This window comes from Patiria miniata, unplaced genomic scaffold (genome assembly GCF_015706575.1).
Source record: "Patiria miniata isolate m_02_andy unplaced genomic scaffold, ASM1570657v1 HiC_scaffold_6, whole genome shotgun sequence".
Classification (NCBI taxonomy): Eukaryota; Metazoa; Echinodermata; class Asteroidea; order Valvatida; family Asterinidae; genus Patiria; species Patiria miniata.
In genome coordinates, this window is record NW_024037073.1 from 15,488,537 (window position 1) to 15,622,003 (window position 133,467).

The 133,467-nt window shown below is 39.2% G+C and overlaps 1 protein-coding gene and 1 long non-coding RNA gene across 3 annotated transcripts; both read left to right on the top strand.

Moving 5' to 3' along the window:
* The first annotated feature begins 1,872 nt into the window (after nucleotides 1-1,872).
* LOC119743177 (chromodomain-helicase-DNA-binding protein 4-like) lies at nucleotides 1,873-61,671 on the top strand. 2 transcript variants are annotated; one of them, XM_038219555.1, is made up of 36 exons: nucleotides 1,873-2,281; nucleotides 2,915-3,027; nucleotides 4,087-4,284; nucleotides 6,006-6,149; nucleotides 7,350-7,532; nucleotides 8,602-8,796; nucleotides 10,143-10,345; nucleotides 12,185-12,340; nucleotides 13,173-13,281; nucleotides 17,209-17,400; nucleotides 19,443-19,579; nucleotides 20,237-20,438; nucleotides 21,430-21,551; nucleotides 23,058-23,231; nucleotides 25,169-25,310; nucleotides 26,944-27,075; nucleotides 28,483-28,600; nucleotides 30,677-30,894; nucleotides 33,026-33,170; nucleotides 34,065-34,228; nucleotides 36,170-36,362; nucleotides 38,746-38,835; nucleotides 39,373-39,440; nucleotides 40,699-40,832; nucleotides 43,527-43,671; nucleotides 44,715-45,110; nucleotides 46,532-46,661; nucleotides 47,026-47,725; nucleotides 48,024-48,156; nucleotides 49,647-49,842; nucleotides 52,172-52,347; nucleotides 56,095-56,299; nucleotides 57,579-57,740; nucleotides 58,676-58,746; nucleotides 59,761-59,817; nucleotides 61,334-61,671. In XM_038219555.1, the coding sequence occupies exons 1-36, from the start codon at nucleotides 1,885-1,887 to the stop codon at nucleotides 61,463-61,465; spliced, it is 6,432 nt and encodes a 2,143-aa protein (XP_038075483.1). In that variant the 5' UTR covers nucleotides 1,873-1,884; the 3' UTR covers nucleotides 61,466-61,671. The 2 variants fall into 2 exon arrangements, with proteins under 2 accessions (XP_038075483.1, XP_038075484.1); XM_038219556.1 differs by lacking the exon at nucleotides 58,676-58,746 and having other exon boundaries at nucleotides 61,334-61,472.
* A 32,349-nt stretch (nucleotides 61,672-94,020) lies between these two features.
* LOC119742547 lies at nucleotides 94,021-97,719 on the top strand. Its single transcript, XR_005272871.1, has 5 exons — nucleotides 94,021-94,196; nucleotides 94,559-94,638; nucleotides 95,202-95,261; nucleotides 96,880-96,994; nucleotides 97,635-97,719. It is a non-coding gene; the product is annotated as an uncharacterized LOC119742547 (long non-coding RNA).
* Nucleotides 97,720-133,467: the final 35,748 nt, after the last annotated feature.

Consider the following 133,467-nt stretch of genomic DNA (forward strand, 5'->3'; position numbering starts at 1 on the left):
TATGGGCTAGATGCAACAGACAAAGAGGCCGAAATGATGTCAATGTTTAAAATTTATCATTTTTTTTTCTCGGTTTAAAAAATAGAAAAAGAAGGAGACGGCCTCCATAAAGGAAGTGGGCGGGGACGCTAAACACGTTTTTTTTTTTTTTTTGGCCTTACAGAACTCAACCCATCAAAACCCAACGGCATGTTTTGTTGGAATCTGTCAGGATGGGTACAGTACCCCTGAAATGACAGTCTTTTACATTGGGTTGGCAGACCTTGTACACAATGTATGTGTGTGCAGTTTCCAATGTGAAGTTGGAATTTGCCAGGATGGGTATGGTTCCTAGTGAATCATGCAAGGGAGTTAGGGTTAATTAAGTTTATTCAGTCTGTGGGTGTTAATTCAAAATTAGATGATTTTTGTTTTTGTCAAATAGAAATCGGTCATACATGTACGTAGCTGCCAACAAAATTTTGTAGTCCTCGTTACAAGCTGTGATTGACAAAGATCACCCTCTTTTTAAAAAATAGGAGTTACACCTCAAGTGAAAGAAACCATATAGGCCATCAGTACATGTGTGGATATTGACCTCTTGGGATTGATTTTAATTCATCAGGAAAGTGATTCCCCACTAAGCGACGATGGCGAGATCATCTTCAAACACAAGAGCAAGAAGAAGAAAGACACTCCGAAGGCAAGTACACGCATGCACAAACTCTCCTAAATTCTGGGGATCTGATTCATATTGTATATACTCTATGTACCCACAACCGTACATTCACGCAGGTACGTTGTACATTAGGGGTGTGCATTTACGGGTATAACGGGAACTGGGTGTCCCATTGAAAAACACTTGGGTACCCGGGCACCCGTTAAAGAAACCCAACAAAATTCCAATCTCGGAAGTTGCTATTCATAATGGTCCGCACGATAATACTACTGTACATTGTACCCATGGAGCTATATTAAATTACTAGAGCGCTAACTCGTCATTCTGCGCTCGGAGACGCTTAGAAGCCGTCCTGGGCGCAGACATTTTGAATTCATGTGCGTGTTTGTAGAACATAAGGAAATTAGATAGATTGAATTTTGAAAGTGTACTCTACATGCAACGCGCAAGTAGAACATACGCAAACAACTTAAGTGCGTCAATGATGCTTCAAAAAAACGCGACGGCAAGAAGCATCTGCAGCGAATACGCGCACGCGTTGCACTGTTTGCGTAGAGCAAAATGACACGCTCATTTGCTGATCGTGCGTTTCGGTTTTGGGCGTATTGGCTTCGATAACGCACCGGTATGGAATACAAACGCAGATATGCAAATAGCCGTACAAAAGCCGTACACAATTTCTAGGTCTCCATAGGTTTGTGCACAAACATGGATGGGCCCAGCAGGCATTACTTTGTACACGAAGTTAGCGCTCTTGTAATTTAATATAGCTCTATGATTGTACCACATCTGTTTGTGCATCAAATAGATGCAAGTGTGTACAGTGAGCTTTATATACATGTAGCTCTGTGGCATGTATGGTGTAAACTGCAACTTTCACTGTTTTCCCATGTAGCCTGGTTTTCATTTTTTTTTTTAATTCCCAACAAAAGACATTCGAAACTTTTCTTTTTCATGGTCTGAGAAATTACTAAGTAATTTGTAAAGTTGGTTACGGGTACCCAATTCCATAATCTGGAACCGGTTCCTGACATCAGCGTACTCGTGATGTCCAGCCCTGTCTGCCTTGAAAACCACCCCCATCTGTCAGACAGTGTCCAGCCCCCTCGCCTTCTTCCCCTTATGCTTTTTGATTTGCAGTGGCCGGGGAATGGAGGAAAAATTCCTGGCTCTTGTAAAGTTTATTATTATTTTTTTTCTGATGGCATCTGCAACAGGAGAAAGACATGGGCCCGAAGAGTTCCCTGGAGCTGATGCGGGAGTTTGGCATCGAGGAGTTTGAGATGGAGTACATGGATGCTGATTACGAGAGCCTGATCAACTACAAGCTCTTCTGCCAGCACGTCCGCCCCCTGGTCATCGAGAACGCCCCGAACTTGCCCATGACCAAAATGACCACGCTGCTGGCGTCCCTGTGGCGGGAGTTTGCAGCCAGCAACCCCAAGCGGGGCACCACAAGGCCCCCGCCGCCCCAGCTGATCATGTCATCGCCCGAGGCACCTCCGAAGGAGGCCCCTCCCCCGCCACCACCACCACCAAAGGAGGCGGAGCTTCAAGAGGAGGAGAGGGAGGAGGAGAAAGAGGAGGAGGTAGAAGAGCAGAAGGAGGTCAAGGAATCTAAAGGTTAGTCGTAACACTGTGGGAATCCCAGTGTTGTAACGAGTCACTGAATTTTGTGACTTGAGTCGAGTCAAGTCCTTTAACCCCAACTCCCTAGGCCTTTTAGCAAGGATGTAGCCTCAATCCTGCAAAATCCTCCAATTGGCGTCATGGAAAAAAAAAGCCTCAATCCTGCATATTCCTCCAGTATTTCTTGAATATTGTCCGTGGATGGGTGACCCCTGCCTGAATCCTGCAAAATCCTCCAATTGTCCTCATGCAAAAAAACCCCTCAATCCTGCATATTCCTCCATTATTGATTGAATATGGTCTGTGGAGGGATGACCACGGCCTGAATCCTGCAAAATCATGCGGCAGTGATTCAATATGTCAAGGCTTGGCCAGTGACATCCTGGAGCAGTACAGAGGATTCGAGCATAACCCAGGCCTATATTTATGCATCCATGGATTGGGATCCATGGGTTTTGTACCCCCTCGGATGCCAATGGCACCCTCGGTTGTACAAAACACCGTGGACTCCATCACAACAGGCATCAATTGTATATTGTACACTTTCTAGTGAACATTGGTCTTGTGTAATCTGTCATACATGCCGAAACAGTTGATTTTGAGTTGAATTTTTTTTTCTATTTTCAGGTAAGAGTAAATCAGCCAGCAAAGACAAATCCAAGGGGAAAAAGAAGAAAGTGGCTCCCCTCAAGATCAAGATTGCCGGCCAGTCTGGACGAAAGAGGAAAGCGCACTCATCGGTAAGTCACATTGTAACAGATTACCCCCTTTCATCATGTTCATCGTCCATTTTCTTAGAGCTAATTTTGACACAAATTCCTTTAGGCTTACATGGCTTTCCATCAGCCTTTAACCCTCCCAGTCATTTGCCCTTCAAAACCCTTCAAATTTACCTAAGCACTTTTTGCCCGTAGAGTTAGCACCCACACTTCAAAAACCGTAGAGGTAATCTTCTGTGGAGCATGGATAACATTTCAAAACCTTTCGCAATATTCTTTTGTGTGGTTAAGCTCAGTGAGAGTTGGTGGATTCTGTCACGCTTCACTGATCTCCACAGTGCTGTGTTTTGTGCATTGACTCTCTGACACAGTGACGTAGTTTAATACTTCATAATATTTCAGGTATTTAACAGGTTTTAGATATTGCAGTGAATATTGACTTCCCTGTTGGAGGGTTAACCAATATTCTACTACATGCTTTGTATCAGTGTTTTTCTGAGTACCGAGTATGCCGACTACATGTACTTATGTTACTGAGTACGAGAACTTGTACTTCTGATTACAAATTTAGGTCTCCGAGTACAAGTACTTGTACTTCGAGTACTTCTATTTCCGAATACGGCCATATATGGCAAATGGTTCATTGTGCATAATTGGCCCAGGCCCAGTCAGACCGATGCTTACCCACTCACGGCTAGCTGTTAAATGTGTTTGTCCGGACGTGCACAGAGAAAAATCAGGCAACTTTGATTTCTCTGCAAGCCAATCAACCATTTCCAACTGAAAGTATCGATAATAAAATAAGGCGGTGGTAATTCAAGCTATACCATTTTTTTTTAGTAGTGCTATTCGAGTACGAGTACTTTACTTTGCTGATCTAGTACAATTTCAATATGTCGGCTACGAGTACTTTGCTGCCCGAGTACGAGTACCGTCATTTCGAGTACGACTACTCTGACATTCGAGTACGAATACCAGTACGAGTACTCTGAGAAAAGTACTTGAGTAGTACTCAAGTACGAGTACTACAACACTGCTTTGTACCCTTATCCAATTTCCCGCTTTCTTTTCCTCCCAAAGAGCGACAGCGGAAGCAACTTCAGCGATCAGCTCCCCAGCGACCTGTCAGACGAGGAGGCCAAGAGCGCCCCCTCGGTCCAGTCAGACAGCTCGGCCAGCCGCTCCTCGGCGCGCAAAGCCAAGAAACCCAAGCCCAAGAAGATGCCCATCAAGAAGAAGAAGAAAAAGAAGAAAGGCTCAGAGGAAGACGGCTACGAGGTGAGTCTCCAATTTTCGCGAGTGTAAAAAAAAGGCCATAATTTGATAAAAGGCAAAAGTTTGTTGCAAAAACAAGATGATTAGCCAGTTGTTCAACAGGGCCTGTTCTAACCACATGTAGCATCGTGACGTTGGGTGTTATCCCTGGCTGCATGGCATATACAGGTTTATGGCTTCTGATTAGCGCCACTTGAGCAGAGACATTGACAAAACGGGGAACCGCCAACATAGGGCAGGATAGCTCAGTTGGTAGAGCCCCGGAGCGGCAATCATAAAGTCTCAGGTGCAAGCCCCGCTCCAGTCAATTTTTTTGTTACAAATTTTTAAATAACAGACTGTGACAAGTTTAACTTCTTATACTGAATATACACAAGTCTGTGTCAGCAATGGTAGCCAGCTGTGCAGCCAAAACGATGCATATCAGCAGAAAATACTGTAAAACATGGTACGGGTCAGAGTTTCAGAATTTTAAGGTTACTTTACAACAGGAACTGTCTCCAAAGTTTTTTTTGTATCGGTAAGTTTTTATGCATACAGGGCATTGTTGATTGAGGCATGAAAATCATCAAAATGTTAACCCTAACTCCCCAGCGTCTTTTACTGGGAACTGAACCAAGTCAATCAAAATCCATCAATCACTGTGCGTCCAATACAAAACTGTACATGACATAATGGAATCCACCACTGACGCACTGGTTGACATTCATGGATTTGCTTTTATCACAATAGTAGTACAAGAAGCTAGGCAAAATCAATCAAATACAACTACATGTAGCACATTAGGCCCAAGTCCATCATACTCCATTTCAGTTTGAAAAACATCTGGTACACTGACTTGCTCAGAATGCTTGGCACATTTTAACTTTGAATTCTCCAGACCAAAGACACTGTTGCTAATCACATGATTCGGGGCAAGCTCTTGCATAGTTACGTAAGAGACGCTCAGCACCAAAACATTCTTCACAATGGGTGAGAATGGCACAAAGACACCAGACCATGCCGGAGCTGGGGGTTGCTAGCATAAGGCTTGCCCCGTATCACGTGATATAGTAACAGTCTCTTTGGTCAGGAGAATGCAAAGTTAAAACGTGCAAAGCATTGGACTAAGTCAGCGTTCCAGATATCATTAAAATTTAACTCGCAAATGGCTTATTGGCTCTAATACCTGTGATAGTTTGTATATAATTCTTACATGGGAGGGTTTAATTTTGGCTTTGCAAGTCACCAAAGTAACTTTGTAAACAGTCTATACTCCAGAGATGAAACTTTTCAGATTTTAATCTGAAATCAGATTTTTAAAACTTTTCCAATGAAATTTCAGATTTTTTAACCATCCCACAAAAATGATTTCTTAAGGATTTTTCTACAAAATGTTTTTTTAATTACTATTTCCAAGAAAAGTCAATGAAAATGGCAGGTAAAATGTGCACAAGGGTAAAACACCTAGACCAACACTGATCAGATGCTTTCCGGCTGGAGAAAAGGTTCAATACTGACCTATGTCATTGATGTGCTGTGCTGCACTGCGCTGTGCTGCACTGCGCTGCGCGACGCTGTGGCTCCTAACCAAGGTCCAATTTCAGATTTTTGTTGCCAAGGCCAGTTTCATCTCTGATACTCAGTGTTGTCTAAGGACTTGCACGAAAAGATTCACGAGCGTACTTGGGTGGAACTCACATCCTCCTGTGTACTACTGTACGTTTTCTGTATTTTCCCCCCAGACTGACCATCAGGATTACTGTGAGGTGTGTCAGCAGGGAGGGGAGATCATCCTCTGTGATACCTGCCACCGAGCCTACCATCTGGTCTGCCTGGACCCAGAGCTGGACGCTGCCCCCGAGGGCAAATGGAGCTGCCCCCACTGTGTAAGTAGGAAACCAAAAACCAAAATAAATCTGCAAATGGTCCTTTGAACTCTGTCCTAGAAGAGCAGCTGTTTGCACAGATGTGCAATGTTTTTGTGTGGACTGCGGGCGCACTGTAACGTTCGTCATTCCTCTCTGTATTGTCATCATTTAGGAGGTACTTATGGGTGAAGTTATGGGCTTTAAGCACACCGATCCCTCTTGCTGTCTGAACAATCACAGACAGTCAAAAAAAATGCAGTCCATGCCATACCTTTATACACAAGCTAGTCACCAGCAGCCAGATCACATTTCTAGTAAGCAATGTGACTAGTCACATTTCATCAACAGACCAAAGCAGGTAACCGGTAGGTACAGCTGGCTTATCAAGCGCGTACAGTCAAAGCACAGGGCCCAATTTCATAGCACTGCTTAACAGTAAGCAGAAAAGTTGTGCTTACTATAGCAGAAAATCATGCTGCTGCTTAAGCACTATTTCATGCTAACGGTTGCGCGCACATGGAGATTTCTATTGTTACGTCACTGATTTAAGCAAAGGTTTCTTTTGGGGTTAAGCATGCTTTTGCTGTGCTTACTGCTTAACGGTCCCTATGAAATAGATGGAGACACGGTATGCACAAAGTCGGCTGTTAAGCAGCGCCATGAAATTGGGCCCAGGTGGATCAAGCTACATAACCAGCCATAGCCAGTCAATTATTCTATGTGTAAACAGGGAGCTCTTAGCCTTACAAAAACAGTCAATTGATTGATGTTGACTTCTGACTTGACTTTGCTGAATTTGCCAGCAAGAGGGAGACTTATTTTAATAGTTTGGTTTGGGGAGTTTGTGGGGGAGTGTGGCGTAGTGGTCAGGGTTCGTGACTTATGATCAGAGGGTCAGGGATGCGAATCCAGCTGCTGGCCATATGTTGTGTCCTTGGGCAAGCCACTTCACCCCCACTTGCCTCTCTTCACCCAGGAGTATGAATGGGTACTGGCAGTAGCTGGGAAGTAACCTGAGATGGACTGGCATCCCATCCAGGGGGAATAGAAATATTCTCAGTTATTTCCTGCTACTGAAACCGGAGATGAACGTCTGCCTGATGGGCCACATTGGCTTGTGACAGATTTTACATCTACTGTGGGGAGTTTGGGCTTGAAATTGATGTGATGATATGACAGTTTCAAAATTCTTCGTTGTTTTTCCTCTTGATTTGCCAGGAAACGGAGGGAGTGCCCGTGCAGGAAGAAGAACAAGACGAACACATGGAGTTCTGTCGCGTCTGCAAGGACGGAGGGGAGCTACTGTGCTGTGACCAGTGCCCGTCATCCTATCACATCTTCTGCCTCAATCCCCCTCTCAAGGAGATCCCAGACGGGGAATGGGTCTGCCCACGATGCTCGGTGAGTCCAGCCAAGAGATAGGGTGCACTTGGGTTGAGAGAGGGGTCTGCTAGATGGGTTGGGAGGTGCATAAGAAAAACAAATAGAATATCAGCCAGGTTTTTTTGAAAAAAAAGTAGGGGGCCCTTTTTCCCTTGTTTTTTTCTCTAAGATGGCGGATTGATTTTTCCATTTTCCGGACTCTTTTGCTGATACCAAATATGGGGGTTGATTTAGATAAGGGGGGTAGGGAGCTCAGGCTGGGGGTTGTGTCGTAGAATTGAGTAACTGCGCGAAAACAATTTTGAAGTGAATTACTTTTTGGAGAAATCAGATTCTTAAATTGATAACTTTCAAAGCTGTCCTCCCTGCAATACCATGTGTTGTTGTACTGTGCTTGGGAACAATTCATGATATGTGGGATGTAGGTAATGGTTACATTACATAGATTTCCCTAATTGCTTCGATTTTAACATAGTCAGGCATGCAACTTTTCCTCGGAACAGCTGATTTCCTCATTTTTCACTTCACACTTAGGCCAAAAAAAAAAGTCTCCGGTTTCTGGTATGCGCGCGCGTCGCCGTAGCCATGCGCGTCGGCAAAATGAAAATTTTTTTTTTTCAATAAAAGATGATGTCTCAAAACCGCCAAACTCACTGGTTTGACTGGAATCCTGCTACTGCACAATTTTAACGTGTTTTTAGATGGGGTTATGATCGAGAATAAGCTCTATGTGGCCTCTCTGGACTCCCATATATTTGCACTAAGTTTAGTCGGGCACCATTTGCAGTCATCAGCCGACATTTGAAGCAAAAAAGTCAGGTAAAAAAAAAAAAAAAGCCGCGTCGCCGCACCACTTTTTGGACAAGCTCCATACCAGAAACCGGAGACTTATTTTTGTTGGCCTTATGCCATTAAATACTGAAAGACACTGTACAAAGTCTTGTATAGATGGGAGTTTCCTCGTTTTTTGTTTCTGCCAAGTTGCATGCCTGCAAAGTAAATTTTATACGATATATATAAATAGTATTTTGCCAAGCTGTCAGAAATCACAGCCTTTTGTATTTAATTGTGATCGGCATTTTTCCAGTGCGAGCCACCCAGGGGCAAAGTTCAGAAGATCCTGACCTGGCGTTGGACCTCGCCCCCTGTGAACACGGACCCCCTGGACCCGGAGTGCGGCAGCCCCACCAAGAAGGAGCCCGGCCTGAAACCCACCCGGGAATTCTTCTGCAAATTCCACGGCATGTCCTACTGGCACTGCGACTGGGTCTCGGAGCTACAGGTAGGGACACTTGCACTACTACACCCTCCAAAACGCAACAATATGCACACGTAAACGGAATTGCCCTAGGATTGCTCTGCCGACATTACCACAGATAGTGAGCAGTCAATCCCTATCCTGTCATCTGATACTAACCCTCCTTTTGTTTGATCAGTTACAGACATAGAGCTATATTAAATTGCTAGAGCGCTAACTCGATGTACAAAGTAATGCCTGATGGGCGCATCCAAGTTTGTCCACAAAACTATGGGAAACTCGAAAGTTTGTACGGCATTTGTACGGCTAATTGCATATCTGTGTTTGTATTCCAAACAGGTGCGTCATCGAAGCCGATACGCCCAAAACCGAAACGCACGATCAGCAAATGAGCGCTTCATTTTGCTCTACGCAAACAGCGCAACGTGTGCGCGTCCCTCCGCTGCAGATGCTTTTCGCCGTGACGTTTTTTGAACCGTCATGACGCGCTTAAGTTGTTTGCGTATCTTCTACTTGCGGCGTTGCATTTAGAGTACACTTTTGAAATTCAATCCATCTATTTTGATTGTGTTCTACAAACACGCATATAAATTCAACATGTCTGCGCCCAAAGCGGCTTCAAAGCGACTCCCCGTGCAGGAATGACGAGTTAGCGCTCTAGTAATTTAATATAGCTCTATGGTTACAGACAGTCAAAACTTCAATCCTGTTCCCCTGCCTTGTCTTTTGCACAGGCTGGTCACCAACAATCAGATCATATTTCTTGCAGGCACTGCAACAGTCAAATTACATCAACAGACAAAAGCATTTGTCTGGTAGGCACAGCTGGCGTATCAATCTCCCACAGTCAAAGCATAGCTACATCAGGTTTCATAACAATCACAGCCAGTCAATCCTGCTTTATGTAGGCAGGGAGCACTCAACTGTTAAAAGACAGTCACTTGCTTTCTTTTGACTGCTGGGCTGGCCTTGTTGATATTGCCAACCAGAGATATGATGCTGATTTGCCAGGCAAATGATTCCAATCCCAACTGTAGCCATTTTCACAAAGTGAAGCATTTTACACACAGCTTACATGACACAGCACTGAAATTGAATAAGGCAAGGCACTTGGTCACGGTGTCCAAATATGTTGTGATCAAATGATAATAGTGTAGTGATGCGTGACTTAAATTAAATGAAACTCATAGGGGTTGAGGCCAAGGCTCAGAGATGAAACTTTCCCAATTTTAATCGGTAATCAGACTTTTTGAATTTTCCAACGAAATTCCCAATTTTTTTAGGATTTGTCCCACTAAAGTTGAATGTTTACGATTTTTCCACAATATGTGATTTTATTTAAATTATTGGGATTTTTTATTATTTCGCAGATGGAAGTGTTCCACATTATCTTATACCGTAACTACAGCCGCAAGTTTGACATGGAGGAGCCTCCTCCTTTGGAAGACGGGGAGACCTACGGAGGCAACTGGCGGCACAAACACGGCAACAAAGGCAACGATGAGCACCACATCAACCTGGAGGAGAAGTTCTATCGCTACGGCGTGGCTCCAGAATGGCTCCAGATACAGAGGTAACCATTTTCTTTCCTTGAAACCCTTTTTTGGGTCTCTGTTTGATTACTTTAACCCTAACCCCCTAGGCCCTTGTTGCTTACAACCATCCTCAATCCTCCAAAATCCTCCAAAATTTTCCAAAATTTTGCAACTCCGCCTAAATTTTTCAAAATTGTCAGACAGTCCTGCCTCAAAATGCATTCATCCTCAATCCTCCAAAATCCTCCTCATCCCAAAACTTTGCACTCGTGTTTAAATGAAGGATAACCAACGCCAAATCCTTCAAAATCATCAGACAGTCCTGCCTCGAAATGCATTCATCCTCAATCCTCCAAAATCCTCTTGTGCTTCAATCACCATTCATCCTCAATCCTCCAAAATCCTCATGTGCTTCAATCACCATTCATCCTCAATCCTCCAGAATCCTCATTTGATTCAATCACCATTCATCCTCAATCCTCTAGAATCCTCCAAAACCGCCAGGAGGATTTTGGAGGAGTGAGGTGGGTTAGGGTTAACCTCCAAGTAGTTCCTCAGGACTACCCTGCTAAATCCAACAGAGTCCAACCGGAGTTTCCTGCTCAATCCACTGTGCCTTATTTTTAGTTGTCTGCTGAATCCAACGGAGTCCAACTTGGTGTTATAATACGGTCCAGTTGCCTGCTGAATCCAATACTTGCATCAGGAATGTGCACAAGGGGTTTACTGCTCAATCCAACAGGCTCCATCGGGTATATGATATGGTTGCATCCTGTTGGATTCAGCAGGGTTAGGGTATCATGTTTGTGATTCAGAGGAAATACTGCGTTATTTGTCTGGTATTTCGGATTACTTGTCTTTGGCTCATACCTAACCCTTGTGGTCTGTTTGCTGGGATGCGTCCACAATCCTTTAAACATTCTCCAACTGCCTCCACGCAAAATTTGGATACATCCTCAAGCCTCCAAAATCATACCAAAACTGCCAGTTTGATTTTTGGAGAATTTACTTGTACAGTTACGATTAATTCGATAATTGTAATAAATTTGGTTAATTGATATTTAATTTAATTCAGGCATGGGACTTTTCCGCGGATCAGCTGATTTTTCTTCCATTTTTCTCTTGTATGCTATCAAAAAAAAAAATGAAAACACCACAGAAAATTGGAATTTCCACGCTTTTCTTGGCGACTTCCTAGTTGCATGCCTGATAAAAGGTGCTGTCCATCATTTGCAGCTACCCGAAAAAGTAACTGACAAATTATCATTGAAAAGCATACTTGGTTTAAAGATAGTAACGGGACTAAACTCCCTGTGAAATTATTCTTTCTGGCAAGCTGTCATTTAAAAAACCCCAAAAACAATGAAAGAAGGCCATTTCCAATGTTGCGTCTAAAGACTCATTTCTTTTTTGAGATTTCCGTTAGTACTTCGTTTTTTAATCGGCAAAGCTGTGAATGAGCACGCGCAAGCGTTGACACGACGCACACACGCGCATAGTTGCTATAATTCGTCGGTTAAGTGCGCAACATCGTGTCGCTGCAATCAACTGAATGAGAACGTGTCCCAAACTCTGAATTCGGGAGCAACTCAAAACATAACTCAGCAAGTTTTGATTTGAAATTAAGATCCTGGAAAATTGCTTTCTTGGAATATTACAGCATTCACCGAGCTAAAACTTTATCGGGTTAAATGTTAAGCACCCTTCTTAAGATTGTGAGCACTTTCGTTGCTTCAAACGAACATAATGCACAAATTACAAGTGATGGACTTCACCTTTGAAACTCGTCCCTGGGTTTTGTTACCCCCTCAAGCACATATATTTATATTTATTTCCTTTTTATCGTTTCTATCGTTTTGTTTTTGTTTACCTAACAGAATCATCAACAAACAGGTGCGTCCTCGCTCGGGCAAGACCCTGTATTTGATCAAGTGGCGCTCGCTGAACTACGACAACTGTAGCTGGGAACACAACGATCTACTGGATGATATCCCTGATGGACCCAAGCACATCGATTACTACAACTCACACAAGTAAGACTGTCAATACTTTTTATTATTTTCCCGGATTTTTCTCTTGGATCGTAGCCAATTATAACTGTACAGTGAAAATTAACTTATAAAATAATTATAGGCTAATTATCTCTGATGAAAAACATTTTAAAATAAATGTTGGATTGCTGTATGCTAAGAATGTTTGTTTTGATAAATTGTACAAATTATACAAATCTTCATTTCCAATGTATTCATCATTGTTTAAAGCTAGAGTCCATCATTTGCAGCCATCCGAAAAGTAACTGTCGTAATTATTGTTGAAAAACAAACTTGGTTGAAAGATAGTAAGGGAACTATTAAAACTCCCTGTGAAATTATTCTTTCTGGGAAGCTGTCATTTTGAAGTAATCAACGAAAGAATGCATTTCCAACGGTGATTCTTAAGAAGCACCGTAAAAAAATTTAAATTAGTAGTTCGTTTTGTTATTCAGCGCAGCGCTCACAAGTATTGGAACGACGCACACGCGCCGGCGGTTGTTATAATTCGTCGGATCAGTGCGCAACGTCGCGTATAGCTGCAATTCAAAACAATTCAAAACATGATTCAGTAACTTTTGATTTGAAATTGAGGTCTTAGAATGCTGTTTTTCTCGGAATGTACAGCTGAAGCTTAGCTGAAACTTCATCAGGTTAGTTGCTCAGTATCCTTCATTAGATTTTGAACTCTTTTGTTGCTTCAAACGAACAAAATGCACAAATTACAAATGATGGACTGTAGCTTTAAATATCGTCTATCATGGTTTTTCAATTACAATATCCTTTGAAACTAAACACTGTGTTGCAATGTTAATTTGTTCCCCCCTTTTGCTAGGAGAACCATGCACACACCGGTGGAAACCAAAGTGAGCAAAAAGAAGAAGGGGGGAAAGGGCAAAAAGTCCAAGAAAGAGGAGAAAGAGGAAGAAGAGGAGAAAATCGATGTAAGTAACTCACCCTAAATAAAAAAAAAACTAAAAACAATCACAGCCTTTCTATGCCTCAAAACTCACACCGTAACCCTCTGAGATCCTACAAAAATCCACAGGCTTGGAGGATTTTGTATGATTAGGGAAAGCAGGTAGAGACCAATCAATGTGACGTAACATGGGGCTTGTGAAAGTGGATTTAAACTCAAATTATAGAAACCTGTCAACCTCTCTGTCTTTGTGCTTCAACCCTTCAAACTCCATCAGGACATTTCTGTAGGAAGTTGAAGGATTTGGGAAGGAAGAGACCATTCAATGTGACGTTTCATGGGGCTTGTGAAAGTGGGTTTAAACTCAACTCATAAAAACCTGTCAACCTCTCTGTCTTTGTGCTACAACCCTTCAAACTCCACCAAGAGATTTTTGTAGGAAGTTGAAGGATTTTGGAAGGTAGAGACCGTTCATTGTGATTTTACATGGGGCTTGTGAAAGTGGATGTAAAACTCACTCCTAAAACATGGGAATCTTCTTAACCTCTGTGTCTTTGTGCCTTAACTGTTCAAAATCCACCATGAGATTTTTGTAGGATTTTGTAGGATTTTGAAAGGTACATGTAGAGCCCATCCCTGCGACTTTTCATGGGGCTTGTGAACTCACTCCTGAAATTTTAAACCTCTCAACCTCTCTGTTTTTGTGCCTCAGGCTTTCAAAATCCATCAGGAGATTTCTGTGGGATTTTGTAGGATTTTGAAAGGTAGAGGCTATTCACTGTGACTTTACATGGGGCTTGAGAAAGTGGATGTAAACTCACTCCCTAGAAGCCTAAAACCTCTCACCCTCTCTGTCTCTGGCCTTAATCCTTCAAAATCCACCAGGGGTTTTCTGTAGGATTTTGAAGGATTGAGGAATGCAGAGCCCATTCACTGTGACTTTACATGGGGTTTTTGAAACTCACTTCTAAAAAGTCTTAGCCTTTCTGTGCTTCTGTGCCTCAACCCTTTGGCTCCTGTAGGATTATGCGGGATTTTGGAAGGTGAATTTGATGCATCATTTGTCGGTAGCGCACTCCTGGAAAAAAAATCTCATCCAATTTGTACCTCATTTTGGATAAAACCAGCTACATGTAGATCTCACCCATGCAACAAGAGGCTAGAATTTATCGGGGAAAAATTCAGTATACTCAGCATGGGTGTCCCAAAGGTTAAGATAACGCCTCTAATCGACCCTCATCCAAACCCCACCCCCTTTTAAGGGCAAGCGGAGGCGGGACGACGATGAAGACGAGGATAGAGAAGAAATTAAAATGGATGTGAGTTCAAGGAACTTTTGTTGTTCGGAATGTCATGTCAAAGAAAAAAACAGAAAAAAACAAACAAACGCTTGCAATTTCGCAACCCCAGCATCCTAGATGCCTGTCGTTGTTATTAATTTGCATTATTTAGTTTGTCCTTCCCTTCCATTCAGTTTTTGACACCATAACAGCAAGTATGTTGCATGCCACAGGAAAACTACAACTCGATTCATTTGCCCCCCGGCTTTTCCTTGTTTACATCCAAGCCAAAGTTTTTGACGGCACTGTTTATTAAAGTAATGATCTTTTCAGAACTGAGATGATTGTGGCCTGGTATCAGTTTGCTTTTTTTCAAAAGATAATTCCATCATTGGCTTCTACTTAAACACACATTTTATTTTGCGATTGTACACAAATTTAAAAAGCCGATCTTTTAAAACTCCGTTTACGCTCCAGTCAAGATAATCTGCATGCGTAAAGGCCGTTTCATAAAGGCAAACGTCAATTTCAGCTCTTGCGAATTGCGACGCCACTGTTTCAGGACGTCAATTTTTTTTTCCACGAAGCATGAAGATCGAAACTGGTCTTACGCTTGACTATCTGTCTAAAGTCATAGTGAAGTCGTATATGTAAATTATAAATTTCTTATCAAATTTCTTCAAAGAAACTTAAACCTTTCTTTCAGTTACTCACAGAAGTTGTAGTTCTTCCCTCTTTAGTTTTCATAGTGACGTAATACATGTCGTTATACGCCCCCTTTTTTTGCGTCTAAAACCTGTCATCCATTCTTGATAGTTGCCGTAAGCCTCACGCAACAAGTGTCTGTGTTCTCAATTTGTTTATTAATTTTTGCATGGCCACAGAGTACATGAGCCTGCTGTCATTTTGTCGTATGTCATCCTGGTCTGACAGTAAATGAACAAGAAAGCATTGTTCCGAACAAAGTAGAAGAAATCTACAATGTAACTCTCATTTTTTGTAGAACAAAATTATTAACAGTCTGCATGCTGGAGTCCCCCTCCCCCCCATTTTCAGATAAATTTCATTTGAATAAGTCAGGCATGCAACTTTTCCTCGGATCAGCTGATTTCCTCTTTTTTAACTTCCAAGGTGTGCTATTGAAAATAGAAAAACCACTGTACAAAGTCTGGGAAAAACTTGAATTTCCTCTTTTTTTGTGATTTCCCAGTTGCATGCCTGATAAGTGTCTAATGAAACAAAGCTGTCAATTTTTTTCAATGACAAAAAAAAAATCACTTTTTGAATTTATATTGAAACAAGAAAATTCAATCTTTGTATACATTGAACTTATGTTTAAAGACATGCTTGATGAAATTTTATTTGTAAATGAGAAAAAAAAATGAGATCAGTCTAATGTTTGATGAATTTGAAGACCGTCTTTTATAATTTACCAAAAAAAGAAATTAGATGAATGCAGGATTAAATCGTTAATGGGTTTTCCTGTTTTGCGTGGAGTTATAAATTGATTTAGTGAATCACTAGAAGGTTATTACTTTTTTCCCTGTTACAGTTGAACACCATTATAACAAAGTCCTTAGGACTTTGCAAATTAACTTGTTATAACAGGTACCTTGTATTATCAGTAATGGAAAACAAAGGAAAACAAAGACTTTGGGCCTACCATTTTCCTTGTTACAAGCAGGATGTTGTGTAACAAGTGTTCTTCTTATCAGGGTTCCACTGTAAAGTTGTCTCAGTTGTCTTTATTTTTATTGTTCAGTGTCTCAAGATGTGCCGCTGTAATTTTTAATTTTGGCTTGTGAGGAATGAAGCTGCTTTGCCTGAATCAAAAACGCTTTAAAAAATAATTGAAAACGTGCAAAAATGTAGCATGTCTGTGGACAGATTTGGATCAGTTTGTTTAGTTCAAAGTTGTCAAAATTACATGTGTTTCTGTTGTGATTGTTCGTAGCATTTGTTTTTAAGCCGATTAGATCAGGCAAATGACTCATGGAAAAAAGACTTCAATGATACTAGAAAATGAAAAACGTGGTTTATAAAGTTCCGACACATTGTTAAAATTTCTGTTGTATACATGCTAAATTTTCTTAGTTTAATACCGGTTCCTGTGTCGTGTCACACACAACTGTTATATGCCAGGTTTTGCCCTACGCCTAATTTATTTCTAAAGCATGCTAGATCTGGAGGCCAATTATGTGAAGTACTTGGTACTGAAATGGTTTCAGAGACAACCCGCAATCAACTTTTTTTTTTTTTTTTACAACCCGATACTTTGATGATGTTCTTTGCCAACATTTTGTCCCCTTTCCTTATTTGACTAAAAAGTTGTCTGAGAAAAGATACTGATTGCCCAGATTGCACTAAGCACAAAAAGCTTTACTTAAAGGTGACATACAACATTTTCTTTTGCTGTAACTTTTAGAAATGGATGGATTTGGGGGTTAGTATACAAATACAACATGGTTTGCGGGGAAATAGTGAAAACTTATGACCCCGAGGTGTTGGATGATTGGGGCTATCTCCCGAGGCGAAGCCTATTATGTTCAAAAATGCAGTTTTATGGATTAGGGCCAGCTTACTGAAAAAAATGTCAACAAATATTAGCCCCAAAAAACCCAGATATTTCTGGTCAAGATTATTTATTGATTTATTTGTTTATGTTTCGACAGCCGAAGAAAAAGTACGAGGAGCAACCGGCCTTCGTCTCGGCCTGCGGAGGCAATCTCCACGACTACCAGTTGGAAGGACTGAACTGGCTGAGGTACTCCTGGGCTCACCGGCTCAGCTGCATCCTGGCTGATGAGATGGGACTGGGCAAGACCATCCAGACCATCGCATTCCTGTACTCCCTCTATAAGGAGGTCGGTAAAGCAGAAGGGCATGGTGCCATGGGCGTCGCGAAAAGCAAAAAAAAAAAGAAAAAGAAAGAAAAAAAAAAGAAGAAAAGAAGAAAAAAAAAAAAAGGAAAAAAAAAGAAGAAAAAAAAAAGAAGAAAAGAAGAAAAAAAAAAGAGAAAAAAGAAAAACAAAAAAAAGAGGCGCGAAGTCATAGTGGTGTTAATTTAATGAGTCGGGGGGGGGGGGGGAATGTCCCTGCCCCCCTCTAAAACTGATAAGTCGAGAATTTATTGAGAAATACAAGAATTTTTGGGGGAAAATATGTTTTGCCCCCCTCTAAAAAAATCCTGGCGACGCCCATGCATGGTGCCTGTTAGCCCTTGGTGTTTGATTTCAAAGGCCCCTTGCAGTTGATTTTACATGATGCACTGTTGTACGATCTCAATGAAATGCATGCAGAGATGAAACTTTTCAGATTTTAATCTGAAATCAGATTCTTTTTACTTTTCCAATGAAATGTCAGATTATTTAACGATCCCACAAAAGTTATTATTTAACAATTTTTCCACAAAATGTTTTTTTTTTTTCATTATGATTTCCAAAAAAGGTCCATGAAACTTCGATGAAAACGGCATGTAAAAATTGGCACAAGTGTAAAAACCCTAGACAAACACTGATCAGGTCCTTTTCCCGCTGGAGAAAAGGTTAAATATTGACCTATGACGTGGAAAAACTCACTGGGTCCCAACGTTCATGCGCTGCACTGCACCGCTCTGCGCTGCGCCGCTCTGCGCTGCGCCGCTCTGCGCTGCGCCGCTCTGCGCTGCGCCGCTCTGCGCTGCGCCGCTCTGCGCTGCGCCGCTCTGCGCTGCGCCGCTCTGCGCTGCGCCGCTCTGCGCTGCGCCGCTCTGCGCTGCGCCGCTCTGCGCTGCACCGCTCTGCGCGACCCTGTGGCAGCTCCGATCCAAGGTCCAATTTCAGATTTGTTTTTGCCAAAGCCAGTTTCATCTCCGTAGCATGAAACTTGTTAGGTTCAATGATGTAACCTGGAAAACCTAAAGCTGCAGTGTAAGATTTATAGCATAGAGCATGCAACGTGGCCCTAAAAACCTGCGCGATTTTACAGTAGCAGAATGCATCCAGGCACCATGTATAGGATGTTCAACATGTGTAACGTCCTATTTGTTTGCATTTATTGTGTGTCCTGTTTTGCTTTATGCAGTGTAGGGCAGTAAATGATTTCTGGGAAAGATAGGAAATCATTACAGTTGACAACATATTGGAAATGCAATGTATAAGGAATTGATGGAAAACACCAAAATTTGACCTCAACTTCCGTTTAAAGGGAATATACATCATTTGCTTTTGCTGTAATTTTCAGAAATGGATGGAATTGGGGGTTGGAAAAATATAGCAAATATATAGCAAATATAGTTACACTGACTTTTTTAAGGTTTTGGGTTCGAAAATGCTATAAAAACCAAGAAAAACAATTATTTTCCTGTAGTCTGGTTCCCTGACTCCATATAAGAAGAAACAGAGCAGTTTACATACATTGGGGAATTGTAAGGTCAGGGAACCAGTCTAGCTGGCTTGTACCCGTTCATAGGTGTGTAATCGATTGCAAACAAGTGCGATGGTCAATTGGGGCAAGTATTTGAAAAAAAGCCAGTTTTTTTCCAACGCTGATCGGCCGACCAGCGTTGGAAATTGATACAAAAATACCATTTTTCTTGAAAATGACAGTATACCAGGTGCCATGATTTTACAGGATGCTTTACACTGTCATTCACTAACAGTCCAGCAAGGTATTTCAAAATGATTTGGTAGTTTTATTTTTTGATGTTTGCAAATGTTGTATTTTCCCTTTAAACTTTGCTCGAGTACAATATATCTGATTGTCCAAAATATTTTGTTACAATTTGTTTAATTTTAAGGCTGCAGATTTTCTTCTTTTTTGGGGGGGGGGGGGAGGAGGGGATGGTTATTATGTAAGGCATTACTTATTGAAATGACTGCTTTTTATGTGATTATTAAAGTCATAGTACCTTATTCCTTGCATTTAGGGTTTGAGCAAGGGCCCCTTCCTGATCAGCGCCCCCTTGTCCACCATTGTCAACTGGGAGAGAGAGTTTGAATTCTGGGCACCAGACTTCTACGTGGTCACGTACTGCGGTGACAAGGACAGTCGCGCTACCATCAGGTATGTAGAATTCCTCTGTACATTTTGCACTTATGATTATCATTTTGTTTTTAATGTGCACAGAAACCTTAACCACTGGACGATGGCATTATTTGTGACCTGTTCTGTCAAAAGCAGATGCTTCTGGGCAGAGGTTGAAATTGAGATAGGGCCAAAAAAACGCTGTGGGATGATTTTTATCGACTTTCAAATGTTTGCATATTTGTAATCCTGAACATGTCTAAAATATATTATTTAAGTTTGAAACCCTAATTTGAACTCTACGTGTACTATTTTTGATGATTTTGATAAGGTATATCACTTTAAAGAAATAACTGTTTTGTGACGTTCATGGCCATTTTCTCTGTTTTCTACTTTTCGACACAATGAACTTAAAAATAGCATAACTCTGCCCAGGAATGACCGGTTTCAAAAATTAAACCACCTATTAAAAGGAAAAAGAACATATGTTAACAAAATGTAAAAATATCATTTTCGACCTTTTGCCCAGAAAAGTCTGATTTTGACAGAACAGGTCACATTTTTGCCGAAAATGATTTGTTGATTTTCAAAAAAAGGGCAAAATATAGCAGCCAACTTTTGATATATATACAAACACCACAAACGGTTTGGTACAGTACTGTACAACATCTGATTGCCTAACTCAACCTTTTTCAGAGAGCACGAGTTCTCCTTTGAAGAGGACGCGGTCCGCGGAGGCAAGAAGGCTTACCGGATGAAGAAAGACAGCGTGGTCAAGTTCCACGTTCTGCTGACGTCGTACGAGTTGGTCACCATTGATAACTCCACCCTGCAGTCTGTGGACTGGGACGTTCTGGTGGTGGACGAAGCTCATCGACTCAAGAACAACCAGTCTAAGGTAAACCGCAAATCTCCTTTCCGTTAAAACAAACGGACCAATCCATCTTGGGCAATATCATGTGCGCCTCTCGATACCACTCTGCCTTTTCCAGCTGTGTGCGTCAGCCGTGTGTGTACTACATACACCCCGAGGACAGACAGACAAAGGGAGAACAACAGATTCTTTGTTGTCCTGGAGAGTTCATCTTTTGTTGAAAATGTTCCTTGATCGTGCGTTTGTGTGCTGATAGTCTATGGGAGATTTGTAACAGGGACAAAGGAAAAGACAATGCCTTGTCCTCGAGAGTTATGTAAAGCACGACTGTGTGTATGCATGCTAGACTTTAGTGCATGCATTTAGTGTACATGCGAGGACAGACAGACAAAGGGAGAACAATAGATTCTTTGTTGTCCTGGAGCGTTCATCTTTTGTTGAAAATGTTCCTTGATTGTGCGTTTGTGTGCTGATAGTCTATGGGAGAGTGTTATGTAACAGGGACAAAGGAAAAGACAATGCCTTGTCCTCGAGAGTTATGTAAAGCAGGACTGTGTGCATGCATGCTAGACTTTAGTGTACACATGTTGGATGTTTGTGCACGCATGTCTGACGTTAATCACAGCTGTGATCAGTCTAAGCACGGATACTTCAGAAGCACTTTTCTTAAATATTTCTAACGGTAACACTGAATAAACTACACCATTAGAACGATCTGAAAACCCCCTTTCAGCTGGTGTATGGTTGATGTATGGGCTACCAAACATACAACATGCTAGCTTGCTGAAAAGCAGTGAATAAATTTGAGTTGAGCATGGTCTGTGTGTGGTTTCCTGGTCGACTTAAGTCACCTATAGTAAGCAGCAGGGAGGCAGTCCATAAATGTCGCCCATGTTAAGGAAGGGGTTAACGATGGCAAATACTCAAAAGCTGTTGTTCAATCTTTTGAGGATAGAGGTAAAAACAACCACCCAGACAAACACTTATATTTTCCCAATCTGTTGTGTATTTGCAGTTCTTCAGGGTCTTGTCGGCGTATACCATCGGCCACAAGCTGCTGTTGACCGGTACCCCGCTACAGAACAACCTGGAGGAGCTGTTCCATCTGCTCAACTTCATGAGCCCTGATGAATTCTCGTAAGTGTCACACTCGGAAACAGCTCACAACAGTATATCATAATGGACAAAAATTCTTTAGCCCCAACATAATAATTAATAATAATAATTGTGCTTATATAGCGCTTTCCATGGTATCGTATCAACAATCTCAAAGCGCTTTACAATAATTACCCTGTTCATCAGGCCATGGGACCACGCGGCAGCCGATATCAGCGCTCAATCGGTCCTCGACCCTCACAGGTACCCATTTATACTCCTGGGTGGAGAGAGGCAATTGTAGTTAAGTGTCTTGCCCAAGGGCACAAACACCATGTTCCTGGTTGGGTTCGAACCCACGCACCTTCGTACATGAGTCAAACACCGTAACCACTGGACCATGGCGTTCTACAACCTTATCTATTCCCAGTCATTCACACAAACCTTTTTTAAACTGGCTCCCAATGGAAGCAACAAGTTCTGCAAAGAACAATTCAAGAGATCTGAGTTGAGAATGTGCTCCCTAAATCACAGGATTATTTGGATGTAGGCCGTGCCGTCTATTTGCCAAAATCACGTAAACTTTATTCCAAACTCAGAACTGGGGCAGGACTGTATATCTTTCTTTTTGAGTGAAGTGACTCTCTAAGGGCCATTTTCATGGTGCTCTTTATAGTTCAAATTAGGTTTTGCCCTTCACCGACGTTTTTAAACACTGTATACTCAGTGTGTTACCTCCCGAGTGAAAGCTGGAAAAAATCACTCGGGTGGGACTCGAACCCACGACCTCCTGCTTTCTAGTGCAGATGTCTTACCACTCGACCACCAAGCTAACGGGATCGGTTGGCTGGTTCGAATCTGATGTACATAGCAGCGGGAGGTCGTGGGTTCGAGTCCCACCCGAGTGATTTTTTTCCAGCTTTCACTCGGGAGGTAACACACTGAGTATACAGTGCTTAAAAACGTCGGTGAAGGGCAAAACCTAATTTGATTTATATCACCCGACGCAAAATTCCATCTTATAATAGTCTATGCGGTACCCGCTGCTATGTACATCAGATTCGAACCAGCCAACCGATCCCGTTAGCTTGGTGGTCGAGTGGTAAGACATCTGCACTAGAAAGCAGGAGGTCGTGGGTTCGAGTCCCACCCGAGTCATTTTTTCCAGCTTTCACTCGGGAGGTAGCACACTGAGTATACAGTGTTTAAAAACGTCGGTGAAGGGCAAAACCTAATTTGATTTATATCACCCGATGCAAAATTCCATCTTATAATACCCTTTGTAGTTATTAGCGAAAAAAAGAACACAAAAGAACAGTGCAGGGATTTGAAGTGTTATCCATACTTCATAGAAGATTACCTCAAAGGAATTTGAAGTGTGGGCAAAAGTGGTTTTACAAAACTTGAAGACTAGTGGGTTAATATAAGTGCCATGAAAATGGGTCCTGCAAAAGAATCAGAATCAATTCCAGAAATGTTGGAGTCTCCCTAGCCTATTTGGATATGCTCACATCAATTGATGGTTTATTATTTCGTCTCTCCCTCCAGAAACCTGCAAGTGTTCCTGGACGAGTTTGAGGACATCTCCAAGGAGGATCAGATCAAGAAGCTGCACGACCTGCTGGGGCCTCACATGCTGCGACGTCTCAAGGCCGACGTCCTGAAGGGCATCCCATCCAAGAGCGAGTTCATCGTCAGGGTGGACCTCAGCCCCATGCAGAAGTACGTCCCTCAACTCCATTCTCTCCAGGAGAAAGTGTTTTGTGTTCTTTTCAAGTTCAATGCTTGCTTCAAGATTTTTATCAAGTCCGTGGGATGTTTGAATTGTCAGCTGGTGTATATGTTTCAAATTTGAAACAATTTTTGTTTGAAAAGCTACTCCAATGATGTACTGAAAAAGGAAAAAGTACTGTACAGGGTGAGTAAAAAAAAAAAACATACCCAAATGTCGGGACCATTGTTTTTTTATAGTGAAGTTCTACATGTAGCACTTTAAAAATATAGGATATGAAAGCCCAATTCACAAGCTTACTTTTAGTACAAGAATCATTCAAATCACTCATGTACTTTTCAAGTTACAGAGTTTTAAACACAACCACCGTTTTAAAGTTCTGTCCACGGATCACAAAAAAAGGTGTGCGTTCTTCAGCAAAACGAAAACAATTCACACACATCCCTATGTGATTTGTTTTCGTTTTGCTGAAAGAACACTGAACTTTTTTGTGATCCGTGGACAGAACCTTAAAACGGCGGATGTGTTTAAAACTCTGTAACTTGAAAAGTGTATGAGCGATTTGAATGATTCTTGTACTAAAACAAACCTTATGAATTGGGCTTTCATATCCTAGATTTTGCAAGTGGTACATGTACATGCGAAACTTCACTAAAACAGTGGTCCCGACATTTGGGTTTCGTTTTTATTACTCGCCCTGTACTTGCATTTGTTGGTGCTTATTAACCCATCAGCACCCGTACTACGTTGTATTACATTATGTTTGTTCATGTTTTACAATATGGGATTTTGCCCTTCACGGGTGTATGTCTATGAACATTGTATACTCATGTTGTCCCGAGCAAATGTGAGAAAATTTCATGAACTACTTGGACGGGACTTGAACCCACGACCTCCTGTTTGTGAGTTTACAGTGTTTATAAAAATACATCGGTGAAGGGCAAAACCCAATATTGAAATTACATCACTCCGACTTATGCATAACAATGTACTTTGATCTTAAAAAAAAATACTGCAATTTGGCTTTAGGCGGCACTTAAGGAATTTACATGAGGTATGGCTGGAAAAACAATACTGTAATCCCAGGATCGTCACTAATGAATCCATGGAAATATGCCACCATTTTAACCATAACCCCCATCAGGTATTCTTCAGGTACATTGTACCCTGCTAAATGCAACAATATCCAACTCAACTCGACTGAGAACCCTGCTAAATGCAACAAAACTGCAACAGTGGATTTTGTTGCATTGTGCAGTGAAACCAGTGCATACCAGCCTTGGCACCAAGCAAATACCATGCTAAGTGCCACCAAATGCAACAGTGGATTCTGTTGGATTGTGCAGTGAACCCAGTGCGTACCAGCCTTGGCACCAAGCAAATACCATGCTAAATGCAACCAAATGCAACAGTGGATTCTGTTGCATAGTGCAGTGAACCCAGTGCATACCAGCCTTGGCACCAAGCAAATACCATGCTAAATGCAATCAAATGCAACAGTGGATTCTGTTGCATAGTGCAGTAAATCCAGTACACACCAACCTTGGAACCAAGCAGTTACCCTGCTGAATGCAACAAACTGCAACAGCGGATACTCTTGTATCGCCTCAAGCACTATGAGCAGTTACCCTGCTAAATGCAACAAACTGCAACAGCGGATACTCTTGTATCGCCTTGGCACTATGAGCAGTTACCCTAGTAAATGCAACAAGATGCAACAGAGCATGGGGACTTGAGTTGCCTGCTAAATGCAACAGTATGCAACTCGTTTTACCTTTGTTGCTTTTTCTTGCATTTAGCATGGTTAGGGTTAAAGAAGATTAAATTTCATTGCCTGTAAATAAAGTTAGGTCACGCAGAAGGCGCTGGAGAAATGCATGACTTAACCAAGGTTTTTTTTTATGTTTTTTTATCTTGCGATCCGTAGGAAATACTACAAGTACATTCTGACCAGGAACTTTGAGGCCCTGAACACCAAGGGCGGAGGCAACCACGTCTCCCTCCTCAACGTCATGATGGACTTGAAGAAGTGTGCTAACCACCCCTATCTGTTCCCAACGGCTGCTATGGTAAAACCAACAAATAATATTCACAAGAAAAAATGTTATGGCCTGGATCACAATTTTATCTGCAAATTTTACTCCAGGCGGAACCCAGCGGTTTCTTGCAATCTTACATTATCGTGTCCTTAATAATGAAAGGTTTGCAAGCCAGCAAGCACAACACAGTTCTGCAAGACATCGGGTTTCACCTCAACGAGATCTGGCTCCCACTTCTCCAGACTGATGGGTCTCCTATACCCTAGGTCCTCAGCTACCACCTTAGACTGATGGGTCTCCTAAACCCTAGGTCCTCAGCTACCACCTTAGACTGATGGGTCTCCTATACCCTAGGTCCTCCCTCTACTAAGACTGCAACCCTACTGTTCCACTTCAGTGGGCACCAAGCTTGCTCTAGGATCCCAGCTACTTGGCATCCTCACAGGATGCAACTTCACACTTCATTGATTTCGCCTTTTGCTACTTAAGCATTCACTTTCTTAGAGTTTAGGCACTCTCCTGAAGACGGTCAGAGCATACTGACCGGAACGTCGAGTTTATACCTCTGGTTCTTTTCAGAACCATTCTCTTAGTTGAGAAATTATTCGCACATGGTGTTTCCGCAAACCTTTCATTATTTAGTATCTCCACCATGCAAAGCCTCAAATCTTACTTATCTTGTCCTTACAATCCAGAATCAACGTCTCTTATTCCACCACCAGAGGTATAATTCACCATTGGACATTTTTTGACTGGTTACTTTTTTGAAGGGACAAAAATGGAAATGCTTTCTATATGTGTGAAGGAATTCGGCACGTTACATGTCACTTCTGAAAAATTTGATTGTGCTGCTTAGAAATTGTAAACAATAAAGGGCCCATGCAATGTAATTTGTTTTAATGCAATCCTTGAAAATGCACCTCTGTGTCCCATTTAGCCTTATTCTCAAATTGTTTTGCCATTTTCAAGGTTATTTCGGTGCCTTGTTTGTTTTTATGCTAATAGGAATTTCCATAAAGCAAACCTGTGATGTCATTCAGCTATTTCAGCACAAAAAAGTTGCTAGAATTTTGGAAATTTTGCTGTCGTACATTTTTTTTTTCTTTGGTGATTCGTTATTGTGTCAGTCAGGCATGCAACTTTTCCTCGGATCAGCTGATTTCCTCTTTTTTGACCTCCTATGTGTGTCATTGAAAATAGAAAAACACTGTACAAAGTCTTGGAAAGATTTGAATTTCCTCTTTTTTTGTGACTTACCAGTTGCATGCCTGGTCAGTACACACGGCATTAAGCCAGTGAGCAAACCTTTCTCACAAATATTTCCATTTGGCAAATTTTGGGTTCACGATTTGAACAGAAAACTCCTAAAAAGTAAACAGTGTCTTCATGAAATGGCATCACAGCAATAGCCCCCTCAGTTGTCTGGAAATGAATGAAAATATGTTTAAGAAGTTCCCTTTTTAATTAATTTTACCAAAAAGGGATGTCAAATAATGTTCATACATTTTAGAGGAGTAGAATGTTGCACAAAATGAGTTCCTCGGAGAAATTCATCGCATGGACCTTAGTACTCAATAACAGAAGCACTATTATGCAAACCCACCAGACAGCGATAACACGTGAACTGACAAAATTGTATGGACATCATCGTGCACTTTTGTAGGAGGCACCGCGCATGGCCAATGGTGCCTTTGAGCCCAAGTCCCTGGTCAAGGCCTGCGGTAAACTCATGCTGCTGGAGAAGATGCTGGAGAAACTCAAGGTGGAGAACCACAGGGTGCTAATCTTCTCACAGGTGAGTTACTAAGCATCGTCGATATCAGAATTCTCAATAATCGATAGTTCGGAAATCCAATATTGAGAATATTCGATATATTGATTATTCCATGTAAAAGTTAAATACGTTAAGGAGAATACACGAGAAAGTGTGGATTCGTAATTTAAGAATCCACACTTGCGAGTGTATTCTTCGACTTAACCATTGCGTCAACAGAAGTATTGGAAAGAATGCTGCAACCTGATGCCACTTTTTTCTTCGTATATCATCTCAATGAATGCCATTCGTTGCAAAAATGATGATAAGACATGAATCTGGGACTGATAAATGTTTCCAAAATTGTAAGGAAATACTTGAAATGACTCTCCATAGACGTTGTACACAAGCGCGGAAGTGGCGTCAGGTTGCAACATTGTTTCCTGGTGTGTTTAGCATGTGTAAGTCATTTTGTGTGTATAGGCTACTAGAGTCAAAATGGATAGTTCAGACGACGATTAATTTCTGACTAAAAGTAGATTTTGAAGTGACGGCGAAAAATCTGACTGTGAAGATGCATTGGTAATTTTCGGAAAGCAAATTTTCACGCAGACGGTCCTATTCATGCTCATTATGGAGAACAATTGTCCGACATGTTCAAAGTGTGGATTCGTAATTCCGAATCCACACTTTACTACAGATTCGTCGTTCCGAATCCACACTTTGTGACCAGTCCCAAAAAAAAGTCCCAATTTTCCAAGGCTTTCTCTGGAGCATATTGCTCAAACTTTTCAAAACAAATCTCAGCATTGAGAGTTTGTCCAAAACGGGCGGCTGCTTTTGAGGTTTTACATTGGGGAGACCGCGAATTCTAGCGAACGCAGAGCAAATTGTTATAACGAAGTTGGGACGTGTTGAACACGTCTTAAGTTTGGTGAAATCAGTCCTATGCCGAGTCACGAGTTAAGACGAGTTACCCTTCCTAAGATGCGTCTCAGCATTTCATGAAATCAGCCCCAGGACCCAGACTCGAGTCTGTCTTGAGTCACAATTTCGGTAACTCGGTCTCAACTTGAATCTCGTTGACAAAAGACTCGGACTAGGACTCGGACTCGACTACCATGACTCGGTCTTGACGCTGAGTACTTATGGCTTGTGAGTCACATAGTCTTTACAAAGAGAGCCTTTTTTCTAAAATATTCAAACTAAAATTCTGTGGTCACTGTTTGGTCACCGTGGTGATATGAATAATGCTCATAATTCGTACATGTAACTGTTAGTACTTGAATTTGTCTGTGAGAAAAGAGTTATTGAGTGTCAACGCTTATTAAGTTTTACATCCAAAAGCAAACTTGAATGTGATTTTTCTTTTATCATCAACCCCAACATCATTATTTATCACAGAATGTGCCAATTTTAATATTTTTCTTATCAAATAAACCACAACAGATGACGAAGATGCTGGACATCCTGGAAGACTTTCTGGAGGGCACCGGTTACAAATATGAACGTATTGATGGTGGCGTCACTGGTAGCATGCGACAAGAGGCCATAGACAGATTCAATGGTATGTCTAAGCATTGGTAATTTTTGTGGGAGACACTGTTTATGTTTGCCGTTAGAATATCTTCTCCGTACAATCAACATAGGGCAATTGTGGAAAAGCGTCTGGCTCAAGAACACAAGCACTGTGATTCCCTTCTGATTCACTTCTGCACACAAGTCAAAATCACACTTGGAAGGGAACAAATACAGTAAAGTGTCTTGCCCAAGAACACCAGCACCATGCTCCCCATAGAGGTTCCAATCCACACACTGCCACACATGAGAAGGACACAAAGTTACCTATTTGTACTCCTGGGTGGACAGAGCCAAATTGTAGTCAAGTGTCTTGCCCAAGAACATAAGCATTTGCTCCCCATAGAGGTTCCAATCCACACACTGCCACCAGAGTTGTAATGACTCGAGTCAATGACTCGACTCGAGTCTGACTCGAGTCACAATTTTTGGTGACTCGACTCGAGTCCCTAAGGGCAAATGACTCGACTTGACTCGAGTCACTGCGAGCAAATGACTCGACTCGACTCGAGTCCCTCATCAGAATGACTCGACTCGACTCGAGGAAGGCTAATGAGACTCGAGTCCCAAAAATAAAAGCAAAACTTTGCAAAAAATATTTGCAATGACTTACGCCGGTGCCGGTTTTTGTTCACGTCATGTTAGAATGTTCGTGAATAATGTATACATATAAATACATGTACGTGGTTTGATCAGTGTCCCCATTAGTTGGATGACGATCAGCTAGCACCCCCTTTTTATTTTCATTAAGAGGCAAATGTGGTGTCGCCACATGTAGTAGCCCGAATGTAAAATTTAAAAAGCCAAAAAATGACTTTCTCTCTTGTGTTTATTTATTGTATAGTGCTCAAATATTTGTGACTCGAATTTACTCGAGCTAAATACTTGACTCGACTCGACTCGACTCGACTACACACTGTGACTCGACTCGACTCCACACTGTGACTCGACTCTACTCGACCGTCTTGACCTAATGACTCGACTTGACTCGACTCGACTCGAGTCACTTCTTTAAAATGACTCGACTGGAGTCACAAAAATCAGTTACAACTCTGACTGCCACACGTGAGCACAACACACAGTCACTTATTTGTACTCCTGGATGGAGAGGGGCAAATTACAGTCAAGTGTCTTGCCCAAAGACACAAGCACCATGTTCCCCATAGAGTTTCCAATCGACGCACTGCCACACATGAGTAGATCACAGTGACCTATTTGTACTCCTGGATGGACAGAGCCAAATTGTAGTCAAGTGTCTTGCCTAAGAGCACAATCACCATGTTCCCCAAAGGGGTTCCAATCCACACAGTGCAACACATGAGTAGGACACTCAAAAATTATTCATACGCCTGGGTGGAGAGAGGCAATTGTAGTAAAGTGTCTTGCCTGGAGACACCAGCACCATGTTCCCAGTAGAGGCTCCAAACTACACACTGCCATCCATGGGTTGGAGACTCACTTACCTTTTCATACTCCAGAGTGGAGAGGCAAAGTGTAGTTAAGTGTCTTGCCCAAGGACATAAGCACCATGTTCCCCATAGGGGTTCCAATCCACACACTGCCACACATGAATAGAACACACAAAAGTTATTCATATGCCTCGGTAGAGAGAGGTAATTGTAGTAAAGTGTCTTGCCTGGAGACACCAGCACCATGTTCCCAGTAGAGGCTCCAAACTACACACTGCCATCCATGAGTTGGAGACTCGCTTACCTTTTCATACTCCAGAGTGGAGAGGCAAATTGTAGTTGAGTGTCTTGCCCAAGGACATAAGCACCATGTTCTCCATAGGGGTTCCAATCCACACAGTGCCAGACGTGAGTAGGACAAGCAGTTGCCTGATTTTACTCCTGGGTGTAGAGAGGCAATTGTAGTAAAGTGTCTTGCCTGAGAACACAAGCACCATGTTCCCCATAGGGGTTCCAACCCACACAGTGCCACACATGAGTAGGACAAGCAGTTGCCTGATTTTACTCCTGGGTGGAGAGAGGCAATTGTACTAAAGTGTCTTGCCTAAGAACACAAGCACCAAGACAACTTTCCCCTGTTTCACTCTTTTCCCCAGCTCCCGGAGCAGAGCAGTTTGTCTTCCTCCTGTCCACCAGGGCTGGAGGGTTGGGCATCAACCTGGCCACGGCCGACACGGTCGTCATCTTCGACTCGGACTGGAACCCCCACAATGACATCCAGGCCTTCAGCCGCGCCCATCGCATCGGCCAGTGCAACAAAGTCATGATCTATCGCTTTGTTACGCGGTTCTCCGTGGAGGAGAGAATCACGCAGGTAAATGCTAGCAATCAATCCCGTCAGTGTTAATCCTGGCTCTACTCTAAAAAAAAAAAAAAGAGGAAAATTGACTGAAGTGAGATTCGAACCTGGGACCTCTGGAATACTGGTCTGGCATTCTATCAACTGTGACCTCTCCAGCCCTATGTTGGTAACCCGCAGCTGCATTTTAAACATGTTAAAGTCTCTATGAAAGAGAGTACATGGATAAAAAGAGAGGTTTCGCATCCGAACGGATATGTGTTAGCATGCATTTAGCCATTGTAACTGTTACCATTATTATTATTAGCGTACACATAATATTAATAAGGTGGTGCTTAGGCCAAAAAAAAAAAGTCTCCGGTTTCTGGTATGGAGCTTGCCCAAAAAGTGGTGCGGCGACGCGGCTTTTTTTTTTTTTTTACCTGATTTTTTTGCTTCAAATGTCGGCTGATGACTGCAAATGGTGCCCGACTAAACTTAGTGCAAATATATGGGAGTCCAGAGAGGTCACATAAAGCTTATTCTCAACCATAACCCAATCTTAAAACACGTTAAAATTGTGCAGCAGCAGGATTCCAGTCAAACCAGTGAGTTTGGCGGTTTTGAGACATCATCTTTCAGTGAAAAAAAAACTTTTTCATTTTGCCGACGCGCATGGCTACGGCGACGCGCGCGCATACCAGAAACCGGAGACTTTTTTTTTTGGCCTTATATAGTGCTTTATACCAAAGGTCTCAAAGCTATTACCCCTGTGCATCAGGCTATGAGACCATTTTCTGCAGCAGCTCGAGATCAGCGCATTCTGGTCTCTACCTTAGCAGGTACCCATTTGTACTCCTGGGTGGAGAGAGGCAATTGTAGTAAAGTGTCTTGCCCAAGAACACAAGTACCATGTTCTCCGTCAGGGTTTGAACCCACGTACCACAGCACATGAGTCGAACACTATAACCATTTGACCACAGCGCTCCACATGCGCTTAGTTATCGGAACGGCTACAAATTCAACATCTGGTGAAAGCCTAGTATTGATGGCTAATCCTAAAACCAAGACATACGTCACATAGCTGTTCGTCAATTAATCCCCTTACAATCATATCATATGACTGAATGAATTTGACGCAGAAGAGGGTGAAAATCAACAAATTTATATGCATTTCACACTGACGCGTAGCAAGCGATATATTCTTGCTGTGCAAACCCGTAGTGGATAGTGAGTTGCACATGACGTCACAAGAACACCTAAAGTGACGACCTTTCCTGCGTGCTAACCGTTCGCTTGCGAAATGTCACTAAAGTGTCTTAAAGGGAATATACAACATTTGCAAACATCGAAAAATAAAACTACCAAGTTTTTACGAAATACCTTACTAGGATGTTGGTAAATGACAGTCTTAAGCATCTTGTAAAATTATGGCACCTGGTGTGAAGTCATTTTCAAGAAAATTGTATTTTTGTATACATTTCCAACGGTGGTCGGCCGACCAGCGTTGGAAAAACCTAACTATTTTTCAACTACTGCTCCAAATTTTCCATTTTTTTCAGTCCAAATTTTGTTTGCTATTGGTTACATGTTCATGAACGGGTGCAGGCCAGCTAGACTGGTTCCCTTGCCTTACAATTTTCCATCATCTATAAATTGATCCATTTTATCTTTTGTGGAGTCAGGGAACCAGACTACTTGAACATTTTTGTTTTTCTTGGTTTTTCCAACCTTTTCGAATACAAAACTTCAAAAATGTCAGTGTAACAATATTTGATCTATTATACTAACCCCTTAAATAGTTCATTTCTGAAAATAACAGCAAAAGCCAATGATGTACATTCCCTTTAACCAGTTTACGCCGGGAATATTTGAAAAAGAACGGAACGAGGCTCGGGATAACTTTTCACTTGACCTCAATGCCAGGCAGGTTGAAGCCATCACCCTCGGGCAGCACACTTATATTGCCGGCCTCGCTCGCTGCGAGCGGGTCGCTGACAGATATTTCTGGCCTCGCTCCCTGCTTGTTTATCCATCATCCGTTCTGAATATCGCAAAACCTTTTACATGTATACACGTCATCTGGCGCGAACTGGCTAAGGAACAATGGCAAAGGAAATATTGGGGGGCCTTGACTCAATTTTTTCTTTCTGACCCTTTCTCTCAGGTTGCCAAGAAGAAGATGATGTTGACCCATTTGGTGGTGCGTCCAGGCCTGGGCTCGGCCGCCAAGGGTGCCATGTCCAAGAAGGAACTCGACGACATTCTCAAGTTTGGCACTGATGAGCTGTTCAAGGATGAAATCACCCAAGGTATTGAACAAATTCAGTTACAAACCATGAAACAAGTTTGTCATTGGGAGGCACAAGAACTGCTTTTGAATTTCAAGGCTAATTTTAATACACACGCGCGTTATTTGTTGCAACGACTTTGTCACGTGGCAATATCGCTCCATGTTGCCATTTCTGTGCAAAAGCAGCTAAAATCCATCAAAAAATAACCATCTCTGCCCTCAGAGGTACCCAATTTACGCCTGGGTGGAGAGAAGCATGGAGTTACGAAGTGCATGGCCCAAGGGCACACGTGCCATGACCCCAGGCTGGACTCAAACCCAAACCTGCAGAATTACCCGCGGACCACGAATTCAATGCTCCAGACCACGAGGCCACGGCACTCTTATTGTAAATAGGTCTCTCTCAAATGACGTCACTTCCTACAGATTGTCATGTGCGTCGGCATTTTGGGCGTCAAATTTTTGTGACGCGCATCGGCTGTGCCGTATTTCGAAGAAATATCGAGCAACACACGTTCGTGTTAAAGGGAATGTACATCATTGGCTTTTGCTGTAATTTTCAGAAATGAACTGTTTGAGGGGTTAGTATAATGGGCCTAGATCAAATATTGTTTAACTGACATGTTTTGAAGTTTTGTTTTTCGAAAATCCTTGAAAAACCAAGAAAAAACAAAAAATGTTTAAGTAGTCTGTTTAAGAACATTTTGCACATTGCGCGCACACGCACTTGATGGCGTTGAATACGCAGTTGTAATTTTCTTACGAAGATGGTGTCCTATGAGAGAGATCTATAGGCTCCTAAGATGCCAAAACAGCATAGGAGTTGGTCATGGAAAGCCCAAACTTTATTCGGGAAAAGTTGAGAAAAAGTCATGGGATTTCATTTTAAAATGCCTTTGATTTCCTCACACAGACGAGGGCAACGAGGGGACCATCACCTGGGATGACCGGTCCGTCTCAGACCTCCTGGACCGGACCAAGGAAGGCATCGAGCAGAAGGACATGGCCGACGATTACCTCAACTCCTTCAAGGTGGCTAGCTACGTCATCAAGGAAGAGGAGGAGGAAGAAGAAGAAGTAAGAAAACAGCCAGAAAATGCAGAGAGTTCTTTAACCCTAACCGCCCTGAATCCTTCAATTTCCTATTTGCAAAAGTGGAGGAATTTGGAGGATTGAGGTTACATGGCCAAAGTTCATTACTGATTTCGTAGGATGCACTTTGTCAAGGTCTTGGGCTGGATCTTGTGTTGTTTTTGCTCAACCATGCATAAATGTAGGCCTGGATTATGTTTGAAATCCTCCGTACTGCTCCAGAATGTCACTGGCCAAGCCTCAACATATTGACAGTCACTGTCACAGGTGTTTGCAGGATTCAGGCAGTGGTCACCCCTCCACGGACCATATTCAAGAAATAATGGAGGAATTTGCAGGAATGAGGCTATGCTATTTTTCCATGAGGCCAATTGGAGTATTTTGCAGGATTGAGGCTACATCCTAGCAAAAGGGCCTAGGGAGTTAGAGTTAAGAATGCATTCCCCGAGCTTTTTTCGACTTTACTTCCGAAAAATAGATTCCTTTTTTTTAAATTGGTAATTTTTTCCAGTAACGCAAAAGTTATTCACTTTTGAACGAGACAGCTACCAGAAAAAAAAAATGGCCCATGTTATGTTATTGAATTATTACTTTACAATTTTGAATCATTGGCTGCTAGACAATAATTTCCATTCTCACAGGGTACGCTGGTTCCCCGCCCCACAATCAGTAATTGACAATTTAGGACCAGGAGCAAGTCTGCTCACAAGCGGATCTGTTTGTGCCCAAAACAAAAACTTGGGTATTTTTTTTGTAAGCTGCAAATTTGTATTGATTATAATTGTTATCGTCTCACCCAGTGACATGAACCGAATGCTGTATCTTTCAAAGCATTCGGCAATTGGTGCGGACGTAGAGAAAACTTCCCACTGGCCTTATTTAGGTTGGGAGTCCAACAGACTTTGGCATCTCAATAAAGGCCTGGCCAGACAACGCCTTTTATTTTCATTGGCAGAGATAAACTACAGTTGCTTATGTTTGTTTTCAAGGTTTTAAATTCGCCTTTTTTCCATCTTTGACATCTAGTTATTGCTTATTTTAATTCTGCTAAAGCATCTGGAGACATTTCGTGATGAGCTTTATAAGATAAACATATGTACAGAATTCCATTTAGAAACAGTTTTGGCTAAATAAATGCTAGGTTAGAGTGACATTAACGTTAATCTAAAAAAAAGGAGAGTATAAAAGTCTCGTGCACTCACAATCCTCAAGTTAAAAATTAGGCACAGTTGGATTTTGTTGGGTTGAGCAGGGAGTAACCGTTACTCTCTGTTGGATTTGGCAGCGTAGTTTTGAGGAACCCTAGGGGGTTAGGGACCGTGACCATTCAGCCCTGGTATGAAAAGGGCCCCCCGGTACCTCGTCCGGTCCAGAGCCAGTCCAGTCTTCAGCCCAGTCTAGTCCAGTACATGGTCCTGTCTGACCAGAAGTTTTGAAGTCAGTCAGGCGCATCAATTTATTGCCCTTCAGAGAACGTCCAGAGCAGAACAATAGCAGAATTACCGGATTAAAGATAAAATCCTTCCAAACGCCTTGGTAATTTACGGTCCCATTGTGCACGAAACCGCATGGCAGGGGGTTTGATCTGCGCCGATGAAAGTGTTCTATTGTTTCGTGCTGAGAGATGAAAACCACAAGCAGGTTTCTTCTGGGATATTTTACATGTGTCAATACTTGCAAACAATAGACCCCAGGATAGAGGAGTTCCTGATTAGCAACCAGACCAGCTCCTAGGCCGGTAGCTGGGATGGTACGAAAGGACTTCTTGGGAGGGGACGAGCTTACCGGGGGGCCCTTTTCATACCGGGGCTGAATGGTCACGGTCCCTTACTTATCAAAGTAGGCTTTTTGATAATCATTTGGTAGGTTACATTTGGGATAAATGCAAATGATCCTATATGCCTTTGTCCTTTCTATGGTCTTCAGGAGGTGGAGACAGAAGTCATCAAGCAGGAGCTGGAGCCGTCAGACCCAGCCTACTGGGAGAAGCTACTGAGACACCACTACGAGCAGCAGCAAGAGGACCTGGCCCGCACCCTAGGCAAAGGCAAACGCATCCGCAAGCAGGTCAACTACAACGACGCCGGGCAGGATGACTCAGGTGGGATGAGAGGGAAGGGTATGTACAAACTAACCAATCTGCACCCCCCAGCCCCTGGGCCCTCGACTCTGCCCCCTCCCCGCTGCCTCCCTGCTGACACACCTACAATCCTTCAAATTGGACCTGCCAGTTTTTCAATTGACGGAGGCTGGAGGTTTCAGCGGATGTGACACACGGCGCGGCTGCCCACTGTCTGTGTATGGATTCCACACCGGAACAGTGGATGGCCATTTGCGACCACTGCACAGACTATGCGTATGCGTTGAGTCCGCATGACTTACTTTCATGTAAATGTGCACCAACATGGGGCATCTTCATATGGATTCCTTGCGTCAACAAGAGAGGGCGCTGTTTGACCACTTTCGAGAGCCCCCGTTGACGGGTCACACTGCATGTGCATACTGGTCTGTGCGCGCATTCTGGTTCACGCACATGTAGCGTGGAGTATGCAGGACTCTTTTTATTCTGAATGTGCACAAAGCCATCTAAAGGTCTTTTGCGAGGGCACCAGACACCATCAACTTAGGCCAAGTTCGGGCAAGGACCATTAGTCGACTAGTGGTTGATTTGTGATGCCTGCGCACTGATAGCATCGTGCGAATGTCTCTAGTCAAACGCTGGTCAAAATGTCATCGCAAAACTTCTGGATCCTGGCTCTCTGCTAGGGTTATGAATGCGCGCGGCTATTTGTTACCAGCGAAGCAACCAACCTTAGTAGGCTGGTTCCAAATAGTTGACTAGCGTAGTCGGCCACCGTCGACTAGACAGAGTTCGGGCAAACGTTAGTTAACCATTGGTCAACTATAGCCCTTGCGCGAACTTGGCCAATGCGTTTGAATGTCTCCTGGTGGAAATGGTGCTCAGGTGTTTTTCATATGTCTCTCTTTCTCACCGTTGAGTGAGTGCTTTCCAGGGGTAATTTCATGGGAGCTGCGTAGCCTTGAAACTTGCTTCAGCGCAAACAAGTTTTTTTTCTGAGCCGAAACACTTGTCACAATTTCTCTGCTGATAACTTGAGGCCCTACCCTGTTTAGCATCCCCTGTACATACCTGACTGGGGCATTTATCACAGGATGGTGCAGATAAGATGTTGGGAAAGAATTAATATCTACTTTTCTCAAACTTTGTTTTGCTTCGCTACATGTACCCAACGTCGAACAATAGAGCTATTCTTGGTGCTGCACCTGGAGTATCCTGTTGTTGTATGGCTTTATATCCTGGTATTAGTCAATTTTCCATATTTCCTAACTGTGCTATCGGAATCCAACATTACAGTGACATGTATGTAGTGGCACATTTTATAGACTTGCATATACAGTTTGGACACGAAACCCTTTTTGCAAGTTTAGCAGATGCTTAACCATTCTTTATCCATGGAAATCAAGCACAATGTGTTATTGGATTTTGATGGGTGTTTATCTAAGGTCCTATCTCAGAACATGACAACATGGCTTGACTGGGGCAATTATTGTTCAATAAAAGACACTTTTGAGGCTGATTAACAATTCTGCCTTGCTGCTTGCAAAACACCACTCTTGCTGAACAAATTCTGATTTCTAGCTTTCGTTTTAACAGAGCTGGCAAGACACCTGAGTCATTCTATACTTTTAGGGTCCTGTCCCTGTTACATTGTGCCTTGGTACTTTGTAATTTCCGGTTCAAGTATCATTAAGAATGGCTTCAAATGATTTTGTTATTTGTTGGGTAGATTACCGGGTAGTTTGCTATTCACAATCACTCTTGGAGGACGACTGCATTAAGGAGTGCATCAGAATTAGAAAATCGCAGATGTCAGATGAAACAGGGACAGAAAAAAAAAGTGGACCCCAAATTTATAGAATTGACCAAAAAAACAAAAAAAAACGTGACGGGGTTGGGATCCAGACCATTGACTCCCTTTTATTCAATTTCGTCTTGATGATTGCAAATCAGGAAGCGGATAGCGAGGATTGCAATAAGCCAGTTGTGCGATGCATTTGCACATGTGTACTGGAAGTGTGTACAAAAATTGAAGATTTCCAATCCAATTTTGAACAAACACGGCAAATAAATGTGCAGAAGTCCATGATGGTACTGAACCTCTAGTTGTTTTTTCCATGTAATGAAAGAGAAAACTGAAGTGAAGTTTGTTGAAAAGTTGGAGCATGAAAAATACTGTATCACTTGGTGCTGTCCAAAGTTTTCAGAATGTACTTCAGAACACAAATTTTTCTTCGATATCGCTGGCACCGTGCATAAATTAACCTTCACATGGCAGATTGTTTTATATTTTGAAGGGAAAATGTTAAATCTCGACGTACACATATGCTGCTGGAGTATCTACTGGCTTATGAATGCCAAGTTTGGTCGCACCGATGCTAGTGTTCGGCTGATCTATGCATGTATTCTCTCCTTCTTGCAGGCTGGGACAACAAGATAAACGACAACTACAGCGACTACTCACACTCGGACAACGAAGAAGATGATGAGGACTTTGACGAGAAAGCCGAACGTAAGTCTCAAGAAAGAAAAAAAAATTCACCGTGTCTAGAACATCACTTGTCAGTTCTAAATCAAACACAACTGCATTTGATGAAAACATTTTCAAGCATCAAACGCTAGCTTTCTTCTTCAGGGATAAAAGTTCTTCTTGCAGTTGCCTGATTTCAGGTTTTTTTTTTTTCAAACTGCAAATAACATATCGGCACCGTACATGTATGTGTAATCTTGTAAAAAATGTCAGATTCCATTTACATCCCTGATATCTTTGATGGGCAAAATACACTGAAATTCAGCATTTTCTACAAGTTCTTGTGGTTTTTTGGGCCAGTGTCAAAAATGTAAAGGGACTAAAAATGTGTCGGTCACCCAATTTTTTTGGTGCCAAAACCTTATTATGTAGATTCTATATTTAACTCCTTTTTAACCCACAACTAGAGTAAAAACTGGCAAAACAATTGAAGTGCAATCAATTATTTTTTACATGAAAAAAAAAAAAAACGAATCAAAAATTGATATTAGATTTTGTTTGTTTTCTCTCTTTCTGCAGTCCGCCCAAGACGACGAGACAGGGACAAGCTTCCCCCACTCCTGGCTAGAGTGGCTGGCTCCATTGAGGTATGCGCAATGTGGCGCAGAACACAGCTGTGCCGGTGTAGTGTGAATTTAGGACCGTAAAATACTGGCTCATTGGTAGATTTGTGCATGCCTAAAGTGAGGATTGCGAATGTTGAACCTATAAACCGGTAAACTGGACCAGATTTCATAAGAGTCCAAATTTCATGTGACACTGAAAAGTGTTTAGACCAGCCAGTAGGTGTTTTATAAAGCGATTTTTATGAAAATTAATTTAAGGGCCATGCAGGTTATCAGTATTTTATCCTAAATTCACAATGCACTCACCACAGCTGCGCGTCATAGCGCAGTACACGCGCCGCGCGCGCCGATCTCCATAAAAGGAGTCGTTTACATCTTACTCTCAAGCTTGACACTCCATTATATAGCTGGAGGGATGTTTCGAAAAACAAAGTAAAAATTGTTGAACAAAATCGTTGGAATTTTTAAATTTTTGACTTGATTTAAAAAAAAAAATTTGACCGAAAAGGTATTAATGAATGGGAATGAATATTTGCTTGGTCGGTATTAAAGACTATGTTTATGACTGGTTTGAGTCTGGAATGCTGATAATTGCTCTCAGCTTCGCCTCGGGTACTTATCAGCATTCCAGACTCTAACCAGTCTTAACCCTCCGAGCAGCGAAGTGGTGATTTCATTCTCCACATTTTCCAAATCTGGGCATAATTTTTTTTTTCAATGGGCCAATAAGGCCAAGCTTCCATGTAATCCTCACCCCTACTATACACCACAAGCCTGTGGACTCCCATTGACCAGACCCTACCCACTCCGGAGTAAGGAGTGTTGAAAGACAGAAGCCAAGATGGCACCCAATGCCTTTGTGCAGTAATGGGAGACCTTAGTGGCCAACCGCTAAGTGCCGCTGATCCCTTTGTGTCAACCCCTTGTGCCGCCAGGATCCCAGACAGGTTGTAAACAATCCCTGGCCATGTAAATGACCTATATCTTATGCATGTACAGGCATGCCAGGGTTATTGACCTATAAACACATGTGGTGATCAAATTCTCCATGTGGTTCCACGGTGTGATTTTTTTTGATAAGCTGCTCAGAGGGTTAAACGTAGTGTTTAACACCTCCCAAGCACACATTTATTCCCTTATTCAAAGTTGATATGTTACCAAATAGCAAAGCAGAATGTTACTGCAAAGTTTGTTAACTTTTTTGTTTCTATTGGCATTGGAATATCAGTTTTAGTCAAGTATATAATTTTGTCTTTCATTTTTTTTCCTTTTACCTCAGGTGCTTGGGTTCAACACCCGTCAGCGCAAGGCTTTCCTGAATGCCATTATGCGTTGGGGCATGCCGCCCCAAGACCCATACAACTCACAGTGGCTGGTGAGGGATCTGCGAGGCAAACCAGAGAAGCATTTCAAGTAGGTTCCTCAGTCCCTTTCTCTTTGAATAACTAGACTAGGCAAACCTTATAAAGCTGGTTCCCGGGTCTACCCGTATGTTCATAGCCAACTGCCGATGTAGTCACTCGGGGATTACTTGCTGGAGATGCACAGTGTGAGACATCCACTAGTCTTCGCATGTTGGCGACATTTTACCAACATAGTCTGGCGCTATGATGGCATAAAATGTCCAAAATTTCCATTATGTGAGTTTTCCCAAAGTTATACCCCGAAAAGATATACTCAAAATAAGTTTCCAATGAAACTCGCCATATAATCAACTGGGCTACATTTCTTTAAAAGGAATATTCGTTGCTTTCTTTTTGCCATGCAAATTGACCGTGAATCATACTGATGAAGAGCAAATCAATAATTGTGAATAAATAAAAAATGTAGCTCCCTATTTACCACCTGGAAGGGAACATTGACATTGCTGGCTTCTCTTCCATAGGTCTTCCTTATTCCTAAAAACTCAAGATTTTTGAGGAAAACAAAATAAACATATTGAAACGAAATTAGAGTAAGAAAAGACTGATTATGTCATGCCGCATTTAAGCCTTATTAAGGGACAAAGGCTGATGGCTCGAGTGGGATACCTGGGCACAATAGACAAACTAAGTGGAAGGCACAAACATACGTGTCTAAGTCCGAGCGCGCAAACCTTTGTTCAATTTATTCAGAATGACTAGTCACTAGAAGTCTTTGCGTACATGTGGACTTAACAGTGGGCCAGATTTTGCCCATTCAATCATGATACGGGCAGTCCTATACGATAACACTGCCCAGCACTCTTCACCAGGGCCCAATTTCATAGCGCTGCTTAACAGCCGATTCTGTGCTTACCGAGCCTCCATCTATTTCGTAGAGACCGTAAGCAGCAAGCACAGAAAAAGCACGCTTAACCCCGAGGAGAAAGTTGCTTACAATCAGTGACGTGACAATAGAAATCTCTGTTCGAGCGCAATAGTTAGCACATCCACGCCATGAAATAGTGCTTAACCCTTTCTTTACCATGGGCGACTTTTGTCAACAAGAAGAACCCCCCTGCTGGTTCCCATGGGCGACTTTAGTCGACCAGGAAACCACACACAAAACACCCTCAACACAGATTATTTACCACTTTTCAGAAAGGCGGTTTGTTGATATGTTTGGCCACCCATATATCAACCATATACCAGCTGAAAGAATGTTTTCGGATCGTCAGTCAGTCAGTCAGTCAGTTGGTAAATAGTTAGCCAGTCAGTCAGTTGGTCACGCACAAAGAGGGGACACAAGGCCAGATCTCTGGGACCAACAAATGAGATCGCCAGAATTTGGCAAAGCAACACGAAACCTCTGATATTTGTGGTTAAGCCTTAAAGGGACGATACAACATTTGCAAACATCAAAAAAACGAAATGAACAAATTATCACGAAATACCTTACTGGATTGTTGGGAAAAGGCAGTCTAAAACATCCTGTAAAATCGTGGCTCCTGGTGTGCTGACATTTTCAAGAAAACTTAAGGTTAAGCCTTAAAGGGAAGATACAACATTTGCAAACATCCAAAAACGAAATGAACAAATTATCACGAAATACCTTACTGGATTGTTGGGAAAAGGCAGTCTAAAGCATCCTGTAAAATCGCGGCTCCTGGCGTGCTGACATTTTCAAGAAAACTTGTATTTTTCCAACGCTGGTCGGCTGACCAGCGTTGGAGAAATCTGACTTTTTTAAAAGACTGCTTCTAATTTTTTATATGTACTTATTTACAATTACTTTGCAATTGATTACACACCTGTGAAGGGGTACAAGCCTGCTAGACTGATTCTCTGACCTTACAATTCCCAAAAGTCTATACATTGCTCAGTTTCATCTTAGGCGGGGTCAGGGACCCAGACTACAAGAACATGATTGGTTTCCTAGGTTTTTCCAGCATCCACAAGCCCAAAACGTGAAACAAGTCAGTTTAACAATATTTGCTATAGCCTACTAATCCTCCAAATCTATTTATTTCTGAAAATTGCAGCAAAAGCAAATGTTGTACATTCCCTTTAAAGCTATAGTCCATCATTTGCAGCCATCCAAAAAAGTAACTGGCGTATTATTGTTGAAAAACATACTTGGTTGAAAGATAGTAAGGGGACTAAACTCCCTGTGAAATTATTCTTTCTGGCAAGCAGTCATTTTGAAGTAATCAACGAAAGAAGGCCTTTCCAACGGTGCGTCTTAAGACGCACCGTAGGAAAATTTAAATTAGTAGTTTGTTTTGTTATTCGGCGCAGCGCGCGCAAGCATTGGCACGATGCACACACGGTTGCTATAATTCGTCAGATCAGTGCGCGACATCGCGTATACATGTAGCTGCAATTCAAAACAATTCAAAACATGATTCAGCAACTTTTGATCTGAAATTGAGGTCCTAGAATGCAGTTTTTCTTGGAATATACAGCTGAAGCTGAGCTGAAACTTCATCAGGTTAGTTGTTCAGTATCCTTCATTAGATTTTGAACACTTTTGTTGCTTCAAACATGTCAAACGAACAAAATGCACAAATTACAAAAATGATGGACTATACCTTTAATTCTAGATGCTTTTGAAAAACTACTTTGAGGAGTTACGTAGCTATTCTGCAGTGTCTTCATATACAATCATTTGTATGCAACATTGATTGTTCTCTCTTCCCCTCCACAGAGCCTACGTTGCTCTGTTCATGCGTCACCTGTGCGAGCCTGGTTCAGACGGGGCGGACACATTCGCCGACGGAGTGCCGCGGGAAGGACTGTCCAGACAACACGTACTGACCCGCATCGGTGTCATGAGCCTCATACGCAAAAAGGTGAGTTGACCCAAAAATAACAAATATGTGATGCGATCAAGCTAAATGAGTCCTTTGTCGACCCTGGTCAAATTTTTTTTTTACAGATTTGAAAAGAGCACAATCTTAGCATCACTGCTGTGAAAACCGCATGCTGGTACTATCTTCAGTTAAAAAAATTATGGAAGTCGGAACACCAAGAGATGTGATGAAGTGATGTGATGAAGTGGTCCTATTTTGGCCTGAATCTCCAAATGGAAATTCCCGACAAACGACTCATGTAGCCTGATCGCATCACATATGTGTATCTATAGTACAGGGTGTTAAAGAAAACAATCGCAACTTCAAAGAATGAGTATGGACAGACGATATGTTTACTGGCTGTAAAACTGGTATCATCTGAAAGGGTAATCTCTATGCTTTTCAATAATACCGTGTTTAGGTTTTCTGAGTCATGCATCATGGAGCATCATTGTCTTGAAAACTGGATGCAAAAATGCAGTTGGTTCACTTTCATAAAAAAAAAACACTGGGCACGGTGTGCCTATTGTTACGAAAATGTCTGTGAAAATGGCTTGAATGTTAATCCTCGAGAAAATGGCACATTGTTTTGAACGTGGCTTGGTCAAAACGAGAAATTCATGGCAAACACTAAAATCCAGTTTTGAAACCAACCTGACTTAGTTTTTTGGTTTCTTTTTATGCACTCGTGTCTTCTTCTTGAATACTTATTATCACGCACACCATGCCTATTGTGTTTGACATGAAAGTGAACCAACTGCAATTTTGCATCAAAATCTCATGACAGTGGCGCTCAGTGGTGCATGACCCTGGAAATGTAAACAAGGTATCACTGAAAAGCATAGAGATTACGCTTTCAGATGATACCAGTTTCATAGCCAGTAAACATTTAGTCTGTTCATACTGGTTCTTCAAAGTTGGGTTTTCTTTTTATGGAAACACCCTGTATATCTGTCCAATGTGAACATAGAGGGCCTTTGGAAAATTGGACCCTTAATTAGGCTTAATGTAAATCACTATGATTTGATGTTATCTTGTCGTAGGTGCTAGAGTTTGAGCCTATCAACGGCAGCATCAGCGTCCCCGAGCTGGTTCCCAACCCGGGCTCCGTCCTGGACAACTTCAAGTCAGACTCCCGCAAGTCCTCTCGGACGGCCTCCCCGGCTCCGACCCCGGCAAGCACCGATTCCCCGGTACCCACCCCGCTGGCAACCGCTGCTGCCTCCCCGGCAACCACCGTGGATTCCTCCAAGCCTGAGGAAATGGAGGCAGGTACCTCCGAGCAGAAGGAGAAAGACTCGGCTGCTGAGGCCAAGACGACATCTGAGGCAGACGGGGAGATACCCGAGGCAGACAAGGAGACATCCGAAGCAGCCAAGGAGACATCCGAAGCAGCCAAGGAGACATCCGAAGCCTCCAAGGAGGAACAGGAACCAGAGGTTAGGGAAAAAAACAAGCATTGGTAAAATCAAGAACAGAATTAAGAACCGACAGATCTGGTGCATCTGAGCATTGGTAAAATCAAGTACAAAATTAAGAACCGAAAGATCTGGTGCATCTGATTACTATACCTCATACATATTCATGAACGAGAGCTGGATTCTTATTGGTCCACCATGTGCCAGTCACTAGTTTTTACCAAATACGCAAATCAAGTACAAAATTAAGAACCGAAAGATCTGGTGCATCTGATCACTATACCTCATACATATTCATGAACAAGAGCTGGATTCTGATTGGTCCATCATGTGTCAGTCACTAGTTTTTACCAAATACGCAAATCAAGTACAAAATTAAGAACCGAAAGATCTGGTGCATCTGATCACTATACCTCATACATATTCATGAACGAGAGCTGGATTCTTATTGGTCCATCACGTGTCGGTCACTAGTTTTTGCCAAATACGCATGCGCAGTCCACTGTCGCATGGGTTACCTGTGCAGTAGGCTTCTATGCATCTGAGCATTGGTAAAATCAAGTGCAAGATTAACAACCGAAAGATCTGGTGCATCTGATTACTATACCTCATACATATTCATGAACGAGAGCTGGATTCTTATTGGTCCATCACGCGTCAGTCGCTAGTTTTTGCCAAATACGCATGCGCTGTCCACTGTCGCATGGACAGTCCACTGTCGCATGGGCTACCCTGCAGTAGGCTACTATGCATTTTATTAAACAATAGTTGAACTATTGCACAGGGGTAGTGCACACACACATGAACATTACCTTAGCTGTGTGAACGGCTGTGAACATCCACACCAACGTTTTGCCGAAGTACTGTAGCTGCTGTGTCAACTCGACAACAATTTAGTGAATATATATATGAGATGTAGTAAGGCCAAAAAAAAAAAATATTCGGTCTCTGGTCAGACCAAAGTTCCAGAATTGATGCGGGGACACGGCTTTTTTTGTTTTTGCTTCTTTTTTTTTTTTTCAAGCTTGGATTGTACAGACAAGGTGGGGTACTATTTTGCTTTTTTGGTGTCCTCATGTACATTGGTGTCCTCCATAATTTGCCTTGGTGCTCTCGATCATTTGCCTTGGTGCAATTTCCCATTCCTTGGTGCTCTTTGGTAAAAAAAAACTGAGGAGGTGCAGCAATAGAGGGCGCTGTTGGAGCTACTGCGGAACATTTTGGAAAAACAAAAGATTGACGCGCATGATTAAAATCGACGCGCGCGCTGACCAGAGACCGACTTATTTTTTTTTTTGGCCTAAAACAAATTTAACATGGTATATTTCAGGTGGATAGTCGATGCCAGCTCCCCTTGGTATTGGAATTAAACAAAGTTTGCTCGGCAACTGGGACGTCAACTGTGTCAATGATGTTGTACATATCTGTTTGCATAATTCTAGACTAAGAAGGAAGAGCAAGACGCCGAGGAGCCGATGGAGGTGGACAAGAAGAAAGAGGACAAGACCAAGACAGAAGAGGGAGAGGTGACCGAGCCAGACAAGAAACCAAAGGATGAAGTTGTGGAAGAAAGTAAGAACTTTTACAAAAATGTTACCTGAAGCTCAAATAAGAATTACAAGTCAACAAGTAAAACCGGTGATGCATTAAAGTCCCTGTCAATGCAGTCGGAAGACAATCACTAGTCATCTAGGTGAAGAACAATTTGCAAGCTGTTCAAATGAAATGTGACAGAGACAATATTTTTTCATTGTTAATACCTGTTACTGATGACCTGACGCATTACATTTTGATTGATTTGAAATGATCATATTTTTTTTGCTAGGAGATTCCATCCTCTTTCTGATGTAGCATTGTAGTGTTTGACTGGAATATTTCAATAACGCTCCGTTATATAATTTTGTTCTTTTGCTCATTCATATTGTGTCTTCGTCAGAGCCAGATGTTACAGAGAAGAGCCCAGCAGAAGAGGAAAAGATGGAAACGGACGAACCGGAAGCATCCAAGGAAAAGCCATCAGAGGAGGCCAAGACGTCCGACGGCGCACAGGCGAAGGAGGAACCGGCTGATGTGACCCCCAAGACGGAAGACGAAAAGACAGAGGAGCCAGAAGGGGATGAGAAAGAGGCCACCGTCAAAGAAGAAACGGTCAAAGAAGAAACGGACAAAGAAGAAACGGACAAAGAAGAAGAGGTCAAAGAAGAAAAGGACAAGGAAGAAAAGGACAAAGCTGATGACAAACAAGGGGAGGCGGAGACGAAGAAAGAAACTACAGAGGTGAAAGAGGAAGCCAAAGACGCAAAGGAAGAGAACGTGGACAAGAAAGACGCCAAGAGCCCGGACGCGCCGAAAGACAGTCCCGCCGAGAAGGACTCGGACTCGGACGTCGTGGAAGTCAAGGACGAGACGGAGAAAAAACCCGCGACCGAGAAAGACGACGCCAAGAAAGAGGAGGCCGTCAAGAAACCGGAGAAGAAGGAAAAGCGGCTGTTTGTCTTCAACATCGCGGACGGAGGGTTCACCGAGCTGCACACGCTCTGGCTGAACGAGGAGCGGGCCGCCAAGAGTGTAGGGGAGAGGGCCAACGAGATCTGGCATCGCAAACATGACTTCTGGCTGCTCAGCGGCATCGTCAAGTATCCTTTTTCAACTGGAATTGTACCACGTCCACAACATTCCCTTGTTCGACTTGCAATCCCTTGTGAAGGAATCGATCAGTAATCAAATTAAAATTGAACCGTTTCAATTATAACACCACTTTTTCTCATTATAAAAAAATATTTGTGAAAGAATCCTGACAGAAAAAAAATGACGCTGAAGTGCTCTCACCCAACCATGACTTTTCCATTTTCACCCCTAGAGGGAGTAGTACATAGCCCATTGAGCAGTTGAACATGAATGATGTGTCAACCTTAACCCCGTTTTGTAAACCAGACACGGCTACGGTAGATGGCAGGACATACAGAACGACCTGTGCTATGCTATCATCAATGAACCCTTCAAAGTAGACCTGGGCAAAGGCAACTACCTGGAGATCAAGAACAAGTTCCTGGCTAGGAGATTCAAGGTACGAAGACTTCGTGGCAGAAACCCCTCACAGCCAAGAAATTATGCATTCATAAATTACCTTAGACATTTTACCCATTCCTATTGGTCAAGAGCCCGTCATGTGGGTGGTTTTAAAGAGGTTGTGGAATGCTCGAAGACATTTCCGTCATTTTTCGGGTATATGTAGCCTAAGGTGTGATGAAATAAAAACAACTATTGTGTCTGTCATAAAATGAGTACAAAAGGTACTTTTGAGAGCTGTTTTTCAAGTCCTGTCATGCCTGTTTCGACCCGAACGTGCAATTTGTGTAACAGTCGTCGTTGCGGGCAGCAAACAAAACACAGTAAATCGTGACGTAATAAACAGGACTCCTGATGCAGAGTAGCATAAACGAGTCCTGTTTTTTACGTCACGATTTACTGTGTTTTGTTTGCTGCCCGCAACGACGACTTTTACACAAATTGCACGTTCGGGTCGAAACAGGGCCTGAAAAATAGCTCTCAAAAGTACCCTTTGTACTCATTTCATGACAGAAACAATAGTTGTTTTTATTTCATCACACCTTAGGCTACATATACCCAAAAAATGACGGAAATGTCTTAGAGCATTCCACAACCTCTTTAAACCACCGGTCAATAGATGCATTCTGCACCACATCACTCGCGCGCCAATCTCCATATAAGGAGATTTTTTTAGTACAACGCACGTGGGGCACATACCATAGACATGGCCAGAGGATTGCTGTACAAAACATAAAGTAAACTTGTTCAAACAATATTGTTGGAATTTTGTCAATTTTTGACTTAGGCCAAGTTCGGGCAAGTACCATTTAGTCGACTAGTGGTTGATTTGTGACGTACCGTACGCCTGCGCACTGATAGCAACGTGCGAACGTCTCTAGTCAAACGCTGGTCAAAATGTCATCGCAAAACTTCTGGATCCTGGCTCCCTGCTAGGGTTATGAATGCGCGCGGCTATTGGTTACCAGCGAAGCAACCAACCCCAGTAGGCTGGTTCCAAGTAGTAGACTAGCGTAGTCAACCACCGTTGACTAGACAGAGTTCGGGCAAACGTTAGTTAACCATTGGTCAACTATAGTCCTTGCGCGAACTTGGCCTGATTTTGTCTTTTTGACCGACAAGGCATTTATTAATGGGAGCAAATATGTGCTTGGTTGGTTTTAAACAATTATGTTTAAAACCGGCTAGGAGCCTGGATGCGGATAAAGGCCCGAGCTGTATTAAGAAATTTGATATGAGAATGCTTCGATTTTAATATCATGATGCCAAAATCTGTTTTCGATTCTTGGCCGTGAGTACACTCCGACAACAGACAACCTTGTTTCATGGACTAAAAATCCACATTTGTTGGAAGCACATGTTGCTTATTGCATGGCAAAACTTGCACCGAATATGTACCTCAAAAATGTAAAGTTGGAAACAGACAAGCAGTTGTACCAGTTTCACTGTATTGCTAACTTAGGATAAAACATCGCTCTCTCACCACAGCTCCTAGAGCAGGCCCTAGTCATCGAGGAGCAGCTACGCCGTGCCGCCTACCTCAACCTAACCCAGGACCCTAACCACCCGGCCATGGCCCTCAACGCACGCTTTGCTGAGGTGGAATGCCTGGCCGAGAGCCATCAACACCTGTCCAAGGAATCGCTGGCGGGCAACAAGCCTGCTAACGCTGTACTGCACAAAGGTGAGAATTTCACCTCATTGGGCTGAAAGTTGAAAGTCGAGTCCATCACAAGTCCTCACACGTCCATTTCAAGTTATCCAGTCCAAAAATCAAGTTGCAAGCCAGTGTTTCCCCTGGCTAATGAACTGAGCGAGGTGGTAACAATTCAAGTTGATGACTGAGACAAAATTTATGCAGTCTGCAAACTGAAAAGAATGCAGCGATGATTCCAAAAACACATCGAAATTGTGAGTTCTTGATACATGGAGGTAAAGGAAAACGCTCATACCGTATATTACACAAAATGAAAAATTTTCAATAGATATTTCCTTTTTTGCCAATCTTCACAGCGAGGTGGTGATATTGGCAAAAATTGAGCGAGGTGGTCACTGAAAGTAGCGAGGTGGGCCGCCTCACGTTTGAATGGGCAGGGGAAACACTGTTGCAAGCTATTCAAATGAACTGTGATAACGAGATGTGTCCTTTGTTTATTGTTCATCCACTGATATGTTGTCACCGTTTTCAGGAAGAGCCACATGTGTGGATTTTGAATACAAATCGTTTTCAAGATAATCGCAAAAGAAGTTTCTCCTGTTTTAAAACTGCAAAAAATACTACTTTGCAACAACTTTGTGCAGTAAGGAAACCTTCACATGATTCTGTGAGAGCTGATTTTTTACGTGAACCCAGTAATTAGAATTAACACAGTAGTTAATTAGTGAAGATTAATTAGTAAAGATATGTGTCTCTTCTCGAAAATGAAAATTCAAGTTTCCTACGTTTTGGCCCTTTCTGTTCAATGTGTTTTCCCATATGGATGGGGCGCACGTGTGTACGCGCGCGCAGCTGAGAATGTAACAAAGATATGTGCCTCTTCGTGAAAACGAAAATCTCAGTTGACCTACTTTGACGCATTTCCGTGCAATAGGTTTTGTGCGCGTTCAAGGGGCCAAAATGTATGTGGCTCTTTGTGAAAACGCAAAATGCAATTATCGAGATTTCTGCCCCTTGCATCATTTATTTAATTTGGAAATCAATGATGTTTTTCTTACAGAAACCTGTCAAAATGGCTAAGTACAATGTTTTAAAGCAAAATAGTGAAGAAAAAAAAATCGAAATCGAAAAAATGGTAAATTTTGACATGTGGCTCTTCGTGAAAACGGTGATGATTTGTGAGTGGACTTAAGAATTGACTTGTGCTTCTGACCAGATGTGATGGACTAGCGATGGACTTGACTTCTACACTGAATTGATCTGTTATAATGCAAGGCATTGTCAGCGCTTGTATTCAAAGAACAATTGACAAAACCACAGAGCTTGCAGATCTAGGTTTTTTTTACACTTTGGCTTTGAAACACAAGACTTGTCAGTCAGCCCCTGGCTTGGGTAAATACCCCTTGGTGAAATTGAGGTTAAGTGACTTGCTCAGGGACAGCTCTGGCTTGCTTGATGTTGAGAATCGTGCATTATAAGCATTGTGCCATTCTTTCTAATTGTAAACAACAACCCAGTGGGAGGAATTATGTTCAGGCATTGTACCTTTTCTGACCGTTAATCAAATTTGATTAACAAAAATGTGTATTGCTTAGTCATTTTTTTTTGTAGTACAGTGGAACGCTGCTAAAAAGTACATCGTGGGATCGACAGAAAGTGTTCGTAATAACGATCGTTCGGTAAAGCGATTTTGAATCGCCGGCCCCCTTTTGAGCAATAGTGAACTGGCATTCCCACATCCCACGGCCACACGAGGAGAAATCACGAAACTTTAGCAATGGGTGGTTTTCCCTTTTATTCCTTGGGGAAATAATAGCCATTTATCGCTCTTCAACATTCAAACACGACGTAACTATGGGTCGTTTGATGTTAAGGAATTAAAAGTGGCCCAAATAGCATTTAATACAACAGGTAGATTTTTTTTGTGAATCTGTTGACTCTTTTCAACAACAATGTTCGGTACGTTTTGTACATTAAAACCGGGAGCCAAGGATGATGTTCGGCATAGCCGAATGTTCGGTATAGCAGTGTTCGGTATAGCGGCGTTCGGTATAGCGGTGTTCGGTATAGCGGCGTTCCACTGTACTACAAGAGCCTTCTTAATAAGTGAAGGAACTAGACTCTCTAAAATAACATCTTTAATAATGTGATTGTGTGAGTCTGTTCTCCTCAAGCAAAATTTTGTTTCATTTTATCCTCGGACATTCTGTCCAAATTATTGAGATTCAACTCTACTCTGAAGACTTTCACAAAGTTTGCTCTTCGATCTTGTCGCTTTTTTGAGCTGTATTTTTACGAGTTGTAATTCAGGTAGAAAGAAAATGAATAAATGTAAACTATCTTTGCTATTCCTCAGTCCTCAACCAACTGGAGGAGCTCCTGAGCGACATGAAATCGGACGTTGCCCGTCTCCCAGCCACCTTGTCCCGCATCCCGCCAGTCGTAGCCCGCCTGCAGATGTCAGAGCGCAGCATCCTGAGCCGACTGGCCAACCGCGACGGCCACTCTGCTGCACAGGCCCAGCCCCAACAGGTAAAAAAGATGTCCAAATAAAACCGGGAATTATTGAAATAAATTTTAAAAAAAGACTCACAATCACACATCAATGCACTTTAACGGGTATTTAACACAAGCAATCGGTGGTTTTGTTTCAGGAGGGGAGTTAGGAAAGAATGCATGACTTCAAATTACAGCACACTGATCTAAATTGTCACAGAAAAATTGCCGTAACAGAATAAGTCACTCTGTGGGGATTTACTCTTTGGCATTTTCGTGAAACAAATTCTGTGCCAACGTGCATAATATTGCGTTTTTATCTAAAATGCATAAACGAGTTCCACTTGGCTATTGTAAAATAAAAAATTTAAAATAGGAATTGACTGTCGGTGAACACATGCGTTCTTTCCTTATGGAGTACCGAAGTGAATACGTCACACGCACAAAATGTGTGTGTAAGACATTAGCGCGTGATTCAGCCCGTGAACCAACACGCGCGCGTACTCCATTCGTTTGCACTACACTTGCTGGTTCTAAATGACGTCACACTTCGGTACTCCATATCTCTTCTCCTTGGTTGTTGTTTGGTATTTTGCTGTACTTTTTGTGCACATTGTCGGGGATGTATGCAATCTTCCATTCTCCACACGGTCGCAAACAGGGTACTGATGTTACTTTTGAAATACAGCCCTCCATGGTGTCGTTCCGTGTCAAATCACCCAACCCCATCCCCTTCAAATTGGTTTATAAGATTTAGCGTTGGGGGTAATTGAGGCTGAAGTTTTTAATAGCGCAGTCAGCCCAACAGTTTTCACGCTACCGCCCGCCATTTTTGGGGTGATTTTGGCCAAAATGGGCGTGGTCGCCAGTTTTCAAATGAATGCTTCCATACCCTGTGGGTCAAATTTGTTGTTATTGGTGTCTTTGGAAAGAACATTTTTTAAGGGGTGGGGTTTAACCCAAGTGGGTGATTTGACACGAAATGACCCCATGGTCACAGCAGTGACTGTGACAGAAATACACGTGTAATGATCCTCATTTGTCATTCCAGTTGATGCTGGAACTCACACTGAGCCACAAATACCGAGACAAATTTTGAACGACTTGAAATTCTGGCTTTTATGTGTGGCCATAGCATGGAAGATTCTACACATTACCAAATGTTGCACCTTATTGCAAACGTTCAGTTAAGATGGTTTTAATAGTGGAAAATAGGTCAATTTGACATTGTACTATGTACAATACTCTTATAAGTGGTTGAAAGCTCCTTCTTGGAAAGAGCCGTCGGCTAAAAACTGGAAGTCCTGATAACGCCAGAATTATTTTGCCAAAAGCTCTGTATTTTAACTGTTTTCAATGTCTTCATCTTTGACATTTAAAAAAAAAACCAGACTAATAATTTCCACTCGTAACAATTTGATAAGGCTTCTAAATGGCTTCTAAACAGCACTTTTGTCAGAGCGAGAAATAACCTCTAAAATTAATCCATTTTAACCCACCACCTTCTTTAGACACATCCAAACAAATTAAAAGAAGAACTGGTCAATGAAGAGTTTTTATTAAAGAGAAAAGACGACTTGTTTATTGTACGCAATGTTGAGGGCCTTCCAATAATTGGCTTCAGCCTCTAAATGTATTTGAGCTTCTCTTGTCTTATTGTAAGAAAAGAGTTGTTTTTCTTTGTTTTTGTAAAATGCTTTAAGCATAGTAATAGCTAGTGTATATATATGTATGGCAGTACTTGCAATTTATATTTCTTCAACAATTTTTTTTTTTCGTTTTAAGAGCCAAGATCAATACACAAGTTCACTAGTAGTCAGTCGTTAATTTACATATTCTTTTTGTTTATATCAGTGTACGTCTTATTTTGTTCACTTTTTATTTATTTAGTTTAAACTGTAGATAAAAGTCAGGGAGTTGTACGGGCAACAAGGTTTAAGGTCAGATTCTGGTGATCTGTATTTAAGATGAAATTGAAAAACCACCTTATTTGTCTGTTTTTGCCGGACATATTTAAGCTTGCCACTGTTAACTTCTGGGGGATACCGTTGAAGGGTTGTACTGCCCTCTAGGCATTAATTTCTCCCTTTCTTTAAAAAGAATATTGCAACCAATATTTATCGACGATGCTTCATTTTGTAAAGGTATTAGTGTAGTACTGACATGCCCACTGGGTACTTAATGAATTATTCAAGTTTTAAGGTACATGTAGGCAAATAGTGATGATGGAAATTAAGGAAGTTTCACTTTGGTTGTGCGCTTTTAAAAACTATTCATCAATACCTAAAGACAAGTTTGCCCATTCCTATTGGTCGAGAGCCCATCACGTGGGTGGTTGATAAAAACAGGGGTGTGAGTGACCACTGATAAAAAAATAGCTGAAAACAGCTGAAAAAGGTGTAAAAAAAGCGGAGCTTTGGAAATCTCCTATACTTTTGTACACAGCAAGTGAGGGGGAAAAGCTGAATCCAAAACAAAAAAAAGCTGAAATCAGCTTTAAAGCTGAGATTTCACACCCCTGAAAACAGTTGATAAAATACCAACTGGTTTTAAACACTTTTTTCCTGCACTACTGTGTTACTGGGTCTGCGCCACAAAGCAGTACCCGCCGCGCGCCAATCTTCCTATTAAAAGGAGATTTGTATTATTACTACGCGCGCAAGGCACGTACCATAGACGTGGCAAGAGTGGTGTTTCACAAAACACGAGGCAAAATAATTGGACAAAATCGTTGGAAATGTCTTGACGTGTTTTGGCTTTTTGACCAAACGGTATTTATGAATGGGAATAAATATGTGCTTGGGCGGTATTCAACAATGACGTTTCAAACTGGACGCGATAAATGGCCCAAGTCGAAGGTGAGGGCCATTATCTGCGACAAGGCCCCTAGCTTAGAACCCGCGAAGCACACATTTATTCCCTTCAATTTTTAATTTTCAGCCAGTGCAGTAATTGTCAACCAATGAAGTACACTACAGACAATGAAATTTTTGAATTTATTTAATTGATAATCAATTGATTTAATTGACTAACATTCACAATAACTGAATAACACTGAGTGTGATCACTTGTCCATGCGCCATTGCCACAAATGAAGCACCGACTATGTAAATAATGTCTTTTCTTCCGTAACTTAAATTTTTTAAAAGGGAGTTCCTTGTGTTTTTTTTTGTATTTGATTTACATGTGAGCATTGATCTTAACACAGACTGTGTCTGTCTCTGATAACAGGGTTCGTGTAACAGATAATTCATAACGGTGACCACTAAAATAGATTTAATTTATTCAGCAATGCACAAGTTGAGGCAAAACTTGCTCAAGTGAAATCATCGTGAAGCTCCAACCAAGAAAACAAATTCAAAGAGAAAATGCCACAACGGAGGATTATCAAGATTTTGTTGACTTTGGGAGGTATTTGATGAAAGAATCATTAATCTCTAATTATTCCCGAAATAATTCCTGTAAAGTGACATCATTGTTGAAGCAGAATCCACAACATTCCTAATTTCGTCTTTTATTCCACGATACCCGAAACATTGGTTGGTGTTTTCAGTCTTCCACTTGAGCGATTTTAATCTCTTCTTTAAAAAAAATTACAACGAATAACATTGATGTACACGTAACCTAAACAAAAATGATGCTTAAAGTTTGAAGAATAAATGTTGCACCGTGTCTAAAGCACGACCAAACCAAAACAACTTGACTTGATCTGGTGTTTTTTTTTCTTTCTTTCTTTTCTTCTTTTTCTATGTCCGTCCCTTTTCTGTGCCTGTGTCGCTGCAGATTGCTCAACCTCTGTCTCAAGGGGTTGGCAACAAGACAGCAGGTGGGGCCACGTCCTCTGCGGCCGCCGCGTACGCCAATTATGCCAGCAAAGGGGCGGGGTCGGGAGGCAGCTTTGCAGGCGGGAGCCAGCAGGGGCGACGCCCGATCATTCAGCATGGCCCCGCCCAATTTACCGGGGTCCAGACCAACCATTTCGGGCAGAGTAAGCTTTGTCTGATTTGTCAATTTTTTTTTTTTTTTTTTTTTTTTGAGATTGAAACGCCAAAATATGTCTCGCATCCCACAAAGTAATACTACTGTGTACTTTGGTGTTATGGAGTTCAATGGAATAAGAACTCGCCAATAATATACATCAATTTGTTTTGGAGGGGGAGGGGGATGGAGGATATAGGGGGAGGGGGGTAGGTACCTGATTTCATACTTTTTTGTTGTTAAAGAATACACTTTCAAAAACAAACGGGCGGAGGATTGCAGAAAAGTCCCCAAACCTAAGATCATCCTTTTCCAATTCTAAAAAGAATTATAGAAAAATGAGGTATTATCAAAGCTCCAAATCAAATGAAGTCAGCGCAGATGTATAACCCAAGACCGCTGAGCTTGCCAGGAGTGCTACAGTACTCGGTGATGTTGGCTGTGGGAAGGGGGGGGGAGGGGGGATGCTGCGCAAAACCCATGATTAACCCAAATAGTCACTGCAACTGCCTGGCCTATCAATCCCTGTATGGCGTTAGCCCATTGACACCTGTACTACATTGTATTACACTGTGTTTATTCACTGAAGAATCAATAAAAACCATAGAGTACTTGGGCGGTTTCAGACGCTGCAGTGAGTAACAATCATTGCGGTTTCGGGCCCTACAGTGGTTAAAGAGTTGAATTGCCTGAGCACTCCATGCTTTTATGCATTCATCACTGAATTAAACACATTGTAATAAAATGTAATACAGTTGCTGTAATACAATGTAATACAGTTGCAAATGGGTTCAATGTACATGATCGCCTAGCCTTTCGCCAAGGTTATTGTGGCTCTAACCGACGTTACTAGACGGAGCGGAGAAGATGCTCAGTGACTGGAGCGGAGACAACATGCACGAGTGGCAAAGCCACGAAGCCTTTTCCAACTTGTCAGGAATTTCTTAAGTTTTTCGTTATTTCTCGATTTTTTGTTACGGTACCCTAAAAGGGTAGCAAAATTCCAACCAATTATTAGCCTTATAAATGCGCGTGTGGCTACTACCCGGACGGGTGATGCGGGTACACGCGCGCTTGCGAAGCACGTACACACGCACGCGCCTAAATCAAGTTAGAAAAGGCCCCGTGGCTTCGCAACTCGCGAACGCTGGCTTAGTCTTTGCTCAAGTTGCTTCGTGAATTTGCGGCTTCGCCACTCTAAGCCATGGTGGCCTTGGCGAAAGGCTAAGGATCGCCTGATGCAAAGTTCCACTATCCGGCTAAGAATACTATGGGGTTTGTCTCTGTAGCCATCCAGACCATCCCCCAGGGTAACGTTCAGGTCCTGCCGGACCCTAGCCACACGGTCATCATCAAGAACCAGTCTGGTACCCCGTCCACCCAGGCCACGGGAGGCAGCAATTACTACACCACCATGCTGAGTAACGCCTCGAGCGCCATCTCTAATTCAGGTGAGGGGGCCGTCCGACAAAACTTAGGTCCGGGGTTCAAATCTTCGCTTGGGTTGCTGTAAGAATTGGATTTCATTTGAAGTGTTTTCAGGCATGCAACTTTTCCTCGGATCTGCTGATTTCATCATTTTTTTACTTCTCATGAATGCCATTACAACTTGAAAGACACTGTAAAAGTCTTGTGTGGTTTGGAATTTCCTCGTTTTTTTTTCCTTCTAAATTCCCAGTTGCATGCCTGTGTTATTGTCCATGAGTGTTTTTGCTTTCACCCTTCATGCACTGTCTATGTAAAATATCAATGTCTTTGCCGTCTTTAAGGAACATCTAGATCATGTCTTCCTATTTCAAGGTTTCTTGTGATCACTGGCTGGGTTTTAATTTCAAGTGGTATATGTTTGGTAATGGTCTGATGATGATTCCTATGTTATGCAGGTTCGTTCCCTAAAATGATTCAAGTGTGGGGTTCAGAATGCTAATTTTGCAGTGCCAATCAGCTTTGTTAAAATTGTAGTTTCGTCATTTAGTCTGTCACGTCACTTAGTAGTCTCGTCACTTGTCTGTTTCCATAGCAACTTTGTAGTTGAAATGAAAACCAAAAAAATGTTATTGCACTGTCAACCGAAAAGTGGTAAAATTGCGAATGATTTTGGATGACCATGCAGCACACAAATTAACATGCTTCCTTTCTTCATGGTAAGAACGTCAAGCTTGAAAAGGACAGAATTCTACTTTTAATTCTAATTTTAACCTCGTTCAATTTTTTGTGTGTGTCGGGATTGATGGCATCTTCTTCAGAAATTGCTTTTTGAAAGGAAGTACCACTTTCTCAAAAGTGCAGTGACATTTTGAATAATACCCCATACTTTTTGTTTTGGCCCTTTCTTTCCCTTCCCCCCCCCCCCCCCCCACTTCCCCCTCTCCCCTTTGTTGTTCAGTTGTGTTGAGTGGGGACATGATGGGTTTGCTACCTGACGCCCCTCAAAAATCACTCCGAGAAAAACACAAAGTAAGTTTGCCTCCCAATGGAGACATGGTTACCCTATAAAATATACCCAACTCAAAACCAGATCTACCCAGTTTGAGCCGAAACCCTTCGAGGTTGTTTGTGGCATACCTCCATTGGGGGTCTTAGTATTAAACAGGTGTGCCCTGCAGTGATTCGCAGTGAACAATTTTGGGAATCTACCTCCTTTGGGGTATAAGTAAATACTTGAAAATACCCCAAACGATTCATTTATTTGGGGCAACATGGGAATACCCAAATTAGGGTGGTGGAATTCTTACACAGTGAATGTCCATAAATGCATGTGATATCATGTTGTGTTATATCCATTTGTCATATCTGTGTTATGTTTTTGGTCACGTGCTTGAACTTTTGTCAACGTGTCACACCCAAAATGTCATCCTCAAGACACTCCTTTCATCCTCTCAATCACGTTTGGCCGTTGCTTCTTGGAAATCCGCCTCTGGCCGTTGCTTCTTGGAAATCCACCTCACATTGTCCATCTAAACAATAGACATCAACTTTAAGGATTATTTTCCTGCATCTGTAGTGCATGATAAACCCATGGGCCCAAATTGTGTACCTTCTGCTAAAGCAGAAAATACTCTAAGCAACAAATAGTGGAGTACCAGTCAGCGACATACATCTGCTTGCTACTTGGTACTTGGTGGTTATCCTCTTCAGAACTCCTCGGGGAAGTCTAAGAGGCTTGGAGTTTTGGCTGGTGACGTGAATTTTTCTAAATTTCTGCTCTCAGCACAGCCCATGGCTAAGCACTGCTGTCAAATTTCCCCCGATAATCAAGTACACAATATATGGAGTACGTTATAATTGACAGATTTTTGGTAAAAACAGAACAACCCAATCTTATTTTTTGTTCATTCCGTATATTTGTGATCGGCACACGATTTGATTTCAGAAGTGTGTCATGGGGACATTTTTGTGTGTGTGCAAAAGCTTACATTTCACGGTCAATTAAATCTGTGGGTATTTTTTGCTTTTGTTGTGTCCTATCAGGGCCATCATCATCGTCATCATCACAAGTCAAAGGCCAGGATGGGAGGCAGATCAGATGTGAGTTTTTGACGCAATACTCACCCCAAACTCTCCAAAAATGCGGTCTACTTACCTTAGGCCAAAAAAAAAAAGTCTCCGGTTTCTGGTATGGAGCTTGCCCAAAAAAGTGGTGCGGCGAAGCGGCTTTTTTTTTTTTTTTTACCTGATTTTTTTGCTTCAAATGTCGGCTGATGACTGCTAATGGTGCCCGACTAAACTTAGTGCAAATATATGGGAGTCCAGAGAGGCCACAAAAAGCTTATTCTCGACCATAACCCAATCTAAAAACACGTTAAAATTGTGCAGCAGCAGGATTCCAGTCAATCCAGTGAGTTTGGCGGTTTTGAGACATCATCTTTCATTGAAAAAAAACCTTTTTCATTTTGCCAACGTGCATGGCTACGGCGAGGCACGCGCATACCAGAAACCGGAGACTTTTTTGTGTGGCCTTATTAGAGTCAGAGGAGAAGGGGGGGGGGGGGGAATTTGGTCCCCTTTCAGGGAGTAACAAATTCAATGAAGTTGGCAAAACCTTTAGAGAAATCCAAAAACCAGCAGATACATCTGAAGTTCTAGTCCATTTTTGATACAGCCTTTCATAATTACCATCATCAACAGCATTCGTTACAGGATGTCTGAACTCTTATCTTCATTGTGAGTCATATGTTTCCAAGGACTTTCTTGATGAACTGAAAGATTGACTGGAATTCGGTCGAGTGAAAGCCTGAGAATGTCATGTGTTAGAAAGTCTTGAAAACTGCGTTCAGAATTCATTGAATTTAAAATTTCTGCATGAAAGAAATCAATTGTGGCAGTGAGACTTTGAATGACATGTTAAAATGAAAGTGATGGGCAAGAAACACAACCACGACATCAACATCTTAGATATAAAAGTTGGAAGAATTTTGAAAAAAAAATTGCCACAAGTGTGAACAGTTACACATTTGCACTTCATACAAACGATCATCATACCTTTTTTTGTTGTTGACATTTTGGAGAAGTGTATTTGACCTGTTTTCCTAAAAACTTTTTGGGGGACATAATGAACAGCAAAACCTAATTGCTGTCATTCTCAATAATCAAATAAACTGCAATAGAAACTGACTAGGTTCATTAATAATCATTTGAAAGTTAAACAGAGAAATCGACTGGAGCGGGGTTTGGCCCTGCACCCTCCAGATTGATGTTTCAGACATGTCAGAGCTCTACCAACTCATGAGCTATCCAGCCCCATGTTGGCGGTTTCCCATTTTGTTGCTGTCTTTGTTCAAGGGGCACTAGTCAGAAGCCACAAACCCATACATGCCATGTATCCAAGAATCACACTCCAAGTCACAATGCTCGTACATTAGCAATGCTGCAAACCCAGTTGAAAGGCATTGACGAATTGGGGAATCACCAACATAGGGCTGGATAGCTCAGTTGGTAGAGCACCAGAAGAGCGTTCCAGTAAAGACTTTTATTCTTCTTAGGTTAGTTTTGTATATTGATTTGTTTTCATCAGTATTATTTTTTGTTGGGTGGTTGTCTCTAGGATCATCGAAGGCTGTCCCAGCATGCGGCTACGTCCCTGGCCAACCTCCAGCAGCTGCGGTCAGCGATTGCCGCACGCAGCCTGGCCACGTCTGCTGGAGCCTCCACCTCAGCTAAGACTACCAAAGATTAACCCCTTCCTTAGAATGGTAGTTACAAATAGTGAGGTTTTGCAAGCGAACGGATATGTCGTCGGGTCGTGTAGTTTTGTGACGTCATACGCAACTCTCTACAAGGATAGTGCCCGTTACGGCGTGAAAAGCGTATTTAATTGTCAATTTTCACCCTCTTTTCCAGTAATAGGCATGCAACTTTTCATTGGATCAGCCGATTTCCTCTTTTAAAATTGAAAATAAAAAAAAATAAAAAAATTGAAAAACATTTAGAAAGTCTTGTAAATCTTGGAATTTCCATTTTTTGGGGGTTACTTTCCAGTTGCATGCCTGTAATAAGGTAATACATTTTGAATGATTTGAAAGAGGATGCATTAGTTAACATACATATGTGACATTTGTCAGTGTTTCAAAGCAAGATTAGCTGCAAATATGGGGCTATCATTAAGGGCTGCCATTTTGGATCACTGCTTTGGTAACGATAAACGCGTACACAATGTGAAACAACAACAGATTAATGATGATAACCGTTACGTGTGCTAAACGTATGCGTACACGTATCTGATCGGTTGCAAAACCTCTCATATCTTCTGCAAGATCCCACCTATCCTGTCACCCTGACAACAACACAAATTTCAACTCTTTAGATGGACAGCTGGAAACTGTACCTAATTTGCATAACAAAGGCTCCCTCCTGGTTGTATACACACATGCTGATACAGGGACTGGTTTAAAAAGTTGAAGAGAAATTATGAGCGAGTTGGATTTATTAAGCAAACATGTATGTGTGTGTCTTTCTTGTACTGTGTTGTTTCACACTTTTAGATCCATTTGAAAATAAGCACTACAGTGTATTGTATAATTAGCACACGTTCATTCAGTCAAGTTAGACTTTTGTGGAATGTGACCACTTGTTAGGAAATGGGACCTTAGAGTGCTGCCAAACAGAAACCATTGCTTAGCCAATAAGCCAATTTGCGAATTCGGTTCGAGGTGCCCTGACTTGCTCAAACGCTTGGCACTTTTTAACTTTGAAGTCTCCCGACCAACGAGACTGTTGCTATATCACGTGATTCGGGGCAAGCCTTACGCCAGCAACCCCCAGCTCCGGAATGGTCTGGCGTCTTTGTACCATTCTCACCCAATGCGTTGATGCTGAGCATCTCTTACGTAACTATGAGCTAAATAATGAAAGGTTTGTGGAAACACCATGTGCAAATAATTTCTCAACTAAGAGAATGGTTCTGAAAAGAACCAGAGGTATAAACTCGACGTTCCGGTCGGTATGCTCTGACTCGACGTTCCGGTCAGTATGCTCTGACCGTACTGACCGGAACGTCGAGTTTATACCTCTGGTTCTTTTCAGAACCATTCTCTTAGTTGAGAAATTATTCGCACATGGTGTTTCCGCAAACCTTTCATTATTTAGTATCTCCACCATGCAAAGCCTCAAATCTTACTTAACTAAGAGCTTGCCCCGAATCGTGTGCTATAGCAATGGTGTCTTCGGTCTGGAGAATTCAGAGATAAAACGTGTGTAGCGTTATGAACAAGTCAGTGTACCAGATGTTATTCAAATTGAACTCGCCTTTACCGGTAGGTTATTAGCAAATGGCTTATTCCCGGCTGAGTGCAAAATCAGCAGTGTACCAGTTGCGCCCAGTTTAGCGGCATGAGATTTTGGCTGGTAAACCGCGTTTACTGTGATTAGCAATTAATGAACAGAGGGCAGCTTATCAAGACTGCTGGCCACTACAATTCAGCCAAATGTCATCACATATTGGACATTAATGGCCACAATTTGCAGGGAAAACAATCTCCAAAAATGCAATCGCTCCACTTGGACATAATTTCTTGTTGTATATATATCAACATTTTGTCTGTGTGTATATAATGGATGTCAATGCTGCAACATAGAGAAGAAGGTTACACAGTATTTTGTTAATTAAAATTTGAAGAAAAAAAAAGGTAAAGACCTGAAAAAGTCTACAGTATTTAAGACAATGTGTTGTGCATGAATATTAACGTCACAGTTATACATGTAGTTTTTAAAAATCAAGCTCTTTCTGCATGTGTTTTGGGTCAACAAAAAGTTGCACTGTAATGTAAAGAATGTGCTTTAACCTTATGGGTGGGTTTTGAAAAATCAATGTCAGACATTGATTATTTTTTTTTGTTACTGGAGATATCGAAAACTTTTTATGTTATTTTTGTACGAATTTAAAGAAACTCCTTGAAAAGTTTTGACAAATTATCAGTCTGATGATGGTATTCATAAGGAAGACTAATTTAAAAAGTTTGTGTTTCTATCTTTTTTTCAAATTGTGTACTATTTTCTTCTATATTTCAGTTATCGTTTATAATTATGACTTGAGCAATGCATGTTGTTTCACCTGAGGAGGGGAACAGCAAGCAGATTAAGCCCCGGTTCAGACAGGCGTTCTACAGTCGCGCCGAACCAAACGAAAGGCAAGATTTGAATTATTACATGTACATGAAAAATTCGAGGTCTGAAACAATTAGGAGCCAGTAGACCGCCAGATGGCAGAAGATCAACAGTCGTAGCCGTTCAGAATGACTCAGGAGCGACTTGATTACAGACGTCGCTCTGATCATGAGCCGAACTCAATGCAAATGTTGTGACCTTGCGACATATCACACAAGCCGCCCATAAATTAAGACTGCAGGCAATTTGATTAACGCATGACGCAGTGCTTAAAATTTGAAAGTTTTCTTTTTGCAGAATCGATCCTTTCAAACACGGGATTTTGACATCGCGTTATAGAACAATACAAGATACAACAACAGAATTTTAACAAAATAATAATCGGCATTTTAAGAACGCTCTTTTTTAGTACACTAAATCACAGCGCTTACAGTATTATTATTATCCCTGATCATTGGGCCTATTCAACATTCCAAATACCATCTCAGCTCCCTGGGGAGTATACAGCTCGATGCTGCCTGTTAGGCGCAAGCAAGCTAAATCAATCACATAACCATCTCTGCCCTCACAGGTACCCATTTACCCCTGGGTGGAGAGAAGCAATGAGTGACAAAGTGCCTTGCTCAAGGGCACACGCACCATGACCCCGCCAGGACTCGAACCCACAACCTGCAGCTTTACCCACAGACCACGAATCAGTGCCCTTAACCACGAGGCCACAGCACTCCAACAAAAAACTGAGACTTCCAGTATCCATACGGTACAGACATCGCACAGTTTTGAAAAATAAATGTTCATATGTGATGTGATGTGCAAAAGATAATGTGAATTGTGAACGCACATGGTGTGTTTCACTGTCTTCGATACGCGCACAGTACACTCTGAATAGTCAATCAGTGCCAGTTTAGGGAAGGAACGGTCATGCAGCCCATATGCAACAACGGCGCTGCGCAATGTCGGCTTGTTGCTAAGATCTGTGTTCAATTGTTTGTACCAGGGTGACCGTAAGGTCAGAGCCAAATTCTGCTAAATGCACATCAAAAATCTGTCATATTTATCAAAAATCTGCCAAATTCCCCAGAATTACTTGAAATACACTATGAACACTTACAATCACATGCAGATTGGTAGTATTGCCTTAATTAAGATTCAAATTACATAAAAAAACAATCTAGTCACATAAAGATGTTGTGAAATTATTGGTAAATTTCGGGCAAAACGCGGCTCCGGCCATGAAGAAGTCTGTTTCCCAGTGAACCTCAGCACCTAAGACAAGCCAACTTATCCGATTATGCAAGGGTTTGCTTGAAAGGATTGGAGCTTTTTAAACAAATGTACACTTTTTAATTCAAATTTGCTGTTTTTCTGTCAAATAACCATTTTTGCAGAATTCTGCCAGAAATCTGCCCAAAAAAATCCATTCTATCAAATTTTCTGTCAAACTTGTTTTTTTTAACAAAAATTCTGTCAAAGTTAGCCAAAAATCAGCTAAAACGGTCACCCTGGTTTGTACACAATACTCCAGTGTATTAAGTTTGCCTGTCTGAAAAAAAAATTTGAATTGGGTCGACCTCGAGTTGCTCATGAACAATTTAATTTGGCGCGACTCCTGAAGGCCTGTCTGAACCAGGGGTGACAAGGGAGGACTCCTCAAATCTGCTTAAAAAAAATGTTTAGCAGAAAATCATGCTGAGCACTTTTCTTTCTTCAATCATTTGTACATTATTTCATTAAAACAGAAAGGGGAAAAAAGTTGGGAAAATTGAAAGGGGAAAACTGTTTACCTTCACGCCTTGTAAATGCTTTGGTCGCTCTGCACGTGTTTGTCTTGTGTGCCTACTTGTTCATGTGCACAAATAAATAAACAAAGAGAGAAAGAATCCTAAATTGAGTGCATCATGTTGTTCGCTGTAGTCCTTTCCTTTGGCTTGGATTATTGAATCTTCGGTTTTTGAGTGAATGTAGTCATTTTGAATTGTATTTTTTAAATGTACAATTTGAAATGTGCTTGAGAACATTTGACAGAGTCATACTCTAAAAGATATACCTACAGTGTTAGATACACACTTTTTGCTCTGTCGTACATAAGTCAATGATATTGGGGGGGGGGGGGGGGGGGGTTCAGGTTGACGCAGTGGTTACTTTCCTCGCCTTCCACCGCTATGGCCCTGCTTCTTCAGTCCCTACTTGATTCTGTGTTTTCCCTCGGAATATTCTTCTGGGGTTTTTTCTGTAATTTCTTCTCATTGTCTTCTCTCTACCGGTTTCTTCAGGCTTACGAGTTACTTTATAAAAAGATATAACAAACAGAAGACATACTTCTCATGAGGCTAAAATTGCCACTCCACAAAAGTATTTTCATCCACTTGAAACTTAAGCTTGAACATCTGAAGAGTTCCAATGCATCCTTACTCACAATCTGTTTGTCCTGGGTTCATAACCAGCCAGAACTTAACTCTTTCTTTCTATTGATATCAGGGGATGTAAATTCCAAGGTATATAATTACACTGAGAAACTGCTAAGTGTAATAAGAGGAAATGGCCTAGAGGCTCATGACGCCAAGATATGAACACCATGCACTATTGCACTGCTTCAAATTCAGTCAATGTTCCAGTCAGGTTGGCGTAGCGGTACTTTCCTCGCTTTCCACTGTTGTGATCCAGGTTCGAATCCCGCCTGGGTCAATATTATGGATTGGATTTTCAGTCCCTACTTGATTCCGTGGGTTCCCCCACAAAAATCTTCTACGGCTTTCCTCCGACATCTAAAACTGTAAGCTCTTCTCATTGTCTCCCCTCTGTAGGTTTGCATTACTTAATTTTTAAGATAGTTTGTCCTCCATTACTACAGTTTCCGAGCAAAAAGTGTGGAAAATGGTCTGTTTGAAATGGGACTGCACTCTCGCCAAGTTTTTCTCCTCGTTTACACAAGACACTGTTGAGGGAGAGAAAAGCAATATTTTGTCTAAATCTTCTGTTTTGTTTGTCTAGTTTTCATGATAAATCACATGGTCACCGTTCAAAATTAATGCATTACTTAATTTTTAAGATAGTTTGTCGTCCATGACTGCAGTTTCCGAGCAAAAAGTGTGGAAAATGGTCTGTTTGGAATGGGACTGCACTCTCGCCAAAATTTTCTCCGCGTTTACACAAGACACTGTTTAGGGAGAGAAAAGCAATTTTTTTCTAAATCTTCAGTCTAGTTTGTCTATTTGTCATGATAAATCACATGGCCACCGTTCAAAATTAATGCAATACTTTATTTTTGAGATAGTTTGTCGTCTAACACTACCGTTTTCGAGCAAAAAGTGTGGAAAATGGTCTGTTTGAAATGGGACTGCACTCTCGCCAAGTTTTTCTCCTCGTTTACACAAGACACTGTTGAGGGAGAGAAAAGCAATATTTTGTCTAAATCTTCGGTCTATTTTGTCTATTTTTCATGATAAATCACATGGCTACCGTTCAAAATTAATGCATTACTTAATTTTGAAGATAGTTTGTCCTCCATGACAACAGTTTCCGAGCAAAAAGTCTGGAAAATGGTCTGTTTGGAATGGGACTGCACTTTTGCCAAGTTTTTCTCCGCGTTTACACAAGACACTGTTGAGGGAGAGAAAAGCAATATTTTGTCTAAATCTTCTGTCTACTTTGTCTATTTTTCATGATAAATCACATGGCCACCGTTCAAAATTAATGCATTACTTAATTTTAGATATAGTTTGTCGTCTATGACTACCGTTTCCGAGCAAAAAGTGTGGAAAATGGTCTGTTTGAAATGGGACTGCACTCTCGCCAAGTTTTTCTCCTCGTTTACAGAAGACACTGTTGAGGGAGAGAAAAGCAATATTTTGTCTAAATCTTCGGTCTATTTTGTCTATTTTTCATGATAAATCACATGGCCACCGTTCAAAATTAAAGCATTACTTAATTTTTGAGATAGTTTGTCCTCCATGACTACCGTTTCCGAGCAAAAAGTGTCGAAAATGGTCTGTTTGAAATGGGACTGCACTCTCGCCAAGTTTTTCTCCTCGTTTACACAAGACACTGTTGAGGGAGAGAAAAAAACAATATTTTGTCTAAATCTTCTGTCTAGTTTGTCTATTTTTCATGATAAATCACATGGCCACCGTTCAATATTAATGCAATACTTAATTTTTGAGATAGTTTGTCGTCTATGACTACCGTTTCCGAGCAAAAAGTGTGGAAAATGGTCTGTTTGGAATGGGACTGCACTCTCGCCAAAATTTTCTCCTCGTTTACACAAGACACTGTTGAGGGAGAGAAAAGCAATATTTTGTCTAAATCTTCTGTCTTCTTTGTCTATTTTTCATGATAAATCACATGGCCACCGTTCAAAATTAATGCATTACTTAATTTTTGAGATGGTTTGTCCTCCATGACTACAGTTTCCGAGCACAAAGTGTGGAAAATGGTCTGTTTGAAATGGGACTGCACTCTCGCCAAGTTTTTCTCCTCGTTTACACAAGACACTGTTGAGGGAGAGAAAACAACAATATTTTGTCTAAATCTTCTGTCTGTTTTATCTATTTTTCATGATAAATCACATGGCCACCGTTCAAAATTAATGCATTACCTAATTTTTGAGAGAGTTTGTCCTCCATGACTACAGTTTCGGAGCAGAAAGTCTGGAAAATGGTCTGTTTGGAATGGGACTGCACTCTCGCCAAAATTTTCTCCGCGTTTACACAAGACACTGTTGAGGGAGAGAAAAGCAATATTTTGTCTAAATCTTCTGTCTACTTTGTCTATTTTTCATGATAAATCACATGGCCACCGTTCAAAATTAATGCATTACTTAATTTTTGAGATAGTTTGTCCTCCATGACTACCGTTTCCGAGCAAAAAGTGTGGAAAATGGTCTGTTTGGAATGGGACTGCACTCTCGCCAAAATTTTCTCCTCTTTTACACAAGACACTGTTGAGGGAGAGAAAAGCAAAATGTTGTCTAAATCTTCAGTCTAGTTTGTCTATTTTTTTTTCATGATAAATCACATGGCCACCGTTCAAAATTAATGCAATACTTAATTTTTGAGATAGTTTGTCCTCCATGACTACCGTTTCCGAGCAAAAAGTGTGGAAAATGGTCTGTTTGGAATGGGACTGCACTCTCGCCAAAATTTTCTCCTCGTTTACACAAGACACTGTTGAGGGAGAGAAAAGCAATATTTGTCTAAATCTTCAGTCTAGTTTGTCTATTTTTTTTTCATGATAAATCACATGGCCACCGTTCAAAATTAATGCAATACTTAATTTTTGAGATAGTTTGTCCTCCATGACTACCGTTTCCGAGCAAAAAGTGTGGAAAATGGTCTGTTTGGAATGGGACTGCACTCTCGCCAAAATTTTCTCCTCGTTTACACAAGACACTGTTGAGGGAGAGAAAAGCAAAATGTTGTCTAAATCTTCAGTCTAGTTTGTCTATTTTTTTCATGATAAATCACATGGCCACCGTTCAAAATTAATGCATTACTTAATTTTTGAGATAGTTTGTCCTCCATGACTACCGTTTCCGAGCAAAAAGTGTCGAAAATGGTCTGTTTGAAATGGGACTGCACTCTCGCCAAGTTTTTTCTCCTCGTTTACACAAGACACTGTTGAGGGAGAGAAAAACAATATTTTGTCTAAATCTTCTGTCTATTTTATCTATTGTTCATGATAAATCTCATGGCCACCGTTCAAAATTAACGCATTACTTAATTTTTGAGAGAGTTTGTCCTCCATGACTACCGTTTCCGAGCAAAAAGTGTGGAAAATGGTCTGTTTGAAATGGGACTGCACTCTCGCCAAGTTTTTCTCCTCGTTTACACAAGACACTGTTGAGGGAGAGAAAAAAACAATATTTTGTCTAAATCTTCTGTCTAGTTTGTCTATTTTTTATGATAAATCACATGGCCACCGTTCAATATTAATGCAATACTTAATTTTTGAGATAGTTTGTCGTCTATGACTACCGTTTCCGAGCAAAAAGTCTGGAAAATGGTCTGTTTGGAATGGGACTGCACTCTCGCCAAAATTTTCTCCGCGTTTACACAAGACACTGTTGAGGGAGAGAAAAGCAATATTTTGTCTAAATCTTCTGTCTACTTTGTCTATTTTTCATGATAAATCACATGGCCACCGTTCAAAATTAATGCATTACTTAATTTTGAGATAGTTTGTCCTCCATGACTACCGTTTCCGAGCAAAAAGTGTGGAAAATGGTCTGTTTGGAATGGGACTGCACTCTCGCCAAAATTTTCTCCTCTTTTACACAAGACACTGTTGAGGGAGAGAAAAGCAAAATGTTGTCTAAATCTTCAGTCTAGTTTGTCTATTTTTTTTTCATGATAAATCACATGGCCACCGTTCAAAATTAATGCAATACTTAATTTTTGAGATAGTTTGTCCTCCATGACTACCGTTTCCGAGCAAAAAGTGTGGAAAATGGTCTGTTTGGAATGGGACTGCACTCTCGCCAAAATTTTCTCCTCGTTTACACAAGACACTGTTGAGGGAGAGAAAAGCAATATTTGTCTAAATCTTCAGTCTAGTTTGTCTATTTTTTTTCATGATAAATCACATGGCCACCGTTCAAAATTAATGCAATACTTAATTTTTGAGATAGTTTGTCCTCCATGACTACCGTTTCCGAGCAAAAAGTGTGGAAAATGGTCTGTTTGGAATGGGACTGCACTCTCGCCAAGTTTTTCTCCTCGTTTACAGAAGACACTGTTGAGGGAGAGAAAAGCAATATTTTGTCTAAATCTTCGGTCTATTTTGTCTATTTTTCATGATAAATCACATGGCCACCGTTCAAAATTAAAGCATTACTTAATTTTTGAGATAGTTTGTCCTCCATGACTACCGTTTCCGAGCAAAAAGTGTCGAAAATGGTCTGTTTGAAATGGGACTGCACTCTCGCCAAGTTTTTCTCCTCGTTTACACAAGACACTGTTGAGGGAGAGAAAAAAACAATATTTTGTCTAAATCTTCTGTCTAGTTTGTCTATTTTTCATGATAAATCACATGGCCACCGTTCAATATTAATGCAATACTTAATTTTTGAGATAGTTTGTCGTCTATGACTACCGTTTCCGAGCAAAAAGTGTGGAAAATGGTCTGTTTGGAATGGGACTGCACTCTCGCCAAAATTTTCTCCTCGTTTACACAAGACACTGTTGAGGGAGAGAAAAGCAATATTTTGTCTAAATCTTCTGTCTACTTTGTCTATTTTTCATGATAAATCACATGGCCACCGTTCAAAATTAATGCATTACTTAATTTTTGAGATGGTTTGTCCTCCATGACTACAGTTTCCGAGCACAAAGTGTGGAAAATGGTCTGTTTGAAATGGGACTGCACTCTCGCCAAGTTTTTCTCCTCGTTTACACAAGACACTGTTGAGGGAGAGAAAAAAACAATATTTTGTCTAAATCTTCTGTCTGTTTTATCTATTTTACATGATAAATCACATGGCCACCGTTCAAAATTAATGCATTACCTAATTTTTGAGAGAGTTTGTCCTCCATGACTACAGTTTCGGAGCAGAAAGTCTGGAAAATGGTCTGTTTGGAATGGGACTGCACTCTCGCCAAAATTTTCTCCGCGTTTACACAAGACACTGTTGAGGGAGAAAAAAGCAATATTTTGTCTAAATCTTCTGTCTACTTTGTCTATTTTTCATGATAAATCACATGGCCACCGTTCAAAATTAATGCATTACTTAATTTTTGAGATAGTTTGTCCTCCATGACTACCGTTTCCGAGCAAAAAGTGTGGAAAATGGTCTGTTTGGAATGGGACTGCACTCTCGCCAAAATTTTCTCCTCTTTTACACAAGACACTGTTGAGGGAGAGAAAAGCAAAATGTTGTCTAAATCTTCAGTCTAGTTTGTCTATTTTTTTTTCATGATAAATCACATGGCCACCGTTCAAAATTAATGCAATACTTAATTTTTGAGATAGTTTGTCCTCCATGACTACCGTTTCCGAGCAAAAAGTGTGGAAAATGGTCTGTTTGGAATGGGACTGCACTCTCGCCAAAATTTTCTCCTCGTTTACACAAGACACTGTTGAGGGAGAGAAAAGCAACATTTGTCTAAATCTTCAGTCTAGTTTGTCTATTTTTTTTTCATGATAAATCACATGGCCACCGTTCAAAATTAATGCAATACTTAATTTTTGAGATAGTTTGTCCTCCATGACTACCGTTTCCGAGCAAAAAGTGTGGAAAATGGTCTGTTTGGAATGGGACTGCACTCTCGCCAAAATTTTCTCCTCTTTTACACAAGACACTGTTGAGGGAGAGAAAAGCAAAATGTTGTCTAAATCTTCAGTCTAGTTTGTCTATTTTTTTCATGATAAATCACATGGCCACCGTTCAAAATTAATGCATTACTTAATTTTTGAGATAGTTTGTCCTCCATGACTACCGTTTCCGAGCAAAAAGTGTCGAAAATGGTCTGTTTGAAATGGGACTGCACTCTCGCCAAGTTTTTCTCCTCGTTTACACAAGACACTGTTGAGGGAGAGAAAAAAACAATATTTTGTCTAAATCTTCTGTCTAGTTTGTCTATTTTTCATGATAAATCACATGGCCACCGTTCAATATTAATGCAATACTTAATTTTTGAGATAGTTTGTCGTCTATGACTACCGTTTCCGAGCAAAAAGTGTGGAAAATGGTCTGTTTGGAATGGGACTGCACTCTCGCCAAAATTTTCTCCTCGTTTACACAAGACACTGTTGAGGGAGAGAAAAGCAATATTTTGTCTAAATCTTCTGTCTACTTTGTCTATTTTTCATGATAAATCACATGGCCACCGTTCAAAATTAATGCATTACTTAATTTTTGAGATGGTTTGTCCTCCATGACTACAGTTTCCGAGCACAAAGTGTGGAAAATGGTCTGTTTGAAATGGGACTGCACTCTCGCCAAGTTTTTCTCCTCGTTTACACAAGACACTGTTGAGGGAGAGAAAAAAACAATATTTTGTCTAAATCTTCTGTCTGTTTTATCTATTTTTCATGATAAATCACATGGCCACCGTTCAAAATTAATGCATTACCTAATTTTTGAGAGAGTTTGTCCTCCATGACTACAGTTTCGGAGCAGAAAGTCTGGAAAATGGTCTGTTTGGAATGGGACTGCACTCTCGCCAAAATTTTCTCCGCGTTTACACAAGACACTGTTGAGGGAGAGAAAAGCAATATTTTGTCTAAATCTTCTGTCTACTTTGTCTATTTTTCATGATAAATCACATGGCCACCGTTCAAAATTAATGCATTACTTAATTTTTGAGATAGTTTGTCCTCCATGACTACCGTTTCCGAGCAAAAAGTGTGGAAAATGGTCTGTTTGGAATGGGACTGCACTCTCGCCAAAATTTTCTCCTCTTTTACACAAGACACTGTTGAGGGAGAGAAAAGCAAAATGTTGTCTAAATCTTCAGTCTAGTTTGTCTATTTTTTTTCATGATAAATCACATGGCCACCGTTCAAAATTAATGCAATACTTAATTTTTGAGATAGTTTGTCCTCCATGACTACCGTTTCCGAGCAAAAAGTGTGGAAAATGGTCTGTTTGGAATGGGACTGCACTCTCGCCAAAATTTTCTCCTCGTTTACACAAGACACTGTTGAGGGAGAGAAAAGCAATATTTGTCTAAATCTTCAGTCTAGTTTGTCTATTTTTTTTTCATGATAAATCACATGGCCACCGTTCAAAATTAATGCAATACTTAATTTTTGAGATAGTTTGTCCTCCATGACTACCGTTTCCGAGCAAAAAGTGTGGAAAATGGTCTGTTTGGAATGGGACTGCACTCTCGCCAAAATTTTCTCCTCTTTTACACAAGACACTGTTGAGGGAGAGAAAAGCAAAATGTTGTCTAAATCTTCAGTCTAGTTTGTCTATTTTTTTCATGATAAATCACATGGCCACCGTTCAAAATTAATGCATTACTTAATTTTTGAGATAGTTTGTCCTCCATGACTACCGTTTCCGAGCAAAAAGTGTCGAAAATGGTCTGTTTGAAATGGGACTGCACTCTCGCCAAGTTTTTCTCCTCGTTTACACAAGACACTGTTGAGGGAGAGAAAAACAATATTTTGTCTAAATCTTCTGTCTATTTTATCTATTGTTCATGATAAATCTCATGGCCACCGTTCAAAATTAACGCATTACTTAATTTTTGAGAGAGTTTGTCCTCCATGACTACCGTTTCCGAGCAAAAAGTGTGGAAAATGGTCTGTTTGAAATGGGACTGCACTCTCGCCAAGTTTTTCTCCTCGTTTACACAAGACACTGTTGAGGGAGAGAAAAAAACAATATTTTGTCTAAATCTTCTGTCTAGTTTGTCTATTTTTTATGATAAATCACATGGCCACCGTTCAATATTAATGCAATACTTAATTTTTGAGATAGTTTGTCGTCTATGACTACCGTTTCCGAGCAAAAAGTCTGGAAAATGGTCTGTTTGGAATGGGACTGCACTCTCGCCAAAATTTTCTCCGCGTTTACACAAGACACTGTTGAGGGAGAGAAAAGCAATATTTTGTCTAAATCTTCTGTCTACTTTGTCTATTTTTCATGATAAATCACATGGCCACCGTTCAAAATTAATGCATTACTTAATTTTTGAGATAGTTTGTCCTCCATGACTACCGTTTCCGAGCAAAAAGTGTGGAAAATGGTCTGTTTGGAATGGGACTGCACTCTCGCCAAAATTTTCTCCTCTTTTACACAAGACACTGTTGAGGGAGAGAAAAGCAAAATGTTGTCTAAATCTTCAGTCTAGTTTGTCTATTTTTTTTTCATGATAAATCACATGGCCACCGTTCAAAATTAATGCAATACTTAATTTTTGAGATAGTTTGTCCTCCATGACTACCGTTTCCGAGCAAAAAGTGTGGAAAATGGTCTGTTTGGAATGGGACTGCACTCTCGCCAAAATTTTCTCCTCGTTTACACAAGACACTGTTGAGGGAGAGAAAAGCAATATTTGTCTAAATCTTCAGTCTAGTTTGTCTATTTTTTTTTCATGATAAATCACATGGCCACCGTTCAAAATTAATGCAATACTTAATTTTTGAGATAGTTTGTCCTCCATGACTACCGTTTCCGAGCAAAAAGTGTGGAAAATGGTCTGTTTGGAATGGGACTGCACTCTCGCCAAAATTTTCTCCTCTTTTACACAAGACACTGTTGAGGGAGAGAAAAGCAAAATGTTGTCTAAATCTTCAGTCTAGTTTGTCTATTTTTTTCATGATAAATCACATGGCCACCGTTCAAAATTAATGCATTACTTAATTTTTGAGATAGTTTGTCCTCCATGACTACCGTTTCCGAGCAAAAAGTGTCGAAAATGGTCTGTTTGAAATGGGACTGCACTCTCGCCAAGTTTTTCTCCTCGTTTACACAAGACACTGTTGAGGGAGAGAAAAACAATATTTTGTCTAAATCTTCTGTCTATTTTATCTATTGTTCATGATAAATCTCATGGCCACCGTTCAAAATTAACGCATTACTTAATTTTTGAGAGAGTTTGTCCTCCATGACTACCGTTTCCGAGCAAAAAGTGTGGAAAATGGTCTGTTTGAAATGGGACTGCACTCTCGCCAAGTTTTTCTCCTCGTTTACACAAGACACTGTTGAGGGAGAGAAAAAAACAATATTTTGTCTAAATCTTCTGTCTAGTTTGTCTATTTTTCATGATAAATCACATGGCCACCGTTCAATATTAATGCAATACTTAATTTTTGAGATAGTTTGTCGTCTATGACTACCGTTTCCGAGCAAAAAGTGTGGAAAATGGTCTGTTTGGAATGGGACTGCACTCTCGCCAAAATTTTCTCCTCGTTTACACAAGACACTGTTGAGGGAGAGAAAAGCAATATTTTGTCTAAATCTTCTGTCTACTTTGTCTATTTTTCATGATAAATCACATGGCCACCGTTCAAAATTAATGCATTACTTAATTTTTGAGATGGTTTGTCCTCCATGACTACAGTTTCCGAGCACAAAGTGTGGAAAATGGTCTGTTTGAAATGGGACTGCACTCTCGCCAAGTTTTTCTCCTCGTTTACACAAGACACTGTTGAGGGAGAGAAAAAAACAATATTTTGTCTAAATCTTCTGTCTGTTTTATCTATTTTTCATGATAAATCACATGGCCACCGTTCAAAATTAATGCATTACCTAATTTTTGAGAGAGTTTGTCCTCCATGACTACAGTTTCGGAGCAGAAAGTCTGGAAAATGGTCTGTTTGGAATGGGACTGCACTCTCGCCAAAATTTTCTCCGCGTTTACACAAGACACTGTTGAGGGAGAGAAAAGCAATATTTTGTCTAAATCTTCAGTCTAGTTTGTCTATTTTTTTCATGATAAATCACATGGCCACCGTTCAAAATTAATGCAATACTTAATTTTTGAGATAGTTTGTCCTCCATGACTACCGTTTCCGAGCAAAAAGTGTGGAAAATGGTCTGTTTGGAATGGGACTGCACTCTCGCCAAAATTTTCTCCTCTTTTACACAAGACACTGTTGAGGGAGAGAAAAGCAAAATGTTGTCTAAATCTTCAGTCTAGTTTGTCTATTTTTTTTTCATGATAAATCACATGGCCACCGTTCAAAATTAATGCAATACTTAATTTTTGAGATAGTTTGTCCTCCATGACTACCGTTTCCGAGCAAAAAGTGTGGAAAATGGTCTGTTTGGAATGGGACTGCACTCTCGCCAAAATTTTCTCCTCGTTTACACAAGACACTGTTGAGGGAGAGAAAAGCAATATTTGTCTAAATCTTCAGTCTAGTTTGTCTATTTTTTTTTCATGATAAATCACATGGCCACCGTTCAAAATTAATGCAATACTTAATTTTTGAGATAGTTTGTCCTCCATGACTACCGTTTCCGAGCAAAAAGTGTGGAAAATGGTCTGTTTGGAATGGGACTGCACTCTCGCCAAAATTTTCTCCTCTTTTACACAAGACACTGTTGAGGGAGAGAAAAGCAAAATGTTGTCTAAATCTTCAGTCTAGTTTGTCTATTTTTTTCATGATAAATCACATGGCCACCGTTCAAAATTAATGCATTACTTAATTTTTGAGATAGTTTGTCCTCCATGACTACCGTTTCCGAGCAAAAAGTGTCGAAAATGGTCTGTTTGAAATGGGACTGCACTCTCGCCAAGTTTTTCTCCTCGTTTACACAAGACACTGTTGAGGGAGAGAAAAACAATATTTTGTCTAAATCTTCTGTCTATTTTATCTATTGTTCATGATAAATCTCATGGCCACCGTTCAAAATTAACGCATTACTTAATTTTTGAGAGAGTTTGTCCTCCATGACTACCGTTTCCGAGCAAAAAGTGTGGAAAATGGTCTGTTTGAAATGGGACTGCACTCTCGCCAAGTTTTTCTCCTCGTTTACACAAGACACTGTTGAGGGAGAGAAAAAAACAATATTTTGTCTAAATCTTCTGTCTAGTTTGTCTATTTTTCATGATAAATCACATGGCCACCGTTCAATATTAATGCAATACTTAATTTTTGAGATAGTTTGTCGTCTATGACTACCGTTTCCGAGCAAAAAGTGTGGAAAATGGTCTGTTTGGAATGGGACTGCACTCTCGCCAAAATTTTCTCCTCGTTTACACAAGACACTGTTGAGGGAGAGAAAAGCAATATTTTGTCTAAATCTTCTGTCTAGTTTGTCTATTTTTCATGATAAATCACATGGCCACCGTTCAAAATTAATGCATTACTTAATTTTTGAGATGGTTTGTCCTCCATGACTACAGTTTCCGAGCACAAAGTGTGGAAAATGGTCTGTTTGAAATGGGACTGCACTCTCGCCAAGTTTTTCTCCTCGTTTACACAAGACACTGTTGAGGGAGAGAAAAAAACAATATTTTGTCTAAATCTTCTGTCTGTTTTATCTATTTTTCATGATAAATCACATGGCCACCGTTCAAAATTAATGCATTACCTAATTTTTGAGAGAGTTTGTCCTCCATGACTACAGTTTCGGAGCAGAAAGTCTGGAAAATGGTCTGTTTGGAATGGGACTGCACTCTCGCCAAAATTTTCTCCGCGTTTACACAAGACACTGTTGAGGGAGAGAAAAGCAATATTTTGTCTAAATCTTCTGTCTACTTTGTCTATTTTTCATGATAAATCACATGGCCACCGTTCAAAATTAATGCATTACTTAATTTTTGAGATAGTTTGTCCTCCATGACTACCGTTTCCGAGCAAAAAGTGTGGAAAATGGTCTGTTTGGAATGGGACTGCACTCTCGCCAAAATTTTCTCCTCTTTTACACAAGACACTGTTGAGGGAGAGAAAAGCAAAATGTTGTCTAAATCTTCAGTCTAGTTTGTCTATTTTTTTTTCATGATAAATCACATGGCCACCGTTCAAAATTAATGCAATACTTAATTTTTGAGATAGTTTGTCCTCCATGACTACCGTTTCCGAGCAAAAAGTGTGGAAAATGGTCTGTTTGGAATGGGACTGCACTCTCGCCAAAATTTTCTCCTCGTTTACACAAGACACTGTTGAGGGAGAGAAAAAGCAATATTTTGTCTAAATCTTCAGTCTAGTTTGTCTATTTTTTTCATGATAAATCACATGGCCACCGTTCAAAATTAATGCAATACTTAATTTTTGAGATAGTTTGTCCTCCATGACTACCGTTTCCGAGCAAAAAGTGTGGAAAATGGTCTGTTTGGAATGGGACTGCACTCTCGCCAAAATTTTCTCCTCTTTTACACAAGACACTGTTGAGGGAGAGAAAAGCAAAATGTTGTCTAAATCTTCAGTCTAGTTTGTCTATTTTTTTTTCATGATAAATCACATGGCCACCGTTCAAAATTAATGCAATACTTAATTTTTGAGATAGTTTGTCCTCCATGACTACCGTTTCCGAGCAAAAAGTGTGGAAAATGGTCTGTTTGGAATGGGACTGCACTCTCTCCAAAATGTTCTCCTCTTTTACACAAGACACTGTTGAGGGAGAGAAAAGCAAAATGTTGTCTAAATCTTCAGTCTAGTTTGTCTATTTTTTTCATGATAAATCACATGGCCACCGTTCAAAATTAATGCATTACTTAATTTTTGAGATAGTTTGTCGTCTATGACTACCGTTTCCGAGCAAAAAGTGTGGAAAATGGTCTGTTTGGAATGGGACTGCACTCTCGCCAAAATTTTCTCCTCGTTTACACAAGACACTGTTGAGGGAGAGAAAAGCAATATTTTGTCTAAATCTTCTGTCTAGTTTGTCTATTTTTTTCATGATAAATCACATGGCCACCGTTCAAAATTAATGCATTACTTAATTTTTGAGATAGTTTGTCCTCCATGACTACCATTTCCGAGCAAAAAGTGTGGAAAATGGTCTGTTTGAAATGGGACTGCACTCTCGCTAAGTTTTTCTCCTCGTTTACACAAGACACTGTTGAGGGAGAGAAAAGCAAAATGTTGTCTAAATCTTCTGTCTAGTTTGTCTATTTTTCATGATAAATCACATGGCCACCGTTCAAAATTAATGCATTACTTAATTTTTAAGATAGTTTGTCCTCCATGAGTACAGTTTCCGAGCAAAAAGTCTGGAAAATGGTCTGTTTGAAATGGGACTGCACTCTCGCCAAGTTTTTCTCCTCGTTTACACAAGACACTGTTGAGGGGGAGAGAAAAAAAACAATATTTTGTCTAAATCTTCTCTCTATTTTATCTATTTTTCATGATAAATCACATGGCCACCGTTCAAAATTAATGCATTAATTAATTTTTAAGATAGTTTGTCCTCCATGACTACAGTTTCCGAGCAAAAAGTGTGGAAAATGGTCTGTTTGTAATAGGACTGCACTCTCGCCAAGTTTTTCTCCTCGTTTACACAAGACACTGTTGAGGGAGAGAAAAAAACAATATTTTGTCTAAATCTTCTGTCTATTTTATCGATTTTTCATGATAAATCACATGGCCACCGTTCAAAATTAATGCATTACTTAATTTTTAAGATAGTTTGTCCTCCATGACTACAGTTTCCGAGCAAAAAGTGTGGAAAATGGTCTGTTTGGAATGGGACTGCACTCTCGCCAAAATTTTCTCCGCGTTTACAAAAGACACTGTTGAGGGAGAGAAAAGCAATATTTTGTCTAAATCTTCTGTCTACTTTGTCTATTTTTCATGATAAATCATATGGCTACCGTTGAAAATTAATGCAATACTTAATTTTTGAGATTGTCTGTCGTCTATGACTACTGTTTCCGAGCAAAAAGTGTGGAAAATGGTCTGTTTGAAATGGGACTGCACTCTCGCCAAGTTTTTCTCCTCGTTTACACAAGACACTGTTGAGGGAGAGAAAAGCAATATTTTGTCTAAATCTTCTGTCTATTTTGTCTATTTTTCATGATAAATCACATGGCTACCGTTCAAAATTAATGCATTACTTAATTTTTGAGATAGTTTGTCCTCCATGACTACAGTTTCCAAGCAAAAAGTGTGGAAAATGGTCTGTTTGAAATGGGACTGCACTCTCGCCAAGTTTTTCTCCTCGTTTTCACAAGACACTGTTGAGGGAGAAAAAAACCCAATATTTTGTCTAAATCTTCTGTCTATTTTATCTATTTTTCATGATTAATCACGTGGTCACCGTTCAATATTAATGCATTACTTAATTTTTAAAATAGTTTGTCCTCCATGACTACAGTTTCCGAGCAAAAAGTGTGGAAAATGGTCTGTTTGGAATGGGACTGCACTCTCGTCAAAATTTTCTCCGCGTTTACAAAAGACACTGTTGAGGGAGAGAAAAGCAATATTTTGTCTAAATCTTCTGTCTATTTTGTCTATTTTTCATGATAAATCATATGGCTACCGTTCAAAATTAATGCAATACTTAATTTTTGAGATTGTCTGTCGTCTATGACTACTGTTTCCGAGCAAAAAGTGTGGAAAATGGTCTGTTTGAAATGGGACTGCACTCTCGCCAAGTTTTTCTCCTCGTTTACACAAGACACTGTTGAGGGAGAGAAAAAAACCCAATATTTTGTCTAAATCTTCTGTCTATTTTATATATTTTTCATGATAAATCACATGGCCACCGTTCAAAATTAATGCAATACTTAATTTTTGAGATAGTTTGTCGTCTATGACTACCGTTTCCGAGCAAAAAGTGTGGAAAATGGTCTGTTTGGAATGGGACTGCACTTTTGCCAAAATTTTCTCCGCGTTTTCACAAGACACTGTTGAGGGAGAGAAAAACAATATTTTGTCTAAATCTTCTGTCTATTTTGTCTATTTTTCATGATAAATCACATGGTTACCGTTCAAAATTAATGCATTACTTAATTTTTAAGATAGTTTGTCCTCCATGACTACAGTTTCCGAGCAAAAAGTGTGGAAAATGGTCTGTTTGAAATGGGACTGCACTCTCGCCAAGTTTTTCTCCTCGTTTACAGAAGAACCTGTTGAGGGAGAGAAAAGCAATATTTTGTCTAAATCTTCTGTCTACCCTGTCTATTTTTCATGATAAATCACATGCCCACCATTCAAAATTAATGCAATACTTAATTTTTGGGTTTGAGATAGTTTGTCGTCTATGACTACCGTTTCCGCGCAAAAAGTGTGGAAAATGGTCTGTTTGAAATGGGACTGCACTCTCGCCAAGTTTTTCTCCTCGTTTACACAAGACACTGTTGAGGGAGAGAAAAAAACAATATTTTGTCTAAATCTTCTGTCTATTTTATCTATTTTTCATGATAAATCACATGGTCACCGTTCAAAATTAATGCATTACTTAATTTTTAAGATAGTTTGTCGACCATGACTATCTTTTCCGAGCAAAAAGTGTGGAAATTGTCTGTTTGGACTGAGACTGCATTCTCTCGCCCAGTTTTTCTCCGTGTTGACACAAGACACTGTTGAGAGAGAGAGAAAAACAATATTTTGTCTACATCTTCTGTCTAGTTTGTCTATTTTTCATGTTAAATCATCTGGCCAATGTGTTATTTAATGCATTACTTAATTTTTTGAGATAGATTGTCGTGCATGACTATCGTTTTCGAGCAAAAAGTGTTGAAAATTGTCTGTTTGGACTGGGACTGCATACTCTCGCCGTGTTTTTCTCCGCGTTTACACAAGACACTGTTGAGGGAGAGACAAACAATATTTTGTCTAAATCTTCTGTCTAGTTTGTCTATTTTTCATGATAAATCACCTGGTCACCGTGTAATGTAATGCATGACTTAATTTTGGAGATAGTTTGTCGTGCATTACTATCGTTTCCGAGCAAAAAGTCTGGAAAATGGTCTGTTTGGACTGGGACTGCACTCTCGCCCAGTTTTTCTTCGCGTTTAAACAAGACACTGTTGAGGGAGAGAAAAACAATATTTTGTATAAATCTTCTGTCTAGTTTGTCTATTTTTCATGATAAATCACCTGGCCAACGTGCAATTTAAATCTCAATTTGCATGGAGACTTAGAAATGAGACGATCAATTGGGACTTTAATACACCTTTAGATGGTTTACGTAAATCCTACACCAGCAAATGTGATTCATATTATCACTCTAAATAGATCATGGAATGATAACAGCAAAAGCGGGTGTGCTGACTGCAGGCGCGGTTGGGGGGGGGGGGGGGCGAGGGGGGGGGGCTGTAGCCCCCCCCCCCCAAAAAAAAAAAATTGGTTTAGCCCCCCAAAATAAATTCCATAAAAAAAAAATGCATTAGCAAAAAAAAAGATTGTGATGTACATGCGAACTTTCTCCCCCTAAAGAAGAAATAGCCGTGACAAGGGTGCATTAGTTAATATAGTGTGAATGATTTTAGGATTTTATTGGCGCTCCCCATTGAAAATACGGCATGAGCCCCCCCCCCCCATTTATTTCCGGAGGCCTAAGTGTCTGGAAAAAATAACCAGTCAACATTTCAGCACGCCTCCCTGAAAAAAAATCTGGATCCACCGTGCTAGCCCCCAAAAAATATTGGTTCTAGAACCGCGCCTGGCTGACTGAACAATTCATTGAGAATCCACAAGAAGTTAAAATTCAAACTTTTAAACAAAAACAATTAGACTCAGATCTTGACAATAATTAAAGCAATGATTTCGGTAATTACACAAAACATACATATGTAAGTTGATTCTATGCTGACGAAGTAGGGTTGTTTGAATTTGTTAACAACATGTGGAATCAGTTGATTTAAATGATTAAAATAACCCTCAAACATTATTTTTTTGCCAAAAATACGATGTTTTTTATTTTGTTTTACAAAAAGTGATTAAAAAAGGGGATGGTTAAAAAGACACTATTTGACTTTAGTCGCAATTTAAATCAGTGTTACATGTAAGATCGTAAAATAATCTAATTGTAACAATACCTTCTAATTAAATAAAGAAACAGAGTCCGGGTGTGTGCAGCCTGTCCAATGCTGCTTACTATATTGTTCATCTGTTAAATACGTGCTAATCTACATGAAGTAAATGAACGGTGTGAAGACTATCACAGAACATACATTCCGAAATTTGTGTCCTTCTGGAGTCATTTATTTGTTCTCATGTACTACAATTTTCGAGTTCGAAAGTGTACTTTCGAATGCTTCTATTTTAACCAGAATTAATTTCCTGGGCTGAAATTCTTGCTTAATATCCCTTACATAAAATACTTCAATTTGCGACAAATCAACACACCTTGGAAATTCCTAGTTTTTGAGTAAAATCCATACATCTATTTCGTGATAACCTTAGGTATTCACCTATAGAAATTGCTCTGTGGAGACGTATACATTGTATAATCTTTCGTTCCCTATTATTATTATTATTATTATTATTATTATTATTATTATTTATTTCTTATTTACCCTGGGGAAACCTCTCAGTGGAACACTGTTTTCCAGAGGTGCCCGGCAATTATACAGTACAATTCATTTACATTTACAATTACAGAAAACACTCAAACTAGTAAACAGTAAAAGTATTGTGCGCATGTCTCCATAGGGTACCGTGTGCCAGATCATCAGAAGATGGCCGCCATATTGTTATTGGATAAGTTGGTGTCTATCAAAAATTGAAAGGTAAGGCAATAAGGCGCATGTATGGAAAATTTGGCGCTTTTGTTCGCAATGTCCACATCCATTTCAAAAGCTGGCCTAAGCTGCCTGACTATTAGCTCAGAGCAGAATTTTATTATTGCCATGCAAAGACAAAAAAGCAATAAAACATATATTTTTAGACAAACATATGTTGCAGGAGCTGTTATTTTGTATTTGAATCTGAGCTTTACTATGGCATAGCCATATGGGGGAGTAGTTTAGGTAGTTGTTTGGCACAGTTTGACCTTTGGCATAGAAATATGTAAAGGTCACATAAATATGTAAATATGTATATACAGATATAAATATTAATTGATGGGGTTAAGAAATTCTGGCACAGTTTGACCTTTTGTGTGGATGGAATGAATAGGGAATAGGTGAGGGTTAGAAACCGAGTACAGTTTGACCTTTTCTATGGGAAAGATTGCATAATGTATGGGGGAAAATATAAAAATTTCAATACTGTATTAGTTATGAATTTCATTCGGTGGTGCAATGGGAAGGTAGTGAACACGGCCAGTTGTGTGGCCGGCAGTAGATAATCTTTGGACAATGGGACTGTAAGCAGCGCCCGTGCAGTTTGGAATGGATTTTGTTGGAAAACGTCATTATAGCCATAACAAAAACGTTGGTTTTTAAAGGGACACTACGGCCTGGACAGTGCCCAATTGAGCAATGCGTCTCGAATTATCTTTATCGGAAAGAGCATTATTTTTATAACACAAACATCATTTAAAACTAGGCGTTTTGGGTTATTTCGTGCGAGAACGAATTTCAGGGTTCCCCATTTGCGACCCCACCTCCTAAAAACAAAAAACAACCCAAGCTATAGTTAAGTAAAGTGTTCGCCTTTTGCGGACATGTGAGAAACCACATATGCGTTCGACAGGAAAAACGTATGCGTACACCGTCGTGCATCCAATGTGAAGAACCGTGTTTTTTTCCATCTTTTCTCTGGAACGATAAGACATTATGGTTCAACTAGATGTTTGAAAATAAGAATCAAAGCATAAATTTTTCAGGATTTCAAGCCTTAATGCCCCTTTAACGTTGTCTGTACAGGAATGCACCGAACCCTAGTTATACCTGTAGCATCGTGCGGGACTTGTTTACAAAATCAGGGATATAACTGTGTGTTTTTGTGTTAAAGCAATGTTTACTTCTATTGTATATTTAAGATTTAACTTATTTTGTCTAATTACCCCCAACATTTATTTGTCTAATTACCCCCAACAACGTCCCAAAGTTGGACACGGTGCGTGATAAAGCCATACATGAAGCATTTAAGACCGTACATATTTCGGGGATTATTGACAGGGCGTGTCCAAACACTAATTATATGACTGCATGGCAGTAAGCTTTCCCGATTGTTTAACTGTGAAACAACACTAACAAAACAAAAGAGTACAACTGCAGAAGGTATATACGTTATAACATTATTGCTTTATTGACGTCTTTTCTCTGTGAAACACCGTGTGTTTCACCCTATACCTAACGTTGTTCCAGTATGTATGTTGTTGATTTATGATAAATGTTGGTTTGAATTCAATTTATATCCAGTTATAATTCATTCATTCATTCATATTGGTTTATTTCATCCATTATCGCAGTTAAAAACTGAATTGCAATGGATTTAACAAAATAATAAATTATTTAACACCAAATCAACAAATTATTTGACAACAATCACCATTACAATTACACACACAAACAAAAAACCATTAAAAAACGAACAATGACTTTTACAGTTCACGTGTACAAAGCATACTGTTAAAAACAAGTCCATTACAATTTACATATCGAAAAATTAAAATTATTATTATTGGTTATGCAATCTGATTAAGGTAGGAAGCGCACTGGTATAATAACGTTTTGTTCGGCAACGGATTTCAGGGATGGATGGTTTATTCCGCAGCATTCTAGTATGTTGAGGCGGAAAGAATTCACGAAAAAGATCAGTGTGTTTAAGGGTTTTGTTGAAAAAGGATAATGATATTTGATTACGTCTGTTTGCCAAAGAATCTAAGCTGAAATGCGATAAAGCTTGGGTGTATGACAAATACTCGACCCCAAGAATAATCTTCAAGGCACGTTTCTGTACTTTTTCAAGCCGAGTCACCTGATGCTGGGTAAGTGCTCCGTTCCACACAGGGGCTGCATACTCCACCAATGGTCTGATGAAGCTCTTATAGAGGGTTATGAGATCACTGTGAGGCAAACCGTAACTTTTGAGAACCCTTAACATGTGGATTTTACCATTAGCACGTTTGACAATGCTGTCCACATTTTTGTCCCATTTGAGATCACTTTGGATAGTAACCCCCAAAACCTTGATATGTGATGTAATACAGAGTTCATAATCATCAACAGAAATAACAGGCATTACAGGGCTATTTCTAGAGAAATCAATATTCATTTGAAAGCACTTACTAGGATTTAATTTCATGCTATTTTGCATAGACCAATTTGTTAGGCCGTCAATGGCGTCCTGCAAGCAAGAATTCTGCGAAGATGGTCTACACTCAACAATCGATAAATCATCAACATATTTGAACACGACCAGGTTATCACCCTCAAGTCTGACATCATTGATCATAACTAAAAATAAAATAGGGCCAAGTTTGGTTCCCTGAGGGACTCCGGCATTTAAGGTCAACCAACTGGAACATATTGAGTGGTAACGAACACACTGTTCTCTAGCGGTTAAGAAGTCAGCTATCCATGGAATGATAGAAGGGCGCACTTCCAAATGGATTAACTTATTCAACACTATTGTGTGATTAATCCTATCAAATGCTTTTGAAAAATCAGTGGTAGTCACAGTAGCAACCGATCTTGATTTATCAGCATTTCGATACAACAGGTGAAGCATATTGATCAAATAATGATTTGTGGAGAAATGTTTGCGGTTTCCAAACTGGGCAGGGTCCAATCTGGGGCCAATGTCCTCCAACAACCACTTCGCAATAAATCCCTCCGCAACCTTTGCGAAGTGGTTAGTCAGAGATATCGGTCTTAACTTGTCAACAGAGGGTGGGCTGGACTTGGGTATGGGTATCACAATAGCTCGTTTCCAATCTTCGGGCACTCTTCCTTGTTGGAAGGATTTATTCAAAATATGAGTAAGGGGAGTAGCGAGTTCGATGGCAAAATGATTAATAAACCGTGCAGTAATATTGTCAGGCCCACCAGCTGTAGACAGTTTAATAGTTTGGAGCGACTTATAGACATCCCATGGATACAAATACGGGCAAGGTTGGGAAGAGGGTAAATATGCTGGGAGTCTACTAAGGTCAACACAATCCATATCTGATGCAACTGATACAAAATGTTCATTAATAGTAGATGCTATCATGAACGCATTATCTGGATCAACTCCTGGAATATACACTGACGGATGGTCTTTGTCATTACCAGTAAGCATGCGAATTCGGTGAAACCAAGCCGATGGTTTACTCTGTTTGAGTTTTGCAACCCGAGTGGCATAATACTGTTTCTTTGCCACGGCTATACCTGCTATAATCTTCGTCCGCAATCTTCTCCAGGAGACCATATCATTACAATGAAAAGCTACCTGTCGTGCTTTAATTAACCTTTTGATTTGTGGAGTCATCCAGGGTTTATCAGTAGTATGAATTTTGACTCTTTTAACCGGAAAATATAAATCAATCTTTGTGTTCAAGGTCTCAATAAACTTTTCATATTTTGTGTCAATATTAGTGTGATCTAACTCTTGAGCCCAGTCATAATTACTTATCCACATTCCAAAGGAACGCCTGGCACTCTCGGGCATAGGACGCCTCGAACACAATTTGCTTGCATTTTTAATTCGAGGATTATACACTGGGGTCCAAAGTACAGTGTTATGGTCTGACATGCCAACTGGTGATGTGATTTGGGGTATCGCATACTTATCACTCATATTCGTAATAATCTTATCAAGAATACTATTACCTCTAGTTGGTTGGTCCACAACTTGTTGAAAATGCTGATCTGCAATAAGTGGATTAATATTCAATTGATTAAAGTCTCCCAATAATAATAATGGAATTATAACATTAATTTTGTGTATTAATGAACAACGTTGAATAAATGTCTAGCAAATTGAATTGAATTTGTTTTTAAACGTTTTCTTCGCAATTAAATCGTCAGTGATCTCAATGAAACGTTGACTAGTCTTCAATCATCACTGTCTTCCTTGTTAACGTCATCTTCATCTTGTTGGAACAGTCCGTCAAATTTGGCCTGGTGTTTAGAAATGACCCTGCTGAGAGCTGTGGGCATCAGAATGCCAGAATTGACTCTGTTTTCGATCTCGTCCACAATTTCTTGATGAGTATCATTATCTTTCAGATGTGACAGAAAATCCTTGTACTTGTTGAAAAAGATTCGCTCGACTGCCCTTGATGGGCCTCTCGTGGAGTTTATGCAACATATGTTCATCGAAAATTAATAATTATTGTTTTTTTTCTCTGCTTGGGGATAAGAAAATTCTATTCTGAACTAAGGACAGAATCATGGGTGTACCGTTACTTTAGATACAAACAATATTCCAAAGGAAATATTTTACGACTACTGCCTTTGCTTATATGATATTCTTAAACTGTGACATTTGAATTTGATTTTGTTTAATCAGATATCTCTAGGAAAAAAGGCAGAATACCCAATGAGGCGTTATAAATAAAGACAGACTACTCTTACTTGGGGTACAGTATAAGTCCTTTCCATCTAGGGTACGTTCAATTTTCAAAAATAGATCTTCTTGGGATCACATCGGAAGGCTAGTTTTGTATGAAATCACACAAAACATTCACCAACATTCTAATCTATTATCTTATTTCTTTTCCCGTCTTAATTGATTGAAATCATACCTCACCAATTTTTCTCTCACATCTTAATGCAAAAACAAAAAATATATTTTGTACAGTCTAGCCAAGTCTAGACAGCAGAATTTTATTATGCCGAAGCAAAGGTAAAAAGCATAAAACAATTATTTATAGATAGGCCTAAGCATATGTTTCATATCTAGCTTTTGTTAGATGACAGCCGCATTTTATTATGCCGAAGCAAAGATAAAAGCATAAACTTGTATAGGCCTAAGCCTAGGTTTCATAAACTTCAAGGACGTCAGAGGCTCCGTCAAACTCCATATAGAAGTCTACCGATTCTGATTCTATTTTTGAGTAGCCATGTGCAGCACAAGAAATGCAATTCAAAACGTTAGACCACGTCTGCCATGTATAAACCTCCATTGGCCGAGGCAGTAACTAAGTTCAAATAAAGTAAACAGCTAACTACGTGTCCAAAAATATCGTGAATTTCATCCCAACTAACTCCGTTGTTTACCAATAGAATTAAGCCGCAATTTCAGATCATGGCATGCCAAAGTTTATAGAGCCAGTTTCATCAGCTTTGTGCAAGAGGGTGAGATTTAAAGTTGAAATAAAGTAAACAGCTACCTTCGCGTCAAAAAATATCATAAATTTGATCCTAACTAAAATGACTGTTATTTACTTATAGAAGTAAACCTCGATTTCAGATAATGGCATGACACATTTTATGGAGTGAATTTCATCAGCTTTGTGCAAGAGGGTGAGATTTTAACGCCATGCTAAAAAAACTCACTTTCACAAAACTCAACAAAAACAATAAATCTGTACCCCCTCCCCTTGCTTTCCACATTAAACACATTTTTTTTTTTTTGGGGGGGGGGATTTAGTTGAAGAAAAAATGTGTCAAAAAATTTCCGCCCCAAATTTAATATAGAAAAGCATCGGGAGGGGTGCACATTTATTGTTTTTGTTGAGTTTTGTGGGTGGTGTATGCAACAGCTGCCTTTTTAGCGACGTTACTAAAAAAGAAAGAGTGGCATGGCCCCGTTCCCCCCCTCCCCCACCCGCTCCTCCCCCTTTAATCCGCCTAAGGGGGAGGTCAGTTTTGAGGGCTCGCCCCCACTAAGCCACTTTTTGTCATCCGTTTTTCCCAAACCAACAGAAATGTCATGTCTGTAATTTATTTGCATTATTTTGCTTATTTTGTTGTGTGGAAGCAATTTCTAAAAGTTTCTGTAGCTATATAAGACTTCGTTAAGTTGGACCCGTATGATTAACATGCCCGGGCTGTACAAAAAAACGTGTAATAATGAAATACGTGTACAAACAAATCCATTTTTCTATGGACAGATTGAACATGATCGGGAATGTGGGGCATGTCCCCGGGGGAGGGAGGATCGTGGGGGAGGCGGGTTCATGTTCGGCCCCCCCCCCCCCGAAAAAAATATCCCAGTGCTTATATATAGGCCTATTCTTTTAGCAAATGTGCATTTTTCCTACATGTGCTATTTTCCCTAGTTGTGTTCCCATGACATATTTCCACCCATTTGCACATAATATACCACAAATACACATGTACTTGGAATTCGATATGCATAGATATTGTTGATAGGTCAAACCCCGCCCCCTGCCCCCAACTTGTAACCACCTTGTCCTTCGACACCTATAAATCATCATCGCTGCATTTCACAAGCATGTCTGTAAACGTCATTTTTGGCTAGTCAGAACTTGAATTCCCAACTAACTTTGTGTAGGTCTACCTGAATATATACATCTGTATTCTACATTACAGTGCAGTACAATTCTTGCAGGTGTAGCCAGGCCTGACATCAGCTGGCAGGCATTATTAATTTTTTTTTTTTCAATGAGGGATTGAAAGAAAATCCATTGTTTATGCCTGTTTCACACCCAAGCGTGTAGAAAAAGGCAGACAAACATGTTAGCCTCCATATTGCACGAGAAAACGCATTACAAAATAGTGCTGACTCAGCATGACTCAGCACTTTTAAAATGATGGCTCCCACGGCCGTCAAGGGCCAGATCTGTGATGGTCCAATATCCACATTTGTTGATATGATATTGGTCTATCTCTGTACCACATTTGGCAGCATAAAATGCACAATAGGTTTGCCATGCCACCCACTTTATGGCCGTTTTGAGTGATTTAGGGGTAGGGGAAGCAAAAATGGCCTTGGCGAGCCGAATTTGCAAGACAGAAAGCTTATCTACCACTTAAATTAAAGCTTATGGTCTCAGGCAGTTTTTAAATTATAAAGAAAGTGTGTATCTTTGGAATAAGTGTGAGTTTTAAATTCATTTATGTCCCCAAAGAGGGCAAGTCACAGGATTTGGGGGGGGGGGGGGGGAGGGGGTGTCCGCAAAGCAATATATGCTCTGGGAACACGAATATGGATAAACTTGGGACTTACCATATTTTTTCTTGTTTGGGATGGTAAAAAGTGTAAAAAGGTTACGACGGGACCATTTTTGAGAGAGCAGAGGCCCAAAATAGGATTTTAGCCGTTTCTCAAAAACTAAGCTCCCAAAATATCAGTTTTTTGGAGCTGGAAGGCAAAAATACCGGCCGTGCAACTTAAGAGCACCATTTTTGAATGTCCCAAGGTACCCTTCAACAGAAAAAAAATATTAAGATTAATCAGAAAATTTTGGGATTAAATGGCCCTATCCCAGGGACTAGTAGCTTGACAGAAAATCATTGTACTTGTTGAAAAAGATTCGCTTGACTGCCCTTGATGGGTCTCTCGTGGCGTTTATGCAACATATGTTCATCGAAAATTAATAATTACTAGGTTTTTTTTCTCTGCTTGGGGATAAGAAAATTCTATTCTGAACTAAGGACAGAATCATGGGTGTACCGTTACTTTAGATACAAACTATTCCAAATGAAATATTTTACTATTACTGACTTTGCTCATATGATATTCTTAAACTGTGACATTTGATTTTGATTTTGTTTAATTAATCAGATATCTCTAGAAACAAAAAGCAGAATACCCAATGAGGCGTTACAAATAAAGACAGACTACTCTTACTTGGGGTACAGTATAAGTCCTTTCCATCTAGGGTACGTTCAATTTTCAAAAATAGATCTTCTTGGGATCACATCGGAAGGCTAGTTTTGTATGAAATCACACAAAACATTCACCAACATTCTAATCTATTATCTTATTTCTTTTCCCGTCTTAATTGATTGAAATCATACCTCACCAATTTTCCTCTCACATCTTAATGCAAAAACAAAAAATATATTTTGTACAGTCTAGCCAAGTCTAGCTTTTGGTAGCTGACAGCAGAATTTTATTATGCCGAAGCAAAGATAAAAAGCATAAAACAATTATTTATAGATAGGCCTAAGCATATGTTTCATATCTAGCTTTTGTTAGCTGACAGCAGCATTTTATTATGCCGAAGCAAAGATAAAAGCATAAACTTTTATAGGCCTAAGCATATGTTTCATAAACTCCAAGGACGTCAGAGGCTCCGTCAAACTCCATATTGAAGTCTACCGATACTGATTCTATTTTTGAGTAGCCATGTGTAGCACAAGAAATGCAATTCAAAACGTTAGACCATGTCTGCTAGGTATAAACCTCCATTGGCCGAGGCAGCAACTAAGTTCACATAAAGTAAACAGCTAACTACGTGTCCAAAAATATCGTGAATTTCATCCCAACTAACTCCGTTGTTTACCAATAGAATTAAGCCGCAATTTCAGATCATGGCATGACAAAGTTTATAGAGCGAGTTTCATCACCTTTGTGCAAGAGGGTGAGATTTAAAGTTCAAATAAAGTAAACAGCTACCTGCGCGTCAAAAAATATCATAAATTTGATCCTAACTAAAATGACTGTTATTTACTAATAGAATTAAACCTCGATTTCAGATAATGGCATGACACATTTTATGGAGCGAATTTCATCAGCTTTGTGCAAGAGGGTGAGATTTAAACGCCATGCTAAAAAAATTCACTTTCAGAATGTCGATACAGCGCTGGAGACGGTGGCGGAAGGCGCGTGCTGCGGCCCAAAGCTTCTGAAGGAATGCAGGATCACCCCTGATGTCATTGCACACCTCGATCTTTAGGCGCAACACACGATCGTTGTGGCCGGATCCGTGTTTTGCCGTAAATTTACGCGATAATTTCACATCATCTTTATGAGACTATAGATTGTTTATAATGTAATTTGAACCTTAATTAAGGAAAAAGTACCAATCTGCATGTGATTTTTTTGTGTTAATAGTGTATGTCGAGTAATTCTGGGGAATTTGGCAGATTTTTGATAAATCTGACAGATTTTGGATGTGTATTTAGCAGAATTTGGCTCTGGCCTTACGGTCACCCTGGTGAGATTTAAACGCCATACTAAACACAAAAACTCACTTTCAGAATGTCGGTACAGCGCTGGAGACGGTGGCGGAAGGCGCGTGCTGCTGCCCAAAGCTTCTGAAGGAATGCAGGATCACCCCTGATGTCATTGCACACCTTCTCGATCGTTTGGAGCAACACACAGTCGAGGAGATGTGCAATGGCCGAAAGCGTGCACCATTTACTTCTATTTTTGTTCACTCTTTTCATCTATTTTGACAGTTTCGAAGCCTATGATTCTCTGAAGGCTTACATCCTTCAAACTGCCCAAAAAACCCACCAAATTTAAATACAAGTGCGAGTAAAAAAACCCTATATACACTTTTAAAATTGGCCATGGTTTTATTCTCTAGCAAAATAATAAGATATTTTCATATGCACTTTTAGAGTAACTCTTCCTGCTTATTTTGGTGACATTTTCACTGGATTAGTTTTCATGCATGACTGCATGAAAATATCTTTTCTATATTGCTACAGAATAAAACTACGGCCAATTTTAAAAGTGTATATTTTTTTGGACTCGCACTTTGACTCCATTTCTCCCCGTTCTGTCATGTACCAATGATCGTTACTTCTTACATCCGATAACCGCCTATATGCGCCCATGCTTGTACTAGTTATATTTTATGATTAATGCATAAGTAATGAGTAACGCATAATAATGGTCCACTGGCGAACTTCTTTTCTTTTTGGAGGGGAGGGGTGTTTGTTTTGTTTGTGTTTACGATGTTTACGATGATTGGTTCAAACATAAACAACCGCCCCTAGAGTCACGTGGTCTTTAATTGAAACGTCTGTAGATGTAGGCCTACGTGTTTCAACAAAACTGCCAATAGATGACGGGTATGTGACATTTGAACCCAGCTACTATACAAAGACGTGTACTCGGCGCTGTTGTGGAGCATTCGTTCAGTAGACATCAAGTTGAAAGCATCCAGTGCATTTCCGCCTCCTGACTTTGCTTTGGTTTTCAAGTCTGTTTCAACCTGAAATGTAAGCTTTGGATAAATGTGGCCAGATTTGATATGTCAGTTGCTTGAAAAGAACCCCCCCCCCCGGCAGTATTACATTTGTTGATGATTAACGACAATCTGTCACGGATGTGCGTTAATATAACTTTACATGTATAAAAACGACAGTGATATATACGCGTTATGTATACTTTTACTGCTGCTTCTGAGCGAACTTCATGAAAAGTACAAAATGCGCAACAACCAAATTAATCTGCGGGGAAAAAAGGAATGACATAATTTTATGTTACATGCTCGCACTTGTTTACGCGTCGTCTTACATTGCGATACAACCATATCATTGCCAGTTTCTTACTGTCATTCGTTTTCTCCCTCACTTTCTAGATTAGCCAGAATGAAGGTTTACATGTGCCTGCTTCTCCTGATGGTCGTTGGATGTGTCTTCGGTTTGGCAGAGACGGACGGTAAGTTAATATGTTCCATTATTCTTACGGTTCCGACATGTAGCATAGTGTCCTTATAACCACATTCGCACAGCCCCGTGGGCCTATCGTATGTCATGCTTGGAGTAAATGTATTTGATTCGATTTTTGATAATTTTGATTATAGTCTATATAAACATATTGAAATGAACGTTTAAGTTTTCATTGTAGAGGAGAGAACTCTTATTGTCAACATTGCCTTAAATCGCTCTACTAAAGTTCTGATGATGTTCCATCTTTATTGGAATTTAGAAAAATAAAACTTAGCTTAAACACTGTCTTTAAAGAGGGCTTTAAGATGATTAGTTGTGGCTTTTGTGGATTTCCCCCTAAACCTGCATGTTCCAAGGTTTTTAATAACAAAATATGTATATATTTTTGTTCGGTTTATTTTCAAATTATCAAACACTATGACACATTACCCGTTGGTTTTGTTATTCAATATATGTGAAGATTAGGTCATTGTTATCCTTAGGTGCAATTCACGTTATCTTTAAGTGCAATCCATGAATTCAGCACCAAAACCCCTTTTTAATGTCATGCAGACTTTCTTGCTGATGAGGAGTTGGTGCAAGAGCTGGAATCTCGCGAGATAGTGAAGAAGTGTAAGTTCATTGGTATTTAATAAGAATTTTGTAAAAAGAAAAAATATTTGAGCCGGGTTGGCACTACGACATGAATCAAAGCTTAGGAATTATTGAAAAGATGTGTTTCTGTTTATGCTGCCCGGGCGAATGCTGTTGTTTTTCTTGCAAATTTCAGTTAAGGTTTGATCATTTTCATACAGAATCTTTCATATTCAAGAAATTTTCTTGAATTGAAAAATTACATTTCGTTTTTTTTTTTGTGCACACAGTTTTTCGTTGCAGTTATTCTATTTTCTTTGAAATGCATTCAAGGTGACATTGTCATCCATAAGTTTACTTTTTGCCAATTACTTTTAATGAAATATTTGGCAATTGTCGAATAGCGTAAGATTTTGTAAAGTTTCTATTTCATTTATAGCCTTATAGGCAATAACTTGTTACTGTCAGGGGTTCATTTATCAATACTGATGACATCAGGATTGATTATTTACACACCGGGTGTACAATTCTCCGTTCATTGGGCGCTGCTATCGGCGTTTGCTGCTTATTTAATCAGTCCTATCCTTTTGTTTGTATGAATTAATAATTTTCGTTTGCATTGTTTTGAATCGGAAGACAGTAAGACAAAAAATCTGAAAATCAAAAATTGAATCTAATGAATCTTCAATGGAAACGAAACCAAGATGTTTTCTTGTTTATTTGCCTTGTTATTCTTTGAACGGGTCGTTTTATTATTTTGGTTAATTTCTGTTCACCGGGAACATGTTGGAATCTGAATGCAAATAACACAGAAACAAATTTGAACGCAAACATGTGAATAAAGTATGTGTGTCCATTCAGGAAATTCAATGCATGATAAACCTCGTGATATACTATCTCCGATCAAGGGCGGATCCAGGGGGGGGGGGGCCAAAGGGGGCCATGGCCCCCCCAAAAACGAAACCATTTTTTTTTTTATGTAAAATCGCAATAAAGGCAGGCAATGAGTACATCACCATCTTTTCCTCAAAAAAAAACATTGGTTAAAGTGGTCAGAAATTGCCTCAGATCGCACCACAGAGCATCTAGAATCCAAAATTTTTTCGGGGCCCTTAAGCGGGCCCCGAACCCCACGCCGTAATTTATTGGACCCACTTTTTGGGGGGACCAAAATTTTTTTTTGGCCCCCCAAAATTGTGTTCTGGATCCGCCCTTGTCTCCGACAAATTGGAATGAATGAATACCATTTGAAGTTGAACTAACTATTTGTCATGTCAATTCTATAGCTAAACTTAGGGAAGCAAACGACTCTTCTTGGGGACTAAATGTATTAATTTTCAAATAGAACTGGTTGAAAGGGTCTAGAAATAAATTGAATGATTTTTTTTAGGGGGGGGGGTGTTTGAAATTGGCCGGAATCCGATAGTCCAGAGTTATATCTTTTCAAGATCATTATTCTGAGAAAACCGATATCTGAAATTTGGAACAAGTCTCTTTTCTGTGGTATAAAAACAAACAGTTTGAGGCTTTTACTGTATGGTAATTTATCCTGGGTCCGTGTAAACATGGACAGTCTCTTCAAAGCTTCCTTCAACAGGTTGTCCACACAAATATTTCTGTACGAGTCATTCGATCACTATGTTGGTTTCTGTTTCAGCTTGCACAAAGAATAGCCAATGTAGTAGATATACGAGGTGTCGTAATGGCCGTTGCAGATGGTAATGATCGGACGCTAGGTATACTGGCAGTCAACACGAACGAATTAAACAACGGTAAGCCCATTATTGTAGATTTAGTGAACTTTCCCCGTCATTTCTCTCAGTATGAAATGACAGGATTTCTTTTTGTACTGAAGTTCTGCATTTTTGTACTGAAGTTCTGCATGTAGCAATTTCAAAATCTAAGAAATAAAAGCCCAATTAATAAGCTTTCTTTTAGTATAAGAATAATTCAAATCACTCATGTACTTTTTCAAGTTACTCGATTTTAAACACATCCACCGTTTTAAAGTTATGTCCACGGATCACAAAAAAAGGTATTGTTCTTTCAGCAAAACGAAAACAATTCACATAGGGATGTCTGTTTGTGAATTGCTTTCGTCTGTTTTGTTTTCGAATTGTTTGTGTTTCAAATCCCGTAACTTGAAAAGTACATGAGTGATTTTTATGATTCTTGTACTAAAGGAAAGCTTATTAATTGAGCTTTTATATCCTAGATTTTGAAAGTACTATTTCTGCAGAACTTCATTACAAAAATGGTCCTGCTATTTGGGCTCCTTTTTCTTGACACACCCAGTATAATTGGTCTGGTGTTGCTTAACATCTTTGTTTACGACATGTCCTCTGAAACTTCAAAATTGTTAGTCATTGGAGAAATCATGGTTTTTGTTCTTCTTTTAATATCTCCATGCAGATCGTCAGTGGTTAACCGACAGCAAGGCTTTATTCGGATTAAATAAAGAAAGATTTGACCAGTGGCGTAAATCTGTGCCGGCGATTAGTGGGGGGGGGGGGGGGGGGACACGGGAGATGACCACAATCAACAAATTGCCTGGCCGTGGAAATTCCAAAAGCGGGGGGGGGGGGGGGGGGGGGGGGGGGCTGGACACCACATTACACTAGGGGCGCTCTTCAGGATTATGTATATCAATATGTACTAAATCCAAAATACCCCATATTTTTAAAGCTTTAAATTTGTACTTTGTTTCAGTGCTATTGAGTAAATTTGGGTTGTTGGGATGTTCAACAAATACCTCGAGATCCGCTTTCACGAAAAAGTGTGGGGGGGGGGGGGCTATTCCATAGCCCATCCCCCCTGGTCAAAAGGTAGCCCATCCCCCTGGTCAAAAGGTGTGGGGGATATATACCCCCCCCTTCCCCTCTGGGATTTACGCTTCTGGCTTTCGACATTAATTCAGTTTTCTTCTTTCCTGGTAAGATTGTCGATTTTTTTTGTTAACAATACTGCATGGGTCCGTGTTCCAGCCAGTTTTTCCATTGATTCCGTGACAGTGCTGTTCACGTCTGAAGTCTGCTCAATGTGAATTTAAAGAGTGATACTGAAATCAAAATGAAACAAAAAATATCTATACTCGATCCGTCAATACAGACATATATTAAACGATCGGCACATTTGAATTGTTCACAGAACGCATAAAAATCTAAATTCTTCTCGTCATTGAAATGACACAAATTATGAGCTCGAGCACGGACTTAATAATTATCTCCATGTGATGTGTTTTAAAAACAAATCTATGTTTGTAATCTTAGTTTGTTCATGTCTGTAATGTTTTTGTTCTTTTTTGGATATCGAATATCCGTGATGTTGGGTAAAATCCACTTTTAAAATATCCATAAATATTAATCCTGCATGTATCGTTGAAGCAGCGCTTGGATATGGGAACATTTTATGCATCCTAGGATATTTTTTTTGGAAAGGGTGGAACACAAGCCCCAGAGAAAACATGAGAAGGTTATACTTTCTAAATTGGGACACTTTTTATCGTGATTTCAAATAAAACATACGTTGAGGGTTAGCCACCAACATTTAGGTTTGATTAGGCCAAAAAAAAGTCTCCGGTTTCTGGTATGGAGCTTGCCCAAAAAGTGGTGCGGCGACGCGGCTTTTTTTTTTTTTACGGTTTTTTTTTGCTTCAAATGTCGGCTGATGACTGCAAATGGTGCCCGACTAAATTTAGTGCAAATATATGGGAGTCCAGAGAGGCCACATAAAGCTTATTCTCGATCATAACCCTATCTAAAAACACGTTAAAATTGTGCAGCAGCAGGATTCCAGTCACACCAGTGAGTTTGGCGGTCTTGAGACATCATCTTTCATTGAAAAAAAAATACCTTTTCATTTTGCCGACGCGCATGGCTACGGCGACGCGCGCGCATACCAGAAACCGGAGACTTTTTTTTTTGGCCTTAACGTGCTTGTTCAGAAAGCTGCGATGAACTGCATTTTGGGTGTGATCGTTATATTTGCATTCCAGAACGGACACTACATGTATAATGGCAACGTACCAATGCAATCATAAATAGCCTAGCCATATGTTACGCCCCAACTATATCACTTCGTCCCAACTATATAGTTGGCACCATAATCATAGTTGGGTGTAAAAGCTTTAATGGTTCTATTATTTAGGAAAGATGCTTAACCCGAAAGGGGCCTGTTATGACTTAAAAATAAAAAATAAAAATTATAAAAATAAAAATAAAAAACGTAAAAATCGGACCACGGGTTGGCACGTAGCGAAAAATTTTCCAGCGCTACGCGCCGTGAAAACTGAATTTTCGCATATACGTCGTGTACACCGAGCAGAATTGCCCTTCATACATATGAATAATTAATTTGTCATAATTCCAAAACCCTTTGACCTATAGTCATGAATTTTCTTGGGCATGTTTAGGAAGAGTTGCTCTATGCATGTGCTGAGTTTCAAAATTTTTCGTCACTCGATGGCCGAGATCTTAGGGGGGGGGGGCGGAATCCGCGGAATCCTTTAGGGTTAAATGTGATTTTATTTCTGTCGCTGAGGATGTCATCAGACAGAATACTATATTCCTTTGAAAATGATAATTGTTGTATTAATGTAAACAGGAAATTGTGTTGTGTAAAATACTCGGCCATTATGCATATCTTTCTTGCACAACTTGGATAGGATGTTAGATGGGATGTTTGGTGTTAACAGGTGTTTGTTAACTGTAAAAGAAGATTCACTTCTTTAAAAAGGGCTTTAATATTATTCGTAATTAATTGAACGTGGGCTATTTCTTATCCCTTTTCATCCTTCGATGCTACCTCTTTCGTAAACTATTGTGAATGGTATAGCTTCGTGGCAAAATAAATTGACTCTTGCATCAAAACAATTTATCACTGCCCATGAATTCATTCAAAACGCCTGTCTTTAATGGTCATCCATGGCGCTTTGATAGTGTTTTCAAACCCCGTGCCTCATAGCTTTTTGAGACCGCTTCATCAAAAATAAATTTCTCCCGGAATATTTCGTTTTTCGCTTGTATTTCCGTGGGTGTTTCGTTCATAATTGAACATCGTTTGGTGAACGGTCTCCAGGACGGCACAGGAGTTTTGTTTTGTTATACAACTGGCTGCAGTGGTCTTTTGAGTTTTTTGCATCTTTTCGTCATTTCGATTTTGTTTGCTTCGCCCGGCCGTGGGCGTGAAGCCGTGCACTGAGTTGCCCCTGCACGCCAGGTGACTGTAGCCTGCTAAATCATCGGACTGATACTTCATTTATTTCGTCTGGGTTTCTGCAGCTGACTTGAACTTGTTCAGTTATTTGTTCAACCTCTTGGTGAGGTTTTGAGATCGTGATTAGTCCATCAGTGAAGCTTGTGTGCTTGAGTCATGCTCTGTCATACCGCGAAAAATTGAATTCGAAATCGGAGTCACTTCTAATGGAACAAAAATAAAGCACTCTTAGTGGAGACGATAACTCAAGAACAACACAGTGCACTTAATGGAAATTTCGTTCAATAACTATTTGGGATATAGAATATCGATGGTTTGAAAATTGACGGGAACCATTGAAGAATAAATTTAATATGATTTAAGGAAATACAGTGTACTAACCGCGAAAAACTCAATTCGAGATTCCCGTAGTCACTTCTAATGGAACAAAAATAAAGCACCCCTTGTGGAGACGATAACTCAAGAACAACTCAGTGCACTGAATTGCAAAAATGTGTTTGGGATATAGGACAGAAATGGTTTGAAAATCTAAGGGAACCATTGAAGAATAAATTCAATATTATTCAAGTAAATACTGTGTACATACCGCGAAAAATTCAATTCGAATTCGAGTTACTTTAAATAAAGCATTCTTTGTGGAGACGATGACTCAAGAACAACACAGTACACTGAATTGAAATTTCGTTCAATAATTATTTTGGATATAGAATATCGATGGTTTGAAAATTGACGGGAACCATTGAAGAATAAATTTAATATGATTTAATGAAATACAGTGTACTAACCGTGAAAAAATTCAATTCAAGATTCCCGGCGTCACTTCTAATGGAACAAAGATAAAGCACTCTTTGTGGAGACGATAACTCCAGTAAAACACATTGCACTTATTTGAAATTGCGACCCATAATTGACTGTGATATACTAGTCAATATATTTGAAATTCGACAGAAACCTTTGATTTGTTATACAACTGACACAAATTAATACAACAAAAACAAAAACGACAATGAGCACTGTCGTACATTTTACCAACATCAACTTCTTCCAACAGAGGGCGCACTACATAAATACTGAAACCGCAAAGACTTCAGTCAACGTGGATACGATCTGCCCAACGAAGTTGTCACAAGTAATGGACTTTGTGGAGACGATAACTCAAGAACAACTCAGTGCACTGAATTGAAATTTCGTTCAAAAATTGTTTGGGATATAGGACAGAAATGGTTTGAAAATCTACGGGAACCATTGAAGAATAAATTCAATATTATTTAAGGAAATACTATGTACATACCTCAAAAAATTCAATTCGAATTCGAGTTACTTTAAATGGAACAAAAATAAAGCACTCTTTATGGAGACAATAACTCAAGAACAACATAGTACACTGAATAGAAATTTCGTTCAATAATTGTTTGGGATATAGAATATCGATGGTTTGAAAATTGACGGGAACCATTCAAGAATAAATTTAATGTGATTTAATGAAATACAGTGTACTAACCGCGAAAAATTCAATTCGAATTCGGCGTCACTTTTAATGGAGCAAAAACTAAGCCCACATTGTGGAGACGATAACTCCAGTAAAACACATTGCACTGATTTTAAATTGCGACCCATAATTGACTGTTATATACGAGACAATATATTTGAAATTCGACAGAAACCTTCGAAGACAAAAATTAATACAACAAAAACAAAAACGACAATGAGCACTGTCGTACATTTTACCAACATCAAGTCAAGGGGAACCATTGAAGAATAAATTTAATATGATTTAAGGAAATACAGTGAACTAACCGCGAAAAATTCAATTCCAGATTCCCGGAGTCACTTCTAATGGTCAAAATTAGTGAAAATTATTAATATTTTTTTTTTAAATCTTCAATATTTTTAGCGTTTAAAGGTCGATTGATGATTCTCTGGCATCCAAAGACATTTCTGAGTTGTTTGGAGAAAAGTCAATTGTTTGGCCAAATTTGATCCAAAAGTAAGGGTTTTGTACAGAAACTATAGTCCATGTCGACACACTCTCTCCAAAATGAAGAGAGCGAATTTAATTGAATTGTGACCTAATGATTCACCATTTAAAATCGACAAACTAGACAGAAGATTTAAACGAAATATTGTTTTTCTCTCAAGCAACAGTGTCTTGTGTCAACACGGAGAGAAACTCGGCAATGGGCTGCAGTCGCAGTCTAAACAGAACATTTGCCTCACTTTTGCACAGAAACTATAGTCCATGTGGACACGCTATCTCAAAAATTAAGGGACGCCTTTAATTGAATTGTGACCTGATGATTCATCATTAAAAATAGACAAGCTAGACAGAAGATTTAAACCAAATATTTTTTTTCTCTCCTTCAACGCTGTTTGTGTCAACACGGAGAAAAACTTGGCGATGGGCTGCAGTCGCAGTCTAAACAGACCATTTGCCTCACTTTTGCACAGAAACTATAGTCCATGTGGACACGCTATCTCAAAAATTAAGGGACGCATTCAATTGAATTGTGACCTGTTGATTCACCATTAAATATAGCCAAAACAGACAGGAGATTGAAACGAAATATTTTTATTCTGTCAATCACCGCGAAATACTGTGTACATACCGCGAAAAATTCAATTCGAATTCGAGTTACTTTAAATGGAACAAAAACAAAGATCACATTGTGGAGACGATAACTCAAGAACAACACAGTACACTGAATTGAAATTTCGTTCAATAATTGTTTGGGATATAGAATATCGATGGTTTGAAAAATGACGGGAACCAATGAAGAATAAAATTAATATGATTGAAGGAAATACAATGTACTAACCGTGAAAAATTCAATTCGAGATTCCCGGAGTCACTTCTAATGGAACAAAAATAAAGCACTCTTTGTGGAGACGATAACTCCAGTAAAACACATTGCACTGATATGAAATTGCGTCCCATAATTGACTGTGATATTCGTGACAATATGTTTGAAATTTGACAAAAATCGTTGAAGACAAAAATTAATACAACGAAAACAAAAACGAGAATGAGACCTGTCGTACATTTTACCAACATCAACTTCTTCCAACAGAGGGCGCGCTACACAAATACTGGTCACCACACCGCAAAGACCTGTCAACGTGGATACGATCTGCCCAAACGAAGTTGGCATCAAGTGATGGACTTTGTGGATACGATAACTCAAGAAGAACACAGTGCACTGAATTGAAATTACGTTCAATAATTGTTTGGGATATGGGACGAGAATGGTTTGAACGTCAAGGGGAACCATTGACGAATACATTAAATATGATTTATAGGAAATACAGTGTACTAACCGCGAAAAATTCAATTCGAGATTCCCGGAGTCACTTCTTTGAAGGTCGATTGATGTTTCTCTTGCATCCAAAGACATTTCTGAGTTGTTTGGAAAAAAAGACCATTTTTGGCCACATTTGCCTCACTTTTTGCACAGAAACTATAGTCCATGTCGACACGCTATCTCAAAAATTAAGGGACGCATTCAATTGAATTGTGACCTGGTGATTCATCATTAAATATAGACAAAATAGACAGGAGATTGAAACGAAATATTGTTTTTCTCTCCATCAACCTGTTTTTGTGTCAACACGGAGAAAATCTTGGCGATGGGCTGCAGTTGCAGTCTTAACAGAACATTTGCCTCACTTTTGCACAGAAACTATAGTCCATATCGACACGCTATCTCAAAAATTAAAGGACGCATTTAATTGAATTGTGACCTGATGATTCATCATTAAATATAGACAAAATAGACAGGAGACTTAAACGAAATATTGTTATTCTGTCAATCACCACGAAATACTGTGTACATACCGCGAAAAATTCAATTCGAATTCGAGTTACTTTAAATGGAACAAAAACAAAGACCACGTTGTGGAGACGATAACTCCAGTAAAACACATTGCACTGATTTAAAATTGCTTCCCATAATTGACTGTAATATTCGTGACAATATATTTGAAATTTGACAGAAACCGTTGAAGACAAAAATTAATACAACTAAAACAAAAACGACAATGTGTAAGAGCACTGCCGAACATTTTACCAACATCAACTCCTTCCAACAGAGGGCGCACTACACAAATACTGGTCACCACACTGCAAAGACTTCAGTCAACGTGGATACGATCTGCCCAACGAAGTTGGCACAAGTATTGGACTTTGTGTAAACGTTAACTCAAGAACAACTTTGATTACTGAATTGAAATTTCGTTCAAAAATTGTTCAGGATATAGGACAGCAATGGTTTGAAAATCCACGGGAACCATTGAAGAATCATTTTAATATTATTTAAGGAAATACTGTGTACATACCGCGAAATATTCAATTCGAATTCGAGTTAAATGGAACAAAAATAAAGCACTCTTTGTGGAGACAATAACTCAACAACAACTCAGTGCACTGAATTGAAATTTCGTTCAAAAAGTGTTTGGGATATAGGACAGAAATGGTTTGAAAATTGACGGGAACCATTGAAGAATAAATTCAATATGATTTAAGGAAATACAGTGTACTAACCGCGAAAAATTCAATTCGAGATTCCCGGAGTCACTTCTAATGGAACAAAAATAAAGCACTCCTTGTGGAGACGATAACTCCAGTAAAACACATTGCACTGATTTGAAATTTCGTTCAATAATTGTTTGGGATATGGGACAAGAATGGTTTGAACGACAAGGGGAACCATTGAAGAATAAATTTAATATGATTTAAGGAAATACTGTGTACTAACCGCGAAAAAATCAATTCGAGATTCCCAGAGTCGATTTTTTTGAAGGTAGATTGATGTTTCTCTTGCATCCAAAGACATTTCTGAGTTGTTTGGAGAAAAGTCCATTTTTGGCCAAATTTGATCCAAAAGTAAAGCTAACCCCTTGCAATTTTTTCAATTTTGACCGAAAAATAAAATTGCTTGAAACTTGCAGGGAAGATGGCTGAGGGTCCCTAGAGCACATTCGAACTGGAATTTTGGACAGATTTGGCGTATTAAAGAAAATTATCGTCGAAAATTTCGGTCTAAATTAGTGACAATTATTAATATTTTTCTCAATAAGTCGAAATTTTTAAAGAAATCTTCAATATTCTTAGTGTTTGAAGGTCGATTGATGTTTCTCTTGCATCCAAAGACATTACTGAGTTTTTTGGAGAAAAGCCCATTTTTGGCCAAATTTGATCGAAAAGTAAGGCTAACCCCTTGCAATTTTTTCAATTTTGGCCGAAAAATGAAATTGCTTGAAACTTGCAGGGAAGATGCCTGAGGGTCCCTAGAGCTCATTCGAACTGGAATTTTGGACAGATTTGGCGTTTTAAAGAAAATTATCGTCAAAAATTTTGGTCTAAATTAGTGAAAATTATGAATATTTTTCTCAATAAGTCGAGGATTTTTTTTTTTAAAAGAAATCTTCAATATTTTTAGCATTTAAAGGTCGATCAATGATTCTCTTGCATCCATAGACACTGAGTTGTTCTGAAAAAAAGTCAATTTTTGGCCAAATTTGATCAAAAAGTAAGGCTAACCCATTGAAACCTTTTCAATTTTGGCAGAAATTTGAAATTGCTTGAAATTTGCAGGGAAGATGCCTGAGAGTCCCTCGTCATATTCAAACTGGAATTTTTGACAGATTTGTCGTTTTAAAGAAAAATATCGTGGAAAATTTCGGTCAAACAACTGAAAATTATTAATATTTTTCTCAATAAGTTGAGTGTTTTTTCAGAAATCTTCAACAGTTTTAGAGTTTGAAGGTCGATTGATGATTCTCTTGCATCCAAAGACATTTCTGAATTGTTTGGGGAAAAGTCAATTTTTGGCCAAATTTGATCAAAAAGTAAGGCTAACCCCTTGCAATTTTTTCAATTTTGGCCGAAAAATGAAATTGCTTGAAACTTGCAGGGAAGATGCCTGATGGTCCCTAGAGCTCATTCGAACTAGAATTTTGGACAGATTTGACGTTTTAAAGACAAATATCGTGGAACATTTCCGTCAAAAAACTGAAAATTATTAATATTTTTGTCAATAAATCGAGTATTTTTTCAGAAATCTTCAATAGTTTTAGAGTTTGAAGGTCGATTGATGATTCTCTTGCATCCACAGACATTACTGAGTTGTTTGGGGAAAAGTCAATTTTTGGCCAAATTTGATCAAAAAGTAAGGCTAACCCCTTGCAATTTTTTCAATTTGGGCCGAAAAATGAAATTGCTTGAAACTTGCAGGGAAGATGCCTGATGGTCCCTAGAGCTCATTCGAACTGGAATTTTGGACAGATTTGACGTTTTAAAGACAAATATCGTCGAACATTTCGGTCAAAAAACTGAAAATTATTAATATTTTTCTCAATAAGTCGAGTATTTTTTTCAGATATCTTCCACAGTTTTAGAATTTGTAGGTCGATTGATGATTCTCTTGCATCCAAAGACATTTCTGGGTCTTTTGGGGAAAAGTCAATTTTTGGCCAAATTTGATCAAAAAGTAAGGCTAACCCCTTGCAATTTTTTTCAATTTTGGCCGACAAATGAAATTGCTTGAAACTTGCAGGGAAGATACCCGAGGGTCCCTCGACATATTCGAACTGGAATTTTGGACGGATTTGGCGTTTTAAAGAAAAATATCGTGGAAAATTTTGGTCAAAAAACTGAAAATTATTAATATTTTTCTCAATAAGTCCAGTATTTTTTTAGAAATCTTCCACAGTTTTAGAGTTTGAAGGTCGATTGATGATTCTCTTGCATCCAAAGACATTTCAGAATTGTTTGGGGAAAAGTCAATTTTTGGCCAAATTTGATCAAAAAGTAAGGCTAACCCCTTGCATTTTTTTCAATTTTGGCCGAAAAATGAAATTGCTTGAAACTTGCAGGGAAGATGCCTGCGGGTCCCTAGAGCTCATTCGAACTGGAATTTTGGACAGATTTGGCGTATTAAAGACAAATACATGTATCGTGGAAAATTTCGGTTAAAAAACTGAAAATTGTTAATATTTTTCTCAATAAGTCGAGTATTTTTTTCAGAAATCTTCAACAGTTTTAGAGTTTGAAGGTCGATTGATGATTCTCTTGCATCCAAAGACATTTCTGGGTTGTTTGGGCAAAAGTCAATTTTTGGCCAAATTTGATCAAAAAGTAAGGCTAACCCCTTGCAATTTTTTCAATTTTGGCCGTCAAATGAAATTGCTTGAAACTTGCAGGGAAGATACCTGAGGGTCCCTCGACATATTCGAACTGGAATTTTGGACAGATTTGGCGTTTTAAAGAAAAATATCGTGGAAAATTTCGGTCAAAAAACTGAAAATTATTAATATTTTTCTCAATAAGTCGAGTATTTTTTCAGAAATCTTCAACAGTTTTAGAATTTGAAGGTCGATTGCATTCAAAGACATTTCAGAATTGTTTGGGGAAAAGTCAATTTTTGGCCAAATTTGATCAAAAAGTAAGGCTAACCCCTTGCAATTTTTTCAATTTTGGACGAAAAATGAATTTGCTTGAATCTTGCAGGGAAGATGCCTGAGGGTCCCTCGACATATTCGAACTGGAATTTTGGACAGATTTGGCGTTTTAAAGAAAAATATCGTGGACAATTTCGGTCAAAAAACTGAAAATTATTAATAGTTTTCTCAATAAGTCGAGTATTTTTTCAGAAATCTTCAACAGTTTTAGAATTTGAAGGTCGATTGATGATTCTCTTGCATTCAAAGACATTTCTGGGTTGTTTGGGGAAAAGTCAATTTTTGGCCAAATTTGATCAAAAAGTAAGGCTAACCCCTTGCACTTTTTTCAATTTTGGCCGTCAAATGAAATTGCTTGAAACTTGCAGGGAAGATACCTGAGGGTCCCTCCACATATTCGAACTGGAATTTGGGACAGATTTGGCGTTTTAAAGAAAAATATCGTGGAAAATTTCGGTCAAAAAACTGAAAATTGGGTTGTTTGGGCAAAAGTCAATTTTTGGCAAAATTTGATCAAAAAGTAAGGCTAACCCCTTGCAATTTTTTCAATTTTGGCCGAAAAATGAAATTGCTTGAAACTTGCAGGGAAGATGCCTGATGGTCCCTAGAGCTCATTCGAACTGGAATTTCGGACAGATTTGGCGTTTAAAAGAAAATATTGTGGAAAATTTCGGTCAAAAAACTGAAAATTATTAATATTTTTCCCAATAAGTCGAGTATTTTTTCAGAAATCTTCAACAGTTTTAGAATTTGAAGGTCGATTGGTGATTCTCTTGCATCCAAAGACATTTCTGGGTTGTTTGGGGAAAAGTCAATTTTTGGCCAAATTTGATCAAAAAGTAAGGCTAACCCCTTGCAATTTTTTTCAATTTTGGCCGACAAATGAAATTGCTTGAAACTTGCAGGGAAGATACCTGCGGGTATCTCGACATATTCGAACTGGAATTTTGGACAGATTTGGCGTTTTAAAGAAAAATATCGTGGAAAATTTCGGTCAAAAAACTGAAAATTATTAATATTTTTCAAAATAAGTCGAGTATTTTTTCAGAAATCTTCAATAGTTTTAGAGTTTGAAGGTCGATTGATGATTCTCTTGCATCCAAAGACATTACTGAGTTGTTTGGGGAAAAGTCAATTTTTGGCCAAATTAAATCAAAAAGTAAGGCTAACCCCTTGATATTTTTTCAATTTTGGACGAAAAATGAAATTGCTTGAAACTTGCAGGGAAGATGCCTGATGGTCCCTAGAGCTCATTCGAACTGGAATTTTGGACAGTTTTGACGTTTTAAAGACAAATAACGTGGAAAATTTCGGTCAAAAAACTGAAAATTATTAATATTTTTCTCAATAAGTCGAGTATTTTTATCAGAAATCTTCACTAGTTTTAGAGTTTGAAGGTCGATTGATGATTCTCTTGCATCCAAAGACATTACTGAGTTGTTTGGGGAAAAGTCAATTTTTTGCCAAATTTGATCAAAAAGTAAGGCTAACCCTTGCATTTTTTTCAATTTTGGCCGAAAAATGAAATTGCTTGAAACTTGCAGAGAAGATACCTGCGGGTACCTCGACATATTCGAACTGGAATTTTGGACAGATTTGGCGTTTTAAAGACAAATAACGTGGAAAATTTCGGTCAAAAAACTGAAAATTATTAATATTTTTCTCAATCAGTCGAGTATTTTTTCAGAAATCTTTAATAGTTTTAGAGTTTGAAGGTCGATTGATGATTCTCTTGCATCCAAAGACATTTCTGAGCTGTTTCTGCGAAAAGTCAATTTTTGGCCAAATTTGATCAAAAAGTAAGGCTAACCCCTTGCAATTTTTTCAATTTTGGCCGAAAAATGAAATTGCTTGAAACTTGCAGGGAAGATGCCTGAGGGTCCCTAGAGCTCATTCGAACTGGAATTTTTGACAGATTTGGCGTTTTAAAACAAATATCGTTGAAGATTTCGGGCAAAAAACTGAAAATTATTAATATTTTTCTCAATAAGTCGAGTATTTTTTCAGAAATCTTCAACAGTTTTAGAGTTTGAAGGTCGATTGGTGATTCTCTTGCATCCAAAGACATTTCTGGGTTGTTTGGGGAAAAGTCAATTTTTGGCCAAATTTGATCAAAAAGTAAGGCTAACCCCTTGCAATTTTTTCAATTTTGGCCGAAAAATGAAATTGCTTGAAACTTGCAGGGAAGATACCTGCGGGTCCCTCGATATATTCGAACTGGAATTTTGGACAGATTTGGCGTTTTAAAGAAAAATATCGTGGAAAATTTCGGTCAAAAAACTGAAAATTATTAATATTTTTCCCAATAAGTCGAGTATTTTTTCAGAAATCTTCAACAGTTTTAGAGTTTGAAGGTCGATTGATGATTCTCTTGCATCCAAAGACATTACTGAGTTGTTTGGGCAAATGTCAATTTTTGGCCAAATTTAATCAAAAAGTAAGGCTAACCCCTTGCAATTTTTTCAATTTTGGCCGACAAATGAAATTGCTTGAAACTTGCAGGGAAGATACCTGCGGGTCCCTCGATATATTCGATCTGGAATTTTGGACAGATTTGACGTTTTAAAGACAAATATCGTGGAACATTTCCGTCAAAAAACTGAAAATTATTAATATTTTTCTCAATAAGTCGAGTATTTTTTCAGAAATCTTCACTAGTTTTAGAGTTTGAAGGTCGATTGATGATTTTCTTGCATCCAAAGACATTTCTGGGTCTTTTGGGGAAAAGTCAATTTTTGGCCAAATTTGATCAAAAAGTAAGGCTAACCCCTTGCATTTTTTTTAAATTTTGGCCGACAAATGAAATTGCTTGAAACTTGCAAGGAAGATACCTGAGGGTCCCTCGACATATTCGAACTGGAATTTTGGACAGATTTGGCGTTTTAAAGACAAATATCGTAGAAAATTTCGGTCAAAAAACTGAAAACTATTAATATTTTTCTCAAAAAGGCGAGTATTTTTTCAGAAATCTTTAATAGTTTTAGAGTTTGAAGGTCGATTGATGATTCTCTTGCATCCAAAGACATTTCTGAATTGTTTGGGAAAAAGTCAATTTTTGGCCAAATTTGATCAAAAAGTATGGCTAACCCCTTGCATTTTTTTCAATTTTGGCCGAAAAATGAAATTGCTTGAAACTTGCAGGGAAGATACCTGCGGGTATCTCGACATATTCGAACTGGAATTTTGGACAGATTTGGCGTTTTAAAGACAAATATCGTGGAAAATTTCGGTCAAAAAACATAAAACTATTAATATTTTTCTCAAAAAGGCGAGTATTTTTTCAGAAATCTTTAATAGTTTTAGAGTTTGAAGGTCGATTGATGATTCTCTTGCATCCAAAGACATTTCTGGGTTGTTTGGGGAAAAGTCAATTTTTGGCCAAATTTGATCAAAAAGTAAGGCTAACCCCTTGCATTTTTTTCAATTTTGGCCGAAAAATGAAATTGCTTGAAACTTGTAGGGAAGATACCTGCGGGTCCCTCGACATATTCGAACTGGAATTTTGGACAGATTTGGCGTTTTAAAGACAAATATCGTGGAAAATTTCGGTCAAAAAACTGAAAACTATTAATATTTTTCTCAATAAGTCGAGTATTTTTTCAGAAATCTTTAATAGTTTTTGAGTTTGAAGGTCGATTGATGATTCTCTTGCATCCAAAGACATTTCTGAGCTGTTTCTGCGAAAAGTCAATTTTTGGCCAAATTTGATCAAAAAGTAAGGCTAACCCCTTGCAATTTTTTCAATTTTGGCCGACAAATGAAATTGCTTGAAACTTGCAGGGAAGATGCCTGAGGGTCCCTAGAGCTCATTCGAACTGGAATTTTTGACAGATTTGGCGTTTTAAAACAAATATCGTTGAAGATTTCGGGCAAAAAAACTGAAAATTATTAATATTTTTCTCAATAAGTCGAGTATTTTTTCAGAAATCTTCAACAGTTTTAGAGTTTGAAGGTCGATTGGTGATTCTCTTGCATCCAAAGACATTTCTGGGTTGTTTGGGCAAAAGTCAATTTTTGGCCAAATTTGATCAAAAAGTAAGGCTAACCCCTTGCAATTTTTTCAATTTTGGCCGACAAATGAAATTGCTTGAAACTTGCAGGGAAGATACCCGAGGGTCCCTCGATATATTCGAACTGGAATTTTGGACAGATTTGGCGTTTTAAAGAAAAATATCGTGGAAAATTTCGGTCAAAAAACTGAAAATTATTAATATTTTTCAAAATAAGTCGAGTATTTTTTCAGAAATCTTCAATAGTTTTAGAGTTTGAAGGTCGATTGATGATTCTCTTGCATCCAAAGACATTACTGAGTTGTTTGGGGAAAAGTCAATTTTTGGCCAAATTTAATCAAAAAGTAAGGCTAACCCCTTGCAATTTTTTCAATTTTGGCCGAAAAATGAAATTGCTTGAAACTTGCAGGGAAGATGCCTGATGGTCCCTAGAGCTCATTCGAACTGGAATTTTGGACAGATTTGACGTTTTAAAGACAAATATCGTGGAACATTTCCGTCAAAAAACTGAAAATTATTGATATTTTTCTCAATAAGTCGAGTATTTTTTCAGAAATCTTCACTAGTTTTAGAGTTTGAAGGTCGATTGATGATTTTCTTGCATCCAAAGACATTTCTGGGTCTTTTGGGGAAAAGTCAATTTTTGGCCAAATTTGATCAAAAAGTAAGGCTAACCCCTTGCAATTTTTTCAATTTTGGCCGAAAAATGAAATTGCTTGAAACTTGCAGGGAAGATGCCTGATGGTCCCTAGAGCTCATTCGAACTGGAATTTTGGACAGATTTGACGTTTTAAAGACAAATATCGTGGAACATTTCCGTCAAAAAACTGAAAATTATTGATATTTTTCTCAATAAGTCGAGTATTTTTTCAGAAATCTTCACTAGTTTTAGAGTTTGAAGGTCGATTGATGATTCTCTTGCATCCAAAGACATTACTGAGTTGTTTGGGGAAAAGTCATTTTTTTGCCAAATTTGATCAAAAAGTAAGGCTAACCCCTTGCATTTTTTTCAATTTTGGCCGAAAAATGAAATTGCTTGAAACTTGCAGAGAAGATACCTGCGGGTACCTCGACATATTCGAACTGGAATTTTGGACAGATTTGGCGTTTTAAAGACAAATAACGTGGAAAATTTCGGTCAAAAAACTGAAAATTATTAATATTTTTCTCAATCAGTCGAGTATTTTTTCAGAAATCTTTAATAGTTTTAGAGTTTGAAGGTCGATTGATGATTCTCTTGCATCCAAAGACATTTCTGAGCTGTTTCTGCGAAAAGTCAATTTTTGGCCAAATTTGATCAAAAAGTAAGGCTAACCCCTTGCAATTTTTTCAATTTTGGCCGAAAAATGAAATTGCTTGAAACTTGCAGGGAAGATGCCTGAGGGTCCCTAGAGCTCATTCGAACTGGAATTTTTGACAGATTTGGCGTTTTAAAACAAATATCGTTGAAGATTTCGGGCAAAAAACTGAAAATTATTAATATTTTTCTCAATAAGTCGAGTATTTTTTCAGAAATCTTCAACAGTTTTAGAGTTTGAAGGTCGATTGGTGATTCTCTTGCATCCAAAGACATTTCTGGGTTGTTTGGGGAAAAGTCAATTTTTGGCCAAATTTGATCAAAAAGTAAGGCTAACCCCTTGCAATTTTTTCAATTTTGGCCGACAAATGAAATTGCTTGAAACTTGCAGGGAAGATACCTGCGGGTCCCTCGATATATTCGAACTGGAATTTTGGACAGATTTGGCGTTTAAAGAAAAATATCGTGGAAAATTTCGGTCAAAAAACTGAAAATTATTAATATTTTTCAAAATAAGTCGAGTATTTTTTCAGAAATCTTCAACAGTTTTAGAGTTTGAAGGTCGATTGATGATTCTCTTGCATCCAAAGACATTACTGAGTTGTTTGGGCAAATGTCAATTTTTGGCCAAATTTAATCAAAAAGTAAGGCTAACCCCTTGCAATTTTTTCAATTTTGGCCGACAAATGAAATTGCTTGAAACTTGCAGGGAAGATACCTGCGGGTCCCTCGATATATTCGAACTGGAATTTTGGACAGATTTGACGTTTTAAAGACAAATATCGTGGAACATTTCCGTCAAAAAACTGAAAATTATTAATATTTTTCTCAATAAGTCGAGTATTTTTTCAGAAATCTTCACTAGTTTTAGAGTTTGAAGGTCGATTGATGATTTTCTTGCATCCAAAGACATTTCTGGGTCTTTTGGGGAAAAGTCAATTTTTGGCCAAATTTGATCAAAAAGTAAGGCTAACCCCTTGCATTTTTTTTCAATTTTGGCCGACAAATGAAATTGCTTGAAACTTGCAAGGAAGATACCTGAGGGTCCCTCGACATATTCGAACTGGAATTTTGGACAGATTTGGCGTTTTAAAGACAAATATCGAAGAAAATTTCGGTCAAAAAACTGAAAACTATTAATATTTTTCTCAAAAAGGCGAGTATTTTTTCAGAAATCTTCAATAGTTTTAGAGTTTGAAGGTCGATTGATGATTCTCTTGCATCCAAAGACATTTCTGAATTGTTTGGGAAAAAGTCAATTTTTGGCCAAATTTGATCAAAAAGTATGGCTAACCCCTTGCATTTTTTTCAATTTTGGCCGAAAAATGAAATTGCTTGAAACTTGCAGGGAAGATACCTGCGGGTATCTCGACATATTCGAACTGGAATTTTGGACAGATTTGGCGTTTTAAAGACAAATATCGTGGAAAATTTCGGTCAAAAAACATAAAACTATTAATATTTTTCTCAAAAAGGCGAGTATTTTTTCAGAAATCTTTAATAGTTTTAGAGTTTGAAGGTCGATTGATGATTCTCTTGCATCCAAAGACATTTCTGGGTTGTTTGGGGAAAAGTCAATTTTTGGCCAAATTTGATCAAAAAGTAAGGCTAACCCCTTGCATTTTTTTCAATTTTGGCCGAAAAATGAAATTGCTTGAAACTTGCAGGGAAGATACCTGCGGGTCCCTCGACATATTCGAACTGGAATTTTGGACAGATTTGGCGTTTTAAAGACAAATATCGTGGAAAATTTCCGTCAAAAAACTGAAAATTATTAATATTTTTCTCAATAAGTCGAGTATTTTTTCAGAAATCTTCACTAGTTTTAGAGTTTGAAGGTCGATTGATGATTTTCTTGCATCCAAAGACATTTCTGGGTCTTTTGGGGAAAAGTCAATTTTTGGCCAAATTTGATCAAAAAGTAAGGCTAACCCCTTGCATTTTTTTTCAATTTTGGCCGACAAATGAAATTGCTTGAAACTTGCAAGGAAGATACCTGAGGGTCCCTCGACATATTCGAACTGGAATTTTGGACAGATTTGGCGTTTTAAAGACAAATATCGAAGAAAATTTCGGTCAAAAAACTGAAAACTATTAATATTTTTCTCAAAAAGGCGAGTATTTTTTCAGAAATCTTCAATAGTTTTAGAGTTTGAAGGTCGATTGATGATTCTCTTGCATCCAAAGACATTTCTGAATTGTTTGGGAAAAAGTCAATTTTTGGCCAAATTTGATCAAAAAGTATGGCTAACCCCTTGCATTTTTTTCAATTTTGGCCGAAAAATGAAATTGCTTGAAACTTGCAGGGAAGATACCTGCGGGTATCTCGACATATTCGAACTGGAATTTTGGACAGATTTGGCGTTTTAAAGACAAATATCGTGGAAAATTTCGGTCAAAAAACATAAAACTATTAATATTTTTCTCAAAAAGGCGAGTATTTTTTCAGAAATCTTTAATAGTTTTAGAGTTTGAAGGTCGATTGATGATTCTCTTGCATCCAAAGACATTTCTGGGTTGTTTGGGGAAAAGTCAATTTTTGGCCAAATTTGATCAAAAAGTAAGGCTAACCCCTTGCATTTTTTTCAATTTTGGCCGAAAAATGAAATTGCTTGAAACTTGCAGGGAAGATACCTGCGGGTCCCTCGACATATTCGAACTGGAATTTTGGACAGATTTGGCGTTTTAAAGACAAATATCGTGGAAAATTTCGGTCAAAAAACTGAAAACTATTAATATTTTTCTCAATAAGTCGAGTATTTTTTCAGAAATCTTTAATAGTTTTTGAGTTTGAAGGTCGATTGATGATTCTCTTGCATCCAAAGACATTTCTGAGCTGTTTCTGCGAAAAGTCAATTTTTGGCCAAATTTGATCAAAAAGTAAGGCTAACCCCTTGCAATTTTTTCAATTTTGGCCGAAAAATGAAATTGCTTGAAACTTGCAGGGAAGATGCCTGAGGGTCCCTAGAGCTCATTCGAACTGGAATTTTTGACAGATTTGGCGTTTAAAACAAATATCGTTGAAGATTTCGGGCAAAAAACTGAAAATTATTAATATTTTTCTCAATAAGTCGAGTATTTTTTCAGAAATCTTCAACAGTTTTAAAGTTTGAAGGTCGATTGGTGATTCTCTTGCATCCAAAGACATTTCTGGGTTGTTTGGGCAAAAGTCAATTTTTGGCCAAATTTGATCAAAAAGTAAGGCTAACCCCTTGCAATTTTTTCAATTTTGGCCGACAAATGAAATTGCTTGAAACTTGCAGGGAAGATACCCGAGGGTCCCTCGATATATTCGAACTGGAATTTTGGACAGATTTGGCGTTTTAAAGAAAAATATCGTGGAAAATTTCGGTCAAAAAACTGAAAATTATTAATATTTTTCAAAATAAGTCGAGTATTTTTTCAGAAATCTTCAATAGTTTTAGAGTTTGAAGGTCGATTGATGATTCTCTTGCATCCAAAGACATTACTGAGTTGTTTGGGGAAAAGTCAATTTTTGGCCAAATTTAATCAAAAAGTAAGGCTAACCCCTTGCAATTTTTTCAATTTTGGCCGAAAAATGAAATTGCTTGAAACTTGCAGGGAAGATGCCTGATGGTCCCTAGAGCTCATTCGAACTGGAATTTTGGACAGATTTGACGTTTTAAAGACAAATATCGTGGAACATTTCCGTCAAAAAACTGAAAATTATTGATATTTTTCTCAATAAGTCGAGTATTTTTTCAGAAATCTTCACTAGTTTTAGAGTTTGAAGGTCGATTGATGATTTTCTTGCATCCAAAGACATTTCTGGGTCTTTTGGGGAAAAGTCAATTTTTGGCCAAATTTGATCAAAAAGTAAGGCTAACCCCTTGCAATTTTTTCAATTTTGGCCGAAAAATGAAATTGCTTGAAACTTGCAGGGAAGATGCCTGATGGCCCCTAGAGCTCATTCGAACTGGAATTTTGGACAGATTTGACGTTTTAAAGACAAATATCGTGGAACATTTCCGTCAAAAAACTGAAAATTATTAATATTTTTCTCAATAAGTCGAGTATTTTTTCAGAAATCTTTACTAGTTTTAGAGTTTGAAGGTCGATTGATGATTTTCTTGCATCCAAAGACATTTCTGGGTCTTTTGGGGAAAAGTCAATTTTTGGCCAAATTTGATCAAAAAGTAAGGCTAACCCCTTGCATTTTTTTCAATTTTGGCCGAAAAATGAAATTGCTTGAAACTTGCAGGGAAGATACCTGCGGGTATCTCGACATATTCGAACTGGAATTTTGGACAGATTTGGCGTTTTAAAGACAAATATCGTGGAAAATTTCGGTCAAAAAACTGAAAATTATTAATATTTTTCAAAATAAGTCGAGTATTTTTTCAGAAATCTTCAATAGTTTTAGAGTTTGAAGGTCGATTGATGATTCTCTTGCATCCAAAGACATTACTGAGTTGTTTGGGGAAAAGTCAATTTTTGGCCAAATTAAATCAAAAAGTAAGGCTAACCCCTTGATATTTTTTCAATTTTGGACGAAAAATGAAATTGCTTGAAACTTGCAGGGAAGATGCCTGATGGTCCCTAGAGCTCATTCGAACTGGAATTTTGGACAGTTTTGACGTTTTAAAGACAAATAACGTGGAAAATTTCGGTCAAAAAACTGAAAATTATTAATATTTTTCTCAATAAGTCGAGTATTTTTATCAGAAATCTTCACTAGTTTTAGAGTTTGAAGGTCGATTGATGATTCTCTTGCATCCAAAGACATTACTGAGTTGTTTGGGGAAAAGTCAATTTTTTGCCAAATTTGATCAAAAAGTAAGGCTAACCCCTTGCATTTTTTTCAATTTTGGCCGAAAAATGAAATTGCTTGAAACTTGCAGAGAAGATACCTGCGGGTACCTCGACATATTCGAACTGGAATTTTGGACAGATTTGGCGTTTTAAAGACAAATAACGTGGAAAATTTCGGTCAAAAAACTGAAAATTATTAATATTTTTCTCAATCAGTCGAGTATTTTTTCAGAAATCTTTAATAGTTTTAGAGTTTGAAGGTCGATTGATGATTCTCTTGCATCCAAAGACATTTCTGAGCTGTTTCTGCGAAAAGTCAATTTTTGGCCAAATTTGATCAAAAAGTAAGGCTAACCCCTTGCAATTTTTTCAATTTTGGCCGAAAAATGAAATTGCTTGAAACTTGCAGGGAAGATGCCTGAGGGTCCCTAGAGCTCATTCGAACTGGAATTTTTGACAGATTTGGCGTTTTAAAACAAATATCGTTGAAGATTTCGGGCAAAAAACTGAAAATTATTAATATTTTTCTCAATAAGTCGAGTATTTTTTCAGAAATCTTCAACAGTTTTAGAGTTTGAAGGTCGATTGGTGATTCTCTTGCATCCAAAGACATTTCTGGGTTGTTTGGGGAAAAGTCAATTTTTGGCCAAATTTGATCAAAAAGTAAGGCTAACCCCTTGCAATTTTTTCAATTTTGGCCGAAAAATGAAATTGCTTGAAACTTGCAGGGAAGATACCTGCGGGTCCCTCGATATATTCGAACTGGAATTTTGGACAGATTTGGCGTTTTAAAGAAAAATATCGTGGAAAATTTCGGTCAAAAAACTGAAAATTATTAATATTTTTCCCAATAAGTCGAGTATTTTTTCAGAAATCTTCAACAGTTTTAGAGTTTGAAGGTCGATTGATGATTCTCTTGCATCCAAAGACATTACTGAGTTGTTTGGGCAAATGTCAATTTTTGGCCAAATTTAATCAAAAAGTAAGGCTAACCCCTTGCAATTTTTTCAATTTTGGCCGACAAATGAAATTGCTTGAAACTTGCAGGGAAGATACCTGCGGGTCCCTCGATATATTCGATCTGGAATTTTGGACAGATTTGACGTTTTAAAGACAAATATCGTGGAACATTTCCGTCAAAAAACTGAAAATTATTAATATTTTTCTCAATAAGTCGAGTATTTTTTCAGAAATCTTCACTAGTTTTAGAGTTTGAAGGTCGATTGATGATTTTCTTGCATCCAAAGACATTTCTGGGTCTTTTGGGGAAAAGTCAATTTTTGGCCAAATTTGATCAAAAAGTAAGGCTAACCCCTTGCATTTTTTTTAAATTTTGGCCGACAAATGAAATTGCTTGAAACTTGCAAGGAAGATACCTGAGGGTCCCTCGACATATTCGAACTGGAATTTTGGACAGATTTGGCGTTTTAAAGACAAATATCGTAGAAAATTTCGGTCAAAAAACTGAAAACTATTAATATTTTTCTCAAAAAGGCGAGTATTTTTTCAGAAATCTTTAATAGTTTTAGAGTTTGAAGGTCGATTGATGATTCTCTTGCATCCAAAGACATTTCTGAATTGTTTGGGAAAAAGTCAATTTTTGGCCAAATTTGATCAAAAAGTATGGCTAACCCCTTGCATTTTTTTCAATTTTGGCCGAAAAATGAAATTGCTTGAAACTTGCAGGGAAGATACCTGCGGGTATCTCGACATATTCGAACTGGAATTTTGGACAGATTTGGCGTTTTAAAGACAAATATCGTGGAAAATTTCGGTCAAAAAACATAAAACTATTAATATTTTTCTCAAAAAGGCGAGTATTTTTTCAGAAATCTTTAATAGTTTTAGAGTTTGAAGGTCGATTGATGATTCTCTTGCATCCAAAGACATTTCTGGGTTGTTTGGGGAAAAGTCAATTTTTGGCCAAATTTGATCAAAAAGTAAGGCTAACCCCTTGCATTTTTTTCAATTTTGGCCGAAAAATGAAATTGCTTGAAACTTGTAGGGAAGATACCTGCGGGTCCCTCGACATATTCGAACTGGAATTTTGGACAGATTTGGCGTTTTAAAGACAAATATCGTGGAAAATTTCGGTCAAAAAACTGAAAACTATTAATATTTTTCTCAATAAGTCGAGTATTTTTTCAGAAATCTTTAATAGTTTTTGAGTTTGAAGGTCGATTGATGATTCTCTTGCATCCAAAGACATTTCTGAGCTGTTTCTGCGAAAAGTCAATTTTTGGCCAAATTTGATCAAAAAGTAAGGCTAACCCCTTGCAATTTTTTCAATTTTGGCCGACAAATGAAATTGCTTGAAACTTGCAGGGAAGATGCCTGAGGGTCCCTAGAGCTCATTCGAACTGGAATTTTTGACAGATTTGGCGTTTTAAAACAAATATCGTTGAAGATTTCGGGCAAAAAACTGAAAATTATTAATATTTTTCTCAATAAGTCGAGTATTTTTTCAGAAATCTTCAACAGTTTTAGAGTTTGAAGGTCGATTGGTGATTCTCTTGCATCCAAAGACATTTCTGGGTTGTTTGGGCAAAAGTCAATTTTTGGCCAAATTTGATCAAAAAGTAAGGCTAACCCCTTGCAATTTTTTCAATTTTGGCCGACAAATGAAATTGCTTGAAACTTGCAGGGAAGATACCCGAGGGTCCCTCGATATATTCGAACTGGAATTTTGGACAGATTTGGCGTTTTAAAGAAAAATATCGTGGAAAATTTCGGTCAAAAAACTGAAAATTATTAATATTTTTCAAAATAAGTCGAGTATTTTTTCAGAAATCTTCAATAGTTTTAGAGTTTGAAGGTCGATTGATGATTCTCTTGCATCCAAAGACATTACTGAGTTGTTTGGGGAAAGTCAATTTTTGGCCAAATTTAATCAAAAAGTAAGGCTAACCCCTTGCAATTTTTTCAATTTTGGCCGAAAAATGAAATTGCTTGAAACTTGCAGGGAAGATGCCTGATGGTCCCTAGAGCTCATTCGAACTGGAATTTTGGACAGATTTGACGTTTTAAAGACAAATATCGTGGAACATTTCCGTCAAAAAACTGAAAATTATTGATATTTTTCTCAATAAGTCGAGTATTTTTTCAGAAATCTTCACTAGTTTTAGAGTTTGAAGGTCGATTGATGATTTTCTTGCATCCAAAGACATTTCTGGGTCTTTTGGGGAAAAGTCAATTTTTGGCCAAATTTGATCAAAAAGTAAGGCTAACCCCTTGCAATTTTTTCAATTTTGGCCGAAAAATGAAATTGCTTGAAACTTGCAGGGAAGATGCCTGATGGTCCCTAGAGCTCATTCGAACTGGAATTTTGGACAGATTTGACGTTTTAAAGACAAATATCGTGGAACATTTCCGTCAAAAAACTGAAAATTATTGATATTTTTCTCAATAAGTCGAGTATTTTTTCAGAAATCTTCACTAGTTTTAGAGTTTGAAGGTCGATTGATGATTCTCTTGCATCCAAAGACATTACTGAGTTGTTTGGGGAAAAGTCATTTTTTTGCCAAATTTGATCAAAAAGTAAGGCTAACCCCTTGCATTTTTTTCAATTTTGGCCGAAAAATGAAATTGCTTGAAACTTGCAGAGAAGATACCTGCGGGTACCTCGACATATTCGAACTGGAATTTTGGACAGATTTGGCGTTTTAAAGACAAATAACGTGGAAAATTTCGGTCAAAAAACTGAAAATTATTAATATTTTTCTCAATCAGTCGAGTATTTTTTCAGAAATCTTTAATAGTTTTAGAGTTTGAAGGTCGATTGATGATTCTCTTGCATCCAAAGACATTTCTGAGCTGTTTCTGCGAAAAGTCAATTTTTGGCCAAATTTGATCAAAAAGTAAGGCTAACCCCTTGCAATTTTTTCAATTTTGGCCGAAAAATGAAATTGCTTGAAACTTGCAGGGAAGATGCCTGAGGGTCCCTAGAGCTCATTCGAACTGGAATTTTTGACAGATTTGGCGTTTTAAAACAAATATCGTTGAAGATTTCGGGCAAAAAACTGAAAATTATTAATATTTTTCTCAATAAGTCGAGTATTTTTTCAGAAATCTTCAACAGTTTTAGAGTTTGAAGGTCGATTGGTGATTCTCTTGCATCCAAAGACATTTCTGGGTTGTTTGGGGAAAAGTCAATTTTTGGCCAAATTTGATCAAAAAGTAAGGCTAACCCCTTGCAATTTTTTCAATTTTGGCCGACAAATGAAATTGCTTGAAACTTGCAGGGAAGATACCTGCGGGTCCCTCGATATATTCGAACTGGAATTTTGGACAGATTTGGCGTTTAAAGAAAAATATCGTGGAAAATTTCGGTCAAAAAACTGAAAATTATTAATATTTTTCAAAATAAGTCGAGTATTTTTTCAGAAATCTTCAACAGTTTTAGAGTTTGAAGGTCGATTGATGATTCTCTTGCATCCAAAGACATTACTGAGTTGTTTGGGCAAATGTCAATTTTTGGCCAAATTTAATCAAAAAGTAAGGCTAACCCCTTGCAATTTTTTCAATTTTGGCCGACAAATGAAATTGCTTGAAACTTGCAGGGAAGATACCTGCGGGTCCCTCGATATATTCGAACTGGAATTTTGGACAGATTTGACGTTTTAAAGACAAATATCGTGGAACATTTCCGTCAAAAAACTGAAAATTATTAATATTTTTCTCAATAAGTCGAGTATTTTTTCAGAAATCTTCACTAGTTTTAGAGTTTGAAGGTCGATTGATGATTTTCTTGCATCCAAAGACATTTCTGGGTCTTTTGGGGAAAAGTCAATTTTTGGCCAAATTTGATCAAAAAGTAAGGCTAACCCCTTGCATTTTTTTTCAATTTTGGCCGACAAATGAAATTGCTTGAAACTTGCAAGGAAGATACCTGAGGGTCCCTCGACATATTCGAACTGGAATTTTGGACAGATTTGGCGTTTTAAAGACAAATATCGAAGAAAATTTCGGTCAAAAAACTGAAAACTATTAATATTTTTCTCAAAAAGGCGAGTATTTTTTCAGAAATCTTCAATAGTTTTAGAGTTTGAAGGTCGATTGATGATTCTCTTGCATCCAAAGACATTTCTGAATTGTTTGGGAAAAAGTCAATTTTTGGCCAAATTTGATCAAAAAGTATGGCTAACCCCTTGCATTTTTTTCAATTTTGGCCGAAAAATGAAATTGCTTGAAACTTGCAGGGAAGATACCTGCGGGTATCTCGACATATTCGAACTGGAATTTTGGACAGATTTGGCGTTTTAAAGACAAATATCGTGGAAAATTTCGGTCAAAAAACATAAAACTATTAATATTTTTCTCAAAAAGGCGAGTATTTTTTCAGAAATCTTTAATAGTTTTAGAGTTTGAAGGTCGATTGATGATTCTCTTGCATCCAAAGACATTTCTGGGTTGTTTGGGGAAAAGTCAATTTTTGGCCAAATTTGATCAAAAAGTAAGGCTAACCCCTTGCATTTTTTTCAATTTTGGCCGAAAAATGAAATTGCTTGAAACTTGCAGGGAAGATACCTGCGGGTCCCTCGACATATTCGAACTGGAATTTTGGACAGATTTGGCGTTTTAAAGACAAATATCGTGGAAAATTTCGGTCAAAAAACTGAAAACTATTAATATTTTTCTCAATAAGTCGAGTATTTTTTCAGAAATCTTTAATAGTTTTTGAGTTTGAAGGTCGATTGATGATTCTCTTGCATCCAAAGACATTTCTGAGCTGTTTCTGCGAAAAGTCAATTTTTGGCCAAATTTGATCAAAAAGTAAGGCTAACCCCTTGCAATTTTTTCAATTTTGGCCGAAAAATGAAATTGCTTGAAACTTGCAGGGAAGATGCCTGAGGGTCCCTAGAGCTCATTCGAACTGGAATTTTTGACAGATTTGGCGTTTTAAAAACAAATATCGTTGAAGATTTCGGGCAAAAAACTGAAAATTATTAATATTTTTCTCAATAAGTCGAGTATTTTTTCAGAAATCTTCAACAGTTTTAAAGTTTGAAGGTCGATTGGTGATTCTCTTGCATCCAAAGACATTTCTGGGTTGTTTGGGCAAAAGTCAATTTTTGGCCAAATTTGATCAAAAAGTAAGGCTAACCCCTTGCAATTTTTTCAATTTTGGCCGACAAATGAAATTGCTTGAAACTTGCAGGGAAGATACCCGAGGGTCCCTCGATATATTCGAACTGGAATTTTGGACAGATTTGGCGTTTTAAAGAAAAATATCGTGGAAAATTTCGGTCAAAAAACTGAAAATTATTAATATTTTTCAAAATAAGTCGAGTATTTTTTCAGAAATCTTCAATAGTTTTAGAGTTTGAAGGTCGATTGATGATTCTCTTGCATCCAAAGACATTACTGAGTTGTTTGGGGAAAAGTCAATTTTTGGCCAAATTTAATCAAAAAGTAAGGCTAACCCCTTGCAATTTTTTCAATTTTGGCCGAAAAATGAAATTGCTTGAAACTTGCAGGGAAGATGCCTGATGGTCCCTAGAGCTCATTCGAACTGGAATTTTGGACAGATTTGACGTTTTAAAGACAAATATCGTGGAACATTTCCGTCAAAAAACTGAAAATTATTGATATTTTTCTCAATAAGTCGAGTATTTTTTCAGAAATCTTCACTAGTTTTAGAGTTTGAAGGTCGATTGATGATTTTCTTGCATCCAAAGACATTTCTGGGTCTTTTGGGGAAAAGTCAATTTTTGGCCAAATTTGATCAAAAAGTAAGGCTAACCCCTTGCAATTTTTTCAATTTTGGCCGAAAAATGAAATTGCTTGAAACTTGCAGGGAAGATGCCTGATGGCCCCTAGAGCTCATTCGAACTGGAATTTTGGACAGATTTGACGTTTTAAAGACAAATATCGTGGAACATTTCCGTCAAAAAACTGAAAATTATTAATATTTTTCTCAATAAGTCGAGTATTTTTTCAGAAATCTTTACTAGTTTTAGAGTTTGAAGGTCGATTGATGATTTTCTTGCATCCAAAGACATTTCTGGGTCTTTTGGGGAAAAGTCAATTTTTGGCCAAATTTGATCAAAAAGTAAGGCTAACCCCTTGCATTTTTTTCAATTTTGGCCGAAAAATGAAATTGCTTGAAACTTGCAGGGAAGATACCTGCGGGTATCTCGACATATTCGAACTGGAATTTTGGACAGATTTGGCATTTTAAAGACAAATATCGTGGAAAATTTCGGTCAAAAAACATAAAACTATTAATATTTTTCTCAAAAAGGCGAGTATTTTTTCAGAAATCTTTAATAGTTTTAGAGTTTGAAGGTCGATTGATGATTCTCTTGCATCCAAAGACATTTCTGGGTTGTTTGGGGAAAAGTCAATTTTTGGCCAAATTTGATCAAAAAGTAAGGCTAACCCCTTGCATTTTTTTCAATTTTGGCCGAAAAATGAAATTGCTTGAAACTTGCAGGGAAGATACCTGCGGGTCCCTCGACATATTCGAACTGGAATTTTGGACAGATTTGGCGTTTTAAAGACAAATATCGTGGAAAATTTCGGTCAAAAAACTGAAAACTATTAATATTTTTCTCAATAAGTCGAGTATTTTTTCAGAAATCTTTAATAGTTTTAGAGTTTGAAGGTCGATTGATGATTCTCTTGCATCCAAAGACATTCCTGAATTGTTTGGGAAAAAGTCAATTTTTGGCCAAATTTGATCAAAAAGTAAGGCTAACCCCTTGCATTTTTTTCAATTTTGGCCGACAAATGAAATTGCTTGAAACTTGCAGGGAAGATACCCGAGGGTCCCTCGATATATTCGAACTGGAATTTTGGACAGATTTGGCGTTTTAAAGAAAAATATCGTGGAAAATTTCGGTCAAAAAACTGAAAATTATTAATATTTTTTCTAAATAAGTCGAGTAATTTTTCAGAAATCTCCAACAGTTTTAGAGTTTGAAGGTCGATTGATGATTTTCTTGCATCCAAAGACATTTCTGGGTTGTTTGGCGAAAAGTCAATTTTTGGCCAAATTTGATCAAAAAGTAAGGCTAACCTCTTGCAATTTTTTCAATTTTGGCCGAAAAATGAAATTGCTTGAAACTTGCAGGGAAGATGCCTGAGGGTCCCTAGAGCTCATTCGAACTGGAATTTTGGACAGATTTGGCGTTTTAAAGAAAAGTATCGTCGACTATTTCGGTCAAAAAACTGAAAATTATTAATATTTTTCTCAATAAGTCGAGTATTTTTTCAGAAATCTTCAACAGTTTAAGACTTTGAAGGTCGATTGATGATTCTGTTGCATCCAAAGACATTTCTGGGTTGTTTGGGGAAAAGTCAATTTTTGGCCAAATTTGATCAAAAAGTAAGGCTAACCCCTTGCAATGTTTTCAGTTTTGGCCGAAAAATGAAATTGCTTGAAACTTGCAGGGAAGATGCCTGAGGGTCCCTAGAGCTCATTCGAACTGGAATTTTTGACAGATTTGGCGTTTTAAACTGTGACATTTGATTTTGATGTTGTTTAATTAATCAGATATCTCTAAAAAATAAAGGCAGAATACCCAATGAGGCGTTATAACTTGGGGAACAGTATGAGTCCTTCATAGGCGTAGCCAGGGAGGGGGGGGGGGGTATTTCACCCCCCCCAATATTTTGTAAAGACTGCCCTTTTCTATTCAAATGCCCTTTTTTCACTAGCGCTTACCCCCTCCCAATATTTTGTGAGGAGTGCCCTATTATACAAGTGCCTCTTTTTCTGAACAAGTGCCCTTTTGAAAAGTATGTGGTGGCCTTTTTGGTGCCATCGGCCGTTGCGGGTGCCTTTTTTTGTTCATTTCGCGCATGTATCTCCGTTAGAAGCATATTGTCCGTTAGTGTGCATAATCGTCGGTTTTGAACAGCGCCCCCTCCCCCCCCCCCCCCATCGACATATGGTACCAGCCCCCACTACTTGATTTTGCGGAGGCCAAGTGTCCGGGGAAAAAACGTGTCTACATTTCAGCACGGATGTGCAAGTGCCCTTTTCAAATTTTTTACCCCCCACCCCTTCCCCCCTCCCACATAAAATTGACCGTGCTACGCCACTGTCCTTTCGTTTTAGGATACGTTCAATTTTTCAAAAATAGAGCTCGATCTTCTTGGAATCACATCAGAAGGCTAGTTTTGTATGAATTCACACAAAACATTAACCAACGTTCTATAAATCCTTATCTTATTTCTTTTCCCGTCTTATTGATTGAAATCATACCTCACCAATTTTTCTCTCGCATCTACATGCAAAAACAAAAATTATATTTTGTACAGTCTAGCCAAGCCTAACTTTTGTTAGCTGACAGCAGAATTTTATTGTGCCGAAGCAAAGATAAAAAAGCATAAAACATTTATTTATAGATAAGCATATGTTTCATAAACTCCAAGGACGTCAGAGGCTCCGTCAAACTCCATATTGAAGTCTACCGCGATACTAATTCTATTTTTGAGTAGCCATGTGCAGCACAAGAAATGCATTCAAAACGTTACACCATGTCTGCTTCGTATAAACCTCCACTGGCCGAGGCAGTAACTAAGTTCAAATAAAGTAAACAGCTAACTACATGTCCAAAAATATCGTAACTTTCATCCCAACTAACTCCGTTGTTTACCAATAGAATTAAACCGCAATTTCAGATGATGGCATGACAGAGTTTATAGAGCGTGTTTCATCAGCTTTGTGCACGAGGATGAGATTTAAAGTTCAAATAAAGTAAACAGCTACCTGCGCGTCAAAAAATATTATAAATTTGATCCTAACTAAAATGACTATGTTATTTACTAATAGAATTAAACCTTAATTTCAGATAATGACATGACACATTTTATGGAGCGAATTTCATAATCTTTGTGCAAGAGCGTGAGATTTAAACGCCATAATAACAAAACTCACTTTCAGAATGTCGGTACAGCGCTGGAGACGGTGGCGGAAGGCGCGTGCTGCGGCCCAAAGCTTCTGAAGGAATGCAGGATCACCCCTGATGTCATTGCACACCTCGATCTTTTGGCGCAACACACGATCGAGGAGATGGGCAATGACCGAAAGCGTGCACCAATTACTTGTATTTTTGTTCACTCTTTTCACCATTTTGACATCAAATTTTGTCGATACCTATTAATTCTGAAGGTTTACATCCTTCAAACTGCCAGAAGAAGACCAAATTTAAATATAGGACTCCACGCCCCCATTGTTCCCCGTTCTGCCCTATATTACCAATGGTCGTTACTTCTTACATTTGATAATCGCCCATGCGCATGCGTCTATTAATTCTATTTTATGAGTAATGGGTCCACTGGCAAAGTTCTTTTCTTTTTGGAGGGGAGGGGTGTTTGTTTTCCTTTATTTGTGTTAACGATGTGCATGATGTGTTCAAACATGAACAACAACCCCTTGAGTCACATGGTCTCTAATTGTAACGTCTGAAACTGTGTATGTGTTTAAAACTAACTGGCAACTTAGACGACCGTTCTGTTCCATTTGAAGCCAGTTTACTACATGTACAAAGACGTGTACTCGGCGCTGTTGTGGCGCATTCGTTCAGTAGACATCAAGTTGAAAGCATCCAGTGCATTTTCGCCTCCTGACTTTGCTTTGGTTTTCAAGTCCGTTTCAACCTGAAATGTAAGCTTTGGATAAACGTAGCTAGATATGATATGTCAGTTGCTTGGAAAGAAAAAACCCTAGCAGTTTTAAATGTGTTCATTATGAACAATAATCTGTCACGGATGTACATTGATGTATGACTAACATTGTATAAACGACAGTGATATACTTGTTACTGCTGCTTCTGTGAAAGTACAAACCGCGCAACAGCCGAGTTAATCTGCGGTGTGGGGGGGGGGGTGAATGACACAATTGTGTGTTAAAGGTTCGCACTGGTGTACGTCTCACATGGCGATACGACCACCACTGGAAGTTTCTTACCGTCTGTCTTTTTCTCCCTCCCTTTGTTGATTAGCCAGAATGAAGGTCTACATGCGCCTGGTTCTCCTGATGGTCGTCGGATGTGCCTTGTGTTTCGCAGAGACCGACGGTAAGCTAATTTTTCCAATGTTCCATTGTTCTTACGGTTCCGACATATAGCAGTATCCTTATAACCACATTCGCACAGCCCCGTGGATATAATGCTTGGGATAAATATATTTTGATTCAATTTTGGATTAGACATTATAGTCTGTAGGCCTACCCACATTAAAATGAAAGTTTAAATTTCTTCGTAGAGGAAAGAACACCCACTGTCAACATTTCTCAAATCCCTCTGCTTAGTTTCTGATGATGTTCCATCTTATTAAAATTTATAGAAAAAAAAAATCAGCTTACACATCGACTTTAAAGAGGGCTGTAGGATGACCACTTTCGGCTGTTGTGGGTTTTCCCCTTTAACGTATGAAACTTGCATGTTCCAAGGATTTTTAATAAAAAAAAAATTGATACGTTCCCCCCCCCCCTATTTTTTTACACTATGACACTTGAACCTTTTTTTTTAAATGCAATATAATGTGAAGATAAGGGGCCATTCAGAATGTTCAATGTTTTAAAATTGCGACTATTTTTCCAAATTGTGGGTGGGTGGGTCAAGCTAAATAATTGAAAATCGAAATTCACTTTTCATGGAAAAAATTAGCAAGATAAAAAAATCGATTTGCCTGAACTACGCACAAGCATTTCAATATTGCGATACGTGTTTCTTTTCCAACTTCGTCCCCTGTATGTACTGTACATGTACGTCATGTACGTGTATGTAGACCCACTGTGGCATGAGGAGGAAACAGCAAAAGCTGATAATGAAGAACCCATGTTACTCGTACGAACTGTTTGTTTGTGCGTCATGTTTGATGTCGAAAAGTTGCAAAGAGACAGCTTTTGCCTCCGCCCAGCACTCAGCAGCAATGGATTTTTTTCCCGAAAGGACACGCAACCCGTACAGGCCCGCCAGTGGGATGTAATGATGTACATATGCAAGTGCATGTACATGTACATGTTTTGTTTTTTAATACTGCGTAACAAATCAGTTTTTTATTAATCAAAATTAGGGGTGGGTGGGTGGGCCAAAATAATTTGGAAAAAAAGTCGAAATTTTAAAACATTGAAAATTCTGAATGGCCCCTAAGGTCGTGTGCAATTCATGTTATATTTGAGTGCACTTCATGAATTCAGCACCAAAACCCCCTTTTTGATGTCATGCAGACTTTCTTGCTGAGGAGTTGATGCAAGAACTGCAATCTCGCGGGATAGTGAAGAAGACATGTAAGTTTAGTGGTCTTGAGCAATATTTTTTCATTATAACTTGACGCAGGTTGGCACTTAACGACACGAATCAAAGCTTATATAGGCGGCGACTCACAATAGTACGCCTCAAAGAGTTTGCAACGCGTTGGCCAATCACAATGTGAGAAATCAGTCGACCTTTTCCAAACGCGCATTGGGTCGACCGATTTTGCGCATTGTAATTGGGCAACGTGTTGCAAACCCTTGGAGGCGCACTATTGTGAAACGACCGTATTGCATTCTGTCCCGGAGAATGCTGTTGTTTTTCTTGCAAATATCAACAAACTTTTTCGTTTATTTTCATACAGAAGCTCTCATATTCACGATACTTTCCCTGCTCAATCAAAAGGGTTCTCTAATTGCATTGAAACATTAAATGTCGTTTTTGTGCACAGTGCACACGGTATTCATTTTTTTTCCAAAATGCATTTAAAGCGACATTTCAACTCTGTGCCGTCTACTTTCAATGAAATATCTGACATCATCGAATTAAGAACATAGGATTCAATATTTTTCTACTCTGTTTATAGGCAATCAAGATATACTGTCAAGAGTTTATTCGCAAATATCAACACTGATTATTCACACACTGAGTGTACGATTCTCTATTCACAGGGTGTTGTTCTTGGCGTTTGCCGCTAATTAAATCAAGTCTATCCTGTCGTTTGCCTTACTTAAAATTTGCATTGTTTTGAACCTGAAGACAAAAAAAATAAAAAATCTGAAAGTCAAAAAGTGAATGTAATGAATCTTCAATGGAAATGAACACAAGATGTTTTATTCTTCATTGCCTTGTAATTCTTTGAACTGGTCCTTTTATTATTTTGGTTAATTTCTGTTCACTCGGAACATGTTGAAATCTGAAAGCAAAGGGCCAAAAAAATTGCAGGCCGACATGTGAATGAATTATGTGTGTCCATTGAGAAAATGTAATTCTTGGCAAACCTCGTAATAAACTGTCGTTGACGAATTTGAAGAAAAGAATGCCATTTCAAGTTGAACGAAATTATTTGTCATGCCATCTATTGTTTAACTTAGAGAAACAAATATGTTTTTTCTGGGACTAAATGTATTAATTTTCAAATAAAACTAACTGAAAGGGCCGGGTTTAAAAAAAAAAATAAGTGTGGAGGGGGGTGTGCCGACTCCGATATTCTACAGTAACCTTTCTTCAACATAATTCTTCTGAGAAATAACGATATCTGAAATTTTGAACTGGTCCCCTTTATTTTGTGGTATAAAAAGAAATAGTTTGAGGCTTTCACTACATGGTAATTTATCCTGGATGAGTGCAACATGGACAGTCTCTGTGAAGCTTCCTTCAACAGGTTATCCACACAAATTCTTCTCTACGAGTCATTCACTACTATGTTGGTTTCTGTTTCAGCTTGCACAGAGGCTGGTCCCGGTTGTATTCGCATAATATGCGTTATGCGCTGGTGCCGAGATCTTTCTGAATGAATTAAACCATGGTAAGCCCATCATTATCGATAGTTTGTAACAATTCGTAAAGATGTTTATGAAAATTGTTTCAATGGAGGCGGAATATCTGTAGTACTGTAATAGTCACGTGGTATGTCACGTTGTGTATAGCACGCTATATTGCAGCACCCTATGTCTTATGGAAAGCTTAGGGGGTTGGGCCAATTTTTGGGGGCACACTATCATAGCACAGCGCGATTTTCACGCATTGGTTGGCGGCCCGGGCTTGTACGCTCAACCGGCGGTCACCGGTCACGTTACCGTCCATTGCACGGTAAAATTGCGCCGGCGTGGCCGGCAAGACTTTTCATGCAAGACGGGGCAGACCTTATTTTGCACTCGCACTTGTTTTTCAAGTATATGTTTAGTGTTGTGAAAACTCTTTCTTTGCGCGGATGCAGACCTGGCCTGTAAATAGACCCAGAATTGCCTGCGCGGGCCAAATCACATGTTTGTTCACTGCAAAAACTGTAGTGTTAATTTAACACCATTCGGTATCTATATAGGACAACACCAGTAAAATTTAACACCAGATGGTCCTATATAGCTACCAATGGTGTAAATTTAACACTGCAGTTTTTGCAGTGTGCTCTCAAATTCTTTGCTATTAGATACATGTGTGGGCCATGCACTTGAAGGATTTTTAGAAAAGGTGGGTGGAAGCTGTGCACAGGAGTATGAACTCGTATATTTCTGTGAAATCCGCATGAAATTGGGCCTTACAATGGCTCAAATTTGCAATGGGCCGCAGGCAACATTTTTCAAAATGGCGATGAGCCACAGGCAAATTTTGGGGTGATCATATTTGGATGGAATTGTCTCCCTAAATTCATGGGATAACTTTACAAAAATTGAGTGGAAAATGAACGATTCTGGAATGAGCTTTAATTTGATAGGTGTTGCAAACACCTTGGATAGATGTGAGTATTTTTTTAAAATATTTTTTTCGGAAGTACGTGTTGTTATCACTGAGGTCCATGAGAGTCATTATTTGCAGGTCTGCACCCTTAAAGGGAATATACAACATTTGAAAACATAACAAAAATACCGAATTATCACGAAAAACCTTAATGGAGTGTAAGTGAATGACAGTCTAAAGCATCCTGTAAAATCATGGCACCTGGTGTGCTGTCATTTTCAAGAAAAGTGTTATTTCTGTATCGATTTCCAACGCTGGTCGGCCGACCAGCGTTGGAAAAAACGGCTTTGTCAAATACTGCTCCCAATTTATCATGTTTAGTTTGTTCGCATTTTCTTTGAAATCGATTGCACACCTGTGAACGGGTGCAAGCCAGCTAGACTGATTTCCCGACCTTACAATTCGCCAACGTCTATAAATTGCTCCGTTTCAAGTTAAGTGGGGTCAGAGAACCAGACTGCACGAAAATTATTGTTTTTCTTTATTTTTTTCAGCATCTACGAACCCAAAATGTCAAACAAGTCGGTTTAACAATATTTGCTATAAAATAATAACTCCCAAAATTCATCAATTTCTGAAAATTACAGCGAAAGCAAATGTTGTATATCCCCTTTATAACATTGAATGCATACATAACAATCGTTAGAAAATTCTAAACGTTTGGTCCTCTGAAACGTCTCCATCGTAAGTCCTTCATCGTAAGAAATCATGTTGTTGCTTTTTTCCCCTTTATTATCTCCATGCAGATCGTCAGTGGATAGCCGACAGCAAGGCTTCATTTTGATTAAATATAAATATTTGATATTCATTCGGCTCAGATCTTCTTGTTACAA

Excerpts from the sequence above, each read along its gene's own strand:
- LOC119743177 (XM_038219555.1), top strand. The coding sequence starts at position 1,885 with ATGGGCCCGAAGAGTTCCCTGGAGCTGATGCGGGAGTTTGGCATCGAG. Across the intron at positions 3,028-4,086 it reads AGAGGAAAGCGCACTCATCG|AGCGACAGCGGAAGCAACTT; the intron begins GTAAGTCACATT and ends TTCCTCCCAAAG. Across the intron at positions 34,229-36,169 it reads AGGAGGAGGAAGAAGAAGAA|GAGGTGGAGACAGAAGTCAT; the intron begins GTAAGAAAACAG and ends TATGGTCTTCAG.